Consider the following 144,179-nt stretch of genomic DNA (forward strand, 5'->3'; position numbering starts at 1 on the left):
CTTTGAGCTTGACGAGAACTGGTGGGTGTGGGCAGCTATGACCGGGGTGGAAGTGTCCCACACTTGAGGGTGTACAGAAATAGGGAAGGTGGGGGGTGGGGGCGACATAGGAGGAGCCTGTGCACTTGCACAAAGCATGAGCAACAGGTCATGAGGGGGTTGAAGGGGAGTGGATGAGTTGGTGGGAATGTATATGGAGGCCTTTAAGGTGCTTAGGATGTCTCGGCCTAGTAAGGGGGTAGGGCATGAGGGTATAATGAGGAACGAGTGCGCAAAGTAGTTGTTGGCCAGGCAGCAACTAAGGAGTGGAGTTTTTCGTGGGGTGGATGGCTTTCCGTCTACTCCTACTACAGAGATATCGGATGGAAGGCTAGGTCCAGAGAAGGACGGCAAAACAGAATAGGTAGCCCCGCTATCTATTAAAAAATTAATTGTCTTACCCGCTACCAGGAGAGTTACCCGCGGCTCGGCGAGGGTGATGGGGGTCCCCGAGTCTCGGCACCTTCAGTCGTCGTTGTCGTCCAGATGTAGGAGCTGGAAGGAGCTCCCAGGATCCTGGGAAAGGGGGTCACGTGGAGACGCAGCACCTGTTCTCAGGGTGGGGCAATCAGACTTCCAGTGTCCTCCCTGCTGGCAAGCAGGGCAGGGGGTTGCTGGTGGACGAGGCTTAGGACATTCATTGGCCCAATGTCCTGACGCCTTGCACTTATAGCAAGGCTGCGTTGGGGCTCGGGGACCTTGCGGACACCTGTTGGCATAGTGTCCTGCCTTGCCGCACTTATAGCAGGCTCCTTTCGTAGCCTTGGAGTCTGCGGAGTGTGCACTCTCTGGCCTGGGGTTACGACTGGGCTGTAAAGCCGCTGCTAGGAGCTGGGCCTTCTGTTTGAGGCGTGCCTGTCGCACTGCCTCAGCCGTCTCCTCTCTGGAGTTATAGACCTTAAAGGCTAATTTAACCAGATCTTGTATTGGTGCCTGAGGACCATCCTCTACCTTTTGAAGTTTCTTACGAATGTCAGGAGCTGATTGAGAAATGAAATAAGACGCCAAAATGGTGGCCCCTGTGGGGGAGGCCGGATCTAACGGGTATATTGGGTTAGAACCTCAGTCAGCCTATTTAAGAATGCGGCTGGATTTTCTTCTGGATTTTGTATAATTTCTTTTAATTTGTTAAAATTTACAGTTTTGTTTGAGGCTGTTTGCATACCAGCCAACAAACACTGAACCATTATGTCTCGCCTACGGCGCCCAGGCTGGTTTGCTTGGTAGTTCCAGTCTGGGTCTGCCGAGGGGACTGCTTGCTCCCCTAGTGGGATGGTGGCATCAGTTAAATGTAGTTGGTTGGCGTGCTGCCTGGCGGCCGCTAGGATGCGCTCTTGCTCCTCAGGGTTTAGGGTGGAGGTTAGGATAACCTGGAGGTCATGCCAAGTTAAGTCATAAGCCTGACAAAGATACCTAAATTCCTTTATGTAAACGGTGGGATTAGCTGAGAAATCCCCTAAACGCTTTTCAATTTTGGAAAGATCGGCCAATGAAAAAGGGACATGTACTCTGACTACCCCCTCCGCCCCAGCCACCTCTCGCAAAGGTGCTAACACTGTAGGAGGGTGTGGGGCAGGAGTGGAGGCATCAGCAGGGCACTTAGAGCGGGTGTGTGCAGAGACAGGAGACTCAAGACAGCCAGTTGGGTGCCCCGAAGGAAGCACGGGACTGAGTGGATTACTAGTAGGTAAGGAAGAGGAAGGAGGAGTCCGGGCGGAGGGAGGAGAAGTATAGGGCGGAAGTGAGGGAAACCCTAGATCCTCCGGCTGAACAGAAAGGAATGAAGACTCCTCTTTTTCGGGTTCCTGTGAGCCGGCGTCCTTGGCTAGCATAACTTGGGCCGAAGAGCACCGGCTACACAGGTCGGGACGAGAGCGTAAGGCCCAAAAGCCTTGTATGTACGTAATTTCAGACCACTTGCCTAACCGCTGGCAGAAATTGCTGAGGTCGGTCAGAACATTGCGATCTAGGGTGCCCTCCGGTGGCCACTGAGACTGATTGTCTAGTTTGTATCGGGGCCACGCCACAGTGGAAAGGAAAATTAACCGCTTCCTAAGGTCTTGTTCAAGCTGTAAGGTTTTTTAAATTGGCTAGGAGGCACCCCAAGGGAGTGCTCTTTGGAAATTTGGACTGGGGGTTTCCCATTTGTTTCCTCTTTACCGACAACAATGGACCCAATGGACATGGGAATGGATCCCTGCCTGGCTTCAAAGCGTCCTTTGGAACCAGCAGAGACAGACGAGAGGCTCTTGAAGCCTAAGTGGAGATTACCTTCAGGCGGACGTCTCCGTCCTGAACGGGTCTCCCGAGCCACGTGGTGGCTCCCGAGCCACTTGGTGGCTCCAAATGGACCCCGGACCTGCGCAGGATTTCTGGCCGAGGGAGGTAAAGAGGAGACAAGGGCACTTACCCCAGAGAGGCCGTGAGAGTGAGGGAAGCGGGTCTCAGGTCCTGGTCCGTCTGCGGCGTGGAGCGAGGAGGAGGAGGAGGCTCCACAGGCCCTGGGGGCCCCGAGGAGGGGTCTCCTCCCGGGTTCGGCACCAACTGACTTGTTTTTTCTAAGACCACCAGAGCGGGCGCAAAGGAACCAGCGACTAGGCAAGGGTAGGAGCAAAACTGCAAGTTTATTTTGGTCACCTAGCTTCAGGGGAAGAAGGTGGGTAAGGAGAGGTCTGTTGGCCTCCGGCAACTGAGGCCCACAGAGTTCTCCATGCTGCCCTCGGACGGAGTTCCGGCAGTCCCGACCGCAGTGGGGAAGCTGGGAAGTCCGCGCGTGGCACTGGTCCGGAGCGGCTTTTCTGGGAGTGGGAGGGCGATAGGCGGGGCACGGGCGTGTCCGGGGGCGTTCCGCAGGTGCGACCAGGTAAATCTTGGTCTCTTCAGATTGACGTCACCTGGCGCATGCCCAGTTGGTCTGCACCTTCCCGGGCGTCGGCTGCATTTTCGCGCGCGCGGGAAAAGTTGGAGGGGGGGGGGATGAAGAACCCGGAAGTGCACCATCTTGCCTCCGCTCATCCAAACACTGTTGAGATAAGTGTAACAGAAAAGATAAAGCTTTCCATTGTGTTCCCAGAAAGTGGGTACCTCATCATGTTTATCCTGCAACCCAATCTTGCACACAGCCATCTGCAGTTGTATTTGCCATTGTAAAATTAACAGCCCGTGTGGTTCCTAGAAAAGGTCCAGGTTGGAAAGGGAACTTCTCACTGCATGGTGTGCAGTCAGAAAGAGCTGGCCCCATGGTCAGGGAGGATTCTACTGCTGCCTCTGCCGAGACATTTGCCATGGGTCATTGCCATTTTTGGAGCACCAGACCGGCCCATCAGCTCTTCATGATATGATACAAACCCACAAGCAGGTGGTTGCTGCTCCACTTCATTTCTTCATTCAAAACATTTCCTGAAGATCATTTCACTTACAAGAACATGTAAGTGAAATATAAAAGATCCAGATCAGCCGGGCGCGGTGGCTCAAGCCTGTAATCCCAGCACTTTGGGAGGCCGAGACGGGCGGATCACGAGGTCAGGAGATCGAGACCATCCTGGCTAACACGGTGAAACCCCGTCTCTACTAAAAATACAAAAAACTAGCCGGGCGAGGTGGCGGGCGCCTGTAGTCCCAGCTACTCCGGAGGCTGAGGCAGGAGAATGGCGTAAAACCCGGGAGGCGGAGCTTGCAGTGAGCTGAGATCCGGCCACTGCACTCCAGCCCGGGCGAAAGAGCAAGACTCCGTCTCAAAAAAAAAAAAAAAAAAGATCCAGATCAAAAATAAGTACACCCAAGCACATGTGACTTGGTCCAATTTCAGAGATGTAACTCTTCCTAGGTGGACTGTAGTATTGAAAAGTCCACCAACCTGAAAAGTCACGATACCTGAGGTTACCTTAGAAGCAACATATTAAATCTCTTCTTCTTCAACACACAAAAATTAGTTAATTTCCTTTGCAAATTATGAAGCTGAGAACATTGAAGGAGAGAAAGAATTATCTGACACTTTTTTTTTTTTTAGAGACAGGCTGGAGTGCAGTGGCAGTTGGCAGGCGACACCACACCGGCCAATTATTTTGTAGAGACAGAGTCTCACTTTGTTGCCAAGGCTGGTGTCAAACTCAGTCTCCAAAAGTGCTGGGATTACAGGTGTGAGTTACCACACCCTGTCTTAGCTGACATTTTAAGTTGTATCAAGCACCTACCATGGTCATGGACTTTGACAGGGGTTATCTCAGTTTTCTTCACACAAATACCTGTTTTACTGTTGAGGAAACTGAAGCTCAGTGAAGTTGCTAAACTTGCCCAAGGTCAAACTTCCAGGGTGTTTATATGTAAATGTCAGGATCTGCATTCAAACTCGGGTCTCTCTTTTTTTTTTTTTTTTTTTGAGACGGAGTCTTGCTCTTTCGCCCGGGCTGGAGTGCAGTGGCCGGATCTCAGCTCACGGCAAGCTCTGCCTCCCGGGTTTACGCCATTCTCCTGCCTCAGCCTCCTGAGTAGCTGGGACTACAGGCGCCCGCCACCTCGCCCGGCTAGTTTTTTTGCATTTTTTAGTAGAGACGGGGTTTCACCATGTTAGCCAGGATGGTCTCGATCTCCTGACCTCGTGATCCGCCCGCCTCGGCCTCCCAAAGTGCTGGGATTACAGGCTTAAACTCGGGTCTCTCTGACCTTAAAGCTGATACCCTCCCCAATACAAGAGCCAGTGAAAAACAGGGGCAAGCGGTGTGAACTCTGGAGCCAGGTCACCTGGGCATGAATTCTGACTCCACCACCTGACAGCAAGAGGCCAAACACTTATCACTGTGTCTCGGGTCTTCCACCTGTGAAATGGCACAATAATAATATGCAATAGGGTTATTTTTATCACAAATTTATCACAATTTATACAAGTAAAGCACTTAGAAATGTACTTAGTAGGCACCATTATTATGTCAAATGATAACTGAGCAAATCAAGAAAAACATACTTTGGTGAGAGATAAAAAAGAATATGATCAAGTTATAAAGCAGAGGAAGGTAGATGAACATAACAGAAGTAATCAGGAGGTTTCAGAATATGTACCTGTGATGGTGTGGATGAAAACTGGAAAAAGCTCACCAAGAGAGAACACGGACTGATGAAAGTGGAAGAGAACATTAATGAAGACAAACTTAGAAACTGGAGTCATCCTGTGGATATGAAGACTCTGAAGTTTGCTTTTTTATTGGCTTTGTTGTTGTTGTTGTTCCCTAGTCTTTAAACAGAAAAGACATCACTTTGTTAAACTGTCTCAAAAGGAATTGTTTTGAGAATTTGTGTTTAAAGTAAAGTCTATACAATTTGAACTCCTGTGAGGAATTTATTCCACCTTCCTCGGCTCAGGCAAAGGCTTCAGGAAACAAAGCACCAACTTTGATTCCTAAATGAGCATCAGTCCCCGTGGTTCAGTTACTCAAAGCTTCCTGCAGCACTGGGCCTAATAGTTCATGCTGCACAGCTGGGTTCTGAGCCTGGGGCTCCCAATGACTTTTAAGAGAGCTTCATGATTGGTTTGCTTCCATGGGATTTGGATCAAGATAAAAAATAAGCCCAAGGTTATTTGGAAACAGTTCATATTTAAGAGACCTTCAAAAAACTTCACAAATAAAAAGTGGTCTATAAATATTGTATAATAACCCTATAACAACTTCCCACTTGCTAATGTTTATCATGGGGGAAAAATTAGCAATGAGCACATCCATACTTCAAAAGTTAGGGGATTGGGGAAAAAAATGCAAGTAGTTTAGAAGAGTTGAAATCAGTTTACTCACAGGGGAATAGTAGTTCATAAGGGAAGAAAATTGCATTTGAATTTCCCAGCACTGTGATAAAAGTACTCTATCTAGATGACACCTCGTTCTGACTAAGCATCCCCAGCCTCCAGCACCCAATCCCCCAACCCCTGCCCTGAAAACTTATTATCCGTGATCCATGGAGACTGCATTGTTCTGTAGTTACAGGGATGGGGTTATGCAGATAGAAGGTTATCTATCTTTAATGCATAAAGTGGAAACAAACGCAACGATCTCAGTGACACTTAACAACTGGAATGTCTTTCCAATTACCATCCATCACCATCTTTTTGTGGCATTTGCGCTAACCCTTACCCTTCATCCTGGCGCAGAGCTGCCCTTTAGAACACACTCTACATCAGCCAGCCCGATCGGCCATTTTTCATTGCAGACCTGCTGGCTGAAAAATCAGCATTTACAAAGCAGCTTGTGATGCAGTGAAGAGCCCAGACAGAAATGTAATAAACAATGTTTTGAATTACATTTTGGACATTTAAAAATGCTCTGGGCTCAATTTCAAAAGGCATTTGCATTTGTAATGAAAAAAAAAAAACCATCAGTGAGCTTCCAGTCTCAGTCTCAGGTTAACAGGCCCTTTTATGTTGTAAATTTTTTGCAGGAGCAATTACAAATTGTACACAGATTCATTATTTCTTGAGTACTTTATCAGGACATTTTCCCATACATCTAATTTGTCCTGTCTGAAATGTAACTTGACATAAGGGATTTTCTTAATTGCTTTTGAAGCCCTTCCAAGATAATCAGCTGCTTTTTGGAGCATGCTAAAAGACAGTAGACAATATTGCCAGGCTGTCTTCGGATCACACGCTGAAGTTTTTGGGTAAGAGATAGCAAAGAAAGGCAACATTTGCCTTTTAAACTCTTCAGTAGCTCCATTTTAATTTGCTTTTCATTTGAATGACTTTGTCAGTGTCTAACAATAGCAAAAAGAAGTTGCTCCATTTTTATCTGCCCTATTGTAATGGCTGTCACTTTGGGGGTAGATGCAGTCAATATTTACAAAAGGATTAAAGTATAATCTTTATTATTTTGAAGAATCTTAACGAAAGATTAAAGATAAAACCAAAACTAAAATAACCCAATTTTGGGAGGAGAAGGTATACAATAAAAAGCCAGTTGTGTTTCTGCTATCTTCCTTCAACAGATTTAAGCAAATAATACAACATGTATTTATTTTGGGAGAATGTTTTTACTTTGAATTTTCAAGCTGCCAATTCTAAACAACTTCATTTTTTAGTTACAGAACAAACTGTATTTACTGCACATGTAGGCAGGATGATGTTCCCCCACAGATGTTCATACCCTAATCCCCAGAACCTTTCATGGCAAAATGGACTTTGTAGATGTGATTAAGGTAATGGACCTTGAAATGGGGAGATTGTTCTGGATTATCAGGAAGTACCCAATCTAATCACAAGCATCCTTAAGATTGGAGACTATATCCATGCTGTTTTCAGAGAGCTATGGGGTAGAAGAGTTGGAGAGATTTGATGCGAAGATTCAATCTGCTGCTGCTGGGGGTTGAGGACAGGGCCACAAGGTAAGGAAGGTGACTACCCACCAAAAGGTGGGAAGAGTCTTCAGCTTACAACCTGCATGAAAACAAGGACATCAGTCCCAGAGACTCAAGGAACTGAATTCCACCAACAATCCAAATGAGCTGAAAACGTATGCTCCCCTAGATGCTCTAGAAAGAAGTGCAGCCTGCAGATACCTTGATTTTAGCCCACTAAAACCTGTGTCAGATTTCAATCTCTATTTACAAATTAATAAAGATTGTACTTTAATCCTTTTGTAAATATTGACTGCATCTACCCCCTTACACTTAGTGACCTACAGAACCGTAAGATATTTGAGTTGTTTAAGCCACTCCATTTGTGGCAATTTATTAAAGCCACATAAAAAATTAGTACGCTGTCCACAGCGTAATACCCTATTTTCATGCCCAAATCATCCTTAAAGTGCCCAAATACAAGAGATTTAATACCAATTTTACTACACTTAGCATTTAGTCAGCGCCACCTTATGGAATGGAAATTCAAATATTGCTTGCTAAAATCCAATTAAATGGAAAATATAAAGACTGTAGGTTCGCTTCAGGAAGCTAACGTTATTAACTTAAGAACACTGATTGGAATATTGGGTAAAAGATGAAAATTATTAGCTTTGTTTTAGATCAACAATGTTAATATGCCATGCTGACCCTTAATCGTCTCCCAAGAATTGCTATTGGCAGGAGTCAGAAAATTGATTTTTCTCAATTTTAAAGCTTAGCCTTGAGAGTCTGTAATAAGAAGTCCACAGGAGTTCAAAGAATATTTAGATCTTTTCAACTAAAAGCTACTCCAAACATGATAGGAATTATTACTAATAACAGCATCATTTTTTTCCAGGTGAAGGCAGCCAATATTAGTAGCCAAAAATGAAATGACTAGTTTAGTGCTTCATTTGTATTAAATGATGACCATATCTAAGATCCTTGTTTTCCATTTGTAGTTAATTAACTTTCCCAAAGACATAATGGCAAAGAGCAGCAATTCAAGTGAGCCAGAGGATCACACACTGCTATGTAAGGTGTCAAACTAAAGAAAACTGAGAGCTTCAGCTCATAAAGTGGGTTAGGAGGTTCAAGATCCAAGCCTGTAACATCAATAACGGTATGGTGTTCCATAATAAGACAGTGCATTGAATACATGTATCAAATTTTGTTTTCCTCTCAAAACCCCAAGGAAAAATTTAAAAAAAAAAAAAAGACCTAACACAACTAGGACAGAGAGAACATGAAAGGAGACAACAGAACAAAATTTTGGAAGCTGAAAAGTAAGGGAACTAATGGTAAGAGATTTAACCTACCCAAAAGAGTGAATTTTGGCTAGAAGTGGATTGAGAACTAAACTAACTTACTCTGAAAATCCTCAAAAGGGTTGGGATCAGATACCTCTGAAATCTTGGGTAAAGGGGAAGGGACAGAGTAAAGAAGAAAAAGTGACGTTAGATTCCCAGACACTCTCCCCAACAGCTCCTGATGACTGGACATCTGTTCTCTGGAGAGACCAATGCAGATAGATTCTATTTTCTCCCTTCCCCACCCCTCCTTTTTTTTCCCCCAGACAGGGTCTTGCTCTGTTGCCCTGGAATGCAGTGGCGCCATCTTCGCTCACTGCAGCCTCGACCTTGACCTCCCAGGCTCAAGCGGTCCTCCCTACTTCAGCTTCCTGGGTAGCTGGGACTACATAGCACCACCGTGCTTGGTTAATTTTTAATTTTTTTGTAGAGACAGGGTCTCACTATGTTGCCTAGGTTAGTTTCAAACTCCTGGGCTCAAGTGATTCTCCTACATCAGCCTCTGAAAATGCTCAGATTACAAATGTGAGCCACTGAGCCTGGACAGAGATGTGGGTTCTAGACTGAGGTGTGTGTGTTGGGGAGTAAATGGGCAGGTACTATGCTGAAAACAGGAGGACTGAGTGAACATATGAAGGCTGAATGCTAATTGCAGCAACTTCAAACTGTGTGAGAACTCTAATATAATCTAACAAGGAGTTCAAAATTGTTTGCCCTGTTATCATGGGACTAGGCCTCTACTGGATGAATATCACACTGTTAAGAAAGCCTATTTTTTAACAGGTAAGCTTGGTTCTAACAATGAGCCTCTACATTACCAATTATGTGATCACCCTAAGTAGGAAGTGGATGGCATGAGAGGAGCCCTGGGTGGTAGCTCAGCTGGCCTAAAGGCATGATAGTGATGTGGTGAGCTCTCTTTTTCCCCTAGCATCACTTCTCTGAGATGAAACTTTCACATGTCCTGGCATGGTAGCTCACGCCTGTAATCCCAGCACTTTGGGAGGCTGAGGCAGGTGGATCACCTGAGGTCAGGAGTTCGAGACCAGCCTGACCAATATGGTGAACCCTCATCTCTACTAAAAATACAAAAATTAGCTGGGCATAGTGGAAGGCACCTGTAATCGCAGCTACTCAGGAGGCTGAGGCAGGAGAATTGCTTGAACCCAGGGGGTGGAGGTTGCGGTGAGCTGAGATTGTGCTGTTGCACTCCAGCCTGGGTGACCGAGTGAGACTCGTCTCAAAAAAAAAAAAAAAAAGTTCACCTTGATGCACTCTCATTTAGTAGCTTAACAGTAGGTATCTCAGGTTGCTTCTTCCATCCACTTTCCAGGCCATGGGCAGTCAGACCTTTGCCCTCCACGCAGGAGACTGGAAGAAGCCCAAGAAATCTAATCTCCCAAGAGGAAAAACCTAAAAATAATGACAATAGGGGTTTCCCAACTGTGGGGAAAAGAAAGAGAGATCAGACTGTTACTGTGTCTATAGAGAAAGAAGTAGACATAAGAGACTCCATTTTGTTCTCTACTTGAGATGCTGTTAATCTGTGACCCTACCCCAACCTTGTCCTTGCAAGAGACATGTGCTGTGGTGACTCAAGGTTTAACGGATTTTGGGCTGTGCAGGGTGTGCTTTGTTAAACAAGTGCCTGAAGCCAGTATGCTTGTGAAAAGTCATCACCATTCTCTTAATCTCAAGTACCCAGGGACACGTACACTGCCAAAGGTCGCAGGGACCTCTGCCTAGGAAAGCTAGGTATTGTCCAAGGTTTCTCCCCATGTGATAGTCTGAAATATGGCCTCGTGGGAAGGGAAAGACCTGATCGTCCCCCAGCCTGACACCCGTGAAGGGTCTGTGCTGAGGAGGACTAGTACAAGAGGAAAGAAGGCCTCTTGGCAGTTGAGATAGAGAAAAGCATCTGTCTCCTGCCCGTCCCTGGGCAATGGAACATCTCCGTGTAAAACCCGATTGTGTGTTCTGTTTACTGAGAAAGGAGAAAACCGCCTTAGGGTGAAAGGTGGCACTTGGTAGCGCAATGCTGCTCTTTATGCACTAAAAAGGTTTATGGAGATGTTTGCATATGCATATCAAGGCACAGCACTTTTCCTTAAACTTATGTCACAGAGATCTTTATTCATATGTCTTACTGTTGACCTCCCTACGATGATCCTATTATCCTGCCACTTCACTTTTTCTAAGATGGTAAAGATAATGATCAATAAATACTGAGGGAACTCAGAGACTGGTGCCGGCATGGGTCCTCTGTATGCTGAGCGCCGTCCCTGGGCCCACTTTTTCTTTCTCTATATTTTGTCTCTGTGTCTCATTTCTTTTCTCAAGTCTCTCGTTCCACCTAACGAGAAATGCCCACAGGTGTGGAGGGGCAGGTCACCCCTTCACCCAACTACATTTTTACCAATGTAAAAACCATTCATATTGGTACCAGAATAGTGGTTTTCCACTGAGGTGAGGAAAAAGACCAAAAACAAAGCAGTATGGAGGAAACAAATATCCTGAAGACAAAAATAAAAAACGACAAAAAACTCCACACAACGAAAACAAAATTACCATTGATATTTCTGAGCTATATGAGAATCCATACATCCATGAAACATGATAATGATGCAAATTTTTTTTTAAAAAAGAAGCATACAGAGAACAAAGAAAAGCTATTAGGAATTAAGAAGATGGTAGCAAAAAAGAATTTAGTAGAAGAATTTGGAGGGGTAATAAAAAGTCAAAGCAGCCGGGCAGGGTGGCTCACTCCTGTAATCCCAGCACTTTGGGAGGCCAAGGCCGGTATATCACGAGGTCAGGAGTTCAAGACCAGCCTGACCAATATGATGAAACCCTGACTCTACTAAAAATACAAAAATTAGCTGGGTGTGGTGGCGCACGCCTATAGTCCCAGCTTTTCGGGAGGCTGAGGCAGGAGAATTGCTTGAACCCGGGAAGCGGAGGTTGCAGTGAGCTGAGATCACGTCACCACACTCCATCCTGGGCAACCGACCAAGCGAGACTCCATCTCAAAAAAAAAAAGTCAAAGCAACCTCTCGGAATGTAAAAAGACATAGAGCTGAAAAATTGGGAAGAAAATACGAAAATCAAAGAATCCTTGTATTAGTTCCTTATTGATGCTATCACACATTGCATAAATAACATGCGTTTACTGTCTTACTATTCTGGAGGTCACTAGCCTGAAATGGGTTTCACTGGGCCAAACCCAAGGTATTGTCGGGGTCATGCCCCCTCCGGAGGATCTAGGGGTGAATCCATTTTCTTGCCTTTCTAGCTTCTAGAAGAGGCCCAAATTCCTTGGCTTGTGACTGCTTCCTTGCATCACTCCGATGTCTTGCTTCCATCATCACATTTCTTACTTCTTTGAATTCTTGTCTCCCTCTTAAAACGATTCTTGTTACATTGGACACACCAGGATAACCTCCTCATCTCAAGATTTTTATTTTTTTATTTATTTATTTATTTATTTATTTTATTTTATTTTTTTTTTGAGACGGAGTCTTGCTCTGCCACCCAGGCTGGAGTGCAGTGGCCGGATCTCAGCTCACTGCAAGCTCCGCCTCCCGGGTTTAGGCCATTCTCCTGCCTCAGCCTCCCGAGTAGCTGGGACTACAGGCGCCCGCCTCGTCGCCCGGCTAGTTTTTTGTATTTTTAAGTAGAGACAGGGTTTCACCGTATTAGCCGGGATGGTCTCGATCTCCTGACCTCGTGATCCGCCTGCCTCGGCCTCCCAAAGTGCTGGGATTACAGGCTTGAGCCACCGCGCCCGGCCAAGATTTTTAAATTTAATGACATGCTGTAAGAGCCCCAGGTTCTAGGGATTTGGACATGGATATCTTGGGGAAGAGGAGGGGGTCATTATTCAGCCACTACAGGCAGAATAGGAGACGTGATATCTATAAAGTAGAATGAAAAAGAAAATAGGAGAAAAATAGCAGTGAGATAGTGAAGGATTTAAGTTTAAAGATTGAAGGAACCTACCAAGTACAAGGCAAAATGAATGAAAAGAGAACTACAACAAGGGACACCACTGTAAAATTTCAGAAGACTAGAGACACAGAGAAGATCCGACAAGCTTCCAGAGAAGGGAGGAAAACATACAAAGGACAAGGAATCGTAATGTCTTTGGAATTCACAAAATCAACACTGGAAGCACAAACACAGTGGAACAATGCATTCAAAATTCCAGGGAAAAATGATTACCCAGCTTAAAATTATATACCCAGGCACTCACAGTTGAGTCTTCACATTTTGATCTATTACGGAGCCTTGTTCTCAGGAAGCTATTGAAAGATGAGCAGCCAAAACTAGAAAGCACAACAAAGGGAAAGAAATGAAACACAGGTAACAGGAGACCCAACACAGAAGAGACAAAGGAAATTCTGGAACAATAGTGAAGAGACGTGGGAAATATAAGGCAAGATGTCCAGACTGGCAAAATGACTTACGAGAGTAAGTTGAGGGCTTCTGCAATTGCACCACCTCTTATTACTAAGAGGGCTTCTGCAATTGTACCACCTTTTTTCCTTAAGTCTTATCTTAGAATGCCAAGATGAGCCTGGACCAGCTTCTTATTTGTTCCTTCTCTGCTCTCCATGCTGTGATGATTGGAATACACGAGGATCCTTATTTTACCTTCCAAGCATAAGCCTGAGAGTCAGATGTGGGGATGATTAGCTCAGAAACCGAAAATACTGGGTAACTCTGTTTCGCTTACCACATTCTTACTGACCACCCTGTCCCTGCCTCAAAGTACCATCCTATGGTAGATCTAATTTTCCCAAGACTTACTCATGCCTTTGCCCACTGGATCCTAAGGAGCTCTGTAAACTCTCTGGAAAACTGAAGCCAAAGACATTCAGTTAATCATCTCCTGGGAACTGTCACTTAGCAATAGAAATAGTGTGCTTTTTCCCATAGCTAGATGTGTGCTTGTACCTATTTTTCAAACTGAATAATGTATAGGAGATACATACAGAGATTGTAAATAACCATAAAGATAATCCAGAATCTGATACAAAAGTCAGCATACCGGTCAGGTGCAGTAGCTTACGCCTGTAATCCCAACACTTTGGGAGGCTGAGGTGGGTGGATCACCTGAGGTCAGGAGTTCAAGACCAGCCTGGCCAACATGGTGAAACCCCTTCTCTACTAAAAACACAAAAATTATCCAGGCATGCTGGTGCACACCTGTAGTTCTGGCTACTCAGGAGGCTGAGGCAGGAGAACTGCTTGAACCCAGGAGGCAGAGGTTGCAGTAGGCCAAGATAGTGCTACTGCACTCCAGCCTGGGTGAGCCTCCTTCTCAAAACAACAACAACAAAACATCAGGATACCACATCACACCAATTAGGATGGTTACTATCAGAAAAATAGATCAAAAATAGAACTACCATGTGATTCAACGATTCCACTTCTGGGTATATATCCAAAAGCACTAAAAGCAGAATCTCTCAAAGAGAGATTTGCCACCCATGTTCATTGCAGCATGCTATAACATAGATGAACCTTAAGAATGTTACTGCTAATTGAAATAAACCAGTCACAAGTCAAATACTGTATGAAATACTGTATGATTCCATTCGAATGAGTTATCTATAGTAGTCAGATTCAGAGAAGAATGCTAGTTAGCAGGTGCAGGGGGAGAGAAAAGGGGCAGTTGTTAATGGCTACAAAGTTTTAATTTTGTAAGATGAAGAGTTCTGGAAATGGGATGCATAACAATGTGAATGTACTTAATGCTACTGAACCGTATGCTTCAAAGTGGTTAAGGTGGTAAAGTTTATGGTATGTATATTTTACTACAATTTTTTTAAAGTAAAAAAAAGAGTCAGGATAATGATTACCTCTGGGAAAAAAATGATACTATGATGGTTAATGTTATGTATTAACTTGGCTGGGCCATGAGCTGCCAAGATATTTGGTCAATTATTCTGGATGTCTGTGAAGGTGTTTTGGATATGATTAATATTTAAATTGGTGAATTTTGAGTAAAGTAGATTGCTTTCTGATATGGTTTGTGTCCCCACCCACATCTCGTCTTGTAGTTCCCATAATCCCTAAATGTCACTGGAGTGACCCAGTGGGAGGTAATTGAATCTTGGGGGTATTTACCCTCATGCTGTTCTCATGGTAGTGAGTTTTCATGACATCTGATGATTTTATAAGGGGTTTTTCCCCTTTGCTCACCATTTTTCCTTTCTGCCACCATGTGAAAAAGAACATATTTGCTTCCCCTTCTGCCATGATTGTAAGTTTCCTGAGGCCTCCCCAGCCATGCTGAACTGAGTCAATTAAACCTCTTTTCCTTATAAATTACCCAGTCTTGGGTATGTCTTTATTAGCAGCATGATAATAGACTAATACAGCTTCCATAATGTCAGTGGGCCTCATCTAATCAGTTGAATGCCTGAGTAGAATAAAAAGATTAATCTTCTCCAAGCAAGAAAGAATTCTCTAGCAGTCAGTCTTCAGACTTCACCTGCAACATCAGCTCTTCCTGGTTCTGCAGCAGACTGCCTTTCAACTCAAACTGGAACATTGGCTCTCCTGGTTTTCAGTCTGCCAGCCACAAGCTGAGCACAGCGGTGTATGCCTGTAGTCCTGTCTACTTAAGAGGCTGAGATGAGAAGGTTGCTTGAGGCTAGGAGTTCCAGGATGTAGTGTGCTATGACTGCACCTGTGAATAGCCACTGCACTTGAGCCTGGGCAACATACTGAGACTCCCATCTCTTAAAAAAGAAAAAAATAACACAGACACACAGACACACAGACACACACACACACACACACACACACACATCCTGTTGTTTCTTTTCTCTAGAGATAAAATTATGCCTAATACAGAAACAATGGGGGAAAGCATTTGCAGAGCTTCTAAGGTACTTGCAATGTTCTTAACTTGAGCGGCAGGTACACAGGAGTTTATCATTATTCTGTAAACTGTACATACATTTAATGTAGTTTCCTGTGTGCACTATTCTTTTCACAATTAAAAACATTTTTTAAAAAATCTTAGTTTGGGATGCAACCAATCTATTCACCAAAGTTCACATCTTTTTCACAAGTCTTCAAGATTTAAAAATAAATAAATAATCTGGGTCTGATAACACTGTTTGTAGGCAGAGACTGTGTTAAATTGGTTTGGCAGACTTAAGTGGGTTACAGATCATAGATCTGTAACGAGTCATTAAGAAAAATTCAGAATGTTTTGGGGTTAACTTTATGAAAGATGACTGTCCCTCATGCTGCTGAGAGAAATGTTATCCAACTACATAGATATTGGTGTCATCTTATTTGGTATCATATCACATGGCATCTATTTTTTCCTCTTCTTTTCTTGACTTCTAGTTTCAGGGTGAATTCTAACTACAGACAAACACTTCTGAAGGCCAGAACCATCATCCCTCTTTCCACTTTCCAAGGACCTTATGTGTTCTAGGCACATAAAGCCTGAGGGTGACACTGTATAAGGAAAATAAAAAATTATTTCCAGCCCTCCTATATGCCAAAGTGTTTGACTTATCCTGAATACTTTTTAACATCTCACATTAAAACATTTTAAAGCCTCTATATCAATTTTTCATTTCAAAGTCAACATTTTAAAAATCTACAACAAACTGAAATTGTTCAATAATATGTAGTGTGTATATATGTCAAAAATTAGAATTGAAATGGGGACTACGGAAAGCAATGTAACTGTAGACAGAGCTGGGCAATTTCATGGCCATATTTCAATGTAAATCACTTGCAAGTAAATACATGGAGTGAATGTATTCAATTTCCAGAGATACATTTATATGCATACAAATTCAAGTATTCTGGCTATTTCTGTAGCAAAATACAGAAACGAACTTTCAGGAGTCCTTAGATAAAACAAGTTACAAAAATAATTTATCTTCTTTGAAATATTTTTAAGTGCATTTCCAAAATACTAAAAATAAATCTAGAAAATACTTAAAAATCACAAAGAGAAACCACTAGTAATCTTATTTACGAGAAAAAACTCCTAATATCTTACAGCTGAAAGTGAAGGTAATATTACAAGACCACCATTTCTCCCCCATACCCCAACCCTTGGGTATCTGTTAAGTCCACAGCTACATTTGCTATCTGTTCCAAGTATTTCCATGACAGACCTGTGAAATAGGTGGTATTCTTTTCATTTAACCCTAAAAACTACTTCAAGCTCTGAAAGGAAAAGCAACTTGCTACTAACATGTGAAAAAATCACCTTTGAGGGGCAGAGCAAGATGGCCGAATAGGAACAGCTCCAGTCTCCAACTCCCAGCGTGAGCGACACAGAAGACCGGTGATTTCTGCATTTTCAACTGAGGTACTAGGGTCATCTCACTAGGGAGTGCCGGACAATCGGTGCTGGTCAGCTGCTGCAGCCTGACCAGCGAGAGCTGAAGCAGGGCGAGGCATCGCCTCACCTGGAAGCGCAAGGGGGAAGGAAATCCGTTTTCCTAGCCAGGGGAACTGAGACACACAACACCTGGAAAATCGGATAACTCCCACCCCAATAGTGCGCTTTCAGCAATCAGGCACACCAGGAGAATATATCCCACACCTGGCCGGGAGGGTCCCACGCCCACGGAGCCTCCCTCACTGCTAACACAGCAGTCTGCGGCGATCTATCTGCAAGGCAGCAGCGAGGCTGGGGGAGGGGCGCCCGCCATTGCTGAGGCTTAAAGTAGGTAAACAAAGCCGCTGGGAAGCTCGAACTGGGTGGAGCTCACAGCAGCTCAAGGAAGCCTGCCTGTCTCTGTAGACTCCACCTCTGGGGACAGCCCACAGCTGAAGTCCAATAGGGGAAACAGCGGGGGCCGGTGCAGACGCGAACGACTCTGTCTGACAGCTTTGGAGAGAGCCGTGGATCTCCCAACGCGGAGGTTGACATCCGAGAACGGACAGACTGCCTGCTCAGGTGGGTCCCTGACCCCTGAGTAGCCTAGCTGGGAGACATCCCCCACTAGGGGCAATCTGACACCCCACACCTCACAGGGTGGAGTCACCCCTGAGAGGAAACTTCCAAAGGAAGAATCAGACAGGTACACTCGCTGTTCAGCAATATTCTATCTTCGGCAACCTCTGCTGCTGATACCCAGGCAAACAGGGTCTGGAGTGGACCTCAAGCAATCTCCAACAGACCAACAGACAGTCTTTCTGACTGTCAGACGGAAAACTATCAAACAGGAAGGACACCTATACCAAAACCCCATCACTACGTCACCATCATCAAAGACCAGAGACAGATAAAACCACAAAGATGGGGAAGAAGCAGGGCAGAAAAGCTGGAAATTCAAAAAATAAGAGCGCATCTCCTCCTGCAAAGGAGCGCAGCCCATCGCCAGCAACTGATCAAAGCTGGTCAGAGAATGACTTTGACGAGATGAGAGAAGAAGGCTTCAGTCCATCAAACTTCTCAGAGCTAAAGGAGGAATTACGTACCCAGCGCAAAGAAACTAAAAATCTTGAAAAAAGAGTGGAAGAATTGACAGCTAGACTAATTAATGCAGAGAAGATCATAAACGAAATGACAGAGATGAAAACCATGACACGAGAAATACGTGACAAATGCACAAGCTTCAGTAACCGACTCGATCAACTGGAAGAAAGAGTATCAGCGATTGAGGATCAAATGAATGAAATGAAGCGAGAAGAGAAACCAAAAGAAAAAAGAAGAAAAAGAAATGAACAAAGCTTGCAAGAAGTATGGGATTATGTAAAAAGACCAAATCTACGTCTGATTGGGGTGCCTGAAAGTGAGGGGGAAAATGGAACCAAGTTGGAAAACACTCTTCAGGATATCATCCAGGAGAACTTCCCCAACCTAGTAGGGCAGGCCAACATTCAAATTCAGGAAATACAGAGAACGCCACAAAGATACTCCTCCAGAAGAGCAACTCTAAGACACATAATTGCCAGATTCACCAAAGTTGAAATGAAGGAAAAAATCTTAAGGGCAGCCAGAGAGAAGGTCGGGTTACCCACAAAGGGAAGCCCATCAGACTAACAGCAGATCTCTCGGCAGAAACTCTACAAGCCAGAAGAGAGTGGGGGCCAATATTCAACGTTCTTAAAGAAAAGAATTTTCAACCCAGAATTTCATATCCAGCCAAACTAAGCTTCATCAGTGAAGGAGAAATAAAATCCTTTACAGATAAGCAAATGCTTAGAGATTTTGTCACCACCAGGCCTGCCTTACAAGAGACCCTGAAGGAAGCCCTAAACATGGAAAGGAACAACCGGTACCAGCCATTGCAAAAACATGCCAAAATGTAAAGACCATCGAGGCTAGGAAGAAACTGCATCAACTAACGAGCAAAATAACCAGTTAATATCATAATGACAGGATCAAGTTCACACATAACAATATTAACCTTAAATGTAAATGGACTAAATGCTCCAATTAAAAGACACAGACTGGCAAACTGGATAAAGAGTCAAGACCCATCAGTCTGCTGTATTCAGGAGACCCATCTCACATGCAGAGACATACATAGGCTCAAAATAAAGGGATGGAGGAAGATCTACCAAGCAAATGGAGAACAAAAAAAAGCAGGGGTTGCAATCCTAGTCTCTGATAAAACAGACTTTAAACCATCAAAGATCAAAAGAGACAAAGAAGGCCATTACATAATGGTAAAGGGATCAATTCAACAGGAAGAGCTAACTCTCCTAAATATATATGCACCCAATACAGGAGCACCCAGATTCATAAAGCAAGTCCTTAGAGACCTACAAAGAGACTTAGACTCCCATACAATAATAATGGGAGACTTCAACACTCCACTGTCAACATTAGACAGATCAACGAGACAGAAAGTTAACAAGGATATCCAGGAATTGAACTCATCTCTGCACCAAGCGGACCTAATAGACATCTATAGAACTCTCCACCCCAAATCAACACAATATACATTCTTCTCAGCACCACATCGCACTTATTCCAAAATTGACCACATCATTGGAAGTAAAGCACTCCTCAGCAAATGTCAAAGAACAGAAATTATAACAAACTGTCTCTCAGACAACAGTGCAATCAAACTAGAACTCAGGACTAAGAAACTCAATCCAAACCGCTCAACTACATGGAAACTGAACAACCTGCTCCTGAATGACTACTGGGTACATAACGAAATGAAAGCAGAAATAAAGATGTTCTTTGAAACCAATGAGAACAAAGATACAACATACCAGAATCTCTGGGACACATTTAAAGCAGTGTGTAGAGGGAAATTTATAGCACTAAATGCTCACAAGAGAAAGCAGGAAAGATCTAAAATTGACACTCTAACATCACAATTAAAAGAACTAGAGAGGCAAGAGCAAACACATTCAAAAGCTAGCAGAAGGCAAGAAATAACTAAGATCAGAGCAGAACTGAAGGAGATAGAGACACAAAAAACCCTCCAAAAAATCAATGAATCCAGGAGTTGGTTTTTGAAAAGATCAACAAAATTGACAGACCGCTAGCAAGACTAATAAAGAAGAAAAGAGAGAGGAATCAAATAGACGCAATAAAAAATGATAAAGGGGATATCACCACTGACCCCACAGAAATACAAACAACCATCAGAGAATACTATAAATGCCTCTATGCAAATCAACTAGAAAATCTAGAAGAAATGGATAATTTCCTGGACACTTACACTCTCCCAAGACTAAACCAGGAAGAAGTTGAATCCCTGAATAGACCAATAGCAGGCTCTGAAATTGAGGCAACAATTAATAGCCTACCCACCAAAAAAAGTCCAGGACCAGATGGATTCACAGCTGAATTCTACCAGAGGTACAAGGAGGAGCTGGTACCATTCCTTCTGAAACTATTCCAATCAATAGAAAAAGAGGGAATCCTCCCTAACTCTTTTTATGAGGCCAACATCATCCTGATACCAAAGCCTGGCAGAGACACAACAAAAAAAGAGAATTTTAGACCAATATCCCTGATGAACATCGATGCAAAAATTCTCAATAAAATACTGGCAAACCGGATTCAGCAGCACATCAAAAAGCTTATCCACCATGATCAAGTGGGCTTCATCCCTGGGATGCAAGGCTGGTTCAACATTTGCAAATCAATAAACGTAATCCAGCATATAAACAGAACCAAAGACAAGAACCACGTGATTATCTCAATAGATGCAGAAAAGGCTTTTGACAAAATTCAACAGCCCTTTATGCTAAAAACGCTCAATAAATTCGGTATTGATGGAACGTACCTCAAAATAATAAGAGCTATTTATGACAAACCCACAGCTCATATCATACTGAATGGGCAAAAACTGGAAAAATTCCCTTTGAAAACTGGCACAAGACAGGGATGCCCTCTCTCACCACTCCTATTCAACATAGTGTTGGAAGTTCTGGCTAGGGCAATCAGGCAAGAGAAAGAAATCAAGGGTATCCAGTTAGGAAAAGAAGAAGTCAAATTGTCCCTGTTTGCAGATGACATGATTATATATTTAGAAAACCCCATTGTCTCAGCCCAAAATCTCCTTAAGCTGATAAGCAACTTCAGCAAAGTCTCAGGATACAAAATTAATGTGCAAAAATCACAAGCATTCTTATACACCAGTAACAGACAAGCAGAGAGCCAAATCAGGAATGAACTTCCATTCACAATTGCTTCAAAAAGAATAAAATACCTAGGAATCCAGCTTACAAGAGATGTAAAGGACCTCTTCAAGGAGAACTACAAACCACTGCTCAGTGAAATCAAAGAGGACACAAACAAATGGAAGAACATACCATGCTCATGGATAGGAAGAATCAATATCGTGAAAATGGCCATACTGCCCAAGGTTATTTATAGATTCAATGCCATCCCCATCAAGCTACCAATGACTTTCTTCACAGAATTGGAAAAAACGGCTTTAAAGTTCATATGGAACCAAAAAAGAGCCCGCATTGCCAAGACAATCCTAAGTCAAAAGGACAAAGCTGGAGGCGTCACGCTACCTGACTTCAAACTATACTACAAGGCTACAGTAACCAAAACAGCATGGTACTGGTACCACAACAGAGATATAGACCAATGGAACAGAACAGAGTCCTCAGAAATAATACCACACATCTACAGCCATCTGATCTTTGACAAACCTGAGAGAAACAAGAAATGGGGAAAGGATTCCCTATTTAATAAATGGTGCTGGGAAAATTGGTAGCCATAAGTAGAAAGCTGAAACTGGATCCTTTCCTTACCCCTTATACGGAGATTAATTCAAGATGGATTAGAGACTTAAATGTTAGACCTAATACCATAAAAACCCTAGAAGAAAATCTAGGTAGTTCCATTCAGGACATAGGCATGGGCAAGGACTTCATGTCTAAAACACCAAAAGCAACAGCAGCAAAAGCCAAAATTGACAAATGGGATCTAATTAAACTAAAGAGCTTTTGCACAGCCAAAGAAACTACCATCAGAGTGAACAGGCAACCTACAGAATGGGAGAAAATTTTTGCAACCTACTCATCTGACAAAGGGCTAATATCCAGAATCTACAAAGAACTCAAACAAATATACAAGAAAAAAACAAACAACCCATCAAAAAGTGGGCAAAGGATATGAACAGACATTTCTCAAAAGAAGACATCCATACAGCCAACAGACACATGAAAAAATGCTCATCATCACTCGCCATCAGAGAAATGCAAATCAAAACCACAATGAGATACCATCTCACACCAGTCAGAATGGCAATCATTAAGAAGTCAGGAAACAACAGGTGTTGGAGAGGATGTGGAGAAATAGGAACACTTTTACACTGTTGGTGGGATTGTAAACTAGTTCAACCATTATGGAAAACAGTATGGCGATTCCTCAAGGATCTAGAACTAGATGTACCATATGACCCAGCCATCCCACTATTGGGTATATACCCAAAGGATTATAAATTACTCTACTACAAAGACACATGCACATGTATGTTTATTGCGGCACTATTCACAATAGCAAAGACTTGGAATCAACCCAAATGTCCATCTGTGACAGACTGGATTAAGAAAATGTGGCATATATACACCATGGAATACTATGCAGCCATCAAAAAGGATGAGTTTGCGTCCTTTGTAGGGACATGGATGCAGCTGGAAACCATCATTCTTAGCAAACTATCACAAGAAGAGAAAACCAAACACCGCATGTTCTCACTCATAGGTGGGAACTGAACAATGAGATCACTTGGACTGGGAAGGGGAACATCACACACTGCGGCCTATCATGGGGAGGGGGGAGGAGGGAGGGATTGCATTGGGGAGTTATACATGATATAAATGATGAATTGATAGGTGCTGACGAGTTGATGGGTGCAGCACACCAACATGGCATAAGTATACATATGTAACAAACCTGCACGTTATGCACATGTACCCTAGAACTTAAAGTATAAAAAAAAAAAAAAAATCACCTTTGAATCTAGAGTTGTTTCTTTTCACTATACATAATACTTCCTTCAAGTAAAACAATTATCTTGAGTAGCCTACCCTTGAATTAAAACCTACTGCACAAAAAAAATAACAAAAAAAAGCCTACTGCTATATTTAATGTTGATGAGATAGATGATTTGACTGCCAAAGGGGTATAATTAACTTATATTCCAATCAGATACCCAGCTTACAATGGGGTTACATCCTGATGAATCCTTCATACCTTTAAAATATCCTAAGTAAAAAATGCATTTAATACATAAACCTACTGAATATCACAGCTTAGTCTAGCCTACCTTAAATATGCTCAGAACACTTAGATTAGCCTACAATTGGGCAACATCTAACACAAAGCCTATCTTATAGCAAAGTGTTAAATATCTCACGTAATTTACTACATACTAAACTGAAAGTGAAAAACAGAATGGTTGTATGGGTACTTGAAGTATGGTTTCTATTGAATGTGATTACTTTTCACACCATTGCAGTCAAAAAATCCTGCTGAACCACTGTAAGTCAGGGACCATCTGCACACCAATAGATTAAATTGTGATTCCCTCATTGATACAATGGGAGACATGCAGCCAAAAAAGGAACGAGTTCCTTCTCTTTGGTGCTCTGCTGGTAAATAGTGGCACATGTGATTCTTGGTGCAGCGCTCTATGGGTCGGGAAGATCCTTGACCAGGTACAGTGGTCCCCGTAGTCACTGGCATCAGGGCCAGGTCACATGGGTCTGGGAATGCTCAGCTGGCTCGGAGGCCTGTGTCAAGTGGGGAGCAGAGGAAGACTTGGCTAGTGTCATCAGAATTATTCTTATGGATGAATGAAGCAAATTAATAAATATAATAATAATGAGGGCCGAGGCCGGGTGCGGTGGCTCATGCCTGTAATCCCAGCACTTTGGGAGGCCGAGGTGGGCAGATCACGAGGTCAGGAGATTGAGATCATCCTGGCTAACAGGGTGAAACCCCGTCTCTGCTAAAAATAAAAAAAAATAAAAATAAAAATAAATTAGCCGGGGGTGGTGGCGGGCACCTGTGGTCCCAGCTACTCAGGAGGCTGAGGCAGGAGAATGGCATGAACCCAGAAGGCGGAGCTTGCAGTGAGCCGAGATCACGCCACTGCACCTCCAGCCTGGGTGACAGAGCGAGACTCTATCTCAAAAAAATAAAAAAATAATGAGGTCTGAGCCCTGTGGCTCATGTCTGTAGTCCCAGCACTTTGGAAGATCAAGGTGAGTGGATCGTTTGAGCCCAAGAGTTTGAGAGCAGCCTGGACAACACTGCGAAACTAAAAATACAAAAATCAGCTGGGTGTGGTGGCACATGCCTGTAGTCCCAGCTACTCAGGAGACTGAGGTGGAGGCTGCAGTGAGCCAAGATTGTGCCACTGCACTCCAGCCTCGGTGAGACTGACACCCTGTCTCAAAAAAAAAAGAATTGAGAACTAGGTTGCTGTCAGAGAAAGGTGCCACAAACATGGGAAGAGCCAAAATAAACGCTGTGGAACAAGACTGGAATTGGGGCTATCGATGTCAACTTATGGTTTCTTATGCAAAGAAATGTGAAAAAGGTCAAAACCATGAAAGACAAACACTGAAGAAATGTTCCACCTTGAAGCTAAAGCAACATGGCGACACACAAGAGGAATTTTGGACTGCATAGACCTATCAAGGACAACTGGAACAACTGATGAAACGTGAATGGGATCCTATAAAATTGAATGGTAATTTCTTGATTATGATTACATTATGGGGTATGTAGATGTGTATCCTTATTTTTAGAAAATATACACTGAGGTTTATATACTAAGTGGGTGATGAAGCATCATTATCTTCAACCTATTCTTATATAGTTCAGTATACACATGTGGTCTGCATGTAGAAAGAAAATGATTGGGTAGATGTGCTTCACACTGACAACTGGGGCATCTGGAAAGGTAAATATAAGCATTCTTTTTTTTTTTTTTTTGAGACGGAGTCTCGGTCTGTCGCCCAGGCTGGAGTGCAGTGGTGCGATCTCGGCTCACTGCAAGCTCCGCCTCCCGGGTTCACGCCATTTTCCTGCCTCAGCCTTGTGAGTAGCTGGTACTACAGGCGCCTGCCACCTCGCCCAGCTAGTTTTTTGTATTTTTTAGTAGAGATGGGGCTTCACTGTGTTAGCCAGGGTGGTCTCGATCTCCTGACCTCGTGATCCACCCACATCGGCCTCCCAAAGTGCTGGGATTACAGGCTTGAGCCACCGCGCCCAGCCAATATAAGCATTCTTTACGCTATTGTGGCAACTTTTCTGCAATATTGCAATTTTTAAATGAAGTTTTAAAAAAAGGACATTCTTGGCCGGGCACGGTGGCTCATGCCTGTAATCCCAGCACTTTGGGAGACCGAGGTGGGTGGATCATGAGGTCAGGAGATCGAAACCATACTGGCCAACATGGTGACACCCCATCTCTACTAAACATATAAAAAAATTAGCTGGGTGTAGTGGTGCGTGCCTGTAATCCTAGCTACTCGGGAGGCTGAGGCAGGAGAGAATCGCTTGAACCAGGGAGTCGGAGGTTGCAGCGAGCTGAGATCACGCCACTGCACACCAGCCTGGCTATAGAGCAAGACTCCGTCTCAAAAAAAAAGGACATTCTTTATAATATACAACAAATTCCAAATGAAAAAAACTTCAGAGAATTGTATGTTATTCTTTGTGAGGGCGGAGAGTGAGAGCATGGACACGTGTGTTTTGTGATTACATTCTTCTATATGCAGAGTACCTCTAGAAACGTATGCAAGGAACTGATCTACATTGATTTCTTCCACAGATGAAAAATGGGTGGCTAGAGAAGAATTACACTTTCTACTCTCTGAAACTTAATTTTGCACTATATGAAATGTAGTAACTTAAAACAAAATGCTTTAATTTAGTGGTTGCCAAATGCGATGCCAGACTGGCAATCTTAGAACCACCTGGAAAACATCTAAAAATAAATTTATAGGCCTCAATTACCAAAATTTATGTCAGTAAGCCCACGGTAGGACCTGGGTATCAGTAAAATTTCCCCAGTTAATTTTCTCAGCCTACTCAATATGAAGATAAGAATAAAGAACTTTATTATGATATCCAGGCCAGGTGTGGTGGCTCACGCCTGTAGTGCCAACATTTCTGAGAGGCCGAGGTGGGTGGATTGCTTGAGGGCAGGAGTTCGAGACCAGCCTAGCCAACATGGCAAAGCCTCATCTCTACTAAAAATACAAAACTCAGCTGGGCGTGGTGACAGGCGCCTGTAATCCCAGCGACTTGAGTGGCTGAGGGAGGAGAATCGTGTGAACCCAGGAGGCGGCGGTTGCAGTGAGCTGAGAATGCACTACTGTACTCCAGCCTGGGTGACAGAGCGAGACCCTGTCTCAAAAAAAAAAAAAAAAAAAAAAACTTTATGATGATCTACTTCCACTTAATGAATAAATATACTTTCCCTTCCCTGAGATTTTCTTAACATTTATTTTCTCTAGGTTACTTTAAGAATACAGTATATAATACACAGAAGATAGAAATATGTTAATCGACTATGTTTATCAGTAAGGCTTCTGGTCAACAGGTTTTTACTAAGTATTTGGGGAGTCAAGAATTATAGTGGGCCGGGCGCGGTGGCTCAAGCCTGTAATCCCAGCACTTTGGGAGGCCGAGACGGGCGGATCACGAGGTCAGGAGATCGAGACCATCCTGGCTAACACGGTGAAACCTCGTCTCTACTAAAAGAATACAAAAAAAACTAGCCGGGCGAGGTAGCGGGCGCCTGTAGTCCCAGCTACTCGGGAGGCTGAGGCAGGAGAATAGCGTAAACCCGGGAGGCGGAGCTTGCAGTGAGCTGAGATCCGGCCATTGCACTCCAGCCTGGGTGGCAGAGCGAGACTCCGTCTCAAAAAAAAAAAAAAAAAAAAAAAAAAAAAAAAAAAAAAAAAGAATTATAGTGGATTTTAGACTGTGCAAGGTTGATGCTCCTAAACCCATACTGTTCAAGGATCAAATATATAATAAAACAAGATTATATAGCTATTAATTTTTAGTTAAAAAAAATCAGTTGGCACAAATAGATACAATATCTGTAACATTCTAGGATGGGGTGGTAGTTCATATTCTGGATCAAGTGTTAATTTTATTGTGTTTTATTTCAATATATATTAAACTATATTCTTTTGTATATATCAGATGTTACATTAGAAGAATGTAATTTTTAAAAATTAAAGCAACAAAAGAACAATTAGTTTAGAAGTTTGGTCCTTACATTTAAAAAGGTAAGTAAATACAAGAAAACTAAGCATTACATGCCAGCAGTACATATTTATTATTATTCACGAATAGTGAAAAGACTTACAAGGCCCATTATTATGAGTATAACCACACATATGAAATATCACTTAGCGGCGACATGGGATGAAAAGGACAGTTATATATTTATATTAAAAAAATACACGTTTGCATTCAACGTTTGCCTAGGAAAAAAATACATGTACACACGCTCTTTCAAGTGCTCCCCATAAACTGCTATAAAAGCAGGAAGCATCAAACTGTAGAAGTTCCAATATACATAACATGTTGAAATATCTCAAGCATAAAAACTGTACGTAACTTGCAAAAATAAAGTTCCTTTCTTCAAACATTTTGATCTGAGCTCAAGCAAAGCAAATAATGAACACCAATGATTTTTATACCATTTCCCACAATTTAAAATAATCAACATGAAAAGGTCAACAGCTTCAAAAATCCTGAAAACATATAGGTTATGAAAATGAACAATGCATTTCATCTGAAAAGTCTACAGCAGATCTGCTTCATCCTGGCTCTCAAATATTTAAGGATCATAATTTACTATACTCGAACTCCAAGTTTAGCCAGGACAAACAAAATGATAAAAAGAAAAATTACTGCAAACAGGGCAACATTGCCCTTTAGTTTCTTTAGACAATTTCACAAGTGCAAGAGCATCATTTACCTGAAAGATCCTAAGAGTCACAATTAAAGTACTCATACAAAACTATTTCCTTTGTTCTTTAAAAAGTGCCACATACTATACTTTTCATTAAAAAAAAAACAAAAACCCAACACAAATAAACTAATGAAAGACCGTTTGTCTCCATCTCTTGTCAATGAGGAAAGGCCAAAGTGATTCTTTGATTCCAATTCGAAATGGTGTTCGTTGGCCAATGCCCAAGGTCTCCAATTTGGAGCAGTCAAGCTGAGCATTTCTTGGACGTTGTGCTCCTAGGACAGGGCTGTCAGTAATCTTTAAAGAAAGATAAACAAAAAAATCAAAAGTAAGTGAAAGGTTATATTTGAGGGCTTTGTTCCCCCCGACCTTTTAATATGTATATATTTTTAAACACAGATGAGATCTCCCTCCACTGCCCAGGCTAGTCTCAAATTCCTGGGCTCAAGGGATCTTCCTGCCTCAGCCTTCGAAAGTGTTGGGATTACAGGCATGAGCCATTGGCGCCTGGCCATTTTGAAGTTTTATATTTGCTACTCATTTTTGCTCTTAGCGTAAGAAATCTGGTTTGATCGTCCCTGGAAAAATAAACCAAATGCCTGTCACGATCAAGACAATAATACATTTTCTACAAACTTCAATACTCATGATCTTCTCTATAGATGATAATTTCGAGAAAAGCAGCACTATGAAAAGCCAGCATACAAGCAAAGTTCACTTTGATTAGTACTGAGAAATGAAGTTACCCAACACAGCAATAATATATACCACAGCGATGGATCTAGAGAAGGTTTTTTTTTTTTTTTTTTTTTGAGACGGAGTCTCGCTCTGTCGCCCGGGCTGGAGTGCAGTGGCCAGATCTCAGCTCACTGCAAGCTCCGCTTCCCGGGTTCACGCCATTCTCCTGCCTCAGCCTCCCGAGTAGCTGGGACTACAGGCGCCTGCCACCTTGCCCGGCTAGTTTTTTGTATTTTTTAGTAGAGACGGGGTTTCACCATGTTAGCCAGGATGGTCTCGATCTCCTGACCTCGTGATCCACCCGTCTCGGCCTCCCAAAGTGCTGGGATTACGAGAAGGTTTTTAAAGCCATGTACTTACAGGTCTTAAGTGACTGCTGGGGAGGTTGAAGGCATCTGCAATTGCACACGCCATTTCATACTTAGTCATCTGTTCATTGCCAGACCAGTGAAAGGTTCCCTTAATTGATGGATCCTAAGAACAATGACACAATGAATTCAATAGTTTCAACGTTTTGAGTTGAGTAGGATAAGAGGTTTGACAAAAAAGCTTATTTAGAACAAGGTCCAGGCACTAAAACGCAACCCTCTTTTTCCGGAAAGCTCTCATCAAGGTATCTAAAATTGTTTCTACTAATACTCCCAGCAAAACACAAAAGAGCAATTTCTAGAATTTAAACCTTAAGAATTTTTAAAATAAAAAGGCTCCAGTTTTACTTAATTGGTGGGAATATAAAATGTGATTACAGATTTTTATGAAAACAGTCCAATTTAATGAGTATTTTTAATTACCCTAAAACAAAAACTTAATAGAACCATTCAAGTTGAGCTAAACTTTCTTAAATATTGTCATGTTATATATTACAAAATATAATTCTCATATATTAAAAAACTGTGGTCATCCTATTAATATTCTAAACTAAATCAGTCTCATCTGTCTTTGTATGGATATTATATTTAATACTAACTTTCTCAAATGTGCTGGGATTACAGGTGTGAGCCACCATGCCCAGCCCCCAAAGAGTACCTTCTTAACAGACATTAGGTGATTATTTTGAAGTTTTCTAACACTTTCCAATAAAAGAAATGATGGGGTCTATAGTACATAAGAAATAAATGTAGACAGAAGAGCATAATATTTTTATTCTTCAGGAATACAGTGTACTACATGTAAACCACTTTTACTTGGTCTAATAGTTTTAAAAAAGCACTTTTGGCTTTCACTCAGTAACACTCCAAGTATAACTATGAAAGTTCAAGCATGGAAAAGACAAAGTGGACCTTCGCTAACACAGGTCTCAGGAATCCTTCTTACCAGCATTCTCTTCTCTGCTAGCTGCCGGCACACAGTGGCCACATCTTTGACATGTGTGGGGAACCTCTGCTGCCAGTGATCCATGTTCGCTGACTTGTTGCTGAACTGCACTTTATCAAACATAACAGTCACAGCACTTTCTTCGAGCTTTTCAACTTCCCCATACAGAATAGGAATCCTCAAAACAGCAGCTCCTAGAGAAGAATAAAAGCAAGTATTTTAAAGCTGACTGGCTCTTATATTTTGATGTAAGATACAAGGGTATGGATTTAAATAATATCAAAGTAGAAACCTTGCCTTTTAATTACAAAAAAAAACATAATGACACAGCTCACTTGTGACAATGTAATGTAAAAATAGTCAAGGCCAGGCGCAGTGGCTCATGCCTATAATGCTAGCACTTTGGGAGGCCAAGGCAGAAGGATCACTTGAGGCCAGGAGTTCAAGATCAGCTCGGGCATCATAGCAAAAATCCGTCTCTACAAAAAATTAAAATGAAAATTAGCTGGGCAAGGTGACACATGCCTGTAGTCCCAACTACTTGGGAGGCTGAGTGAGGCAAGAGGATCTCTTGAGCCTGGAAGTTCGAGGCTGCAATGAGATATGACTGCAACACTGTACTCTAGCCTGGGCAACAGAGTGAGACCCTGCCTCAAAAATAAAATTAAAAACAGTCCAAGGCTGAGTGTGGTGGGGCTCATGCCTGTAGTTCCAGCACTTGGGATGCCAAGGCAGGAGGACTACTTAAGCCCAGGAGTTCAAGACCAGCCTGGGCAACATAGTGAGACCTCATCTCTACAAAATGTAAAAATATTAGCCATTCATGGTGGGAGGATCGCTTCAGCCAAGGAGGTCAAGACTATAGTGAGCTGTGTTCCACCGCACTCCAGCCCAGGCGACTGAGACCCTGTCTCAAAAAACAAAAAAGAAAAGTCAAAAACACATTTGCTAAGTATGTTCTGTCATTTGGACTAGTTTTTATATATAAAAATCCTACATTATTATGATCATTAAAAATAAAACCTATCATGACAACTAAATGCAATTAATAGTCTTTGGATGCTAGATTAAAAAACAAAAGCAATAAAGGACATTTTTGGCATAAATGAGAAAATTCTTAAATAGATTTGTATTTGATTACAGTATCATATTAATGTTAACTTTCCAATGTATGATAATTGCATTGTAATTATGTAAAGAACATTCTTGGTGTTAGAAGATAAAAGGTGAAGTATCTGGAGATGAAATTCAACTAATTATCAATGGGTCTGGCAAAAGCATACATATAAAACAAATGTGACAAAACATTAAAATGTGTGAATTTATGTGAAGGGTATATGAGCGTTCACATTAGTTTTACAACCACTCATTAATATTTAGATTATATAACGGTCCCTGCTGATGGTATACAATAGTTAACATTTTAACTGCAAATCAAACATTTTCTTTTACATTATATGACAAGAGAACTTAGATATTGCTATGGTTTGAATGTTTTTGTCCTCTCCAAAAATCCATGTTGAAACTTAATCCATGAAGCAACAGTGTTGGGAGATGGGGCATTTTGGGGGGTCTTTAGGTGGTCATCAGCGCTCTGCTCTCATGAATGGATCAATGCCATTATAAAAGGGCTTGAAGGAAGAAGCATATCCCTTTCTGCTCTTCTGCCATGTGAGAACACAGCATTCCTGCCCTCTTGAGGGCCAGAAAGAAGATCCTCACACCTTGATCTTGGACTTCTCAGCCTCTAGAACTGTGTGAAATAAATTTCTGTTCTTTATAAACTACCGAGTTGTTGGTATTCTGTTTTAGCAGCACGAAATAAACTGAGACAAATGTATTCAAGGATGATTTCGACAGAATAATTTGTAATACAAGAAAACTTTAAAAAAAACCTAAATGTCCGTTATTAAGGTATTCTATGCTAGGGCTGCTTCTCAAGGCCATAGTACAGTCTAAGGCACTAGTTTTAGTGCAGGGGCTCATTAAATTAAATTCTATGCAGCCACTGATAGGATTAAGATATCCCAGAGCTCACTCCACTTGTACTGAAATGCAAAGATGTTGAGGGAGAAAAAAACAGGTTATGAAACAACATGCACACATTTTTTGAAAATATGTAAAAATGCTTCCACACTTAATCACATTTGGTGTTTATCTGTCTAAGACAGCATTTATGAGAACTTTTATTCTTAGTAATTTTACATTTTTTCTAAGGAGTGTATACTTTTTATACAAGGAGATGTGTATTCTGCACAAACTCACATATAGGAAAAAAGAAACACCATACATGTAACAGAATGCTAACACATATAACAGAATACATAAAAACAAAATACATATACATATAACAGAATAACATACATATAAAAGAATACATATACATATAACAGAATATCTCACTCTATTATACTGCCCTGTTTTCTGAAAATAAGTTACACAAAAGCTTGCATTACCTGACTTGTTTTCTATGCACAAAGATGAATATGTAAACACTGATAGTGGAAACTGTCTTGAAGGATTCATAGTAGTTATCTCTTAGAATTTTTTATTTTTTGATTAAATATATTTTAATTTTTCTCTAATGAGTCATATTCACTGACTAACATTTTAAATTTAAAAACATTTATATGTATAGGTATAAAAGATTTTTAAAGTCTTCAAAAACAATCAGGGGCTAAAGAGATTACATCTTACCTAAATTGTTCTCCAGGACAGCCTTTTCTCCATCTAATTTTGTTTTGCCATACAAATTTAGGGGAGCTGGTACATCTTCCTCTCTGTAAGGTGGATTTGTTCCATCAAATACATAATCTGAGCTAATGTAGATGAGAAATGCTCCAGCAGCAGCTACAAAAAAAAGAAGACAAATCCATTAAATTTTTACATGACATTACTCTTTCATGGAATTTAGAATGGTTTTTCATGATATATAAAAACGAATAACCATCTACCAAACTTTAATTTTTAAAAACTCAGCAATCACTTATTATTTTATGAAAATTTTATAAAGTCATCATTACCTGCTTCCTTTGCTAAATTCCCGGAAGCATCCACATTAAGTTGAGAGGCAGCATCTGGCTGATTTTCTACAACATCTGGTCTTCTCTCTGCTGCACAATGAACTATAACATGGGGCTGGAAGTTAAGCATTGACGTCTTTTTAACTCAAAATAAAATGAAAGAGGTATTACAGCCTTCTTAAAATTAATTCAAAGAAAAATGTGCATTAAATCAACATTCCTTCAACTAAGAATAAATCATTATAATTTCTAACGTAATTCTGTCATGCTGCTTCTTTTCCCTGCAAGGTTCAAACTTAAAATATTTATAGGGGGCCGGGCGCGGTGGCTTAAGCCTGTAATCCCAGCACTTTGGGAGGCCGAGACGGGCGGATCACGAGGTCAGGAGATCGAGACCATCCTGGCTAATACGGTGAAACCCTGTCTCTACTTAAAAATACAAAAAACTAGCCGGGCGGCGAGGCGGGCGCCTGTAGTCCCAGCTACTCGGGAGGCTGAGGCAGGAGAATGGCGTAAACCCGGGAGGCGGAGCTTGCAGTGAGCTGAGATCTGGCCACTGCACTCCAGCCTGGGTGGCAGAGCAAGACTCCGTCTCAAAAAAAAAAAAAAAAAAAAAAATTTATAGGGACTGAAAAGAGTATTTCATAATATGTAGACACACACCAGAAAACAAACTGTCAACAACTGTATTTTTATTCTGTTGTGATGGCTCATGCATGTAATTCCAACACTTTGGGAGGCTGAGGTGAGAGGCTGCTTGAGGCCAGCAGTTCGAGATAAGACTGGGCAACATAGTGGTACTCGATCTCTACAAAAAAAATTAAAAATCAGCCAGGCGTGGTGGTATGAGCCTGTACTTTTAACTGTTGTGGAGGCTGAGGCAGAAGGATCACTTGAGCCAAGGCACTCAAGGCTATGGTGGGCTGTGATCGATCTATCGTACTCCACACGCTGGGCGACAGAGTGAGACCCCATTTGAAAATAAAACAACCGTGTTTCTAGGCTGGGCGTGGTGGCTCAAACCTATAATCCCAGCACTTTGGGAGGCTGAGGAGGGCGGATCACTTAAGGTCAGGAGTTCGAGACCAGCCTGGCCAACATGGTGAAACCCCATCTCTACTAGAAATACAAAAATTAGCCAGGTGTGGCTGCGCAGACCTGTAGTCTCAGGTACTCAGGAAGCTGAGGCAGGAGAACTGCTTGAACCCTGGGAGGCGGAGGCTGCAGTGAGCTGGAACTCCACCAATGCACTCCAGTCTAGGGAACAGAGCAAGACTACATCTCAAAAACAAAAACAAAACAGATTAAAACAAAAGTGTTTCTAAATCAAAACAAGTTTTATCCCCCAATTTGGACAGGAGGAAAGAGCTATCATTAATGCAATTAACATGATTTAAATATCCAATAAATCCATGTCAAAGGAATAATAGTATCAGTGATACCAAAAACCTGACCCTGCTTCCTTAGCTCTAAAAAAAAAAAAAACTATTTTGCAGTGTTGTGAGGTTTACAGTAACATCTGAAAACCATCTGCAGAGAAAGTATTACTTAGAAGGCACTCTATAAACATTAAGCTTTTTACAAAATACTTATTTGTCTTTGTCAACGTGTCAAAATTTAACTTTAAGGATTATATGTGCCATGTCATACTAAATGAAAAAAATGCTACTGCATAATAGGTTATAGCTTTAGAGCTTTCAAGCATAGTAATTTCTTTGAGAGCAAGGATATTTTCTATATCATCCAGACAATTCTTAATATTGTTCATGTATACGTTAAAATAACCTAAATCATACCTGAAAATCATGAATGATGTGATGAACTGCATTAGAATCCAACAGATTAACCTGTTCAAATTTTGGTCTTGCTCTTCTAAAACCACAGCCAACAGCATGCCAATTATTCTGCTGAAATTCTTTGTGTACAGCTCTGCCAAGAAGCCCAGTGGCACCAGTAACCAGAACCCTCCTATTAGGGATGTTAACTTCCTCCTAAAAGGTGAAGGCGAAAGAAAGAGTTACTAACTTTGAAAATAATTCTCTCAAATAAATTAGTCACCATCGTTGTTCCCTCAATTTCTTAATTCTACATATTTTGGTTTATGTCCCATATCTGCAAGCCAATTCTAAGGTTAAGTTAGAGCCGGGCACCAGGCTCACACCTGTAATTCCAACACTTTGGGAATCCGTTGGGCCCAGGAGTTTGAGACCAGTGCCTGGGTAACATAGTGAGACCCTGTCTCAATACAAAAAAAAAAAGTAAAAATATACTTTATATTTATAAAAATAAATTTTTAAAATAAAAAAACAGAAAACACACTTAAAAATGTAATAAATAAAGTTAGAACAATGATTAATCAAACCATACAAAACACTGTATCCCGTAAGAAAAAGTTTTTGCCATGCATGGTGGCTCAAGCCTTTAATCTCAGCACTTTGGGAAGCCAAGGCGGATGGATCACCCGAGCCCAGGAGTTCGAGACCAGTCTGGGCAACATGGTGAAACCCCATTCTTACAAAAGAAAAAAAAAAAGCAAAAATTAGCTGAGCTACAGGTGGTGCATGCCTGCAGTCCTAGCTACTTGGGAGGCTGGGGTGGGAGGATCACTTGGGCCTGGGAGATCGAGGCTGTAATAAGCAAAGATCATGACATGCACTACAGTCTGGGCGACAGAGTGAGACCCCGTTTCAAAAAAAAAAAATTTGTTTTTAATTAAAAAAAAGTTATAATCTTTCCCAAGGAAAAGAACACAAGATGATATGCAAGGAATTATGTAGATTTATATTTCCTATGTTAACAGAAAATCCTAGTTTTATGATTGACAATGCCCAAATGAATAAACAGCAACTTTTTTTATACTTTTGCTCCAAGTACCTAAATAGTAAATATTACATTTTTCAGTTTATAAGACTTTACAATTTGTCTTGCTCCTATAGATATGACCGAAGGTGCTCTGAGTATCTAGAGAGAAATGTGTTTTAAGTTTACCTATTTTAAGGCCTGATTAGTATTTGGGTCAAATCTGCCAATATATTTACAAGCTGACATTTCTGGTCTTCAGATTTTAATCCCAAATGTTCTTTCAAGTCTCATGTTCATTCAAGTCTCAATGATTTATCATACGTTGATGGACCCAAGGTAGAGAATTAATCAACATTTCAAAGGAATTTAGGAGGAGGAAAAAAAACTTGGTCCTTACAACACTTAAATGCTTTCTAAGTTTAACCAAATTGGTAAATGTTCCTTAGTTAACCCTAAATTTACCTACATAGAATAGTTAAAATTGGCCAGGCACAGTGGCTCATGCCTGTAATCTCAGTACTTTGGGAGGTCGAGCTGGGCAGATCACCTGAGGTCGGGAGTTCAAGACCAGCCTGGCCAACATGGTGAAACCCCACCTCTTCTAAAAATACAAAAAATTAGCCAGGCGTGGTCGCAGGTGCCTGTAATCCCAGCTACTCGGGAGGCTGAGGCAGGAGAATTACTTGAACCTGGGAGGCAGAGGTTGCAATGAGCCAAGAGCGCGCCACTGCACTCCAGCCTGGGTAACAAGAGCAAGACTCCATCTCCAAAAAAAAAAGCTAAAATTAATAAACACAAAGGATAAGAAAAAATATTTTAAGCAGATCTGTGTTGCTACTGTGAAACAAATAAATTCTTACACACAGAAATGAAAAAGAACCACTATTTAGGAAACAATTTAAATTCTATGTTTCCAAGCACAGTTCCAAAAATGTCCCTTCTTCCCAAGACGGGTAACACCGAATTTCCCACCAGGATCTTGAATAAAGTCAACTTTTACTATTAAAAAAAAAAAAACAGTTATTTTATCTCAAGAGTTGTTATAGTCATCTAATTCTGAGCTATCAAAAACTTTAAATACATATACAGTACCAAAGACCATTTAAAGCCCTTAGCTCAATTAAATTACTCAGCCGAATACATACATAAAAAAAAAAAGACACCAAAATCAAGTATTTCTAGCATATCAAAAACCTAAAATGAAAAGACTAACAGGGAAAGATAGTATAAAGGTAAATTCTTAGGATTATTTTTCCTTAGTTCAACCAATTTCAAGACATTTTAAAAGTTGAAAGCAATTTCCTTCAGGCTGCGTTGCAAAACTTGGCTCTAAACCAATTGATCTATGAAAACAAGGATTTCAGCCAACAAAATATTTTCTTTGAAATTTGGCAAGAAAACAGCTCTACAAAGATTGAACTGTAAAGAGGAGAAAACATGCCAAGTCTAGTACAGATACAACAGACAAAACAATTTACACAGGGTAAATACTGTAAAGATTCCTGAAAAAATACTATAAAAGAGATAATTTGGTTTCTTCCGAGTTTCTCACTTTTTTAGTTCACTGTAGGGAAGCAAAGGAACAGGTAACCACAGTTCCTAAGGTCAGTGGTTCTCAGGTTTCAGTGTGGATCACAATCACCTGGAGGGCTTTTAGATCACAAAGGTCTGGGGTGGGACTTGATAATTTGCAATCCCAACAAGTTCCAACAAGTGATGCTGATCATTGTGATTTGGAGACTGCACTTTGAGGACTAGGGTACTCTGAACTCCAGGAAAGTTCAAAGCTTTCATAAAAATCTGTTTCTCTTATACAAGCAAAACAAAAAGTGCCATCTACCTTTCTCAAAATGACAACAGTATCTTTCCCCCTTAAAAAAGAAAACTTGAAATAGAAGCCAAAGCATTATACAATCCACAAAAGTTACTAAACAGTGAATTAAGATCTGGGTACTTCACTGATTCTGTGAAGTACACTTGTTTCATTTTAACATCTCTGTTAAATGAATTAAAACAAAAAATCTTAAGAACTGTCATAGTTTGGCAGTATTTTCTGCTAACTTAGTGCAACTTAAATAAGAGCCCAGATGATCTTATTATAATTAAGAGCATTTTGGAGCTGATGCAGTGTTAAGTATAGAGAAGAATAAGGCTCTTTAGGGAATATAATAGGCTTAACTTAAAAAAGGAAGTGGAGTTGCAGGAGAAAATGCAACTTTATATCCTTATACCCCTAGGTTACTATGTAAGGCCTCCAGTGCGCCCCCGGCCTATTCATGTTAATTTTCAAACAGAATGCTGTGCAGTATCATTTCCATTTCAGTAAATGCTTGCACTTCAGATCCTCACTCTTAATAAAAATCTTCAGCACTGACATCTGACCGCTGGGTACTGTACACTGTTTCATATTTTTTAAAGGTAATTGTAGGTAATCTCAGCTACTCAGGAGGCTGAGGCAGGAGAATCGCTTGAACGCGAGAGGTGGAGGTTGTAGTGAGCTGAGATTGCACCATCGCACTCCAGTCTGGGGAACAAGAGCGAGACTTCGTCTCAAAAAAACAAACAAAAAAGAAAACTAACATGTTATATGAGTATATAATCATAGTTAGTTGTTTTTGTTTTTTTAATAACAGCAGTTTGAGGCCAGGTGCCATGGCTCACACTTGTAATCCCAGTACTTTGGGAGGCCAAGGTGGGCGGATCACCTGAGGTCAGGGGTTCAAAACCAGCCTGGCCAACATGGTGAAACCCTGTCTCTACCAAAAATACGAAAACTAATCTGGCATGGTGGTGGGCGCCTAAAATCTCAGCTACTTGGGAGACTGAGGCAGGAGAATCGCTTGAACCCTGCAGGCAGAGGTTGCAGTGAGCAAAGATTGAGCCACTGCACTCAACTGGGCGACAGAGCAAGAAGGGAAAAAAAAAAAAAAAAAAAAGCTTGTTACAAAAGGTATTTCCAAAGCGAGAAACAAGAAGTCCGGTGTTAAAGGTTTTGTCTACAGTAAAAAAGCTGGAACCAGAACCTGAGTCTTCTTGCTTCTCTGGTCAAGTCAAATACACTGCATTTTGTCTCAATCCTTTGAACTAATATTTGGTTTCATGAATGATTACAGTTTTATCTGTTCTGCCACAAACTGGTGTTAAGAAGTTATTCTATCTCTACTGATCTAATTCCTCATTGGTACATGGGGGAGGCATTTAGACAAAATGACTAAGGCTCTTTGAGCTTTAAACTTCTACATTTCTAACAGTTTCCATATTATTCCTACCACAAGGAGTCCGAATAGTTTCGTTTAGTTAAACAAGGTAACTTTTCCTCTGAATAAGCATTACTCCGAAATTTAAAATATGCCAAACAAATATCTCTATTTTTGAGCTCCTATATAAACAGTACTCTGCCTCTTACACTGTTTTGTTGGGGCTTTTTGGTTTGTTCTTTAGAAAAAGAAATATCCCTCTAAAAACTACTTTGGACCTGCACTCCATAAATTATTTTAGCTGTGCACAAGGAAGAAATGGCTAAACACTTTAAGAAACTCAGAATGAAAGAACAAAATGCTATCTAGTTCACTCAAGGCACAATAAAGAGTTGATAATACTTTGCCTGAAGTCTACTTTTTCTCAACTTTTATTATATGGGGGAAAGTAGATCTAGTATCAGTTTAAGTTACTGTAAACGTATCTTCCTCTTATTGTCTAAACTTTGAAGTACGGAATTCAACCACTCCAAGGGACCAGATTTATGGACACCAAAAAAACATTTCTTGAAAAATTAAATACATATAAATAAATGTGGAGCTACTGTTATTATTCTATCTAATCGAATGATACCAAATTGTATAGGTAATGGGAGATATATGGCTCTTTCCGAATGGTCCAACACAGTTCTCTGCGACAGTGATTTCTACTGTAGCACACTCGCATTAATGTCTACTAAAAAATGCCTAGAAAAGTAAAGAATGGACTATTACTAATATGTGGAAGGGGGCTTCCCTAAAAAGTAAATGCCTTGTCGTTTTTGGAAACTTTAAAACTTGGCACAGTTTCATGTTTATTTTTTAATTCCCCAGAAACAGACCTTTTAAGTAAACATTACTGAGATATACTTTTTAAGATTCTCTAACTACTTAGGTGGGACTGGTCTAACTCCTACTGTGACCCTACTGTGCCCCACAGACAGTATTACTAACAGGAACCACTCTAGGCTGCTTCTCTAACATTAACTATGAGACAGTTCTCGTTCTCATGAGTCAGTAAGCTTTAATTCTACAGGTTTTGACAGCAGTAAGTCTGTGCCAAGCTCTTCGTTGTTTCATTTTTAATGAAGGAAAACACGAAAAGCTATTTTCATTTTTATACTGAACTTCTTTCTGTGAAAGTAGATTAAGCTTTATATGCACACGTACACCGAATGCATACATATAAATGTAAACATACAATACGTAACATGCACTCAGCACCGTCTGGAGGACCTACCAACATAGAGGTTTAACAAACCATTTATCTTAACTTTACCCTCAAAGAACCAACGTGATTTGAAAACCCTAAACCCTAAGTACATTTGGAAGCACGAAGACTGCATTAACAAAAACAGCCATCTCCTATATTCTCTCTTCTCTCCAAAAGACATGGTCTGGGCATTAGCAGTGTTCTTATCCCCAGGGTTGGATATGTTCTGTTGTCAGATTAATGCTGGAAGCCGTTAAGTGGAATGGAACAAGATGGGGCGGGGGTGCGAGGGGCACCAGAGATGGATCTTCCAATCATCATCATAACCTTCCTTCAGGGTAACTCCGTAGTGGTTCAAAGCCCCAGACAGTCACACAAACCTGTATCTGAAATCCAGGCTCCAACCTTACGGAATGAACGTGGGCCAATGTCTCACCCTCTATGCCTGTTTTCTCATCTCTAAAATGAGGCAATAACAGTATCTCACAGTGGATGATTAAAGTAAAGCCCTTCAAGCGCATAACCGTGCTGAGAACTTAGAGTTCAGTAAGTTGTCATCTCCAGCACTGTTATTTGTGTGAAGTCACCTTTTCCTGTTCTTTCTCAAACCTACGAACTTGTAAGATCGAGGAATACGAACCAAAGATGAAGAAACGGGGAAAAACAAAATCAAAACAGAAACAACTCTGAAAAACCTCTTTGTTGTCAGGAGCAGAGACTGAACTCGAAAGTAAAACCTCCACCTACTTGCTTCCTGCCGCAGTGGCTGGAAGAAAAAAAAACACTGACCCGTGTGCGCCGAGATAAACAAACTCGGTGGCGCCACCCTCGGATCCGGGGCTGGGAGGGTGGCAGTGAGACCACTCCCTGCCGGAGGCTCTGACCCGGGCGGAATATGCCTTGAAAGCCGCCCGAGCCCCGGCGGCTTGTCCCCCTCGGCGACCCCGCTCCCACCGGAGACGCCCAGGCCGACTCCCTCACCTCCACCAGCCGGCAGCTCCCGGGAACAAAGTGTATAGAGAGCTCTTTCTCCCGCCCCACCATGCCCGCCGTCTTCACGCCGCAGCCTCACCGGCCGCCACCTCCTCCAACCCAGGATCGACGCGGGCCTCAGCTCAGACGCCCTCGGCCCGCCTTCCCTAGGCCCAGAACGACCCCGCTCGCCGCTTCCGGCTTCCGCTGCCATAGCCGCGCCCGTTGATTGGCCACGTTCTGCCGACGCCCCAGAAAGAGGAAGGGCACGCGCGGTCCGCCCCCAGCCCACGCGCCGGTGGTTAAAGCTACACACAAAAGAAAGGCCCTGACCTTAGGCAGTGAATTCAGGTTTTGTTTCGGAGATTTTATTTGTGTGCTTTTTCGTCTACTTTTTTTCTATTTTTTCTTGACTCGGGAAAAGATTGAACTGGATCGCTTTGAGTTTCAAGTTTGCAGACTGCTTAGTGCATGAGGATCGACTGAGCAACACAAAGTAGAAAGAAAGCATTTTAAAGTCATGGGGGCGGGGGCGGAGGTGGGTAGAGCATAATGGACACATCTCTAGAGCCCTAGGTGTGGGTTTTAAAGATTTAGAAAAAGACAAGGAATAAAAAGAAAAGGGTTGGCGTCTGAGCCATTTGTCTTCCTGGATGCTTAAAAAAAGAAAAAACCTGTGTGTGAGATTTCAAAAATGTAAAACTATTTTTAATTAAAAATAAAAAGTTGTGGGGGAAAGGAAGATGAACTACTTAGGTACCTCTTCAAAATGCAGGTCCTTGGACTTTACCCATAATTACATAAGGAGAAACGAGCCCGGGGTCCGGCTTCTTAAGGGGTTTAACCAGAATCAAGCCCACCCTTTGAGAAACACCGCCTCGGGAACTGCAGGATTGGGCCACGCGAGCCCAGCCTTGGTAAGCACCGAGAATTTAAGCAGCAGCGTGTAATGCTGGGCGTTCTACCACCTTTTAAAAGTCAATCAGCCCTAAGTGCTGATGCCGACTTATTTCCCTTCCAGTTCAAAATCGCAAAAAGTTCCCACCCGGGTCGGACGCCTGTGAAATTTATGCAGATGTTCTCACTCATAGGTGGGAACTGAACAATGAGATCACTTGGACTCGGGAAGGGGAACATCACACACTGGGGCCTATCATGGGGAGGGGGGAGGAGGGAGGGATTGCTTTGGGGAGTTACACATGATATAAACGTTATGCACATGTACCCTAGAACCTAAAGTATAATAAAAAAAAAAAAAAAAAAAAAAAAAAGAAAAAAGCTCAGCTTATATATAAAAAAAAAAAAAAAAAAAAAAAAAAAGAAATTTATGCAGAAAGTAAACCCTGGCACAGGCCGTGTAGGATTTGCCAACTTTGCACCGAATAGTCCAACGGTTCTTGTGTGCCCAGGATAGCAAGCTCTAAACGTCGCCCACAAACGTGACCACTGCTTGGATTTTCCTAGGGCCTTTCCCCGTCTCCTAATCCTTTTTGGTTTATTTTCAAACTAAAGACTAAGCAGCCTTTTAAAGGAGTTTTTCCACGTCAGAACACCGTGACTTTCCTTTCTCCCCCACCCCCAACAAAAACTCATTTCCTCATTTGTGTAAACGTAAGTTTCTCTAGAACAGTAATCGAAGACAGCCTGAGGTTTCTTATTTTCCGATTTTTTTTTTTAATACAGGCTATTACTGTTCATCAGTTTAGCATTATTTAGGGAATCCTTGAGGACTGCCCCATCGCTAAACAAGTATAATCCGGCGACAACAAAGAAGAGGGCGGGAGGAGGGCCGGGGGAGCAGCCAAGATCATCTTAATACTCCTCTCTTAAAAACTGGGAATTCGGTTTAAAGTTTCTAGTCGCAACACATGATGTAATCTTACCTTTCTATGGGAGAAAAGAAAACTAATTCTTCCTTCTTCAACGAGAAAAAGGTTTAAGGGCAAGCATATGCAATTAGCATTCTGATTCTCAGAGCAGCCTAGCCTTGAGGAACAGAAAGTTTAACTTGGCTGCTTTTGAGAATCTGACTTGATACTTTCCCCGTAAAAGTTGGGTACAGTTCTAGGGGCATATGTTTGGATATGGTTTTTAATCATTTTCTTTAATGATGGTAGGGTCTATGCGAATCAAACGCCATTCTTACATAGACAATGTACAACTTGGTGTGGTGGTGAAGTATATATATTTAAAGAGAGCAGCCTGAAACTAAAAGTTATGTTAGCAGATTAAATTAATACAAAGACAAAGAACATCTGGAACACACAACTACAGAGAGAAACCTTATTTATGTAGAAACTTTATATACATAATTGCATTTAAAATGGTAAATGAAACTGCAATTCTGTCTTGCATTTTACTCTTGTCAGCTAATGAGACTTAGCTGAGTTCTTCATAACCTGGTTCTCTAGGTCAGTAACTAAAGTTGGCTTATTCTTCCTTGTCCCGAGGTTGTTTTAAGGAAATGAATGACACCCGTTTCTATTTTCTTTACACAACAATTGTTTTTAGCAGGCGTTCACTGGAATGCTTTTAAAGCATCTCTTACTCTAGAATGCTTCATTTCTTGAATTGCTAGTTCTTACCTGCTCCATGTCCTCTGGCATTTCAGGCATGACTCCAGAATTATTTCAGGAGAGCAGATACGGGATGGGTCTTAGCCTCTGCCTTCTCTTGCTGGGTCTTTGTTCGCTGCTGCCTGCAGAGAGCGCAGGCACGCCAAAACGTGAGGCGCAGCTTCACTTGACCTTTTAAATTAGCATTTTGATTCCGATCCCGGAATCTCGTGCAGTTTTCCCACATGGCAGTAAGCTGGTAGCTGATTCCCCGTGGTAGTCTCGAAAATACCCAATGAGAAGTTTCATGTTTAATTGCCAGTCAAGCCTGGGTCTATTTGCAAAACTATTTGGTAGAACTGTTTAACAAAAACAAAAACAAAAACCCAACAACTTCCTGTCAAGACTGGTTGTAGTTTTCTCTTGCGGAAGAAGAGTGAGCCACGCTTTTGGAAAGCACACAGATCATGCAGTTGATTCCTCTTCTAAAAGGCACAGTTTTCTGTCATTTTATTTAGTTATATCTTATTGCAACAGATTATGTTTAGGAAAATTCTGCAGTGCTTTCCCTTCCCAGTGCTTTTTAATTATTTCAAAGGAGAGTAAAAGGCGGTGGTGGTAACAGCACGCAAGAAGTAAAATGCAACGGGTCATTTCCATTAATACTACGCTGCCCTCTGAGGAAATGGTAGATGGAGTGAACTTAAGTTTCACAAAGCATTAAGGACTTTTAGATAAGTGATTTCCAAACCCGCCTGCACCACAGAACCTAAGAAATGAAATCATTCTCTAGGAGCGAAGCCCAGTAATCTGTTTTCGAAGACTTTGAAGGGTAATGAATGTGCTCAGTGAGCTTTTGCATCGCTATTCTGGATTATGGCTCTGTACCAATTTAAGAACATCAAAAATTGCCTTTCGAATTGAACTAAAAGAATCATCTAACTTTTAATGTTATATTCATTTAGAGCACACAGCACATGGTAAACTCTAAGAGGCATTCAGAGAAATCTATTAATATAAATTATGAAGAATTGTGTTGTGTGTTTGCATTTGTGAACAAATGTGAACCTGAAAAAGCCAGTCTTTCAAGATGGATCCCAAGTGGCTAACTGGGCATAATGTATTTATTTTTATTGTTTCAAGACAGGGTCTCCCTCTGTCACCCAGGCTGGAGAGCAGTGGTGCCATCACAGCTCACTGCAGCCTGGAACTCCTGGGCTGCACGTAGTTCTACAGCCTCAGCCTCCCAAGCAGCTAGGCGTGCACAACCACAACCAGCTAATTAAACAAATTGTTTTTTGTGTTTAGAGACAGGGTCTTGCTATTGGGACGGGAAATCTCTCTCTCTCTCTCTCTCTATATATATCTGAAAAGAACTAATATTCAGAGCAATTAACTCCTACAACTCGATAATTTAAAAAAAAAGTTCTAAAATGGACAGAAAATTTTATTTTATTTTTTTTTTGAGACGGAGTCTCACTCTGTCGCCCGGGCTGGAGTGCAGTGGCCGGATCTCAGCTCATTGCAAGCTCCGCCTTCCGGGTTCACGCCATTCTCCTGCCTCAGCCTCCCGAATAGCTGGGACTACAGGCGCCCGCCACCTGGCCCGGCTAGTTTTTTGTATTTTTTAGTAGAGACGGGGTTTCACCGTGTTAGCCAGGATGGTTTCGATCTCCTGACCTCATGATCCGCCCGTCTCGGCCTCCCAAAGTGCTGGGATTACAGGCTTGAGCCACCGCGCCCGGCCAGACAGAAGTTTTTAACAGACACTTGTCATGTCAGACCTCTATTGACTCCAACAGGAGTGGCATCATGTATGAAAGGTTGAAGAAAAGACCCAGAGACAGTGAACCAGATATAGGGTTTATTGAGGGAACTTAAATACAAGGACAGTCCAGTGGCAGTGGGCTGGACAGGAGAACCACTGCTGTTTGTAAAAAGTATGGTTTATATAGCATTTTCCACCTAGCAACCTCCATTTAACCCATAACAAAGGGCCTCCATCACCTGTACAGCTTGTGTTGCAAGGGATGAACCGGGGCTCAGATGTCCTCCATAGATAAGGAGTGAATATTCGCCTTGGCCATTCCTGGATTCCTTAGCTCCAGACTCCAAGCACACATTCTTTAGATGTCCTCCATAGATAAGGAGTGAATATTCGCCTTGGCCATTCCTGAATTCTTTAGCTCCAAGCATACATTCTTCTTAGACCACAGGGTCATTCTCAGGGTATGCTTAAAGTTATTGCTGTCAGGTGGATCTGCCATACAACGCTATTTATTTATTTATTAATTATTGAGACAGAGTCTCACTCTGTCTGCCAGGCTGGACTGCAGTGGCACGATCTCGGCTCACTGCAACCTCTGCCTCCCGGGTTCAAGCAATTCTCCTGCCTCAGCCTCCCGAGTAGCTGGGATTACAGGTGTATGCCACCACACCCAGCTAATTTTTGTATTTTGAGTAGAGTCAGGGTTTCACCAGGTTGCTCAGGCTCGAGCTCCTAACCTCAAATGATCCGCCTGCCTCGGCCTCCCGAGGTGCTGGGATTACAGGCATGAGCCACCACACCCGACCCGGACAACACTTTAAAAAGGAAGATATAAGAATAGCCTTAAAAAGGAAGATATAAGAATAGCCGATAAGCACATAAAAAGATGCTCAAGATTAGAGAAGCAAATTAAAACCACATGAAGATACCATTACATACCTAACAGAATGGCCAAAGGTAAAGACTGAAAGCATCAAATGATAATATAAAGGAGGCAAATTTTACTTCTGTCTTTTCAGGGTTTTTCAGCTAGACTTAATAATTCAATTAAGGTAGATCAACAGGAAAAAAGCATACAAATCTATTTTATATAAGCTTTATGTGGCATAGGTCGTTCCTAAGAAAGTGAAGACCCAAAGATGCAGTTAGAGTTGCAATTAAATACCAAATTAGACAGAGTACTAAATTGTGAGAAAGTAACTACATTTTTTGAGGCTAGAAGATCAGTTATTTTAATAAGGTTGGTACAGAATTATCTGGCATTAACTTCCTGTCTTTGGTGATAGGAATGTTCACTTTACTTCTTGTATGGGAGGGCATCTTTCATGTGGGAATGTCATCTCCTGCTTTTAAGAAACAGAAAAGTCACAGTGATCTTCTTGTGCCTGCTGTTTTTTAAGTGTCTTTAACTTAAAATAGTCAAAATGCCAGGGTGGCATATTTTGGGATAGCATATTCTCAACTCCTTCACTAACAAGCATTTTGAATAACTAGAATGCTGTTATTGCTAGAGGGAGTATAAAATGATACAACCACTTTAGAAAACTGAAAGTTTTTATAAAGTTACATGTATGCCTCAGAGAAATAAGAACAATAAGAAAAAAAAAAAGGAAGAAAATAAAATAAAATAAAGTTAAACATACACCTATTCTGGCCGGGTACAGTGGCTCACGCCTGTAATCCCAGCACTTTGGGAGGCCAAGGCGGGTGGATCATGAGGTCAGGAGTGCGAGACCAGCCTGACCAACATGGTGAAACCCCGTCTTTACTAAAAAAAAAAACACAAAAATTAGCCCGGTGTGGTGGTGTGTGCCTGTAATCCCAGCTACTCAGGAGGCTGAGGCAGGAGAATTGCTTGAACCCGGGAGGCGGAGGTTGCAGTGAGCTGTGATCGTGCCACTGTACTCCAGCCTGGGTGACAGAGAGAGACTCCATCTCAAAAAAAAAAAACCAAAAACAAACAAAAAACGTACACTTATTCCATGACCCAGTAATTCCACTTCGAGGTGCTTACCCAAGAGAAATAAAATATATGTTTATAAAGACTCACACAAGAACATTCATAGCAGCTTAATTCAAAACAGATTAAAACTGGAAACAACATAAACATCCATCAGCAGATGAATGGGTAAACAAATTGTGGTGTATCCATACTGTGGAATATTACTTAGCTATACAAAGAAACGAACTGTGTAAATGAATCTCAAAGTCATTATGATGAGTAAAAGAAACTAAATACAAAAAAGTATGACTTTACTTATGTGAAATTCTAAAATAGATTAATTTATCGTCATCTTGTCTCCCAAACCTAATCTTCCTCTTAACCTCCCAGGTTTGTCTGAAAGATACTATTATACTGATTAACTCAGCTAGATTCAAATATGCATATGAAAATTTATTAGGGGATAAAGATAGTAAATTTAAAATGGATCATTAAAAAAATCAGGCTGTCAGTGCTTTGTGTGGAAACTGAAAAAAAAAATAAGACTGGATTCTAATTCACTTATACTAAAATAAGTTATTTACAAATTTAAAAAGTTGAACTATTGTTTCATTTATCATGGTTATAAAAAGTTAAACTAAAAAAGTTGAACAAAAGCATGAGAAGAGTATATATAAAATAATCTTGATGTGAGGAAACCTTTTATAAGCATATTATGCCATTTAGAAACCAAAAGGGAAAATATCAAATTAAACCACATAGATTATTGTAAACAGCTGCACAACAACAATAATGATAATTAACAAAGTTAAAAGACAAACTGAAGGAAAATAAGATCAAATGTGAAAAGCAATTCACAGTTGATAAAAGTCAAAAGGCAAAAAACACATAGGGCAACATGATGGAACTTACCAGTAGTCAAGAAAATGAAAATTAAACTTGACAATATTTTAAATTAACAGATTGAAAAATATCTAAAGACTAAAACTTTTTATTAAAAAGTAATATTTTTGTCTACTTTGTTAACTATGGTGTTTATTTGTCAAGATAGGCTAGTTTTACACTAGGGTAACAAATCCAAGATCACAGTGCTTAACCTTAGAAAGTTTTTACTTCCCAGTCAGGCTATACATCAGAGAAGTCAGCCAGATCTCTGCATCACACAGTTTCCCAGAGAGCAGGTCCAGGGAGCTTCCTCCCTTCAGTGGCTTCAAAAATATGTAAGAGAACGTTCCAGGCAGATGAATCAAGTGCACAGAAGATAGGCCTACTCAGCCTGATGTGCTCAAGCTTCTGTAAAGAGTCCAGTGTGGCTAAAAAGAATAAAAAAGGGAAAGCTGGGCCAGGGGGCTCATACCTGTAATCCCAACACGTTGGGAGGCTGAGACATGTAGATTGCTTGAGCCCAGGAGTTTGAGACCAGCTTGGGCAACATGATGAAACCCTATCTTTATAAAAAAAAAAAAAAAGGAAAAAATTAGTTGAACGTAGTGGCACATAGCTGTAGTCCCAGCTGCTTGGGAGGCTGAACTGGGAGGATCACTTGAGCCTGGGAGGTTGAGGCTGCAGTGAGCTTCAGTCTGGGCAACAGAGCAAGACCCTGTCTCAAATAAATAAATAAATAAATAAATAATAAAAGAAGAAGGAGAAGGAAAAAAGCCAGAGAGGGAAGCGAGTGGAAGTGTGAGACTGTAGATCTGTTAGGGCCTTTTGGGCCACTGGAAAGACTTACTTTAGCTTTCACTTTTGGCATATCCAGACATCTGCCACAGACTGAATAATCCTTTAAAGACAGATCAGGTTATTTTACTACTTGCTTACAACCTTTCAATAACTTCCCATCTACAAGGCCCTGCAGGATCAGTGCCCTATCTTTGACTCCACCTTCCTTGTCTGCCCTTCTCCTCAAATAGTATACACCCCAATCTTAATTAGACTCTCATGTTTTCCTCTCTCATAGTATCCTATACCTTTATTGTATAGCATTTAAAAAGTGTATGTGACCATTATTTACTTCACATCTGTCACCTTTCATTTAAAAACTTAAGGGCCAAGGTCATGTTCTCCTCTGTGTATCAGCACCAAATTCAGTCCCTGGCACTGGATGAATTTTTATAAATATTTTTGAATATATAAATGAATGAATAAATGAAATGCAGTATAATCAAAATCAAAAGCATGATTTGTAGATGAATCTATTTTATCCTCAGACCATTAAATTCTTAAGTGTGTAAATATATGAAGATAATACTTTTTTAAATTGTTTCTCCCAGAAAAGAGAATTGATTTTAAACAATTCAAATCAGTTGGCTATATGTATATAATTATTCACTTGTTCAAGATAATTAGTTTGCCTTTCACTCCTTTTCTTGAAAACTACAAAGTCCCAATGGAAGAAGAGAAAACAAGTTGGAAAATGGATGAATGTTACTGTGGCTAGAGATGAAGAGACAAGGTATTGACCCCACCCTCTTTGTTGTAACAGTTTCTGGAAAATCTATTTGTCAAAATTTGCCTTGTGATGGGAGCTTAGATGACTCCTAATTTAAGCTAGAGTTGGAGTCTCAAGTAAAACCTTCCTAAGGATAGGTGTCTTGGGGTCCAGCTTCACCCACAAATAGGTTCTGGGGCCTTGTTTCATATTGTCACCACTTCTGTCGTCCTTTTCACCCTGTTTTAGGGGGTGTTCACATAGAAGTCATGAACAGCAGCAAGAAGAGGATCTGAAAGAATGATACTGAGGAAGGAGGCAGGGCATCCTGACCTCTGTCCTCTCTTGTCAACAGTGTGATACATGAACAAGTACTCAAGGTTAAAGGCTATTGTAGATGAATAGGGCATGAGTTAGACTAGACAGGGTGTTCAGTTCCCAAACCCAGTGTGATGTTTAATTGGGATGTTTAATTTTTATATATCAGCTTGACTAGATCATGGGCTGACTGTGGGCACTACTTCAGGGGGTGTCTGTGAGGGTGTTTCTGAATGAGGTTAATATTCGAATTAGTGGATGCACTAAAGCTGACTGAGGGTCCATTGAGGGCTGAGTAGAACAAAAAACAGAGGAAGGGAGAATTAATCCCTTCTTCGTGACTGAGCTGGAATATATCAGTCTTTTGCTGACCTTGGACTGAGACTTACACCCTCTGCTCTGATGGTTCTCAGGCCTTCAAGTTTGTGCTGCACACCACCTGCTTTCCTGGGTCTCCAGCCTGCAAATTGCAGGTTGCAAGCCTTCTCAGCCTTCATAATCATGTCAGCCAATTCCTCATACTAAATCAACTTTTCTGTGTATCTCTTACTGGTTCTGTTTCTCTGGAGAACTGTGACTAATACAGATGTTGGTACCAAGAGTTGCTCTAGGGGGACAGAATATTAAGGATGAGTTTCCTGATGGTTCCAGAGTTTTTGGAATTGATCTTATTAAATCAATTTTGATCTTATTAAAGATCTTATTAAATATGTTAATAAGATCTTATTAAAGATGTTATTAAATCTTTAGTAACATCTTTTATGTTATTAAAACATATCTTACTCTGATCTTATTAAAGATGTTAACGATTCTTTCCAGTTAGTAAAGTGAGCACTGAGTGCATAGCATGATCTAGCAATAGAAATACACAAAATAATTGCATTGGCTACTCCTAATCAACCAGTTATAAGAGGCAAGGAGCTGGTTAACTGTGTATATGATTTTTTTGGGGGGATTTTTGGAAAACTAATTGTTGATGACTGTTATGAAACCTTGTTCTTGTCTTCTTAGTCTAAAAGAACTTAAGAGACAGACAGTGAAGAAGATGCAGTATAAAGCAATTCATTGCAAAGGAGAAATAATATTTTGAAAGTTAAGTGCACAATAGATAGTACACCCTTAGAGAGAGGATTCAGTACAGGCCACTGGTAAGGATGAGACTGCAAAGACTGGCACTAGGGAGACTCCCTTTCTGGGAGTCTTACATGATTAATCATAAAGGGGTGGGAAGAGGTGTTACTAGTAAGCATGTTCTGGTCCTCTGGGTGCACAAGAGCAGTAGCTGTACATGCTTGTTCATACATCGCATGTCTCATTAGCATCTTAAATCTCCACCCAGTGGTGGGTTTTTACTATTATAATGAGCAAACGGTCAGTCTGATGACATGTAAAATCAAAATGTGCATGCTGTCTACAGGGAAATGTCTTACTGAAGATAGCTTTGCTTGAATTAGCTTGACTACAATGTGAATGCTGGGGCTTATTTTGTTGAAGTGTGTGGTGCGGTAAGCCACAGTTGCTGCATACCATGGGCATGTTTACTTCGTTGACTACCTATTCTGCCTCATAATGAGTCTAATGAGGATAGTTGGTTGTTTCTAATGTCACTGGATAAAGTGGTGCTAAAAAAGGTGAGTGTAGGGATTTTTATTCCCAGCTCAAGTGATCCATAAATAATCTGAAAGCTTCTATATACACCCTGAAGAAAACCCTATCTCCTGTATTCCCAAAGCCGAGACTGTTGAAAATCAAACACAGCATCTCATCCTGTGACTGGCTGAATTACAACACAAATTAGAATTCCAGCCTTGCAGAGTGACTATTGTTAAAAAGAGGGCACTTACTGAAAAAAATGGGATTCTATAAATTAGAATTTGGACATGTAGGAAGACCTTGATGAAGCTGGGGACATTAAGCCCCTAAATTCTGATCAGTCTTCTTTGCTGGTGGAGAGGCTTCTCAGCCCCAGTGGAAGCAGCTTCTCCATTTCCAGTGATAGTACCCTCCAACTCTGTCTGAGATGATTAACACTGCATTGCCTGATGAAATTGTAATGGTCTCCTTTGAGGCAGTTGATATGCAAGACAATGCCCATTCTCCTCCAGAACCACTTCCACCACCCTTCTTTGCTTCTAGACCTGAAACTAGACAGGAACAAAGTGTTACCCATGAAGAGATGTGCTATACTCCCAAGAGTTACTCAAAGTCTCTAATTTATACAGACAAAAATCTGGGAACATATGCGAGAATGGATCATAAAAGTGTCGGAAAGTGATAGAAGGAACAAAAAGTTGGATCGGGTCAAATTTCTTGACATGTGCTCACTAAGCAAAGATTCTGCATTTAACACTGCAGCTTGGGGAATTAGAAAGGGTGCTCAGTTTGATAGGCTTACTGAAACATGGAAAAGATGAATTGGAAGTGCTGGACATGCCTTGGTTTAATCTAGAGGATGGGATTAAAAGGTTTAGGAATATTGGGAAATTGGAGTAGATTTTTCATTTAAGAACTACTCATCCACACTGGGAATGTCAAGAAAGTATACCTTGCACCAATATTATGAGAAATAAAATTTGCGAGGAGCATTCCAGCATCTTTTTCAGAACTCTGTGATGGCTCTTCTCTGTAGGCCAGAGCTCACTGCAGTCACTGAACTGGAAAACCTAAATATAATGGAAGTAACATATCCCAGGGTGGCATGGGTCAAGTAATGGGACTCAACCACCAAAGGCAAGGTGAAGTGGTTATCATAATGACAGAGCCAAAGGAACAATCAGAATAATCTGACTTGTGTAGACCTGTGCTTTGGCTAGTTGATCATGTTTTTCCTAGAAGTGAAATAGATAGGAAGCCTACTAAAGTCTTACTTGATCTGTATAAGCAGAAAACTTCTGTCAAGTGACAAAAGTTGAACTTGAATCATAAAAACAGAGAATCGTGGTCCCTTAATTCCCAGACTTGAACCACTTTATAGAGCCAAAACCCTTCGATTGAAGGGGATGACCTCAAGGGGACCGTGGTCCATAACCAAACATTTATACTGTTAGTCTTTCTCCTAGTCCTCCCCAAAGGGACGTACAGCCTTTTACCAACGTAACTGTGCATTAGAAAAAGGGAATAATCAGATCTTTTGTGAACTAGTGGACACTGGCTCTGAAGTGACACTAATTTCAGGAGATCCAAAGTGCTACTGTCAGGATCAACAGAGTTTTAGCTTAGTTCCATCTCACAATGGGCCCAGTGAATTCCTGAACCTATTCTGTGGTTATCTCCCAGTTCTAGAATGTATAATTAGAATATAGTCAGCAGCTGACAGAATCCACGCATTGGTTTCCTGACCTATGGAGTGAGGGCTATTATGGTGGAAAAGGCCAAGTAGAAGCCACTAGAACTATCTGTACTTAGGAAAATAGTAAACCAAAAGCAATGTTCAATTCCTATAGGGAAGAGATTAGTGCCACCGTAAGTACTTGAAGGAAGGCTGGATGGTGATTCCTACCATATCTCTATTCAACTCACCTATTTAGCCTGAGCAGAGGACAGATGGATCTTGGAGAAAAACAGTGGATTATCACAAACTTAACTAGGTGGTGACTTCAATTGCAGCTGCTGTACCAGATGGATTGCTTGAGCAAATTAACATAAACCCTGGTCCTCATATGCATCTACTGATCTGGCAAAATGCCTTTTTCTCCATCCCTGTCTAGAAGGCCAACCAGAAGCAGTTTGCTTTTAGCTGGCAAGGCTAGAAACGCACCTTTATGTCCTACCTCAGGGTATATCAACTCACAAGCCCTGTCCTAATTTTGTTCACAGGAATCTTTATTGCCTTTTCTTTCCACATCACACTGACCCATTACATTGATGACATTATGCTCACTGGACTTAATGAGTGAGACGTAGCAACTACTCCAGAACTATTGGTAAGACATGTGCATGTCAGAAGTGGGAAGTAAATCCAACAAAAATTCAAAGGCTTTTTCATGTCTCAGTAAAATTTCTAGGGGTCCAGTGGTATGAGGCATATTGAGATACCCCTCCTAAGGTAAGTTTTTGCATCCGCCCCCTCCTACAACCAGAAGAGGCGTGTCATGTGGCAGGCCTCTTTGGATTTTGGAGACATTTCCTCATTTGGGTTTGTTACTCTGGCCCATTTACTGAGTGTCTTGAAAAGCTGCTAGTTTGGACTAGGACTCAGAATAGGAAAAGGTTCTGCAATAGGTCCAGGCTATTGTGTAAGCTGCTTTGTTGCTTGGGACATATGAACTTGCAGATCCAATGGTATTTGAAGTGTCAGTGGCAGAGATGCTGTTGGAACCTTTGGCAGGCCCGTATAGATGAATCTCAGTGCAGACCCTTAGTATTTTGAAGAAAGACCTGCTATCCTATGCAGATAACTACTCTTTTGATAAACAGCTCTTGGCCTACTTCTGGGCTTCAGTAGGGACTGAATGCTTACCATGGTCAATTAAGTTACCATGCGACCTGAGCTGCCCATCATGAGTTGGGTGTTATCTGACCCACATGCCATAATGCTGGGTGTGCACAGCAGGAGTACATAATCAAAGAACATGTTATGTATGTGACTGGGCCCAGGCAGGACCTGAAGGCAAAAGTAAGTTACATGAAGAAGTGACCCAAATGCCCATGGTCCCTGTTCCCTGCTACCTTGCCTTTTTTCTCCCAAGCTCATGGGGAGTTCCCTATGATGAACTGAGAGGAATAAATGACATGGGCCTAGTTTATAGATGTTTCTGTGTGATATGTAGGCATCACCTGAAAGTGGATAGCTACAGTATGCCAGCCCTTCTCTGGGACATCCCTGAAGGACAGTGGTGAAGAGAAATCCTCCCAGTGGGCAGAACTTTGGGCAGTGCACCTGGTTGTTCATCTTGTTACCCCATCTTAGCTAAACGTAGAAGTCCTGAAGCATTTTGTTATTTATTTATATATTTTTTAGAGATGAGGGATCACTATGTTGCTCAGGCTGGTCTTGAATTCCTCCCGCCTCAGCCTCCCAAAGTGTTGGGATTACAGGCGTGAGCCATTGTGCGCAGCTCATTATACCATTTTATTGGACAATTTTTCTAATTTCTACATTTCTTCTGAATTTAATTAAAAAAATTGCATTTTAAAATTCAACCATGTATTAAGATCTAATAAGATAATTATGAAAAGCAATTCTGACTGATAGTCCCTGTTGGTCGATCAGTGAGGACATATTATAAAAAAGGTAGCTTATCAATATTATACCAATGTGCAAAACAGACATTTTAGAGAGAGATTTACCACTTTCTAAACAGTATCTTTTGTGATTCTGGGGACAAGGTGGTATGGGTAGGGTAGAGATAATAAATACATCTTATATAGAAGCATTAATGTAACTTCATAAAATACAAGTTGAAAAATTAATTGGTTAAATGACTCACTGTGTAATTTTATTTCATATTACACAAATATTAATCAAATGCTCAGTAGACATGTAGATGACAAGCAGTATATGACAAACTCTAAAGAAATAGTTAACATGCAGAGTTTCTCAGATTTTCAGTGTATTTAAGAATTAACTGGCTGGGCGCGGTGGCTCAAGCCTGTAATCCTGGCACTTTGGGAGGCCGAGACGGGCAGATCACGAGGTCGGGAGATCGAGATCATCCTGGCTAACGTGGTGAAACCCCATCTCTACTAAAAAATACAAAAAACTAGCCGGGCGCGGTGGCGGGCGCCTGTAGTCCCAGCTACTCAGGAGGCTGAGGCAGGAGAATGGCATAAACCCGGGAGGCAGAGCTTGCAGTGAGCTGAGATCCGGCCACTGCACTCCAGTCTGGGGGCAGAGCGAGACTCCGTCTCAAAAAAAAAGAAAAAAAAAAAAAAAAGAATTAACTGAAGAGTTTGTTAAAAATGCAGGCTTAAGGCCAAATCACAGATTATAATTTCATACAAATAGGATGGAGCCTAAGAACCTGTAAATTATTAAACAACTGATTAAAAATGGAGAGGTTCCTATGAAGTTAGGCTCGTTCTTAAATTTCTTATTTCAGCTAGACAAGTGGAAGGATAATAGGTGAGTATTATCAGAATTGAAGTGGAGGCAAGAATAAACCAAGGTGTTTTAGCCTAGCTAAAGAAGCTCAGACTAGAAAAGACCTCCAGGATCAAGCTGAAAAATCTGGGTATGAGACTCTTGAAAAACTAAGGTTTCAGAACAGGAGAATAATAATATGATACTGACTTTTAAAGGAATATTAAGTTGATCAGATGCATTGTAAGCTGGAAAGCCAGTGAGAGGGTTCAGAATGAGGTGATAAAGGTGAGCATTAGCTAGGAGGTATTTACAAGAAAAAATAAAATCTCAAAAGACACTTTGGTAAAAAATGTTCCTTTCACATATTTAAGGATTGGCAGTTAAATACAGTATTATAAAATACCATGTCAAACATAATAACAACATCAATAACAACAATACGAATGAAATAATCTTCAACAGGTTTTTCAGATGTTTACTTCCATGATTCTTGTCACTCCATAGGAGCTCAGTAACAGTTTGTACTGCCTAGAAGAATTATTGAAAAGAAGTATTAGTAATCTAGATTAAAACGAATTTATCCATCGCTATAAACTAAAAAGAGGCCTAGTATCTTCTCTAGGCAGATGAAGCAATATATTCTGCAAGATAATTTTATTTATATGTCTTTATCATTTCAACCAATTTTAATTTATTGTGAAAGACAAACATTCACAGTCAAGAAATAAGAAATTTACTTCTCCAAAACTACAAATTAGAAAATGATTAAGGACCTAAGAGACATTTAGGTTAAAATGCTAAGGGTATTATAGAGGGAGTAAAATTGGGGAGTGTGGACAGGGGCAAAATAGTCAGGCAAAGCTTCAAGGAAGATATAATTTGACTCAGCCTTGAAAAACAGGCAGAATCCAGGTATACAGAAAAGAAAGTATAGGAGGAGAAAAAAACAGTCATTTGTACACAGCAATCTCAGTAAGAATTGCTTTTATCAGAAGGTGTCAACAAATTTTCACAGTTCATAAGATGGATGACTTGCTAAATGCTATGAAAGCAAATCCAAAGGAAGAGGACACTTTTATATATTTATTCATGTCTTACCTTCTTTTAATGGGGTTTTCAGGGCAAAATTTTCTTTACTTTCATGATGAAAAGCCTTTGAAGGATCAAAGTGTTTGATACCTAGGACTTTATTCAATTCCTCTTGAAGTTTTGTCTCACTTTGTTTTTTTTTAGCAAGCTGACAGCGGAGTTTTGATACTTCCTAGGTAAAAAAAAAATAATAGGTAATAAACAATTATTAAAGATTATGGCAGTGAAATGTGTTACCAATGTTGTGGGCAAATTCCACAGTTGTTTATGTACTATCACACCCAACGGCAAAAATCACTGCTAGACAGACGCTTTAAGACTGAATTACAAAATGACTTGAAACAGCTGTGACAAAGGAGATACAGTCTTTTAAATCTCCTTGCCCCTCTACAGCTACAAAGCTATTTTTCTGATAAAAGTTCAACTCAAAAGTAATTGCTGAGATGGACTTCTGGCATGACAGCATGAAAGTTCTGCTGACCTGCTCCCTAGTGAAACTAAAAGTTATAAAATGTTACCCAGTTAAAGCCTCTGAAAATTGACCTAAGGGAAAAACAGCAAATGAAGAAACGTCTATTCAAGAAAATCTGCAAAAATTTGGTGAGAAAGATGAAAGTCTGAAGTATTTAAGCCAAAACTCCTTCCCCTCTTCCCACTCCCAGCTTAGCAAGGCAAAGTCCATGCCAGACGGCTACGGTCAAAAGCACAGGACCCTCTTTTCCCCCCAACTCTGAGTCAGAAGCTTCCCCCCCAAGAGGACCAGGACATCAGAGTTTCACATCTTGTCCCCAGCTCCCTGTGGCTGTGGTTATATCTTGGACAAATGTAGTTGTGAGGTGGGGGATCCCTTCCTCCACTCAGCCCCATTCATGGAACAGGGGCTCACCTTGGGCACAGCGTGTTGAAAATGCTGGGCCCCTGATCACCCTTTCTCTGGCTCATGAGGGGGATGGTTCTACTCCAGGAGAGGTGAGTCAAGAGGGCCTGAGGCGATTCCTCATCTCTTCCCCACAAGTCCACTGAAAACTCAGCTCCTAGGGCAGAGATGTCTCTCAGAGAGAAAACTGCCATTGTCCCCAATTTCAATTCTAGTTCTGGCTCAGAGATATTGTCAGGGGAGGGGGAAAGGAGGGCGGAAAAGACAAGTATAGGCCATAAAACAGGTAGCTCCTCATTTCTTTTCAAAGGAACTGACTTTACCTGCAACAGAGCTTGGAGAAGCTGAAGCCTAATGGTGCTCTAAAGCAGGGGTCCCAACCTCTGGGCTACAGATCGATACCCGTCCATGACTTGTTAGGAATCAGGCTGCAAAGCAGGAGGTGAATGGTGAGCCAGGAAGCATAAGCATTACCCCCTGAGCTCCTCCTCCTGTCAGATCAGCTTCAGCATTAGATTCTAATAGGAGTGTGAACCCTATTGTGAACTGCACGTGTGAGGGATCTAGGTTGCATGCTCCTTATGAGAATCTAATGCCTGATGATCTGAGGTGGAATAGTTTAATCGCAAAACCATCCACACCAACCAATCACGAGCTGGGTGATCCGGTCTGTGTAAAAATTGCCTTCCACAAAAATGGTACCTGGTGCCAAAAAGGTTGGGGACCATAAAAGAACAGTGGTGGTTATAGTGATAGAGAATTGGGAGGAGATTTAAGATATAGGCTCAACAGCAGACTAGTTAGTTTGCAGGAGAAAACTAGGGAATAAGACAGCTGGGACAAGCCCTTCTGTAGTCAGAATAAATATCCAGCACTGCTCTCAGATGCAATCCCTACAGAGGGGCCAGAATTTGATTGGATTAGTTGACAGAGCAATTTATGCCCTAGGGAACTGTTGAAAATAATAAAGCAAGGAGCCAGCATCTACTGGAGTTTACAGCCCACTATGTTCACAGAAAGAGAGGAAGGCAACCCTACCAAAGCAAGTGTCATCCCAGGGTAATTGTGGACATACCTAAAACTGTACCTCCCTGCACAGCAACATCAGAGGCACAACACTGTTGGGGTCTGGGGAAGTAGTAGGATAGGCTTCACTAAAATCATTGAGCCGCTCATTAAGCAAATAAGCAAATAAAAAGCCCCAAAAGGAGGGGGAGCTGTACCCAGAAATGCTACAATATATGATCTAAAAATTTACTCTCCAATGAAAAATTAAAAGGCATACTGGTAAACAGAAAAGTATAACCTATACATTTGGACTAAAGGAGAAAAAATGTCTTTGAGAGTAAGTGGATGTTGGATTTTTCAGCCATTGAACAAGGGCTGAAAAGCCACCTACTGAGCACTATCCTTACTATCTGGGTGATGGGACCAGTCATACCCTAAACCTCAGTATCATGCAATGCACCCATGTAACAAATCTGCATATGTACCCCCACATCTAAAATAAAAGATGAAATTATAAAAAAGAAAAGTTCTTGGCCAGGTGCAGTGGCTCAAGCCTATAATCCCAGCACTCTGAGAGGCCAAAGCAGGTAGATTGCTTGAGCCCAGGAGTTCCAGACCAGCCTGGGCCACATGGCAAAACTCTGTCTCTACAAAAAGTAGAAAAATTAGCCAGGTGTGGTGGTGCACACCTGTAGTCCCAGCTACTTGGGAGGCTGAGGTGGGAGGATCACCTGAGTCCAGGGAGGTCGAGGCTGCAGTGATCTGTGATTGCATCACTGCACTGCAGCCTGATAACAGAGTGAGATCCTGTCTCAAAAAAAACCCAAAAACCAACCAAACGAACAAAAATAAAGTTCTTTCTCTACTAAAAATTTTAAAAAAGAAAGAAACTTAAATAAAAAAAGACTCAAATTACTAGAATCAGAAATAAAGAGGAGCCATTACTACTGACCTTACAGAAATAAAAGATACTATAAAGGAATACTGTGAACAATTATATACCAATAAATTAGACACATTTATAGAAAGACATAAACTACTCAAGAAGAAAACTGACTCAAGAAGAAAGAGATAATCTGAATAAGCCTGTATCAAGTAATGATATTGAATTAGTAATCAAAAAATATTCACAAGAAAAGCCCAGGTCCAGATGGCTTCATCAATAAACTCTACCACATATTCAATGAAGAATTAATACCAATTATTCAAAAACCATTCCACATAGAAAAGAAGGAACATTTCTCAATTCATTTTATGATGTCACCATTACCCTGATACCAAAATGAGACAGACATTAAAAAAACAAAAACAAAACAAAGAAAATCCACAGACCAGTATCTCCTAGGAATATGGACCAAAAAAACCCCTCAGCAACATATAAAAATAATTATATGCCATAACCAAGTGGGATTTATCTCAGAAGGTTAGATTAACATCTAAAAATCAATTAATAAAACTTATCATATCAACAGAATAAAAAACAAATTACATGATAATCTCAATAGAAACAGAAGCAGCACTTGATAGAATTCATCACCCTTTCATATAAAAAATGCTCAACAAACTAGGAAACAGAAGGGAACTTCCTCAACTTGATAAAGAGCATCTGTGACAAATCAACATCTTTGTTTTTTAGAGATGGAGTTTCGCTGTTGTCTCCCAGGCTCAATGGCTCCATCTCGGTTCACTGCAACCTCTGTCTTCTGAGTTCAAGAGATTCTCCTACCCAAGTAGCTGGGATTACAGGTGCCCGCCACCACACCTAGCTAATTTTTGTATTTTTAGTAGAGATGAGGTTTCACCATATTGGCCAGGCTTGTCTCAAACTCCTGACCTCAGGTGATCCACCTGCCTTGGCCTCCCAGAGTGCTGGGATTACAGGTGTCAGCCACTGCGCCTGGCTGACAAATCAACATCTAATAATGTCACTCTACATACATCATATAGCTAACATCATATATCATGGAGAAAGACTGAATGCTTTCCCCCTAGATCAGGAACAAAGCAAGGCTGTCCATCCATTTTCATTACTTCTAAATTCAACATTGTATTATACTACAGGTTTTAGCCAGAGATATTAGACAAGAAAAAGAAACAAAAGGCATCCAGATTGGAAAATAAGTAAAACTATCTCTATTTGCAAAAGACATGATCTTCCACAAGAACATCCTAAGGAATCCACTAAAAAACCATTAGAACTAAAATGAGTTTAGCAAGTGTGCAGGATACAAGATAAATATATTAAAATCAATTGTATTTCTATACACTTGCAATGAACAATCCAAAAATGAAATTAACAATTTCATTTACAATAGCATCAAAAAGAGGCCGGGCGCGGTGGCTCAAGCCTGTAATCCCAGCACTTTGGGAGGCCGAGATGGGCGGATCACGAGGTCAGGAGATCGAGACCATCCTGGCTAACACGGTGAAACCTCGTCTCTACTAAAAAATACAAAAAACTAGCCGGGCGAGGTGGCGGGCGCCTGTAGTCCCAGCTACTCGGGAGGCTGAGGCAGGAGAATGGTGTGAACCCGGGAGGCAGAGCTTGCAGTGAGCCGAGATCGCGCCACTGTACTCCAGCCTGGGCGACAGAGCGAGACTCCGTCTCAAAAAAACAAAAACAAAAACAAAAACAATAGCATCAAAAAGAATAAAATAGTAATAAATTTAACAAAAGAAGTGGAAAACTTATACTCTGAAAACTACAAAACATTGTTGAAAGAAATTAAATGAGATCTAAATACTTGGAAAAATATCCCATATTCATATGGGACAAGATAATAATATGTCCCAAACTGATCTATAGATTCAATGCAGTTCCCATCAGAATCCCAGCTGGTTTCTTTGTAGAAAAACCGATTCCAGGCTGGGCACAGTGGCTCATGCCTGTAACCCCAGCACTTTGGGAGGCTGAGACAGGCGGATCACAAGGTCAGGAGATCGAGACCATCCTGGCTAACACAGTGAAACCCTGTCTCTACTAAAAATACAAAAAATTAGCCGGGCATGGTGATGGGCACCTCTAGTCTCAGCTACTCGGGAGGCTGAGGCAGGAGAATGGTGTGAACTTGGGAGGCAGAGCTGGTGGTGACCCGAGATCGCGCCACTACTCCAGCCTGAGTGACAGAGTGAAACGCCGTCTCAAAAAAAAAAAAAAAAAAGAAAAACTGATTCCAAAATCACTATAGAATTGCAAGAGGTCCAGAATAGACAAAACCATATTGAAAACTACAAAGAGGACTCACGCTTCCTGATTTCAAAACTTACTACAAAACAATGGTAATCAAGACAGTGTGGTGGCACATAGATGTATAGATCAATGGAAGACAGGTGAGAATCTAGAAATAAACCCATACATGTACAGTCTAAACGATTTTTTAATTGGATGTTAACTCCATTAACTGGAGGCAAGAACATTCTCTTTAAAAAATAGTGTGGGGACTATTGCATGTCCACATGCTAAAGAATGAAGCTGGACCCTTACCTCACACCACATACAAAAATTAACTCAAAATCAATCAATAATCTAAATGTAAGAGCTAAAACCATAGATCTCTTAGAAGAAAACACAGGGGTAAATCTTCCTGACCTTGAATTTGGCAAAGGAGATAGATACTAAGGAACAAACAAACAAAAAAAATAGACACACTGGACTTCAAAAAAGTTTTTTGGGTCAAAGGACATCATCAAGAAAGTGAAAAGACAATGCACAGAATAGGAGAAGATATTTGCAAATAATACATAAGAGACTTGTGTCCAGAATAGATGAAGAATTCTCACAATAATAAAAAGACAAATAATCCAATTTAAAAATGAGAAGAGTCTGAACAGACATTTCTTTTATGAAGATATACAAATGGCCAGTAAGCACATGAAAAGATGACCAACATTATTACCAATTAAGAAAGTGCAAGTTAAGCCACAATGGGATACCACTTCATACCCAATACAATGGCTAGGATAAAGAAGTCAGATAATAACAAATGTTGGTAAGTATGTGGAGAAATTGGGACCCTCGTATACTGCCTGTAGAATATAGACTGGTATGAGCCATTTTTGAATACAGTCTGACCTTTCTATGGCCATACCACCCTGAACGTACCCAATCTCATCAGAATATAGTCTGATACTTCCTGAAATGATTAAACATAGAGTTATCAAATGATCTGGCAATTTCCCTCCCATTATTTCCCAGGGAAATAAAAAGAAATGTCCATACAAAAAACTTGTATATGAATGTTTATGGCTATTATTCATGATAGCCAAAATGTGCAAACAAGTGTTTATCAACTGACAAACGAATAAATGTGGTTTAACCACATAATGAATTATTAGGCTATTAAAAAAATAAATAAGGTACTCTCCATGCTACAACACAAATGAATCTTGAAAATATTATGCTAATTGACTGAAAGAAGCCAGTAACAAAAGGCCACATATTATTTGAATCCATGAATATGTCAGGTCTATAATAGGGAAATCAACAGAGACAGAAAGTAGATTAGTGGTTGCTTAGGGCTGAAGGGTGGGGTGAGGAGATAGGAGAGTGTTAGGAAAAGGATAACAGGGTTTCGTTTTGAGGTGAGGAAAATGTCCTAAAATTGACTATGGTGACGGTTGCACATATCTGTCAGTATACTAAAAAACACTGAATTGTCCACTTTCAATGGGTAGATTGTATGGGTTGTCAATTATATCTCGATACATATGTTAAAAAATTCACATGCCCAACTATTTTTGAACACTGCTTCTCTTTATAGCTTTACATCAAGGAGTTTGCTGTTTTGCAAATGGAAATAGATATGTAAATCTTAATGCATTCATCCAATTACTTTAGTAATTTTCAATATATTAAGAAGGTAGCTAGAAAACTGTAGAACACTGAAGGCCCATCTGGTCAACACTCTAAAATAAATCCACTAAATCGCAGCCCAATTTTCCTCTATGAACTGTTTTTTTTTTTTTTAACCAAAGATTTTCATTTTATTTAAGAATTATAGTTAGAATAACCCCCACTCCCTCCAATATCTTTAATAAAATGAAATGTCACTTTACAAACCGATTTGAGTTGGCTATTTTCATCTTTCAACTTCACAACATGCTTGATTTTTTGTTTCAAATTCTGATGACCCAATAATTTAGCATATGAATCTCTTATTTTATTTAGCTGTTCCTGAGCTGCACCATGTTCATTCAACAATGCCTGTTTTTCTGCCTCAAAAGCATCTAGTTGTAGCTGAAAAAGATTTTTTAAATAAAGACTTAAAACAGTTTGATCATACTAGTTTCATGTAAACCATAAACACTAAAGAAAATTAAAAACACAAATAAAAGCAGTGTATGTTTACATATTCTCAGGGCTCTCCATAGATTCTCTACAAAAATCTTTTAAACTTTGTATTTTTCATTTTAAAGATCATTAAGACAGAGGAAAACAAACAAGATAAAAAAGCCAGCTGGCTAGTTTTATCTGCATCAGTTAGATCACCACATTATAACCAATACTGTACTTCTATCTAAGTTCCAAAATCAGCATTTATTCTTTTCTTTTAAAAGATCAGTGTATTGAGAAACAATGAATATTTGCAATAAGGTAAGTCCTACCATAAATTAAAATAGGTTAATTATAAAAAGCTCATACCAGGCAAGCCCTCTGAGCCAAACTTTTAAGTTCCTCATTACAGTTTTTTTTTTTAAACCACAAAGGATCCATTGAAAAAATTATGTCAATTAAATTTGTTAATTATACTTCAAAAATGTGGGAAAAAATTATGCATAATAATTTAACAATAAACCTTTAATAGTGAGCTAAATTGGCACTCTAAGTGCACAGCAAAATGATTTTGCAGAAAACCCAAGTCACTGTCCTCACTATATAATAGGGAACAAAGTGAATTCCTAAAATAAACACAAGTTAGTTTACTCCTAACTGACAAACCTGAAAAGGTTTTGTTTTATTATATAGTTCTTCATAGAGGAGACGCCACTTGTTAATTTCTTCAGTTAATTCTGCTGTTGTATTTTCTTTTCCAGCTTTTCTGCATGGAAAAATTAAATTGAGAAAAACATGGTTATTTAAAAAATAACATCATAACTGAGTTACAAGGCACTCAGGCTCTAATCACAGAATACCTTCCTTCTTCATCTTCCAGCTGTTTTCTAAAGTCTTCCTCTTGTTGCTTGAGTTGGTTCTGCAAATCAGTTATTTTTTGAAGAAAAGAAACTGTGATTTCTTTAATTTCTGTTTCTTTTAATGCTGACTTGGTCTGCAGATCTAGAAGCATCCTTTGGTTTGAGAGAGAAGAGTTCACTAAACATTTTATAGCCATTTTCATTAATTTTTCCCTTTAAAAAAAAAAAAGAACCCCAAGGAACTCTTCAAGTAGTGTCATCTTTTAACTGCGTAAATTCTTAATTTGCAATATAAGATGGCCAAAAGCAATCCAAAGGGACAGTTACTAGCTGGCTTTCAACATTAAATTGTCTTAATGGTTCTAAGGCCATTATTTGCTGTATATACCGTGCATATTCTTGATTTGAGCTCTCAGTTGCCAATATCTGATGCTGAACATCCTCTGCATTTTTTCCAGCCTTGGCCACTGTTTCCTGTAATGATGAGTTCTCCAGCTTAAGATCTTCTATCTCACTGGCTGTTAATGCTTTATAGCTTATTAAAAAGAAAAAAAAAGTCAAAGTAGTTTCCTAACTATTACATATGACAATCATAACTGATCAGTTTACATTTTATACTTTTAGGTAAAACTAAAAAGTTTTTAATGTATTCATGCATTTAACACAGGTAAGAATTCAGTGTTCTGAGCTAAGTACTAATGAGTTTACATGGCATCTGCTGTGTATTCAAAGAAAAAAAAATCAAGTGCCTACTAAGTGCAGGAAGTATGCATACAAGAGATGGAAAAGAAATCAACTACCAAACATGAAAATTACTCACAATCAAAAAATAAGAAGTGAGACTAGAGCCTAATGAGTAAGAAAGGCTGGAGCAGAAGCTGGTGGCATGAGGGTCATCAGAGCATACCTGGGGGGGATAGACAGGAACCATTAAAGGTGTCCAAGTAGGTCAGGCGTGGTGGCTCATGCCTGTAATCCCAGCACTCTGGGAGGCCGAGATGGGTGGATCACCTGAGGTCAGGAGTTCAAGACTAGCATGACCAACATGGTGAAACCTCCTCACTACTAAAAACACAAAAAATTAGCCGAGCGTGGTAGCGGATGCCTGTAATCTCAGCTACTTGGGAGGCTGAGGCAGGAGAATCACTTGAACCCGTGAGGTGGAGGTTGCAGTGAGCTGAGATAGCGCCATTGCACTCCAGCCTGGGCAACAAGAGCAAAACTCCATCCCAAAATAAATAAATAAATAAATAAAATAAAAAGGTGTTTAATTAAATGTGTAGCTCACTCTAGAGCTATGAGGAGGATGGATTAGCGCAGGGGAAAGAATGGAAAACTGAAGGATCAACTCTAAAACAATTATTTATCAGCTCAGGTGAGTGATAAAGGAGGCTCAGGCTAAGGAGCTGGCAATGGAAAGACACAAGATCTCTTTTGGAAGCAGAGTAGAAAAATTCAAGAGATAGATTGAATATTGGGGGTTAGGAAGAGAGAATGAAGGATGACTCTAAGATTTATAGAATGAAAAGCTGGGAAGATGATGTCACTGATTACAATAAAAAACAATGAGAGACTAGGGATAGAAAGCAATGGAAAGATCAAGAGTTGCTTTGGATAGGTTATTAAATTTGGATAATATTAAAAGACACTACGATATCTGCTTGAAGATGTCAAGTGGGTAACTGGATATGTAAATATGGAGCCGTAAAGAAAGGTCTGGTTTGATGAAATAAATTTTAATACTATGAGTATATGGATGGTGAGTGAAATAACAGAATAGATAAAAACCTTCTGAAGCACTATTCTTCAAACTAACGAGAAGGGAAATTCCTTTACAGGATTGATATTAGCAATAAATATATGTGTATAATTTATATATATATATATACAATTTATATGTTCTGATACAATAAAAATTATAAATAAAACACATACACATATAAATTATTTATCTATCTGTCATAATGTATCACATGTGGGAACAGATCACTGGGGAAACAAGGTACAGTTTAATGAATTTAAGGTACAATTAAACTAGGCAATTGGTTATCCACAGGGAAAACAAAAAATGAATTTGATCTCTATATTGCTACACACATAGAAATCAGTTCTAGGTGGAAAAACGGAAAATGAAATTTTAAAACTTTTAGAAGAAAACTAGTTGAATACCTTTATACCTTGGGATAGAAAGAAGGTCTTAAATGAGAAGCCAAAGTGCCCACACACAGATAAATATTTTAACCATATTGAAATTGAGAATTTCCACTCATCAGAAGAAACCAAAAAGAAAATTAAAAAATAAGTTAAACTGGCCGAAGATACCTGTAACCCATATGGCTGATAAAGAAAACCTCTACAAATCAATGAGGAAAAGATGATAACCCTATAGACAAATAAACAAAAGTCATAAACAAGCCTTTTATGGAAAAGGAAAGATGAATGATCCACAATAAGAAGCCATTTTACACTAAGTACACTGGCAAAATTTAAGAAGTCTAATAAGCTTTGGCAAAGAAGATAAATAGAAACTTATATAACACTAGTGGGAGTGTAGATTCTTACTCCCACATTGGAAAGTGATTTGGTATTAAGTTTTAGAGTTGAACATTCATATACCGTTGGCTTTAGAGAAATTCTTACCTACATGCATACTTATAGTCACTAAATAACTAATAATAACTAAACAAATGGGAAACAACCCAAAGTCCAAAAAGTGAATAAATAAGTTGTGGTATATTCATACAATAAAATACTCATAGCAGTGACTATCAACAAACCACAGCCTCAGACAACATGATTCAATCCTGAAAACACACATAATGTAGAATGGAAAAATAAGTCCCAGGAAACAGTATATACTATGATGACATTTTTTGGTAAAGTTCAGGGAGAAGGAAAATTACATAATGCATTATTTGTATGGATATATGTGTCATAAAATTATAATACACAGGGGAGAAAAAGCAAGGAAATAATGTAGACTTTGGGACAGTGTTATCTGTTCAGGGAAGGCATGAAAATGGGATGGTAGAGGAACTTATACATGGATACTAAGTTGTTGAAAATCTTTTGGCTTACTGGTTGTCTTTTATAGGTTCATGCATGTCAGTTTTATCTTCAAGCTCTATAGTTTATGTACATGTTATGCATTCTTTTGTATTTACTAAATAAAAGGAAACTCTCTGCCAAAATGAGCTAAAGCAAATGTGATAAATAAAAATGTTAACATTAATATATAAGTATTCATTATATTGGCCTTTGTAATTTGTAGTTCCACCCAAAATAAACTTTTTATTTAAGGAGAAAATAAGTAGAAGGCATGAGAGGTGAGGAAGTGGATATAGAGATAATCCTCTCTGTCAAGAGAAGGAAAAGGAGAAGGAAAAGGACTGAAAAGGAGTAGAATTTTGGGTTAAGAAGGGAATGACTGGTGGTGTTAGACAACTGCAAAAGGAAGTTAAGGTCAGAGGAGTTTTTAAAACAATTTGTGTATTTTATTTATTTTTTGTTTTGAGACAGTCTTGCTCTGTCACCCAGGCTGGAGTGCAGTGGTGTGATCTTAGCTCAGTGCAGCCTGGAACTCCTGGGCTCAGGTGATCCTTCCGCCCTCAGTCTCCCAAGTAGCATATGCCACAATGCCTGGCTAATTCTTTTTTTTTTTTTTTTTTTGCTCTGTCACCCAGGCTGGAGTGCAGTGGCCGGATCTCAGCTCACTGCAAGCTCCGCCTCTTGGGTTCATGCCATTCTCCTGCCTCAGCCTCCCGAGTAGCTGGGACTACAGGCGCCCGCCACCACGCCCGGTAATTTTTTGTATTTTTTAGTAGAGACGGGGTTTCACGGTGTTAGCCAGGATGGTCTGGATCTCCTGACCTCGTGATCCACCCGTCTCGGCCTCCCAAAGTGCTGGGATTACAGACTTGAGCCACCGCGCCCGGCGCCTGGCTAATTCTTAATATTTTTCTGTAGAAACAAGGTCTTACTCTATCGCCCAGGCTGGTCTCAAACTCCTGGCCTCAAGCAATCTTCCTGCCTTGGCCTCCCAAAGCACGGGGATTACTGGTATAAGCCACAGCACCCAGCTAATTAATATATTTTAAAGACAGATGTATATTATCATGTTTTAATATTGATTGGAAAAAATCCAGTAAAAAGGTTTCAAATTCTGAGAGAAAAAAATGATAGAATGAGGTCACTGAAGATGAAAAGACTAGGACATTTCATCTGTAATAGGTGGGAAGATAGGATGAGTACAAATTTGGGTCTCTTTATAGGTCTAATGAGGAGATAGCAATTTCTGATTTCTTTATGAAAATGATAACATCAAGAGAGGAAAAGGCAGAAGCACCAAATGCTTCTAAGTGCATGACTTGATCCTCCCACCTCCGCCGGACTACAGGCATGTGCCACTGCACCTGGCTCAGTGCATAAAAGTTGAAGTGGATAGTAAGAAAGGGGAATTTCTATAAAGTATAAAGGGGAATTATATAAATATAATCAGATTACCAGATAATGCTTAATGCCCACTTATGGTTGGTGATTATGGAATTTAAACTAATACGAATCATCCCTTGTGTGACTGCTTTGTTCGCAGTTCACAGATTTCCCTGGGTAAATGCCCCTTTCTGCTTATGTTACATTTAAGAGTGCAGGCTCAAAAGAAAAGTACCTTTCAAATTGAGCAGTAACATCTTCAAGGCTTTGCACTGTACTGTTATACTTTTCCTGAAAAAGCAGGGTGGCCTGGGTATGCGCAGCACTACTTTTCTCCAGTTCAGCCTCCTTCCTAAGAAAAAGACAAAATTAAAAGATAAAATGCCACCTACAATTATTACCCTAAGAAAGAAAATGATATTTACCTTTGAAACTGTGACTCATATAGCTCATATCTTCAACATTGCATTACCTGCTAAATAGCTCAGATCCTAATTTATGACTTACCTCGAAAGACATGTTTTTTATGCATTTTTCTACTAGCTTCAACTTATCTTTTCTGCTTTTTTACTTTAAAAATTTGGGGGAAGAAGGTAGTAGAATATAAAAGACTTAAAACAAAATCTTAAGATATTAGCCAGGACTAAAGACTGCAAAAGATTAGCAGTTAAGAAACATCTAGATTGAATGAAGTTTCATTCTCTCCATTTAGATACTTGAGAAAGACTATGAACAATTAAAGACATTTCATTTTAAATTACAGAAACAGTTATAAGACTCTGTGGATTTATCTGATTATATGAATTACCCACATAATACACTATTACTGAAAGATTCAATAACTTCTTTAATGGATTATTTTGCATAGACAGAATGGGTTTTAAGTCATCTTTATAAACATATGCTATTAAATCTCAGAGATATTTTGGAAATAACATATTTCCAAAGTGGTGATAAAATGTTTAGATATGCATATGAGCTTTATGAGACATCTTTTAAAAAACATATAGAACTAAACATTATAAATAAGCATTGTGTACTTATAGACTAAGTTGGACAGTGAGATAAGAAAAACAGCTGATCAAATTCATTCTGTAACAAGTGTGGGATTTCAAAAATATACACACCACAGCAATAGCAATAGAATATTACTAAAGAGTGTATAATAAAAATATTTTCTTCCCTGTCCCCTAGAAGAATTATTTTCAATTCTTAGTTGGTTTTTCTCTTAAGCTTGAAATTTCCAGGCTAGAAGGGATCTTAGAGATCATCTCATAAAACTCTTTTATATCTAATGAAGTAGAAAATGAAAGAAACTAAGATTGTCTTGCTCAGAATCAACCAGCTAGCTAACAGAATTAGTAATAAAAATCGTTATCTCTTGACTATTGGACCACAGTTTTTTGGGTTAGATAAATAATGATCTCAACTTTCCTCTCTGCAAATGACATTATCTTATTTTCTCAAGATTCCTGTTCCCTGAGATTGGCTGTAATATAGAACACCCCTAATTACAATTTTGTATTGTTTCCCCAAAAGCAGGGATATGAAAAACCTTGCTGTTCATTCTCATTACTAATCACAAGAAAACAGAAAAGATTGATAACAAAAGTATCTACCGAGACAGATTCACAGGTGTGAGATATATTACAATAACACAAACTCCTATCTAGCCCATAGTTGTTGGCCAAAAAATGTTTTAATGATGAGATCCCAAGGATTTAAATAATATTTGCAATTTGAACTCAAGAATCAAACCAGACTTTGTAACTTATATGTAGTAGTTTGTCACTGACCTGTGTTCCTGAACTATGAAATAGGAACATGTAGGCTAAGGAATAGTTTCTCTTAATAAATAAAAAATTAGCAAGTACTATGGACAAAACAAAATGAAATAAATAAGTGTGCGGGAGAAGGAAACATAATATGGCAGAAATTATAAGGAACTAGAATTAGGGAAAAAAGTGAGATTTCAGTCTTTTTTTTTTTTTTTTTTTTTTTTTGAGAGAGAGTCTCCCTCTGTCGCCTAGGCTGGAGTGCAGTGGTGCAATGTCAGCTCACCACAACCTTTGCCTCCTGGATTCAAGCAATTCTCCTGCCTCAGCCTCCTGAGTAGCTGGGATTACAGGCATGCGCCACCACACAGGGCTAATTTATTTTGTATTTTTAGTAGAGACAGGGTTTCACCGTATTGGCCAGGCTGGTCTCAAACTCCTGACCTTGTGATCTGTCTGCCTCAGCCTTCCAAAGTGGTGGGATTACAGGTGTACGCCACCGTGTCTGGCTGAGATTTTAAAGTCTTTCTACTGTAAATAATAGATTTCTTATTTTTGAATGTCTCCTAGTTCTAATTATTTTTTCTCATTTGCTTTTTATCAGTTATTGATTCAGAGGGCATCTTGCTATGTTGCCCAGGCAAGAGTGCCATGGCTATTAACAGGCACAATCATTGAGCACTAGAGCCTCAAACTCCTGATCTAAAGATCCTCCCATCTCAGCCTCCTGAGTAGCTGGGACTTCAGGCACGTGCCATTGTGCCAGCCTGCTTTGCACTTCTGAAGTGTTTGTGCTCCCTGAAAAATATAATTAAAGGTGTAACTTATACTATGTAAATGCATAGACAAAAAATGGGAATGCTATTTATTTACGGGAGGGATTCTTTATTTTTTTCCCCCAAGTTCATTATTGTTTTTTGTTTTTGAGACAGAGTCTCGCTCAGGCTGGAGTGCAGTGACATGATCACAGCTCACTGCAGCCCTGATCTCCTGGGCTCAAATGACTCTCCTCCCACAACTTTCTAAGTAGCTGGGACTACAGGCACACGCCAACGTGCTCAGCTAGTTTTTTTTTTTAATTTTTAGTAGCGATGAGGTCTCACTATATTGCACAGGCTGGTCTCAAACTCCTGAGCTCAAGCAATCCTCCCACCTTGGCATCCCAAAGTACAGGAATTGCAGCCCCGAGTCCATTATTGTTCTAATGCTGATGTCCAATAAATTTCAGAAATTATCAGAGTAGTAAAGAAGTGCAAAACTTTTGTCATTTGTTTATTAAAACTCTCTTTGGACTTAAAAAAAAGGGGGCAATACGTTTAACTTTTAACTTAAAAAAGGGGGCTGTCTTACATGTTTGCATGTACGTTTTATGTACACATTCTATGTCTACTACTTAATTGTAAAATAATAATTACTACTTAATTGTAAAATAATTCCAACCTCACATGCTCACATGATTGATATGAAAATACTAAAAAAAAGTACTCAAAATAATTTGTGACATCTGTAGTCATATATAAACATGAGATCCTATTAATACAAACCCTTTCAGCTTTCCTTCTAGGAGTTTTAATTCTTCAGCTCTAGATTTTGCTTCCTCTTCCAATTGCTTGACTAGCCTTTCAGCTTGTTCCTCCTTTTGCTGTAATTTATCAAGCTCATCCAGTGCTTGCTTTAATTCTTCCTCAAAGAGATTCTTCTCTTTAAGCATTTCCTCTTGAAAAGAACAGAGCTTCTGATGAAGACTAGAAGATAATTCCTATATCCAAACAGAAAATCACCAAAATAAATTGGAATGGCATTGTGAGGTTGTACTAGAAGACAAAAAAAAAGTACAGATAAAGAAGGATGAAACCTAAATGCAAGAGATTCAAGGAAACTTAAAACAATATAGAAATAGCATATTTGTTTTCATAGATTATTTCCTATACCTTGTTAACATTGCAGCAAATATCATCTTAGGCTTTTTTCTATGCAACGCACATGCAGAAACTTCTTAAACTAAAATTACATTTTATATATATATATATCTGCTTTCCAACTGGCTTTGATATTAATATAATGTTTCACATATTATATAAAAAGTATGTGGTGATTTCCATATTATATAATTATTTTTAAGCTATACAGTATACAAATAAATCACCATTGTGAAATAATTCTAATATTACAAATGATGTTAATATTATCTTTGACGACTTCCTCCCCTAATTTTAGTTTTCCCATTGCAGAGATAGCTACGAGTTTGGAATATATATGCCTTCTGGTATTTTTCTATACACTTTTCTATACATACACATTTGGGGAGGGATATAAATGATATATACTCTGTTGTTGAAATCTTTCCAGGTCAGTGTATATTCCTCAATTCCTTTAGCTGTTGTAGGTTGTCTAACACTATAATATTTCACATCAGTGCATGTAAGAACCTGATGGCTTAATTCTCACCAGTATTTTATATTATCAAATGTTTTAATTTGTGCCAATTTTGTAAGTGAAAAAAAATTATTTCTACTTCCTTGGTTACTACTAAGGTGGAGCATCTTTCTACATTTACAGGCCATCAGAACTTCACCTTCTCTTTTTCTATCCTATGCCCATAATTTTTCAGTGGACTTTCTTTCTTCTCACTGATATGTAAAATGTTCTATTAATAATCTGGATTTTAAAAATTGCTTTGTTTCCTCTGTAATTAGACACTCTTTTACAAGGTAAGTGTAAATGTTTATATAGCCTAAATCACATAAGCATGAACCAGAAATTTTTAAAAAATTATTTCCCTGTTTTGCTGTATCTGTTGTCATTTTCCCACATTATTCATAACCCTGTGGTAAACACGTAGTGAAAAATATGTAGCTAAATCCTCAGCATATCCATGATTATGTCCTCAGGATAAGACTCTAAAGACTAAACTATTAGATCAAAGAATATACACAATGTAAAGGTGTTCAGAGACATAGGGAAATGTATGACACAAAATAAACAGTTTAAAAAAATATGATAGTAAATTACTTTCTCTTGTTGCAGAAGTGAATCAACTTGCAATTGTTTTTGTTGAAGCTTTTCACGTTCCTGTTGTTCAAGAATAAGCTTCTGTTTTAAGTTTTGCATCTCAGCATTTAGATTTTCATTGTGTTCTCTATTCCTGTTGACATGGTCTTCTAGAAAGTGCAAAACATGAAAAATACTGGAATTAGATAAGAACATTAACATTGAGAAACTGGACTCCCATAATATTCCTTTATACTGCTTTTAGCATGGTATTTCCAAAGAAAAAAAACAAAACTGTGAACTTTGTATCATTACATATAATATATATTATGTGCTACATAATAAAACCCACAAATCTTGTAAATAGCCACCTAGTGGAAAAGTCAAGAATTATACAACCGTATATATTTCAGTCAAGACAGGTAATATGCCGCATTGAAACAAACAGAAAACAAACATTGTAAGAGTAAAATATTCTAAAATGCAGTACAGGTTTTTGCTGTTGTATAGCTATATAGTTAATGATATTTAAAATGTTAGTATAGCTAATTATATTTAAAAAGTTGTTTTAGCATAGCAGTATTTTTCCTAAATGTTATATGTAACACTTATCTAAAGAAAGTAACTATAAAACACTGTAATACCTTTTTCTTTTTCAAGCAGCTGACATTTTGCATTTAGATCTTCTACTTGTTTAGATAATATAACAATATTCTCCTCAAGAGACTGCTTAAGGCTTAAAATTTCATCATTCTTCTCTTTCAAATTTTCTTCTAACTGGCCAATATCTAGCTTGTATTTTTCCACTTGATCTGAAGCACAACTGCATTAAAACAAATTATCTTAAAAAGCACATCTATTTAGGCACAGGGAAAAATAACAGAAAAATGATAAAAATGATTCAGTATTAAAAAAATAAGGTTCAATTTAAAGCTACTGCTCATATTACCTAATTTCTTCGATGTATTCTAAGAGGTTTTCTGTTTCAGATTTTTCATCAATCTTTTCTTTCTCTATTGAAACACTAAAACAAAAATTGCATATGTTAATACATTCTAGTTTCATTATTTAATAATCATACATAATGCTTATGTACCAGATACTGCTGTATCAGGCAGGCTGACTCCAGAGTCCTAACTCTTAACAATTATTTTATGTGATTTCTCAAATTCACAATTTATATCCAAATAGAAGACTAAAATTTTTATTTAAGTGATCCAGTTTTTGGCATATACACTGACAAAAAACCTATGATGACAAGAACCATCATTACAGTATCCCAAGTGTTAGAAATAATTTTTTTTTGTGGTCTTCCTGGTTTTCCCACCCACCCAACATACTGAATAGCATTTTGTGTGCCATAAAGCTTTTGTCCCAGACTACCTGGTATTCGATTACTTATCTATTTACCTCCACGAAATCGTCCAATGCAAGAAATGGACAAAAGACTTCAACAGACACCTTGCAAAAGGTGATATGCACATAAAATGGTCAATAAGCACATAAAAATATGGTCAACATTCATAGCAACAAAATAAAATCACAAAGGAGATACCACTTCCTACCTAGTAGAAAGGCTAAAATCAAACAGACTGACAACACTAAATGTTGGTGAGAATCTGGAACAACTGAAACTGTCATACATTGCCAGGGGGTGTATAAAAATGGCAAAACCACTTTTGAGTTTTAAAAAACATTATATATACACTACCCTATTACCCAAGAATTCTACTCTTAGAAATTTCTCTGAGAAATAAAAACATGTCCATAAAAAAACATAAAACATGTTCACAGCAGTCTTTTTAATGGCAGAAACTGGCAACAGCCCAAATAACGATCAAAAGGAGAAGAGTAAAGAGATGGAGGTATACTCATAGGGTGAACCACTATTCAGAAATAAAATGGGAAAAATTATAGTACACAGAACAGATTGGATGAATCTTGAAAAATTACATCAAACAAAAGAAGCTACACACACACACATGCTCTTTCTCTCTTGCATGTCCTAAAAAAAGGCAAAACTGGACAGGTATAGCGGCCATGTCTCTAACTCCAGCACTCTGGAAGGTCAGGGTGGTATCACTTGAGTCCAGGAGTTTGAGACCAGCCTGAGTAACACAGCAATGCCCCAACTCTAAAATAATAGTAATAATAATAATGATAATAAATAAAAAAAGGCAAAGCTAATTTATGATGATGTAAGTGAGAAAGTAGTTGTGGGGATGGGGACATGGCACAGGCAGTAGCAGGGAGACAAGAAGAGGTGTGAAGAAGGAACTTTCTGAAGGGATGAAAATGTTCTCTATCTTGTTTGGTAATGGTTACATAGGTGTATACAACTGCTACAGTCACCAAACTGAACACTTACTATCCACACATTTTATTATATGTAAATTAAAGCTCTAAATCAAAGCCTACGATTGTGCACAGATCACAACTTGCTATACTAGTGTTTTTCCATTTCAATCTAATGACCACTTTCATAAGATCATGAAACCTTTCCTCATCATTAATACAGAAGATGTACAAAAGTAATGCACTCATACAACTTTCTAGCACAACATGTTTGAGAATGATTAGGGCTCATTCTCGTTCAAAAAGAGAAATAGGGCAACTGGAGGGAGGCAACGAGATAAGTACTAAGAGAAGGCTGAAGTCTCAGTAAACAATAATTTGTGAAGAGAGTCAAATCAAGAATTGCTTCCACTTAACAAGTTCTCTTCACATTCAGTCACTTACAGTTTTCCCTCCAGTTGGGCTATTTTCCCCTGAGACTCTTCGAGACTCCTTTGGGTGACCTGCAGCTTCATCTCCATGCCTTCTTGCTTAGCCATCATACCCTATACAACAAAGATACATGTTTTAGGAAATGAGAAAATTGTACCAATCCCCAGATCCAGACACAGCAAACCTGCCAAAGGCAGCACTCACCCTCATCTTTGTTTCTCTTTTGTTTCTAAGTTTCATCAACTCCAAGCTTAGAATTCTCAAATTCTTCTGGTTACCATTTTCAGAAAACTAAGTACAACAAACAGTAAAAAATTCAGAAATATTTTCTGCTAAGATATATTTGAAATACACAAATAATGATTTGTCTACCTATCACTGGGGTTATGTTTTTGACTGTAATTATGCTTTGGTAGGGAGAACAGTCTTTGACCTACACCATAATTACTGATTGATTTCATTTTTTTCTTTTCTTTTTAAGAGATCAAGTCTCGCTTCGCTGTCCAGGCTAGAGTGGAGTGGCATGATGATAGCTCACTATAATCTCAAACTCCTGGACTCAATCCTCCTGCCTCAACTTCCTGAGTAGCTGGGATTACTGGTGTGCACCACTACCAGGCCTAGCTAATTTTTCAAGTTGTTTATAGAGATGGGGTCTTGATATTTTGCCCAGGCTGGTCTCAAATTCCTGGCCTCAAGCAATTCTCCAGCCCTCAGCCTTCCAAAATGCTGGAAATACAGGCATGAGCCGCATGAGCCACTGCACCGGTCTACTGTTCTTATCCCTCTTTTCCTTAATGTGACTTGCTGGTTTATTTTGATTTTATTTTTATGAGACAGAGTCTCACTCTGTCACCCAGGCTGGAGTGCCATGTTGCTCACTGCAACTTCCACCTCCCGGGTTCAAGTGATTCTCATGCCTCAGCCTCCTGAGTAGCTGGAATTATAGGTGTGTGCCACCATACCTGGCTAATTTTTGTATTTTTAGTAAAGATGGGGTTTCGCCATGTTAGGCTAGGCTAGTCTCGAACTCCTGACCTCAAGTGATCCATCCGTCTCAGCTTCCCAAAGTGCTGGGATTACAGGTGTGAGCCACTATGCCTGGCCTGCTGGTTTAGTTTTGAAAGGTTGTTTGGGTGGTCACTTACCTCTATGTGCTGGAAAGTACATGGCAAGATTCTAAAGCAAGTCCCTGAGACAGGATTTCTTGAAACATGTTTGCTTAACAAAATGAATCTGAATTGCCTGGTATACTTTGTTTTGTTTTGTTTTTTTTGTTACGCAGTCTCACTCTCTTGCCTAGGCTGGAGTGCAATGGCGCCATCTCAGCTCACTGCAACCTCCACCTCCTGGGTTCAAGCGATTCTTCTGCCTCAGCCTCCAGAGTAGCTGAGATTACAGGTGCCCGCCAATGTGCCTCGCTAATTTTTGTATTTTTAGTGGAGACGGGGTTTCTCCATGTTGGTCAGGGTGATCTCGAACTCCCAACCTCAGGTGATCTACCCGCCTTGGCCTCCCAAAATGCTGGGATTACAGGCGTGAGCCACTGCGCCCGACCCGAAAAAATATGTTTATATTTATTCAACTGTAAATGTTATCATGAGGCTCAGATACCTTAGATTTTAGTAGTTCATTAGTCCTGGTCAATTCAGTAAGTTGTTTCTCCAGTGTAGCATTATTTGCAGAGAGAGACGTTTTTTCCCTGAGTGCAGCATTTAGCCTTGCTTCCATCTTTTCCAACTCAGTTTCCAGATCCTGGATCCGCCTGTCCTGGGCACCACGTTCCTGTAGAAGAACACGAATCTAGACAAAAACAAGGTAATAATAAATGATTACGAATAATCACCCCTAAAGTTTCTGGAAAAATCTCTGATTTTGACATTATGCTTGTAGATATTCTAATGTTACTAGCTATCTGAATAATCATATTTACCTATGATACATCTTAAAAGTCTTAATGCATTTTAAGAACAGAAGAACTTTAGTTGTCATAAATTCCAAGTACAATTAAGCTATTTATTCACTTTTTTTTTTTTGAGATGGAGTCTTGCTCTGTTGCCCAGGCTGGAGTGCAGTGGCGCGATCCTGGCTCACTGCAAACTCCGCCTCCCGGGTTCAAGCGATTCTCCTGCCTCAGCCTCCCAAGTAGCTAGGACTACAGGCACCCCCCCACCACGCCCAGCTAATTTTTTGTATTTTTAGTAGAGATGGGGTTTCACTGTGTTAGCCAGGATGCCCTCGATCTCCTGACCTCGTGATCCACTGGCCTTGGCCTCCCAAAGTGCTGGGATTACAGGTGTCAGCCACCATGCCTGGCCGCTATTTATTCACGTTTAAGGTATTTCCACCTATAATAGTTATTTTCTCTAGCTTAAATTACACAAATTCAAATTAGCTTAAAATGCTAAAAGTTTTTTATTTCAAGAAGGCAGAGCTGGGCTTCTGAGGAGAATGTACTAGGCATTGGCAAGGCATCATTCTTGTTGCTATTACCAGATTTAAAAAGCGAAACCAAACAACAGAACCCCCCAAACCAATATTTGTCCACAGAAAATGTGGAAGCCAAAAGACAATGAAATGAAACGATATTTTTAATGTAATGGGGGGAAACCTGCCACCCTAAAATTCTATACCCAATGAAGTCACTGATATAAATTATTAGTTCTAATCCTGGCTCTACCACTCACTTACCAGCTATCTCACTGAGACTCAGTGATTACTCCTCAGTGATTAAATATCAACCCCTACATGTATCCTCAATAAAATGATAGCTAACATTATTAGAATAAATACAAAAGAATCAGGGCAACTGAGCAGACGTCTACAGTTACTCTGACATACTCTTGGTCAAAAGCCAACATTCGACTGTAATCAAATGAAAGATTTTAATATATTGATAGAATATATCCATGAGAAAAAGCGTTGGTTAGCAACGGAAACAGAAAAAAAAGACGGCAGAGAAGCAAAGTTCACAGTGAGCTGCTTAGCATTGCTAGGAAAGAAAATGGGTTCTTTAGGTCAGTACTGTTCAATAGAAATTTCTGTCATGGTGGAAACACCCTGTCCAGTATGGTAGCTGCTAATCACATGTGGCTATTGAGCACTTGAAATGTGATTAGTGCAACTGAGGAATCGAGTTCCTTTTTTTTTTTTTTTTTGAGACGGAGTCTCGCTCTGTGGCCCAGGCTGGAGTGCAGTGGCCGGATCTCAGCGCACTGCAAGCTCTGCCTCCCGGGTTCACGCCATTCTCCTGCCTCAGCCTCCCGAGTAGCTGGGATTACAGGGGCCTGTCACCTCGCCTGGCTAGTTTTTTGTATTTTTTAGTAGAGACAGGGTTTCACCGTGTTAGCCAGGATGGTCTTGATTTCCTGACCTCGTGATCCACCCATCTTGGCCTCCCAAAGTGCTGGGATTACAGGCTTGAGCCACCGTGCCCGGCCAAATCGAGTCCTTAATTTTATCTTATTTAATTTAGATAGTCACATGTGGTGAGTAGCTACCACATTGAACAGCATAGCTCTGTGTTATTTCACCCATGAGGAAGGCCTATACCTATTGTGCAGAGCAATGCATGGAGTTAGCCTACCTTCATCACAGTCTGACCAGCTAGGATTGCATGCTCACTAAGCAATCCTCTAGCTATGTTGTCTTTTTTTTTTTTTTTTTTTTTTTGAGACGGAGTCTTGCTCTGTCGCCCAGGCTGGAGTGCAGTGGCCGGATCTCAGCTCACTGCAAGCTCCGCCTCCCGGGTTCCCGCCATTCTCCTGCCTCAGCCTCCCAAGTAGCTGGGACTACAGGCGCCCGCCAACGCGCCCGGCTAGTTTTTTGTATTTTTTTAGTAGAGACGGGGTTTCACTGTATTAGCCAGGATGGTCTCGATCTCCTGACCTCGTGATCCGCCCCTCTCGGCCTCCCAAAGTGCTGGGATTACAGGCTTGAGCCACCGCGCCCGGCCGCTATGTTGTCTTAACATAAGTTAGCATACAGGAAGAGTGTGAACGATGGATAGATATAAATATCTGATCCACATATCTAATTGTAATCAACTGACATAATGATTTTCAGTTATCAGTTTTTCATTAAGTGGGCTATCTTGAATCTTGGCCTTGCCAGCATACCACATTAACACAGCCTGGATAGATCTGTGAAATACTGTAAGAACTGTTTTCCCGTACGCACTGTTCTGGATGGCATGTTTGCCTCACTGCAGGACTCCTCACACTGCAGCAGAATCCTTATCTCTTAAATCTATGTAACTCTGTTTCTATCATATGTACTTTTCAATAAGTTGAAAGCACTGCTTACCTCTTTCTCTAATATCTTCAAATCTTTATCATTCTTTTGAGATTCCTTCTGTTTAAAAGCCAAAGAAAACTTATAAGCAAATTTAGATGTCACAAATATCACAGCCAAATTTGTTTCTTAGTTACCAGAAAAGATTAAGGGATCCAAAGAGTTTCTATTTCAAACATTACACTGAGTCTGGTAAAAATTTTGCAGGTCACTCATCTGATAAATGAAAGATTCTAAAAATCTCAAGATATTTTAGGTTTAAAAGTTTTCAACCCAATAAATCAGGATTTTCCTAATCAGCCCAGTGAAAAGAACAGGTGGAACTTTATGAATAAAGCTACTGACTGCCTCCCTCTAATGTTCAACAGCAATACATCTTGAATATTTCATTATGCTATCTCAGAAAGAATCTTACAAAGAGAAATCAACTTAAACTTTGATACCCAAAGAGGAAAATATACAGACGCAAAGAAATAAAAACTGAAATAGCATAAGCTCTGATTCTAATTTTCTCATTGGCTTTATTCTAAATAAGATATATAATTTTCACACTGTATCTTTTTATATCCAACAGACTTTCTGACACAATGGCTAGAAAAAGACTATCTTTTCCATCTAAAAATGGAAGAAACTCATCAACATCTTGAATGAAATCTGTTTTAGATGTTTCTAAGTGGGGCAGGAGGTGGGAGTGACATCAGTGTCATGTTTATTAATTTTACACTCCATGAAATTTTTTATGGGGAAGGACTATTATTTTGGGGCTCCATACAAACTTGTATGTAATTTGGTTTTCTAAGGGGCTTTATAAATTACAAAATTTCAGGACAATTTCTTCAAGAAATTTAAGTCAAACCACTTACATCAATTTCTAAGAAGTGTGTCTATAATAGTCCTGCCCAATAAAAATAATGCAAACCACGTATGCATCTAAACTTTTCTAGTAGTGTGTTTAAAAAGTAAAAATCTTAATAAATTTTACTTAAGCCAATATATCAAATATATTATTTCAGCATGTCACTAGTATAAAATTATCAATGAGATGTTTTATATTTTTGTACTAAGTCTTTAAAGTTTTCTTTGTATTTTACACTTACAGCACATTTCAATTCAATGCTAAATTTTCATCAGAAACATTTATGTATGTTTAGTTTCATAAAACACAGAGAGGAGAAAGTAAATTCACACACTCAAGTTGTTCCAAAAATATTTAAAAGTGTTCCACTAACAAAATTGAGTATATCTTTAAATATATATTAATTAAAATTAAATAATATTAAAAATTTAGTTATTTAATAGCACTAGCCACATGTCAATTGCTCAACAGACACATGTGGCTATGCTTCCATGCTGAACAACACGGCTCTATATTACAGAATATGAGGCTTAGGCAACTGCCAAATGAATGAAGAACCTAAGCCTAACTCTTCCCAACTCTGCATATTTTTCACATCAAAAAACCTGGTAATTTGTACAACTTTTTAACTTTATTTTTATTTTTGAGATAGGTCTCGCTCTGCTGCCCAGGTTGGAGTGCAGTGGCACCATCTTGGCTCACTGCAACCTCTGCCTCCCTAGGTTCAAGCGATTCTCCTGCCTCAGCCTCCCGAGTAGCTGGGATTAAGGCACGTGTCACCACATACGGCTAATTTTCTTGTATTTTTAGTAGAGACGGGGTTTCACCATGTGGGTCAGGCTGGTCTCGAACTCCTGACCTCAAGCAATCCACCTGCTTTGGCCTTCCAAAGTGCTGGGATTACAGGTGTGAGCTACTGTGCCCGGCTGTCTTTTTTTTTTTTTTTTCTTATTTTTGGAGAGACTGAGTCTTGTTCTGTTGCCCAGGCTGGAATGGAGTACAGTGGTGCCATCTCGGCTCATTGCAACCTCTGCCTCCCGGGTTCAAGCGATTCTCCTGCCTCAGCTTCCCAAGTAGCTGGGACTACAGGTGTGTGCTACCACGTCCAGCTAATTTTTGTATTTTTTAGTAGAGACGGGGTTTCACTATCTGTTGGCCAGGCTGTTCTTGAACCTCTGACCTCAAGTTATCCCTCGCCTCGCCTCCCAAAGTGCTGGGATTACAGGCATGAACCACCGCACCCCTCCAGCTGTCTTTTAAAAAGTATTATACAGCGGCCGGGTATGGTGGGCCACGCCTGTAATCCCAGCTCTTTGGGAGGCCAAGGTGGATGGATCATCCAAGGTCAGGAATTCGAGACCAACCTGGCTAACAGGCCAACATGGTTAAACCTCGTCTTTATAAAAATACAAAAATTAGCCAGGCATGGTGGGATGTGCCTGTAATCCCAGCTACTGGGGAGGAGAATCGCTTGAGCCTGTGGGGACAGAGGCTGCAGTAAGCTGGATGGTACCACTGCACTCCAGCCTGGGTGACAGAGTAAGACTCCATTTCAAAAAAAAAAAAAAGTATTATGTAGCTTGCCTGATTATAAACTTAGGAAAAGAGTAATAGTAGCTCTTGCACAAGCCACAGGACTATTAAGAATTTAATCTCTCACCACTCCTTAACAGTTTCTCAGTAGCAAACCTTTTTTAGATATTGCCATTTTTTCCCCCTTTTCTTCAAAAATACTCACCCTTCCCTACAAACAAATACACAAAACCAAAACAACTCAAATGGTGGTACTCAATAAATCAAAGCATCACATATTTTTGAAATCTTTACTAGGTAATAAACAATTTAAACATGGAAGTGACTGAGAATTGAAGACCATTGTAATTGTGAACTAAGGGCACATTTAAACATAATGACCTAGGCAGAAATGTAACTTGCTAGAATTCTAATGATAACTCATTTCATTAATTCACAGATTTACTTATAACCTTGATTCAGACCCTTAACCCATTCTAATCAAATACAATACTTTCAGATGTTTTTGATGACACAGTTGATAAATCAGCTGGCATATAAAAGCTCGTCACCTTTGATTCCGAAGACTTAACTTTTCTAGCTGAAGCAGGCAAAGTAGTATCTTTGTCAACATTAAGATTTTGTTTAGATTCTGCAGAAAAATGAATTGTACAGATCATGGTTGGTGTTAATATGTTTTAACTACACACAAAACACAATTTCCAGTTTTTTTTTTTTTCTGTTTTTTGAGACCGTGTCACTGTCACCCAGCCTGGACTGCAATGGTATGATCTCGGCCCACGGCAACCTCTGCCTCCCAGATTCAAGCAATTCTCCCACTTCCCTCCCTAGTAGCTGGGACCACAGGCGCACCCCACCACTCCTGGGTAATTTCTGTATTATTAGTAGAGATGAGGTTTCGCCATGTTGGCCAGGCTGGTCTCGAACACCTGAACTCAAGTGATCCACCCACCTTGGCCTCACAGAGTGCTGGGATTACAAGCACGAGCCACCTTGCCCGGCCCCAGATTTCTAATTGCAACTTTTGATGAAACAATATATTCTTTTCTTAGTTGCACATTTTCAAATAATTACACAATATTTTAACACATCTAACATGCTTCTGATTCTCCTAATATTCCCTGACAGGTCAAGGTAATTACTAAAAGGCAAGCTACATATCAATATGAGTGTCTTGCTTAATTTTCCTGGTTATGTAACAACATAACGATGACAGCATTATTCCGTACTTGACCTTTTCATAAATCCATCAAATACAATTTAAATATAGTTCTAGCTTCAAATTTTAAAAAATGCTATAACATCTTTAAATATTGTTATTCATAACTTTGAACTTACAAGATCACATAACCACTGTTCTTTGGTGATCTATTACCTTTCTGTTGTTTAAATCTTTGTGATTTCTGAAACGATACTGGTCCTTTCAATACTTCTGAAGTTTTAACATCATAAGCACCAGGAGATGGTGCGCAACCTAGAGGAAATAGAAAACATTAATATATCATCTAATGTTATTTATGATCTTAAGTTAAAACATGTCATAATAAAGTGAATATAAATGTAAAAATGTCATTAACAAACTGCTTCTATTTTTTTAAATGTAAAAAATTGCATCCATTTGATATTATAAAGAAGGCCTCTCTATGAAGAACAGTATCATCTTGCCCTTTTTATCAACTGGGTCAAAGGAACACAGGCAACTGAGCAAATGCCAGTTTTGAGATGAACATCATGTATTACAGGCAATATATGGCTTTCTTACTAAGGACTGAATATAGCAAATAAAATACTTGGTGTCAACTCTACTCAGAGAGTCACAAAGGTAACTACTGTTGGTTTCTAGAAATAAAGTAATTAAAACTGTCTATCCCTCAATGTTTAGCCTAGAATAAAAATTTATAGTGATAATCCATCTCTGGCTAATGTCAATACATCAGACCTACTGAAGATGTCAACTGCAATTCAAACACACGGAAGAAAAGCAACCACACTAGAGCAACTAGAATTTTTTGAGCACTTACTAAATGCCAGGCATTATGCTAAGCATTTTATAGATGTTATTTTATTTAATCCTCACAAGAACCCTATGTGATAATTTACAGATAAAGAATGTGAGGCTTAGGAAATTCAAAAAGCCAATGTTATGCAAAGTAAAAATTGTACTAGACTATATTTGTATGTTCCAGAAGTTTATACTGCATAATTTCACTTAACTAAAGTCCCAGATTTGAAGGCATTTCTGAGTAAAGAAACATAGCAGATTTGAGATGGGGCCCTTAGGACTTAAAATAATTAAAATACTATTAGCCTAAAGCTTTAGCTGATTGGGAACAAATAGATTAATACTATTCTCTGAAAAGCTATTTACTTCAGTCTAGAGTCTCATGCAAATAAACAGGAAGAGCAAGGAGCTTGGACCATTCTCAGGCAACTACTGCGGTCCCCTAAATGTCTGTCAAATGGTCGACAGAAACTCATTATTATTATTATTATTTTGAGATGTTGTCTTGCTCTGTTGCCTAGGTTGGAGTGTAGTGGCACCATCTTGGCTCACTGCAACCTTTGCCTCCCGAGTTCAAGTGATTCTCCTGCCTCAGTCTCCCGAGTAGCTGGGATTACAAGCTCCCGCCACCATGCCCAGCTAGTTTTTTTTTTATTTTTAGTAGAGACAGGGTTTCACCATGTTGGCCAGGCTGGTCTCAAACTCCTGACGTCAGTTGATCTGTCTGCCTCAGCCTCCCAAAGTGCTGGGATTACAGGTGTGAACCACCATGCCCAGCCCAATGAGGAGATCTTGATTAGCATTTTTTAAAAAGTAAAAACAATAGAAAAAGTGAGCATGACTCATACGCTGCAAAGTTAAGCACTATTTTGTGAAACTTTCCTTTCATATATATGTGTAGAGATATAAAAATACATCTTAGGTTGAAATAAATTTTGGGTTTTTTTTTGCTTTTTTTTTTTTTGAGACAGAGTCTCACTCTGTTGCCCAGGCTGGAGTGAGTGCAGTGGCGCAATCTCCACTCACTGCAACCTCTGCCTCCTAGGTTCAAGTGATTCTCCTGCCTCAGCCTCCCGAATAGCTGGGACCACAGGTGCCCGCCACCTCGCCCGGCTAGTTTTTTTGTATTTTTTAGTAGAGACGGGGTTTCACCGTGTTAGCCAGGATGGTCTTGATCTCCTGACCTCGTGATCCGCCGGTATTGGCCTCCCAAAGTGCTGGGATTACAGAGTGTGGTACATCTTAGAGCATCTATTTTATACATTTGGGGTAGGGGTGGGGAAGTAATGAAGAATATAGTGTATTTTGAAGCAAATAGAAGACTTCAGAGAAAACTGCCACCACTACTGGTAGCTATGCCCTTTGGGGGTAAGTTGGGAGGGATTCAGAGCTGGTGGTTTTTCTCTTTTGCTCTCTGCTCTTAGAAATGCTGCTGTGGAAAAGCATGAGAAGCACTGTTCTAGATTTGGCAAGCAGCCAGAAGAGAAACGGAAAACAAAAATTAAATCAGGCTGAATTCATCCTAGGTACACTGAAAAAACTCAACAATGTACCTAGGATGAGTTCTAGTATTCTAATCCCTCACTGGGTCCACTCTCAAGGAGATAAGGGCCAGCAAAACATGGGAGAGTGCATGTGACTAAGCAGCATGTGCAAATTGCGAACAATTAAGGCCATATTTAACAAAACTTCTTCCCTAGAGACTCTACAGAGTCAGGTTTGATAGTTAAAGGGATTTGGATTCAAGAGCAACTAGGCTGAAACGGAGCCTGCACACTTACCAATACTTTGTGAGACTGTGGCACACGCCATTTTCATGTTCTATATATTTTTCTTAACAACTCTTAAATGCATTCGAACATAGGTATGACTTGTTAGAAATCTGGGGAGAGGGAACATCAGACAAGAGGAATGGGATATCTCGGGAGAGATCATAAGCTGTCTGGAACAGCTTACATCTTTATCAACAATGAACAAAAGCTAAGCCAGGCAGTCCATACTTTTATGCAAACAAAACATTTTATGTGTTACATTAAACAAATTCTTCAAACTTCCAGACCTCTGTGTTTTCTATTTCTTCCACCTAGAATGAACAGTCCACCTTCTGTTTTGCCAGAAGAGCCTGGATGTTGCCTCTTCTAGTTTTTTCTGAATGCCCAAATCAGGCTAGAAAACTCCCTTCATAGAAACCTGTGTGTATTGTTCCTATCATAGAACTTCTTGGTTTTCTTATGGCTTATGTACTATCCATTTTCCACATTAGCCAAAAGCCTGCTTGAAGTTAGGGAGTATCTTAAACATGTTTGTATCCCCAGTATTTAACTCAGGGTTGAGTTCAGCAGCATGGAAAAAAAAACAGAAAGTATGTTGGGGATGTGGGAATGGAATAGGCTTTTGTAATCAGCCAGATCAGGGTTCAAATCCAGCTGGGCCTGCCAATCAGACATTACTATGGGCCAGATATTTTGTAGATGTATGGAGAAGAGGGTGAATAAAAACTCTCTCTTTTTCTGGTGTAGCTTTAAGCCCCTGGAAAGTAACTTCAAGAAGCTCAGATTCTTCATTCACAAAACAAGGATAAAGAACAGTACCTACCTTACAGTGTGGTTGTGAGGGTTACTCGAATAAGAAAAATCACCACAGTGCCTCATACACATTAACATCAAATGAATAATTGGTATTATTTCTGTAACTGTGAGCCTGAAATACTGTATCTTTGGTAAAGCCAGTTTAACCTACTATAATGCAAACAACAACAACAAAAACAAAAGATCTTAAAGCCACACTGCTGACAAAACTTAAGAGTAGGTCCTTTGATTACTTGGGAAATCATATGGTCTCTGAGTCTTTTAACTAAGAAAATAAGTTTGTGTTGATTCACTTGTTCATTTGGCCTTCCTTGGTGAGCAGTTGTGAACATTTTCATCCATACGTTGGCTGACAAAAATTAGAGATGTAATGAGTAACCATGAAATAGCATATGATAGTGGATACATCACGAGCTTTGATATTTAGCTCTACCACTCACTGGTTGTGCAAGTTACAAAACCTCTGTTTTCTCATCTGTAAAACGGGGTCAATATCAGTACCTTCCTCACTTGGCTTTTGGAAGGAATAAACAAGATCTAGTAGCACAGTCCCAGCATACAGCATCTTAAATGGTGAGTGCCTATCAAACACATCTAAGGCTTCCTGGTTACTGTGCTTATGCATTGCGGTGTTAAGAGCACATGATGGGGGCTGGGTTCATATTCCAGTCCGGCCACTTTGGTAGTGTAGCACTGAGCAAATTTAAGTCTCAGTCTTTTTATCAATAAAACAATGAATAATAGGATTATCCCTTAGAGTTGGTGGGAAATTAACAACTAATAATCGATGTATAGCCTTAGTATGGTGCTTGAGGTATAAGTGGTCAATATCAGCCATGATAACTTCATTGTTTATATTTTCAGTAAGTGCTACAGCTCTAATTTTACACCCAGAAACTGCCTTTACGGATCTTCCTACTTTTCTACCCAAATGGAATATACAAAAGAAATCCGCAAGTTCAGACTAAAAGTAATACTCCAATGTTCTTATCAGTGAGGCCCTCTCGGACTTGAAAATCAAATAGCTACCAACGCCTCGCCTCCATTCCCTTCGTTCTGCTGTAGTTTCTCCATTACCGCTGTTTATTGACAGTATTCCCCGCCTGAATGAAAGCCCCAAGGGGCGGGGACTGTTTCACTCCCTGCGGTATCTTTAGCATCCTGATTAGTGCTTGGCATGTAACAGATGCTTAGAGCATATTTGAGAAAAATCAATCAATTGAATGAGCCCCAGCCCGATCCTAAAATCGCCTTCTGCTTGCCTCCCAAGAAGGGAGCCGAAAGAGGCAAAGGGCGTTAGGGCGTCTCCCGTCCCCCAGCTCCTTTCCCCTTACGCACCAGAAGGGTCATTGAATCTTTTCAGGGGCGCCTTAGGAAAGGACATGTTGACGGCCAGCTCCAGAAACTGAAGGTCACTGGCACTCCTCGGCAACTGAATGCGGATTATCACTGCCTACCGGCTTCAAATTCAAAACTCCCCACATTCCCCTCCCACACCGGTGTTAGCCAATTGGAAAGTCAAACTCCTGGGCACACCAATCCCGCAGAGGAATACAAAGAAAGACTGCTGGGTTCTGACTGCGTCCAATGAGCTGGTCTGTGAGTTCTGACTGCTAGCCAATAGGAAACCGTTACTGTTCCCCGCCCCACCCACCTACCCAGTCATTCCCGGCGTTACTCAATTGTAACCTACGCACCACTAGCATTTGCGCAAGCGCACTTCACTCCGGAGGCGTTTGAAAAAGTGCATTTTGGCGTCACTTAGGTGACTGTGTAGTGAGTTCCGGCTTCACTGGTTCCAGTTCTGTCCCATTGTTCGTTGCTTGTGAACTTTTCTGGGTTTCAGTTCTTTTATCCGGGTTCTGCTGGTGCCGTAAATGGCCATTCAAAAGGGGAAACGAACACGGAGACTCCAGCTTGCGTTCCTGCGCATGTGCAGTGACCCGAGCAGAGGGGCCGAGGCGTAGCCTGAGCGTGGGATTCCGCGCGTGCGCTCGGCTCCGCCTGGTGCGGCTGCGGCCGGGAAGCGACTGGACTATGTCGGCCCCGTTTGAGGAGCGGAGTGGGGTGGTTCCGTGCGGGACCCCGTGGGGCCAGTGGTACCAGACCTTGGAGGAGGTGTTCATTGAAGTTCAGGTGCCTCCAGGCACGCGCGCCCAGGATATCCAGTGCGGCCTGCAGAGCCGGCATGTGGCGCTGTCGGTGGGCGGCCGTGAGATCCTCAAGGTAGCAGCAACTTGGGGCTTGTGTTCAGTTTCCTCTTCCCAGCCGCCCCCTAAAAGTTCCTGGTTTCCCTGAACGACTGTTGGGTGTCCCCACGGCTCCCGTGGCTGGCAGAAAGAGAGAGGATAACACTGACCAGGTTTGGGTCTGGTCAGAGCCCCCCTCCTCAGGGCAGATGCTGAGTTGAGGAAATTTGAGGAGCCCATTTTCCTATTTAGTTTTCAAACCAAGTCAGACTGCTGCTTCTGCTTCTCTGAAGGGCTTCAGCTGGGAACAGATTAACTAGGTTGCTAAAGGAACAAATATTTCTTCCTTGCACTGAAGACAGGAAGGTGGCAGGAAGACAGCCAGACAGATAACATCCTTGCAGTGGAGCGTAATTAATAAACAGATAAATATAGGAAAGGACAACAAAGAAAATAGGGATAGAATAACGGGCAGAGAATTTAGAGATGATGTCAGGTGATCAATTTTGTCATCTAAAAGTTTAAAAATCCTGCATGTTTGTGGAGTGGTCACGCACGTGGTGAAGAGGTGTGTGTATAAAATAAGTAGTACCCCTTTTATTTCTTTTCACCAATACTCGTTGGATCTGGACTCGCTTTTTCTTTGTTAAGCGTATAAACGAACAGGTTGAAATTAGATTTTCTTCTCAGATTAGATGCCCAAGATGTTTGATGGCAGTGTAATGTGGTGAAGGGAGACTACTTGTTTCCTAGTTTTGTAAACTTGGGCACGAGATTGTTCAGTGTCTGTATACTTTCCTTATCCACAAGATACAGTAGTTATAGTACCCTTCTCATAGGATTGTTTTGAGCATAACATGGTATTCCTGTGTATGAAGAGCTTGGAGAATTCACTGGTATGTAATAAGTTCATTCTATATGTTAGCTATGGAGGTGCTTTGAGTGCCTCAAGATTCCTGTGAAAGACGTTAATTTATGTCAGCTTGGATCACAGTGACTTTTCTAAATTGTACAATTCATAGTTTCCTCAACAATGGTTTTAGATTATGATTTAAATTTAGTAAATCCAGTAACTTTCGGAATTTAGCAGTCACTCTGGGATTTTTGATGTACATATAGACTAGTGGGATTTTTTTCCCACTAATTTTGACATATTTTAAAATGTGGGCTTTTTCGAGTGACATTTTAATTTCACTTTCTGTAACTTAAATTTGGCAACATATTAAAATGGATTTGACCTTATGCATTCTCTCTCTCTTTTTTTTTTTTAAATATATTTATTTATTTATAGAGACAGGGTCCCTGTCTCCCATGCTGGAGTGCAGGGCTGAGATTGTAGCTTACAGCAGCTTTGAACCCTTGGGGTCAAGCAGTCCACATTGGCCTCCAAAGTGCTGGGATTACAGGCCTGAGCCACCGGGCCTGGTGCTGAGAATGTCTCTTTTAAATTTATATTTTGTTTATTTATTTTTTTTAAACCTGAGTTTGTGAACAGTCAATCACAGCTGATCTTTCAAATCTGGAATATGTAAAGTTTTTTTTAATGCCGATTGCCCAACAAAAAGATTAAAACGTTTTTTAAAAGTTTACTTTGAAAACAACATTTTGCTGGGTGCAGTAGCTCATGTCTGTAATCCTGGCACTTTAGGAAGCCTAGGCGGGTGGATCACAAGGTCAGGAGTTCGAGACCAGCCTGGCTAACATGGTGAAACCCCATCTCTACTAAAAATACAAAAATTAGCCGGGCGTGGTGGCGGGCGCCTGTAGTCCTAGTTACTTGGGAGGCTGAGGCAGGAGAATCGCTTGAACCCTGGAGGTGGAGGTTGCAGTGAGCCAGATCGCGCCACTGCACTCCAGCCTGGGCGACAGAGCGAAACTCTGTCTCAAAAAAAAAAGACAACATTTTTTAGTTTTAGCAGGAGATCCCTTCCTGTGGTTAATTTTAATTGGTAGAATTAAAGCATTTCAGATACTAATTTCACATTAATACTGGCTAATGGTCAGTATTACTGTATCTTCTAAAAATTAAGGAGCCCTGATCTTTCTTTAGAGAGCTCTGTATTCTTTGCCATACATAGTAAATATCCTTTGCAGTGTAAACTAGTTTCCATTTTACCTGCTGGAAGAAAATTTAGGGTTGTGCACCTATAAATGTCATGGTGAAGTGGTGGTATAAGATGTGGATTAGGTAGGAAAGTAGGTAAATCTTAATCATGAAAACTTTATAAAAATTAAATTCCGTATTTTTAGCACCTTGTATGTTTATTTTGCAGGGCAAACTCTTTGATTCTACAATAGCTGATGAAGGAACATGGACTTTGGGTAAGGGTAATTACTATAATTCATCAAATCTTTTTTTAAAATAAATTTTGTCTTGGTATCTTTTCCCCTTTTGTATTAGATCTTTTTTGTCTTTGCAACTTTGAAAGATAAAGCAATAGAAATGTGTTGAAAACCGTTGTATGTCAAAATTACCTAGTGTGGGGAGAAAAGATTACTTAGTGGTTTTTGAAAATATAAAATTTAATGAAGAACTTCTTGAGACCAGCCTGACCAACATGGTGAAAGCCTGTTTCTACTAAAAATACAAAAGTTAGCTGGTCATGGTGGCGCATGCCTGTAATCCCAGCTACTAGGGAGACTGAGGCAGGAGAATCACTTGAACCCTGGGGTGGGGGCGGAGGTTGCAGTGAGCCGAGATCGTGCCACTGCACTCCAGCCTGGGCGACAGAGTAAGACTGTCTCAAAAAAAAAAAAAGAACCCAACTTGATGAAGAACTCTGATTTCTTTGTGTGTGTCTGTGTTTTTTTTTTTTTTTTAGAGGATAGAAAAATGGTTCGTATTGTTCTCACAAAGACAAAGAGAGATGCAGCAAATTGTTGGACTTCTCTACTAGAATCTGAATATGCAGCGGATCCTTGGGTGCAAGACCAAATGCAGAGAAAGCTTACATTAGAGAGATTCCAAAAAGAAGTAAGTCAGATGAAGTACATGAGTATGTGTAATTAAATATATAAAAATCATTGAATAAATACTATTTGAAATTAAAACTCAAATGTCATTATGAAGAGTTACAAACATTTTCTAGAATTTTTTAAGTGAATAGTTAGAATAATGGCCTTGTATGCCTTTGATTTTTCAAAAGATTTTCTTGAGAGGAATTTATTTGTATTGCTGTGATTTGTGAGTTTAAGCTTACTTTTATGTACATCAGTAATGCATGAATAAACTCTTACTATAGTTGAATCAATATAGACTTACATAGTGTAAAAAGTGAAAGGCCCCTTCACCACCACTCTCCCCATTCCATGCATGTATCTCATTTTCATCTCATATGTTGGCTATTGTTTGTTTTGTTTTTTAGCATAAATGGAGGATCACACTGTGTGTATTGTTCTTCTTGTTGCTTTTTTATTTAATAATATGCCGTGGGTCTCTTACCCTACTAGTACATAAGTATAAAGCTCATTCTTTTTAACCGCTTCAGAGTATTCTGTAGTTTGGATGTGTCATCATTATTTAGCTGTTTGCCTTTGATGATTTAGATTTCTTCATTTTTCTGTATTTTAAACAAAGCTGTGCTTTCATCTCTGTGAAACTACTCAAGTGTTCTAAGATATGTTTAAGATAAATATCTGGGAGAGGAATTACTAGATCATAGCACTTGATAATGTACGTCTTTATGATAATAATTTCCAAATGTATATCTCTAGCCTAGACTTATTTCCTGAATTTAGGACTTGCATACCCAGTTGCCTATTCAACATCTCCACCTGGCTATCTGATGTATATTAAGCTCAACATGTCCAAGTTGAACGCCCTAACATCCTTCTATATTTGTTTTTACCCGTAGCCTTCTCATCTCAGTTGATGAAAACTGGTAGTTCAGGTCAAAAAAAATTAGGGGCTCATCTTTGATTCTTACATCATTCTCATACTCTATCCATTGTATTAGGAAATCTTATTGATGCTACCTTCCAAATATATTTAGAATTTGACCACTTCTCATCACCAGCTCTACTACCATTCAGATCTGGACCACCTCTAATGTCTTGCCCGGATTACTCTAATAACGTTCTAATTGGTCTTCTCATTTTACTCTTGCCATAATCTTCTCAAAATAGCAGTTTTTTTTTTTTTTTTTTGGAGATGGAGTCTGCTCTGTCACCCAGGCTGGAGTGCAGTGGTGCAATCTCTGCTCGCTGCAAGCTCCGCTTCCCGGGTTCCCGCCATTCTCCTGCCTCAGCCTCATGTGTAGCTGGGACTATAGGCTCCCGCCACCACGCATGGCTAATTTTTTTGTATTTTTAGTAAAGACCGGCTTTCACTGTGTTGGCCACGATGGTCTCAATCTCCTGACCTCGTGATCCGCCCACCTCAGCCTCCCAAAGTGCTGGGATTACAGGCGTGAGCCACCGCGCCTGGCCAGTTAGAGTAGTTCTTTTAAAATCCAAGTCATATCATGCCACTTCTCAGAACTCTGCAAGTCATTTCTCTATCTCTTACAAGACCATATCTGTTCAGTTATTCCATTATCTCCTTGACTACCTCCTCCCCTACTGCTATCCCTCTTAGTGATTCTGCTTTTGCCATACTGGCCTGTTTGCTATTCCTTAAAGAACATGTCATCCCATCCCTTTGTTATCCTTGTGACTGCAGTGCTCTTCTCCCAGTTTGGCTTTTATGTTTTCATATCATTGCTCAATGAAGCATACTTTGATTATCTCATTTAAATATTATAATTTTATTTCCCTTATCCTGTTTTTTTCTATTATCACTTACCAACTTTTAACACTAGATCAGGGGTTGGCAAACTACAGCCCTTGGGCCAAATTTGGCCCACTACTTGTTTTATAGCTTTTCTAGAACACATATATGGTCATTTGTTTGTATATTGTCTTTCAGACAGTTGAGTATTTGTGATAGAGACTATGTGGCCTGCAAAACCTGAAATATTTACTACCTAGTTCTTTAAAAAGCCTGCCAGCCCCTGTACTGGTTGATTTATGGTTTGTCTCCTCCTGCTAGAATGTTAAGTTCCGCTAGAGCAGGGATTTTTGTTTTTTTTCACTCTTGAATTCTACATACCTGTAATGCCCTTCCAAACAGTAGGAGCTCAACAAATGGTTGTTGGATAAATGAAATAGCCCACCAAAAAGACTAAAGTCTGACATACTACTTTACAGGATTGTTGTGAGGGTTAAATATCTTTGATACGTATAGCTCTTAAAAATTTGGCACATAGAAAGCTCTCAAAAAATGCTAGCTATAGGCCGGGTGCCGTGGCTTATGCCTGTAATCCCAGCACTTTGGGAGGCTGAGACAGGCGGATCCCCTGAGGTTGGAAATTCAAGACCAGCCTGACCAACATGGAGAAACCCTGTCTCTACTAAAAATGTAAAATTAGCTGGGTGTGGTGGTGCATGCCTGTAATCCCAGCTACTTGGGAGGCTGAGGCAGGAGAATCTCTTGAACCCGGGAGGCGGAGGTTATGGTGAGCTGGGATTGCACCATTGCACTCCCGCCTGGGCAACAAGAGCGAAACTCCGTCTCAAAAAAATAAAAAAAATTAAAAAAATTAAAATGCTAGCTATTAAATCTATCTACGGACTTTTATTGAAGTATATGTTTCCCCATACACTTGCCAACATTGTAGTATACATATGATCTCTAAATATTTGTAACTAGGAGAGTTGAAAAATGCCTCATAGTTTTAAATATTATTTTGGTGACAACAGTGAAGTCTGTTATATTTTCATGTATTTATTGGTCATTTATATATCTTTTTTATCAATCGCCAGTTTGTACTTCTATTTTTCCTTTTAAGTTTTATTTCATTATATATTTTTATATCTTTTAGAATCCTGGTTTTGACTTCAGTGGAGCAGAAATCTCAGGAAACTACACTAAAGGTGGACCAGATTTCTCAAACCTTGAGAAATAACTGCTTTTTTTTCCCGCATTCTGTGGATCCTAGCAGATATTGCCAACTTAATCAGAGAAACAGATTATGTAATGGAAGAAAAATGTGGATGCCTACAGTTAACAGATTGCAAAATATATTTTAAAATGGTTCTAAAAATTGCATTCAAACACGATTTACGTAGGAAATGTACTGTGGGAACTATTCTATGGATATATGGTAAAGTTGTTTTGGACTTGTTTTTGCTCAGCATGAAGTTTTATATGCTGCATTTTACTAATTCCGTATTTAACCATATTTTTAATACAAAAGAACATTAGAGTATAGATCATGTGAAATGAAGGGTGCCTTTGGGGAAAATTAACTTTTTCTTTTGATAAGTATGATATTCAATAAAGTTTTCTAAATAGGAATTGTGTACCCCTTTGTCTAAGTTTAACAATTCACACAAAATTATAGTGCTGAAAACAGTGTTAAGAAAGGAAAAAGTCCATAAATGTATTTTAAGTAATTAAGAGTTAATGAAAATTTCTTAATTAGAATATTATTACTTGAGGGATTACTTTATGTCAAGAAGTTTAAAAATAGTTAAAAGCCTAACAGTAGAAGTGGATTAACACAAAAGAGAAGTGTGAACATGGTAATTAGGTGAGTCCTTTGTGGCAGAAAGTGAAGTAAGGTCACTAATTTATATCAGTGGCATTGTTTTGATCTTAAGTGATTTAGGCATATAGGTAGGAATTGTCTATAGACATTCAATATCCTATTTATGTCCTTTTTATTTATTTTTTGCCCTTTTTAACTCTTGAAAAAAAATCTCATGCATAGAAAAGTTACAGATAATTCTTTTCTTTCTGAACCATTTGTGAATTACTTGAATACATGATTCCTCATTGCTGAATACTGTTTGCTTCAAATTATAATTTTTTTTTTTTTTTTTTTTTGAGACAGAGTCTCGCTCTGTCGCCCAGGCTGGAGTGCAGTGGCTGGATCTCAGCTCACTGCAAGCTCCGCCTCCCGGGTTTATGCCATTCTCCTGCCTCAGCCTCCCGAGTAGCTGGGACTACAGGCGCCCGCCACCTCGCCCGGCTAGTTTTTTGTATTTATTTTTTTAGTAGAGACGGGGTTTCACCGTGTTTGCCAGGATGGTCTCGATCTCCTGACCTCGTGATCCACCCGTCTCGGCCTCCCAAAGTGCTGGGATTACAGGCTTGAAGCACCGCGCCCGGCCGCTTCAAATTATCTTACATGACTAGAATGCAACCATTAAAATCAGGAAATTTACGTTAACACATTACCACCCTCTAATCCTCAGACCTTCACTTCATTCACATTGAACCGATTGTCCTAATAATGTCCTTATAGCAAGAGGATCCAGACAGAATCATGCCTTCCATTTAAATGTCAGCTGTCTTTAGTTTACTTCATTCTGGAATGAGTTCTCATTTCGTTCCTTTTACAACCTAGTGCTTTTGACAATTATGGGCTAGTTTTGTAGAACATCCCTTATTTTGAGTTCTGTCTGATAACTTCATGATTAGATTGAGGTTATTCATCTTTGGCAGGAATATGATAGAAGTACATCCTGTCATAGTTTAATAATTTCAATTTGTCTCATTTCTGATGGTGTTTCTTAGATGACTGATTAAGGTAGTGTCTGCCAGACTTCTCCACTGTAGTTATTTTTATAATTATTTTTTGAGAAGATAGTTGCAAAATACTACCTTGTTTCTCATCAGACTTTAAATTTATCATATCTCTATAATCTCATTATTTTCTATTTTATTCAGTGGGTTAAAAACCTATTCTCATTACATTGATGCTCAAAATTATTGTACATTTGGCTGGTAGAAGTCCATTTTGGGTGGCCTCTGTGTCCTTCTGACATGTTCCCATCATAATTCAATCAATTTGTTACTCTCTGGCATAAGATATACCAGGCTTCTCATGCTCTCCTTGACCTAACCCAAGAATCAGCCATTTTTCTATAGAGCCTGCATTCTCTTTAGTGGGTAATATTTAAAAGCCAAGATCTGTGCTAGTGTGCAATTGCTATGGGTGTGTATATATAATGCATGTCTTTACATCTATATTTCTGCATCTGTGTATATTGAAAACCATGAGTTCACATGTAAATTCTAATTCCATGGGCTTCATTTTCATTTTTTCCCTTTCCATATTTGTAACCCCTTTCAGTACCAGTGAGAAACCTGATTCCTATTTGATTCTCTATATGTGTTTTTTTTTTCTTTTTCTTTTTTGAGTTGGAGTTTCACTCTTGTCGTCCAGACTGGAGTGCAGTGGCATGATCTCAGCTCACTGCAACCTCTGTCTCCCAGGTTCAAGCAATTCTCCTGCCTCAGTCTCCCGAGTAGCTGGGATTACAGGCATGCGCCGCCACATTTGGCTAATTTTTAATTTTTGGTAGAGACGGGATTTCTCCATGTTGGTCAGGCTGGTCTTGAACTGCCGACATCAGGTGATCCGCCCGCCTCGGCCTCCCAAATTGCTGGGATTACAGGTATGAGCCGCTGTGCCTGGTCTGATTCTCTGTTGTAGGTCATCTCCCCACATGAATGTCTTCCTCACCCTGCTTAGGCTTCGCATCCTATGCTGAGCAGGGATATCCTCCTCCTCACCCTGCCTGGACCCTAACACTTCACTCCAGGCCATGGCAGTCCATTCACCCTATGATTCCTGTCTTGCTCATTTTAAGAATGAATTGTCAGGGAAGTGGATATTTTTCTTTTAATTTTATTCTCTTTGATATCTAACAAAATTTTTTATTTTGAGTAAACAAAGTAAAATTAACATTTTTGGTGTATAGTTTGATGAATTTTAAGTACGGATATGTGTAAACACCTCCACAATCAGGATATTGAAGCATTCAATCACCATAAGAACTCTTATGCTCTCTTTGTAGTCACACCCTACTCCCAGCCCCTAAACCTTGGAAACCACTGATCTAATCCCTGTCTCCATATTTTTGTCTTCAAGCGTGTCATAAATGGGATCATATGTAATTAAGAAAAACAGCTTTATTGTAACAACATACATTTCACCCATTTAAAGTGTAAAATTCAGTAGCTTTTAGTATATACACAGATAAATGCAACCATTCCAATAATCAATTTCAGAATGTTTTCATCATCTCAGATAGAAACCTCGTATAGTTTAGCTTTTATCCTCCCATCATCCCCCGCCATCCACCACTTTTCATCTCATGGATTTCCCTATTCTGGACATTTAATGTACATGGAATCATAGTATGTGGTCTTTGGTTACTGGCTTCTTTCACTTAACATGTCTTAAGAGGTTCATCTATATTCTAGCATGTATCAGCACATTCATTAGTATGTCTGAATAATACTTCATTGTATGGCTGTATCACTTTGTTTATACATTTGTAAGTTGGACATTTTGGGTAATTCCACCTTTTGGCTGTCCTGACTAAAGCTGCTATGAACGTGTACAAGTTTTTATGTGCATATATGTTTTCATTTCTTACCTAGAATTTTTAGGTTATATGATAACTATGTTAATCATTTGAGGAGGTGTCATTGTTTCCCAAAGCAGCTACATCTTTTTACTTTCCCACCAGCAGTGTACACAGGTTCCAATTTCTCTACATCCTTGCCAACAGTTGTTTACTTGACATTTTGATTTTAGTCATTCTAGTGGATATGAAATGGTATCTCGATGACTATGTTGAGCGTTCTTTCTTGTGCTTATTGGCTATTTGGGTATCTTCCTTAAAGCAGTGTTTATTCAAATTCTTTACCCATTTTTTGGTTGTCTTATTGAGTAGTAACAGTCTTTATATATCCTGGGTACAAGTCCCTTATCGGGTATATGATTTGTAATTTCTGCTATTCTCCTTTTACTTTGTTGATAGTGTCTTTTGAAGCACAGACTTAATTTTGATGAAGTCTTATCCATCATGCCGTTGGTGGATCATGTTTTTGGTGTCATGTCTAGGAACCTTAACCCCAGGTCATGAGGAATTTTTCTTTTTTTCTTTTCTTTTCTTTTTTTGAGACAGACTCTCGCTGTCGCCCAGGCTGGAGTGCAGTGGCACAATCTCCACTCACTACGACCTCTGCCTGCTGGGTTCAAGTGATTCTTGTGCCTCAGCCTCCCAAGTATCTGGGACTACAGGTGTGCACCACCACTCCCAGCCCTTTTTTTTTTTTTTTGTATTTTTAGTAGAGATGGGATTTCACCATATAGCCTAGGTTGGTCTTGAACTCCTGACCTCAAGTGATCTGCCCACCTCGGCCTTCAGAGCACTGGGATTACAGGCATGAGCCACCGTGCCCAGCCTACGGATGTTTTCTTCTAATTTTAAGTTTTACATTTAGATCTCTGATCCATTTTAGGTTAATTTTTGTATAAGCTGTGAAATTTAGGTTTATTTTTTGGCATATGGATGTTCAGTTGTTTTAAAATCATCTGTTGAAAAATTGTCTATTCCCCATTGAGTTGTCATTTCACCTTTGTCAAAAATCAATTGCTATTTATGTGAGTCTGGCTTTGGACTTTATTCCATTGATCTATGTGTTTATCCTTTCATAAATACCACATTGCCTTGATTATCATATCTTTATAGTAAGTCTTAAGACTAGGCATCATGATTCCTTCAACTTTATTCTTTTTCAAAATTGTTTTGGCTAATTTAGTTTCTTTGCCTTTCATATGAAGTTTAGAATTAGCTACTCTGTATCAAAAAATCCTACTGGGGTTTTGAATGCAATTTTGTCTTCCAATCCATGAACATGAGGTATCTACTTAGGACCTCTTTGATTTCAGTTATCAGCATTTTATGTCATTTTTCAGCCTATATTCCACAGTGTTCATTTTGGGGGAACTATTGTAAGTTGTATTATTTTTGAAACATGGGTTTCCAACTGCACATTGTTAGTATATACAAATGTGTTTGATTTTTGTCGACTTTGTATCCTGTGACCTTGCTAAACTTTATTAGTTTTGGGAGTTATTTTGTTGTTAACTTGTTAAGGTTTCTACATAAACTACGAATAGTTTTATTTTATTCTTTTTTATTCTATGGGCCTTTTTTCTTGCCTGATTGCAGTGGCCAGAACAATACAGTGGAGAAAGTGGCCATCCCAGTCTTGTTCTGGATCTTAGGATTTTGAAAGCATTGTCTTTGGCCATTATGTATGCAAGCTGTAGGCCTTTCATAAATTCCCTTTTGTCATGGTGAGCAAGTTCCCATCTATTAATTTGTTGTTAGCAGAGTTTCATGAGTGGATGTTGAATTTTCTATGTTCTTTCTGTATCAGTTTGGTCATTTTTTTTTTCTTTAGACTGGTAAAATAATGGATTTTATTGATTGATTTCAGAATTTTGAAACAGCTTATATTTCCTCCCAACCCCAAACTTGGTTTGGTACATTATTCAGCTTATGTATCTAGATTTTTATTCTTTAAGGATTTTTATGTCTATGTTCATTTTGGATATTGTGCAATTTTTTTTTTTTTTTCCTTGTATTATCTTTATCTTGGCATGGTATCATGTTAATTCTGGTCTTACAAAATGAATTGTAAAATGAATTGAAAAGTGATTATTCTTTCCGGAAGAGATTTGTAGAATTTGTGTTGTCTTCTTTAAATGTTTTATGAATTTACTAGTAAGGTTTTAAACAATAGTTCAGTTTTTAAAAATAGAGAATTTATTGAGGTTTACTTAAGTTTTAGTACTGTATGCCTTTCAAGGAATTGGTTCATCTAACCCTATGTGCATAGAGTTGTTCATGGTATTTTCTTTGTGTCGTTCTAATGAGGATCTATACTGTTTTCTTTGATTCCTAAGATTGGCAGCTTCTCTTTTTTTGTCAGTCTTGCCAGAAGTTTATCAATTTTACTACTTTTTTCAAAAATTAGTTTTTTGTTTTGATCTCTATTAACTTGTTTACAATTGCATTGATTTTCTGCTTCTTTTTTTTTTCTTCCTTCTGCTTGCTTTAGGTTTAGTTTGGACTTTTTTCTTTTTTTTAATAGACTGGTCTCACTTCATCACCCAGGCTGGAGTAGTGTTATGATCATAGCTCACTGCAGCCTCAAACTCGTAGGGTCATGATCCTCCTACCTCAGCCTTCTGAATGGCTGGGACTATAGTGGTATGCCACCACACCCAGTTAGAGTTTCCTAGTTTCTTAAAGTGGGAGCTTAGAGTATTAATTCAAGACCTTTTTCTTGTTTAGTAAAAAGCAGTCGATTGTTATAAATTGCAGCACCAGCATGGCTGCATTCCAAGCACAATGATATTTTCATATATTTTAAAATATTTTTTGAGACTTCTCTGTAGAATCATGAATTATTTAGAAGTGTGTTGTTTAATTTCCAAGTGTTTGGAGATTTTCTTGCTGTTACTGATTTCCAGATTATGGTGAAAAAACATACTTTGTATGATTTCATCTCTTTTAAATTGTTAAGGTTTAAGACCCATGATGTGGTTTATCTTGGTGAGTGTTACATGTGTACTTGAAAAGAATGCTTATTCTGTTGTTTTAGGTAGAAGGGTTTTATGTCAATTAAATCTAGCTGGTTATTAGGATTATTCTATTTTTCTACATCTTTGCTAATTTTCTATGAATTCTATAGACTACTGAGAAAGGAATGTTTAAGTCTCCAACTGTAAATGAAAATTTGTCCAGTCCTCCTTTTAATGCTACCAATTTTTGCTTCTTTTTTTTTTTTTGAGTCTTACCTTATAACTCAGGCTGGAGCATAGTGGCTCTGTCATGCTTCACTGCAGCCTCAAACTCCTGGGCTCAGACAGTCTTCCCACCTCAGGCTCCTCAGTACCTAGGACTACAGATGTTCATCACTAAGTCCAGCTAATTTTTAATTTTTTTTTGGAGAGATAGGGTCTCCCTAAGTTAAGCAGGCTGGTCTTTAACTCTTGGCCTCAATCAATCCTCCCACCTTGGTTTCCCAAAGCATTGGAATTACAGGCATGAATGAGCGTCTGCACCTAGTCTCTGCATGTATTTTTAAGATGTGATAATACGTGCTTACTTTTAGCACTGTCTTGGTGAATTTTATCATTACATAATGTCCCTAATTATCCTTGGCAATTTTGGTTGTTCCTAACTCTACTTTGATGAATATAAAAATGGCTTATTTATTTATTTTTTGAGACAAGAGCCTTACTCTGTTGCCCAGGTTGGAGTGCAGTGGTGTGATCTTGTCTCACTGCAACATCTGCCTCACAGGTTCAAGCAATTCTTCTGCCTCAACCTCCAGAGTAACTGGGACTACAGGTATGTGCCACCTAACCTAGCTGCTTTTTGTATTTTTAGTAGAGATGGGGTTTCACCATGTTGGCCAGGCTGGTCTTGAACTCCTGGCCTCAAGTGATCCGTCCACCTCGGCCTCCCAAAGTGCTGGGATTACAGGCATGAGCCACTGCACTTGGCTTTAAAAATTGGCTTATCTTTTAATTCATCTTATTTGACTCATGTTTACTGTTTTTTGGTTTCTGAAAAAAAGGTTTAATAAATAATAACATTTTATCAAAGTTATTCTATTAGTATAGAGAAATTCTGAGTGTTATTCTATGATCATGATGACAGCAGAGAAGTTAATGTGGCCAGAATATAGTTTTGATTAAAAATTATATAAGCAGTTTCACTTAAGTCCAATTAATCTTCTATTTTGAGAGGTAATGTACAGAGTGGTGGTTAAGAGCACAGCCTCTGAGGTCAGAACTGCCTGGCTTTGAATCCTACCTCCAAGTACCAGGTATAGACTAGGGGCAAATCATTAGGGTCTGTCTCTCTATTTCATTTGCAAATTGGGATAACCTCATTCAGTTGAGAGGATTTTAATGAGATGATTCATAGCACCAGACAGTAAAAATTATCACTGCCAGCCACAAATGTTAAACTGAAAATATATATTTTTAGATAGGATGTCTCATAATTGTTACGTACAAGGTTCAGATACCTTTTTAAAAAATTAAATAAGTCTAAGGCAAGTCAGTTATAAAAGGAGGCTTCTTTTATGAACAATTTTTCTTTCATCAGTAACTCCTTGTAGTGTCGACTTTACAGGATGTTAGTTTGAACATGAACAGTTCAAAATCATATTAATTGCTTCAATTCGAATAATAATTAAAATTGATCCAAGCAGGCTAACATAACACATGGTGGTTACCTGGCATTAGCAATCACGCTGCTGAAATGCTGTTTAATTAGGTAAGAGGGCTTGCACAAAACTTCAAGTGGGCTGAAACTAAGAGTAAATATGTATTAAGGATAGCATCCATAGCAGTGATGAATCTGAGTGATAAACGGGATTAATAATGCATAAACACCAACTTTTAATGCACATTAAACAATTATTTGTCATCATTCTATGTCTATTAAAAAAACATTAGAGGCTAGGCACAGTGGCTCATGCCTGTAATCTCAGAACTTTGGGAGAACGAGGTGGGCAGATCACTTGAGCCCAAGAGTTTGAGTTTGAGATCAGCCTGGGCAACACTGTCTCTAAAGAAAAAAAAAAAAAAAAAAAAAAAATTTTAGCTGAGTATGGTGGCAACGTGCCTGTAATACTAGCTATTTCGGAAGCTAAGGTGGGAGGATCTCCTGAGCCTGGGCTGCCGAGGCTGCAACGAGCTGAGATCGCGCCACTGCAATCCAGCCTGCATGACAAGAGTGACCTGTCTCAGAAAAAACAAAAAGTAAAGTGTCAGCTAATAGTCATACTATTAATAGGGATTTTATTGTTTCTGGTACTATGCATCTAAATTTAATACTAAATTTAAATATACTGAGTAGAGATAGCTTTAAAGTTCTGTTACCACATTGCTAAAACAGTTAATTAAATCAGAGGAGAAAAAAGCCACCCAGCAAAGGACTGAATTTCAGTAACTTTATTGAAAGGTATATCCCTTAGTACTAAAACATAATGGTAGTTGGTTAGTTTACCTCTGCCAACTCAAAATTAACAATGATGTATTCAAAATACTGAAATTTATCAGCCTTTCGAGAAAACTGAAAAGTTACCCATAAAACATGGTTTACAAAAGTTAAGAATAAGATATACGTGGTTCTTTGGTTTTTCATTGTGTATTGATCCATAACATGATGTCAAATTGGTTACAGCCATTCTGGATAGACTCAGGCTATACATTGCACTGAGTAACTGTTTACAACACTTTAACACAGTACTTCTCACACTCACTGACATGGAGAATCCTAAACACTACCTCAGCAGCTTCATTCATAGTTATGAAGATGTCTACTTGCTTTTCTTAAGACTTTTTTTTTGCACAGTAAGGGCATCAGTGGAAGTATATTCTCTTTTTATAAAACTGCCATCACTTCTAACTTAAAAAAGTCTTTAGTAAAAAAACGTCTGGAGTGTAGAATCTAGCCTGAACTTACCTTAGTGTGGGAAAGCAAGTTTTCAAAGTGGTAATTTGAGTTACCAATACAATAGAAACTGATTTTCTTGATGGGATTCAGTTTGTGACAGTAGGATCTGTATAAAAATTTTTTTATTGTAGATACAAGTGTCACCTGTTTTCTAGAAAAAAATATTAAAAGATAACTTAATGAATATGCCAAACTTTATAGGTCTGTATTTTTCTTTATATAAAATGCCCTCAAATTTAAATGTAATTCCCACATAGCAATAAAGTCCACATCTCTAGATTATCTATTACTTGCATTATGGGGTGTGTTTATACTGCCTAGAATGTTAACCCTTATTATGCCTTAAAAGTGCATTTGTGAAATGTTCCTTTTGACATAAACCTCATAACTTAAAATTTAATATTTAAATTAAGTAGGAGTAGGATTAGAATAATGAGTGATTGAAGCTGTGGGAAGACTGATAGTTGATAGTATTAGTGTGACTCCTCCAATACCATTTTCAATACCACCTAAATATATTGATCCAATATCTAAAGTTAGATCAATGATAGAAATGAAGATTCACAGTTTACCTTCTCAGGCTTGTCATTAGCATTTCACATTTAGGCTTTTAGCTTTGATTTGAATGCTTCACAGATGAATTCAAATCTAAACATAATTCTACTACAGCGTAATGTTAGGCAGTTTTCCCAAGTCTGAGACCATCATGCTTATCTCGTGATGTTTTGAGGCTTCATAGCTTAAATCCATTGTAACATTATGGAATCCATAGAACAAGGTTGTGGAGAAAGGCTTCAGCGAGTTTTTTGGTGCTGTAATAATCCTATTTAAATAAAGAAAACAAAATCCAACTTAACAGAAGCCAGTCTGCCTAAATACTAAATATTAGATATGAGATGTTCATATCTAATAGTCATAATCATATGTAGATGTATTAAATGTTAACATTTAGTTTAGAGTAAATAAATCACCACTGAGTTAGGAAATTTAGATGGCAAGAATGTATATCACATATGCAGAAAGCAAGTTTACATTTTTTATGCATATAACTACTTTTTAGTAGTCCAGCAATGATAGGTTACTATAGTGTTGACACACTCTGACAGTTTCCAGATACCCAATGTAGAGACTATCTATCATATCCTACTTTTAAGTACAATATCCAAGTTCATATTGATTTTGCTTATAAGTGAACAGTCTCAAATTAGTTTATACATGGTTCAGACTTCTGGTGCTCAGCTTATGTAATTTTAAATGAGTCAGAGTTTGGGTCTACACACAGCAAGATCATGTGTAATTAAAAAAAAGCATGATTTTAGTGCTACAAGGAGGATGCTGTTCTTTAAGCTGAAAATTTAATGAAATGGCTAACGTATGTATCACAGGTTGGATAATTCCTTACTCCTAAGGTGGTGTACCTTGTATATAGTAAAGGCGTTCAAATATTAGTTGACTAGATCAGTGATGTCATCTCCCCCTTTACTATTCCAACTCTATTTTGTTTATTTTGAAGATACTCTTTTTCAGTTGAAAATTATGGCATTAGAAAATTTTCTGTATCTGGAGAATAATAATGGACCAAATTTACCAGTTAAGGGACCATTTCAGGAATTGTTGGAAGGTGAGTTATTCTGTAGTAACTATGCTTCAATTGTCGTGCAGTACGCCCAGAAACAATCCATTTCAACTTCTGAACATTTGGTTTGGAACACTTGTTTGATGAATATTCAGTTAAACACTTGGATACAAGCTCTTGCCAGAAGGTCAAATCTCTGCCATTTATCTGTACATAAATTTAAAAAATTATTACTCAAAGTCAGTCCCACCTTATTTAACTACATTAATAAAAGGAATCCTATGAACATGTGTCTTTGCTCATTAAAAAAATTTAAGGATAGCTTCTTAAGTTTCAAATAAACATATGACATCTCATTTTACTTCAGGAGATAGAAGGGGTTTAGTTTCTTTTACAGCTGTTAATAGGATTTAGGCTACGTCCTTGACATACCTTGGAATGTTTCTGAAGACATTCTACTCCTTCTGTTAACTCTATACACTTCTGTGCTTGGATCTCTAATGCAATGATAGACAATGCCAACACAGAAGGCTAAAAGAGAGAAATTTAAAGTAAATGCCAAATATAAAAACAGGTCATAAAATAGGCGTAATCTTTATAAAATATTTACCTTTGCTTTAGAAAATATGATCCTGCAATGACATGCCTTAAGTTGAGCTTCTAGTCTTTCAAAATTAATGCTATTTCTCCTTTAAAAAGAAAATGGTATTACTTTTATTAGGTAATATTACATCTAGTCAAAAGATGTTTTTAGAAAACCACTGAAGTCAGGTTTTAAAGTGAAGCTTATGCACATTTATCATAGCAAGTGAACTATTTAAAGGAATTCCCCTTCCATCAAGGATACTAACTTCTTAAGGCACCACATGGGAGTTTTAAATGATTTGGGCCAAAAAATTAAAATGAACAGTACTATGCCACAGATATCAAGATTTATTTTCTTGTAGTTTTAATAAATATTTCAACATCTACTGAAGGTCCTTTTTTCCATAAATTTGTGCTAGATGCTTTCCTACTAGGTTCTATAAACGTGGAAATGTACTTTAATCCCAATAATTAGCTTTAATGAAGCTATTGACAATGGAACATTTTCTCACTTATGATGGACATTAAAGTTCAAGGAGCCACAGCTGTCATTTTACTTATTTTTATTAGAATTCTATGAGGATACTGATTTTATGCAATATCCGTACAATCCCATTCTGATTTCCAGATCTCTCTTGTTCAAAACAAAGGTCACTTACCTTTCAAGTGGCAAGTTCTCTTGAAGGAGTGAATAATACAGTTGCAGAAATTGAAAGGCAGTAGTAGCTTTGACTTTCCAACACACCTTCTCCAATACAATCTTTTCCATTCTCATCAAGTCTGAAACCGTAAACCTATATTGACTTATTCGGATCAAGTCAGTTGCCAATGGGACATTCCTTTCCTCTTCTATTGATTTTACAGCCAGATAGAAGCAGCTCAGTCCAACACACCCAAGGTGCTTTGGCTGTACCTAAAAAAACAAAAAACCAGTAAGCCCATGACTCTACCTTATTTCAATTAAAACATAAAGGATAATCTAGAACTCAGACCCAATATTTTGAAAATGTATATCTGAGGTTTTTTTCTCAGCTGTGATGGACTTAACACAATCCACTCATACCTAAACTATAGCCTATCAACACTATGGACCCCACTTAGAACCAATTTTTGAGTAACTGGACTGAGTTTCAGTATAATGTTTGGCTCAGCATAGAAAAATTGTGTTTGTTTTTTTTAATCACTGTAGAAGTATACGTAAACATTGTTCTAGTTTGATCAAGTAAGTTAACTAGTCAAAGATATACGACGACTGAAATACTTAATGGCTTATTTACAAAATAAGCCATTTCTTTCCAGGATGTTGTATTTTTTCCAGGCTCTTGTCTTTGTGGGAACACATATAAAACAGTTTTAAAATACTATGGCATATACTGTTTACTCTGCCTCTAAGGGTTCTATCCACTAGTAATCTTTATCATTTAATTTTCTGAATGTCTGCAGTATGAGGCACAGTCAAAACTTTATCCAGTTGTTTACTTCCAGCTCACATGAAACTAAGCTGTTACCAGTATTAATATCTCTGTGCTCTCTTTCTTCTTGTAACCTCTTCAGCTGTGCACTTATACCTCTTTAAAAGAATAAGGTAGTTACTCTTCTTACCTTGACTTGTACATAAGAGCAATGATCTTATTCTCACATTAGACTGAATTATACCTGAGGGACAGCTGTATATTATTCATTTATGTAACATTTATAGATTCAAAGGTAGTGACTACACATGTGAAATGTCAAAAGAGGTTAATTAGTCTGTTGAAGCAAATTTCTTGAATCTTCAACAAATATTGAAGTCCTTTCTTATGATACACTGTATTAGATACCAAGGACTAAAATGAGTTTCCCTCTAATTGCCACATCATCTTATTTTCCTCCAGTGACCATGGGTATACGGGAAAGGCAGATGCATTTGTAACAGTTAAGCTCTGAAAGTGACATAGTCTTGTTTATCTAGTATAGGAAAATAGTTGCTCCTCCTTCAGATACACTCTCCTACCTACTGCGTGTACACTGAAGCTGGAAATGCCAAGCATAAGCAAGTCTTGACTAGGTCTAAGGCCATAACATTTACAATTTTATATATGGGTAGTGATTAAGAAATATATTCTTAGCCACAATGTAGCCTCTAATAAATTTGACATTAATACATTTGTTTATATCTAAAAATAGTAAATAAATGGACCAACCCAACCTATCAAGAAGGGTTTTTTTTTAAAAACAGCCAATTTTCTTACTAGGAAACTGCAATTAGTTACTTGATATTAGACTATTTTTCATTTCAGAATTTAAGTCTAATATCTGATGTACTCATGATAAGAAATCATATTAATGCTGTAGTAGACAAAATTAATGTTTTGGCTACGTGCTGAAAATAAAAAAGGTCAAGTTTATGAGTATCAGCCAAAAGGTAACAATTCCATCTCCAAAACACACTGAGCAAAATCACAAAAGTGTAGCTTCAAACATACCTTCATTTTAGACAGGAATCTGTCCAGTAAATTCACAGCTAGAGAAAATGTCTCTGTGTCGAAGCCAAAGAACTGAGTTAGACTTAGAAGATCTTTCACTTCAAAGTCCCTTAGTCTTGCAGTCATTCTGAGGCCATTATCATGTGCAGACTCAATTAGTCTCAAGCCACAGACCTTTGGCTGACATCTAGACTCCTGTTCCAACAGGGCATTCAGCTGGTGTAGCAGTTTCTGAGAGTCAGTCGTTGTCAGTACCTCTATCATCTATATATAGAAAAAAAAGACCAGAAAGGAGTGTAAGTAGTCCTTCCTGCTTTCCTTGGCCATCTTTGCACTGGGCCACGAAATGATTTATAAGTCTCCCATCCCCCAATGTGGCTAGTGCATCTAAGCCATTGCAAAGTGCCATCTGTTATTTATTTCCCTTCTACAAGTTGGTCACATCCTAAATGTGTTTTGTTTTTGTTTTTGAGACGGAGTCTCGCTCAGTTGCCAGGCTGGAGTGCAGTGGCACGATCTTGGCTCACTGCAACCTCCGACTCCCGGGTTCAAGCAATTCTCCTGCCTCAGCCTCCCAAGTAGCTGGGATTACAGGGGTGCGCCACCACGCCCAGCTAATTTTTATATTTTTAGTAGAGATGGGGTTTCATCATGTTGGCCAGGATGGTCTCGATCTCCTGGCCTCGTGATCCGCCCGCCTCGGCCTTCCAAAGTGCTGGGATTACAGGCGTGAGCCACCGCGCCCGGCCGGAAGCATGCTTTTTAGAAAAACAAAATGCAAATCTTCAAGAAATACTTGTTCAACTTATACCTTGTCAATAGATAACCACGAATAAACACCGTAAGACAGGATACCGAAAGTGAAAAGCAGATGGTAGTTAAGTATTCTGCCACATTTTAACAACATGAACGGTTCAAGTTACTTAATTGTACTTAGTTCCTCATTTATAAAGTAGGGATAAGGTTTATGACCTACCTCACAGATTTGTGTGAGTTAAATGAAATCACGTAAAGAGCTTAGCACATATAGTAGGTGCCTAAAAAACACTGAACAATAATGAGCTTGAGCTTATTTCTAGATTTATAAAATGAGGGTAACAATATCTGTCGCTTGAATGTGAAGACTGAACAAGATTCACCACTTACAGAGTATAGCACAGTTCTTGGCACACAATACTCAATATTAGTCAACTTTTATTGTTAGGAAAGGAAACTTAAAAGGTGACATTAGGAGCACGCATTGGGGCGGGGGGTGGGTGGGTGTTGCTAACCTAGTCTGAAAGATGAACCTGGGAATTCCATTGATTTAACTGTGCATAACACAACCATGTCCCGGGCACAAGCTAAGCCTTAGATACACGGAAGGTCCCTCCCCACACCAACCTAAAGACAGGAAGGCGGAGATCTTCAGAGTTGGTCATGTGAGGAACCTCTAACTGCAGGGGCTCCATTCTTCCTCCCCAGGTTAGTCCCTGGGACTGGGCCGGCAGACACTAAGGCACCCCAGGAGGCCGGATCCGGCTCCGCCCCTCCAGCCCCGGACTAGCCTGGGCTTGTGCTCACAGCAGCGGTAGAGTTAACTGCGGAAAAGGGCGCGGGCCAGACCTACTTCTCGCTCCACGCCCCCAACCCCGCTCCCCACCCGCACCTGGTGGTCAACCCCCGCACAGTCCCACTCACCTTGACAGTGACTGCAGCTCCTCAGCGGTAACCACCCTCCCTGGGCCTGCTCTCCTCACCCCACGATATTAGATCCAAGAGGCCTACGAGGAGAGGGGACTCGTAGGCAAGAGGAGAGAGACCCGGGGAGGGGGCGCTGTCCTGGGTGGAGGTCTCGGCAGCGCAGCCGAGACGACTTGGCCCTCATCAGGGTCAGCTCGGAGCCGAAGGGGCCGCGCTTGCCCTGCCGAGGAATATATTGGAGGGCGGGGCTTTCTCGAGAGACGGGTGCATTTTTGTCTCTGATTGGTGTAATTCTTTTGATGGATGGCCTCTGCTATCCGTAAATGGCTGGGCCGTGGAGTGAGAAGCCCGGCCAATCAGCTCACACTTCCCGTTATCTGGCGTCAAATTCCCCGGCCCTCTTCCACGCCCCTACCTGTAAGGGTCTCTCATTGGAGAATTTAACAAAGTGTCTTCATTCAGTAGGGGGCCGAACTAAAAACTCCATGCACCAACCCTTGCATGGGTCAGGTCAGTCGGCTGCCAGCAGGATTGGCCAGCGTATCATTCCAGAATGTACTGTTTGTTCTGTGGGGTTTAGGAGTTCTACGGTGGTTCTGCCCCATCTTTCTAAAAATACAGTGAGTAGTTTAAAAAAAAAAAAAGTCAACCTTTGATTTTTTCATTACAGTTGAAGAGGTGGTGGAATTTATATGGTGTGGTGGTTTATCAACTTCCAGAGTGCCCTCTTCGTGAACTTTGAAAGTCAGTTGATTCTTGCCTTACTTTGCTTTTTGTACAATTTATCAAATAATGGAGTTGGACTGTGTAATTTCTTAACCCGCTAGCAATTTTCTGAATTTGCTTTTAAAGCAAATTTAAAGAGAAAAGTTGGTACAATTTTTCAATTGCTTAAGATGAAAGGTGTGTGGCAGACTGTTATCAGGAATAATTGTGGTGAGTGTGAATCCCAGTCTACAGACCAGAATGTAACGCAATATTACTCTTTTTATTTACTGTAAGTAATTTAATCTCTATGAGCCTCTCCTATGCCAGTTTAGTGGGAAAATAATTAGCCTGAACTCTTCTTAGACTCTCCTCACTCTCTTATGACTTTTCCCAGATCATAAGTGAGAAAAGTCCATTAGTAAAAGGGCCTGAAAAAGGGTGCACAAGGAGTCAGTTCTAAACTCTTATGAATTACACAGTAGTTGGATGTCTCTGTTCTCATGGCCCCAGTTCAGTCTCTCTTACTTTGACAAAGTGAAAATCTGGAAGATTTGCTGTCACCTCTGCTGTTTGCCCTGCCATGTACTTACCTAAGGCAATGCCACAGAACAAAACTCTGGAAAGGAGGAAAAGGGGTGGGGAGGAAGGGGAAGGAAAAACAAAAGAAAACATTAATACCTCACAATAATACCTTAGTCATGTAATCAGGTCAGTTTAAAAAACTGGGACTCAAATGGGGAAGAGCCTTTCTTCCTCTTGAAAATAAAAGCTTACCTAGTGAATATAAATTGGCAATTTATAACCTTTAACAAGTAATTTTATTTAAAAATACTTTTTGCTCTGATGTGTGAGTTTATAAATGTGGTTTCTCCTTTTGCCTTTTAGTTCCTATTATTAATTCCTAAAATTAGGAATGTATATGCACAATTTTTAAAAAATGGCTAAAGCACCATAAAATCTTTATGGCAGACTGGGCACAGTGGCACACACCTATAATCCCAGCACTTTGGGAGGCCAAGGCGGGTGGATCACCTGAGGTCAGGAGTTTGAGACCAACCTGGCCGAGATGGTGAAACCCCGTCTCTACTGAAAATACAAAAATTAGCTGGGCATGGTGGCACGTGCCTGTAATCCCAGCTACTCGGGAGGCTGAGGTAGGAGAATCGCTTGAACCTGGGAGGCAGAGGTTGCAGTGAGCTGAGACTGTGTCACTGTACTCCAGCCTGGGAAACAGAGCAAGACTTGGTCTAAATAAAAGAAAAAAAACTTCTTTATAGTAATGAAAAGCATGAATACATTAACTAATATTTATTGAACACATAGCATAGGCCAGTGGAGAACAAATTAGACTGTTACCCGTCCTTGTAGAACATGTAACCTGTGGGCAATATAAACACATAGACTTTAGAATAAAATAAACTTATATTCATATCCAGGAATAGCTCATAACTAGTTATGTGACTTTCAACAAGTTAATCACATTTTCTTTACTCAACAATAGGAAGTAAAAAATACATTATTCATGGGGTTATGAAGAGGATTAAATAATAGAAAGTGCATAAAGAGGTAGTCACTATTCCCAGATCACAGTAGATTTCTTGATAAATGATAGCTCTTATTATTAAATTACTATTTCTTTTTAAATATCTTGCTTAAACACACTTTGGCTGTGTTTTCTCTGTTGTCAGACTTAGTCGTCTGTTTTCAGCCTAGAAGGATAATCAGTGTGTTAGAATTGTTTATTTAACACAGGTAAAAGTATCTAAATTGCATGTATTAATTTCTGTACATTTTTATACTTGAAATTTTCACTTGAGGGCTTTTAGGTAATATTTTTTATGTAATAAAATATTTTCTGTTACATTAGAATATTTTTACTTTTTATTAAAATATCTCACATAAAAATTATTTCACCAGTATTGGAGAGACATTAATTAAATACAAATCAAGTCAAATTGATATTCTTTACTTTTCTTCCTCCCTTAACCCCCCTGCCATTTTCATTTCAAAATGTTAGAATATAGACCATCATTTAAATAACTGAAAAGACCTAATTAGCAAAATGTGGAAATGTAATACTCAATTATCCACTCTTGTAAAATAAAGATAATGAGCCCTTCATTAACTATGAATTTATTTTTAAAGAAGTGTGGATTTAATCAAGAATTCCTATTAAAAATTTGTTAAATGACTGACTTCTGGGGGTATATTCTAGGCTCAATGATGTATTCAATTCCTATCCTCATACTTTCTTCTCCATTAACAGTTAAGTACAACAAGAACTAATGGTCAGAATAATGGCCTTGAGGCTGGGCAAGAATCCAGGCAGTAACTGGAAGATTTAACCATATTTTCCGCATGGTAGGCTGTAGACGTGCCTTTGAACAACAAAGATTATAACAAGCAGATATAAAACAGTGGCGGTGTGTCAAATACTGCCCTCACAGGGAAATTCCCAGTTGGCTTTGTTTGTTTCCATCTTGGAGATGTGGCAGTCTGTGCCTTCCCTCCTGCACACAATGTCCAATCACCTTACCCTCTTTTCAGGCTCCCTGGGAAATGTCCAGTACTTTTGTGTGTAGCCTTATTCAGCTATAAGGGCCAAGGAAGGGGAGGCAAAAGTCCTTCCTGTAACTATGCATTACAGCCTCCTCCACTTCTCTAGCTGTTCTCTAGTGCATCTAGTCTATCTTATTCATTTGAAGATAACATGCTTTGCAGTGGCTTCTTTGATTCTTTATTAGTTCCTGGGACACCAGTGAAATTAAATATGGTTGAGAGGAGAGAGAGAAAGGATACATAAAAAACATAGATTAACAATTTCATGTATATGCTTCTACTCAGAGGTTCTAGCTACCATTTCTATACTCAGAAAAAGTAAACCCTTCCAGTTAATTGAGGTTTTACTGTATATTTCGTGAAAAACTAAATTTTTGACTCGTCAAGTAACCACTGCTATATAAAGGCACTGGGTCACATTAGAGGGGGAGCCTCTGTTCTCTAATGGCTTTAGACTCTGTTGAGTACAAAGCTCAAAGCCAAGACCAGCCAAAAACGTAGTCTATAGGGTTTGCTTTTATTATATATGTCCCATGTGCCAGGTCATTGTGCTGAACTTAAACACACATGCTTTTGACAACTCTGATATTATTATCTTCAGAAATGTGGGATATTTTATATATCTTCTGTTTAGTAACTGTTTACTATTTACTAAATATATTTTACACAAAACTTGAATTTGGATTTTTCTGCAGTTTTTAAAAAAAGTTTCTATTTCAGAACATTTCAGACTCATTACCCAGCTTCAATAATCAACATTTTGCACATGTTGACTGTTTACTTTGTTTGTCCATCAACAAGTATTTCTTGAGAACTTTGTAAGTGCCAGACCATTGTATTTTGTAATCCTAGATTAAAAAAAATTGCTGCTACAGCTTTTGAGCCACAGGATATGTTGGCTACTGTTCTCTGTGAAGGTAAGAGGTCAGAAGGATCAGCTGGGTCATTGTCCTCCAGTCAGAAGCCAGTACTGCAGATGTCTCTGTTGTCTCCTGCTTTGGAAGGAGAAGGGATAGGAATGGGAGAACAATTTCCTTTCTTATCCAGGTTTCTGCCTAGGTTGCTAACCTTCCTCCCCCAGAAGCAAACACACACACACGCGTGCACACACACGCGCACACACACACACACACCCACACACCCCATGTACACAAAACGTTTTGGCAGAGTTGAGAATTGGAAAATGAAATACTGCACTTAAGGCCTTCCTTGTTTCAGGTTACTACTTTCCTTATCTTTCTAGCCTTTTAACTCTTTTATCACCCTCTATGATTTCACCAACCCTCTTCTCTTTTCTCTCCCCAAACCTCAGTTTTCTAATAGTTAGTACATCCCAAGGTTGTTTTTCACTGCCTCTGCTGTTGGTAGGGTTGAAGCCTCTCTGTGGCTGTCAGGTTCTGTGGCTGGTAGAGGGCAGTGAGGAGTCCTCCCTTGCCATTCCAAGGGTTGGTGGGTGAGTGTGGAGGAAAAATACCCAAGTTAGGGTAATGTATTCCACATTATAGTTTGTCTTCAAAACAAAACAAAACAAAACAAATGAAAAACTTTCCAGGGAAATGGATGAATAACCATAAAATAAGTGCTATAACAGAGCCATGGGTAGGGTACCAGGGGAACACACAAGAAGACTTAAACAAAATTAGGGGGGTCAGGGAAGGAGTGAAGGGAAGGGGTCTTTGTAGAAATCTTCCAAGATACTGTGACTCCTGATCTCAGTTTTTTAGGGATTTAGCCAAGTGAAGAGGCTGGTGCAAAGGACACTGCAAACAAAATCAACAGTATGTGCAAAGGCACAATAGAAAGAGAATAAACTGATTTCTGCAAATGAAATAGAGATGACTCTGGCTAAAGTACAGAGGCTGTTGAGGGAGGTGGTTTAGCAGTGACACTGGGGAGAGAAGCAGTTGTTCATGTTGAGGGGCCATGTACACCATGTATACCATTCTCGAATGTAGGACTTTGCAGACTTTGGGGAACCAACCATGGGCTTAAAAAAGAACACCACAACTGGGTATGTGATTTGGGATGACCACTTGGCATCAGGGTGAAGACTGGAGAGAAGGGCCAAGGCTGGAGTCAGGAAGAACAGTTTAAAGGTCATTGCCTTAACCTAGGAAAAAACAGAAGGTTGCACTGAGCTTTAGCAAAAGTTTGAATTGGGATTCTTTTTATGTGTTTATCAGGGAATACAGAAAAAAGACCAGGTTTGCTGGAGGAAAACTTTAAGTTCAAGATGTCTGAGGGACTTCCAGGTGGAGGTGTTGAAAACGCAGCTAGAGAAACATTTATTGCTGCAGATAGCTATGGGACTCATCAGAAATAGGGGGTGATTTGAGTCATGGAAATAGATCAGTTCAGGAGAGTTGAAGAATCTAGGGAAAAGAACTCTTCAAATGGAATCTAGGAGAAGAGAGAGAGTGAAGAGGGAAATAAGAAGAGACGATGTTACAGGAATCAGGAGAAAGTGTTTCAAGAAGAGAGTGAGCACCGGTATCTGATGCTGCAGAGAGGATAAAACATAGTATGAACAAGAAAGAGAGAATATGAAACCAATGAGTATATAAACCATTCTTACAAGGAACTTGACTGTAAGGGGTAGAGGCAATGGCCAGAGGGTGGACATGATGATGAGAAAGAGAGTTTGCTTTTCAAACATTAGCTAGATATGTGCCTGCTTAAATGATGTCAGGAAGGAACCAGCAGGGTAAAGATGTATCTGACTGCTGGAAAATTCTGAAGCCTCATATGACACTGGTCAATTTAATTGACACTAGTCAATTTACACTCGGTCAGCTGTATTGTTATAGAAGCTTCTATACAAATACAGACTACAATGGAAGCAAACAACACAAAAGAGTAGAAATTCTATGTATTTAGCATGCTTCAAATTCTCTGGGTAGATGTTAAGAATGGTCACAAAATGTTTTATAAATGTTTGTGTTTTCTGTAGCTATTTTATATGCCTGATTTTTCATTTCAAATTATTCAAAGGTCTCTTCCTGATTTAAAATAGTCTCACTTGCCAAATTTAGGAGCTTTACGTCAGTGTTGAAGTAAGAGGAATACATAAAAACATGGATTTTATGTACCCTTATATCGTGAAAATATGATAGAACAGCACATCAGTTTGTTCAAGCCTTCTTAAAATACCTAGCTTTTGTTGGAAGTTACCCATACATAGATTTAGGTCAAATAGAATAAAATCTTTAGGTATATTATGGATGTTTCTATTTTTAATGGAAATATATATTTACATCATGTAATGGTAAACACAGTACGTGTGGGTGTGGAAATACTTGGAGGTGATAAAAGTGCCAAATCACATTGGTGCAGATTTTTGTATGAAATTTTCTGTAATTCCTGGCCTTATAGAAGAACTTTTAATAACTAATAGCAGTGATTTGGCTGAGGCACTAAGGGACCGACTACAGTTTGGGTCCCAGTTTCTCTACTTACCAGCTTTCAGCCTCAAGATGTTCATATTTTGAATAACAGTACTACCCAAAAAGTTGTTGTGAGGATTAATTGAGCTAATAGATGGAAAATAGTACATGTAAGTGTTCAATAAATGTTACATATTATTATTATCTGTAGAAAGAAATCACCTTCTGAGAAAGGAATAAATTACAACCCATGGCACTGCTGACTTCAATAACTGGGCAGTCTTATCAGGGTCTTTGTCCTGACAGTAACATTAGTCTTCCCGTTGTTCTGACCATAAAGTGGACTTCATCTCCTAAGACCATATAAACTGGGAGAAGTTGACCTAATACAAATCAGCTAATAAACATAAACCAATATTTTTGTTTTTTCTTTGGTCTTCTGTTTTCCTTAAGTGGATTGTCCCTTATACGTGAAGGCAAATGATGATCCCATGAGATATAATGGTACCTTCTCTTTTTGGTAAATTTCATAGTTTACGAAGGACTTTCACATTTATTTTATCATCCACTCTTTCCAGAATCCTTGCCAGATTTTCAGGACAGCGATTATGTATTAGTTTGCTAGGGATGCCAAACAAAATTCCATAGACTGAGTGGCTTAAACAACAGACATTTATTTTGTTGCAGATCTGGAGCTGGGAAAACCGAGACCAAGGTGTCATTAAGTGTGATGTCTTCTGAGGTCTCTTCTTGGCTTGCAGGTGGCAACCTTCTTACTTTGTCTTCACATGGTCTGTGGGTGTCTCTTCTTGTAAGGATGCCAATCATATGGGATTTATCTCAGTTATGTGTTTAAAGGTGCTAGTTTCGAATAGAGTCACACTGGAGGTCAGGGCTTCAACATATGAATTTTAGGGAGATACAATTCAGTCTATAATAGATTGTGATCCATATTTTTTTTGGAGAGAACAATAAAGCCAGAGAGGTTCAATAATTTACTCAAAGTCACTTGGCTTGTGGTTCATGAGTTAGGACTCAGCTCAAGACTTTTCATTCTCCTGTTGTTTCCCATTGCACATCTCACTTTCCCTTCTGGAATTACATCTCCAGAAGTGTTTTCTTAATGGTGTGTGTTTATGAAATGATTTGAAGTTCATGAACAAAGAAATGCTATCTTATGTACCTGTGAAAACTAAGCTCAGAATTTTATTGCTTAGTTATACTTTGTTCAACTGAATTCACTGTCTTAGACTTCACTATTGATATATATGTAGATATAATATATACATATACTTATATATATAATAGATGTATTATATATATATATATATTCTTTTTGAGACAGGGTCTTGCTCTGTCATCCAGGCTGGAGTGCAATGAAACAATCATAACTCACTATAACCTCAAACTCCTTGTGATCCTTCTGCCTCAGCCTCCCCAGTAGCTAGTACTACAGGCATGCACCGTCATGCCTGGCTAATTTTTGTTTTATTTTATTTTGTAGATGCGGGGTCTCACTATGTTTCCAGGCTGGTCTTGAACTCCTGGGCTCAAGCGATCCTCCTACTTTGGCCTCTCAAAGCACTGGGATTACAGGTATGAGCCATTGTGCCTGACAACTATTACTTTTTAGACAAACATTTCACAATAAAATTTGAACTATCTTGAGTAATTAAGGGCTAACTTGTTCAAATACTCACTAGTGCATAAGTCCCTTAACAGTAAGCATTTTAGAAAGGAAAAGGGCCTATTATGAAGTTGCTGGTGAAGGATAAGATATTAAAAAGCCCTCTTGGGCCAATAATTAATTATTGCTGCAGTTTCAAATGTTCTTTCTTAAAAACACACACACACACACACACACACAAAACAGGTGAACTCCTAAGGACATCTTGTGAATATCAAAACAAATAAAATGTCCACTGTGGAATAGAGAGTCTCAGTTCCTCTGCCCTCCATCAACCCCTAGTTTGTAAGGAACAGCCCTCTAATTCATCTCTCTCCCACAAGGTTCAAAAATGTTGCATTATTCATCTTATCACTGAAAGTTTGTATGCTTTGATTAATATCTCTCCATTTCCCCCACTCCCAGCCCTAACAATCACCTTTCTACTATTCAGGGGATCTAATATACGGCATGGTAGTGACAGTTAAAATGAGCAGATAATATGAAGTCTCTGTCAGTAAAACTCATGCAAATTTTTTTTCTCTGTCCAAAAACAAAACCAAAATTTTATTTTTTTTCATTTTTCCATAAGTTATTGGGGTACAGGTGGTATTTGGTTACATGAGTAAGTTCTTTCGTTCTTTCGTGGTAATTTGCGAGATTTTGGTGCGCCCATCACCTGAGCAGTATACACTGTACCATATTTGTAGTCTTTTATCCCTCACCCGCCTCAAACTCTTCCCCCCAAGTCCCCAAAATCCATTGCATCATTCTTATGCCTTTGTGTCCTCATACCTTAGCTCCCAAATATCAGTGAGAACATACAATATTTGGTTTTCCATTTCTGAGTTACTTCACTTAGAATATAATCTCTAGTCTCATCCAGGTCACTGCAAATGCTGTTAATTCATTCCTTTTTATGGCTGAGTAGTATTCCATTGTGTAAATACATATACATACATATATGTGTATATATATAGTGTGTGTATATATATATGTGTGTGTATATATATCCATATATATGTATAAAATCACAGTTTCTTTATCCACTCAATGATTATTGGGCATTTGGGTTGGTTCCACGGTTTTGCAGTTGTGAGTTGTGCTGCTATAAACATGTGTGTGCAAGTATCTTTTTCGAATAGTGACTTCTTTTCCTCTGGGCAGATACCCAGTAGTGGGATTGCTGGATCAAATGGTAGTTCTACCTTTAGTTCTTTAAGGAATCTCCACACTGTTTTCCATAGTGGCTATACTAGTTAACATTCCCACCAGCGGTGTAGAAGTGTTCCCTGATCACTGCATCCATGCCAACATCTACTGTATTTTGATTTTTTGATTATGGTCATTCTTGCAGGAGTAAGGTGGTATCACATTGTGGTTCTGATTTGCATTTCCCTTATCATTAGTGATGTTAAGCATTTTTTCATATGTTTGTTGGCCATTTGTATATCTTCTTTTGAGAATTGTCTATTCATGTCCTTAGCCCACTTTTTGATGAGATTTTTTTTTTTCTTACTGATTTGTTTGAGTTAGTTGTAGATTTTGGGTATTAGTCCTTTGTCAGATGTATGGATTGTGAAGATTTTCTCCTACTCTGTGGGTTGTGTGTTTATTCTGCTCACTATTCTTTTTGCCATGCAACAGCTCTTTTTTTTTTTTTTTTGAGACGGAGTTTCACTCTTTGTCCAGGCTGGTGTGCAGTGGCACCATCTTGGCTCACTGCAAGCTCCACCTCCCAGGTTCACGCCATTCTTCTGCCTCAGCCTCCCGAGTAGCTGGGACAACAGGAACCCGCCACCACACCTGGCTAGTTTTTTGTATTTTTACTGGAGACGGGATTTCATCCTGTTAGCCAGGATGGTCTCGATCTCCTGACCTCATGATCCACCCACCTTGGCCTCCCAAAGTGCTGGGATTACAGACATGAGCCACTGTATCCGGCCGCAAAAGCTCTTTAGTTTAATTAGGTCCCAGCTATTTCTCTTTGTTTTTATTGCATTTGCTTTTGGGTTCTTGGTCATGAAATCCGTGCCTAAGCCAAAGTCTAGAAGAATTTTTCCAATGTTATCTTCTAGAATTTTTATAGCTTCAGGTCTTAGGTTTAAGTCTTTGATCCATCTTGAGTTGATTTTTGTATAAGATGAGAGATGAGGATCCAGTTTCATTCTCTTACATGTGGCTTGCCAATTATCCCAGCACCATTTGTTGAAAAGGGTGTCCTTTCCCCACTTTATGTTTTTGTTTGCTTTGTCAAAGATCGGTTGACTGTATTTGGGTTTCTGGGTTCTCTATTCTGTTCCATTGGTATATGTGCCTATTTTATAACAGTACCATGCTGTTTTGGTGAGTACAGCCTTATGATGGAGTTTGAAATCAGATAGTGTGATGCCTCCAGATTTGTTCTTTTTGCTCAGTCTTGCTTTGGCTATGCATATTCTTTTTTGGTTCCGTATGAATTTTAGAATTGTTTTTTCTAATTCTGTGAAGAATGATGATGGTATTTTGATGGGGATTTCATTGTAGATTGCTTTTGGCAGTATGGTCATTTTTACAATATTGATTCTACCAGTCCATGAGCATGGGATGTATTTCCATTTGTTTGTGTCATCTATGATTTCTTTCAGCAGTGTTGTGTAGTTTTCCTTGTAGAGGTTTTTTGACTCCTTGGTTAGGTATATTCCTATTTTTTTTTTGGCAGCTATTATAAAAGGGGTCGAGTTCTTGATGTGTTTCTCTGCTTGGTCGCTGGTGTATAGAAGAGCTGCTAATTTGTGTACATTAATCTTGTATCTGGAAACTTTGCTGAATTCTTTTATCAGTTCTAGGAGCTTTCTGGAGTAGTCTTTAGGGTTTTCAAAGTAAACGGCCATATCGTCAGTAAACAGTGACAGTTTGACTTCCTCTTTACTGATTTGGATGCCCTTTATTCCTTTCTATTGTCTGAATGTCCTAGCTAGGATTTCCAGAACTATGTTGAAGAGGAGTGGTGAGAGTGTGCATCCTTGTCTTGTTTCCAGTCTCACAGGGAATGCTTTCAACTTCTCCCCATTCAGTATTATGTTAGCTGTGGGTTTGTCACAAATGGCTTTTATTACGTTAAAGTATGTCCCTTGTATGCTGATTTTGCTGAGAGTTTTAATCATAAAGGGATGCTGGATTTTGTCAAATGCTTTTTCTGCATCTATTGAGATGATCATGTACTTTTTGTTTTTAATACTGTTTATGTGGTGTATCACATTTATTGACTTGCATATGTTCTTTTTATCTTATTTTATTTATTTATTTATTTGAGATAGGGTCTCACTGTGTCACCCAGGCTGGAGTACAGTGATGTGATCTCGGCTCACTGCAACCTCTGCCTCCTGGGCTCAAGTGATTCTCCTGCCTCAGCCTCCTGAGTAGCTGGTACTACAGGTATGTGCCACCATGCCCAGCTAATATTTTGTATTTTTAGTAGAGATGGGGTTTCACCATGTTGGCCAGGCTGATCTTAATTCCTGTCCTCAAGTGATCTGCCTGCCTCACCCTCCCAAACTGCTGGGATTACAGGTGTGAGCCAGTGCGCCAAGCCCCTTAATTATAATATTTTCATGGCATCTTTAGAGTTTTCCACATATAAAATCATAAAACTAAGATAATTTTACTTTTTAATTTCTAGTTTTTTTTGTTGTTGTTGTTGTTTGTTTGTTTTTGAGACACAGTATTACCCAGGCTGGAGTGCAGTGGTGCAATTTCGACTCACTGCAACCTCTGCCTCAGCCTCCTGAGTAGCTGGGATTACCAACGTGCACCACCACGCCTGACTAATTTTTGTATTTTCAGTAGAGATGGGGTTTTGCCATGTTGGCCAGGCTGGTCTCAAACTCCCGACCTCAGGTGACCCGCCCACCTTGGCCTCCCAAAGTGCTGGGACTGTAGGCATGAGCCACTGCACCTGGCCTTTATTTCTAATTTGAATGCTGTATTAATCAGGGTTCTTTAGAGAAACAGTACTAATTTATATATATGTATATATATGTAAAATGAGAATTGGTTCATATGATTATGGAGGCTGAAAAGTTCCATGATCTGCTGTCTGCAAACTGGAGAGCCAAGAAAGCCAGTGTTGTTCTTCAGTTCATATCTGAAGGTCTGAGAAACAGGAAAGCTGATGGTGTATCTCCCAATCTGAGTCTGAAGGCCTGAGAAACAAAGATGGGAGGAAAACTGGTGTAAGGCTACAGTCCAAAGACCTGAGAACCAGGAGCTTTGATATTTGAGGGCAAGAGAAAAATGGATGTCCCACCTCAGGAAGAAAGAGAGAATTGTCCCTTCTGCCTTGTTGTTCTCTTCAGTCCCTCAACAGATTAGATGATGCCTACCTACACTGGTAAGGGCAGATCTTCTTTACTCAGTCTGCTGATTCAAATGCTAATCTCTTCCAGAAGCACCCGCACAGACACACCAGAAATAATATTTTACCAGCTATCTTTGTATTCCTTAGCTCAGTCAAGTTGACACATTAAATTGACCATCACAAGTGCTTTTTATTTCTTTTTCTTGTCTAATCGTTCTTGCTAGGACTATGTGGAATATTGAAAGCAGGCAATTTTTCTTGATATTAGAGGATAAACTTTTAGTCTTTCAACCACTGAATACGATATCAGCTGTAGGCTTTTCATTTATGGTTTGTTCTGGGAAAGTAATTTTTTTAATTCCTAGTTTGTTGAGTGATTTTATCATTAGTGTTGAGTTTTGTCAAATGCTCTTTCTGCCATCATACAACTTTTTCCCGTTCATTCTGTTAATATGGTGTATTACATTGATTTTTACATAATGAACCATCTTGGTATTGATTCTTTTTTAAATGCTTGATAGAGTTCACCAGTGATGCCATCTTGGCATGGACTTTTCTTGTGAAAAGTTTCAAAATTACTAACCTGATTATATTTAATTAATGTAAGGTCATTCAGATTTTATATTTCTTTTTGAGTTAGTTTTCAAAGTTTGTATGTTTCTAGAAATTTTTCTATTTCATCCAAGTTATCTAACTTGTTAGCATATAGTTATGAATATTATTTCTTTGTAATTCTTTTTATTTTATTGAGGTTGGTTGTGATATCCTTCTTTCATTCCTGATTTTTGTAATTTGTTAGTTAAAAGTTTGTGAGTTTTTTTTTTTTTTTTTGAGACGGAGTTTTGCTCTTGTTGCCCAGGCTGGAGTGCAGTGGCGCGATCTCGGCTCACTCCCTGCCACCTCCGCCTCTCAGGTTCAAGCAATTGTCCTGCCTCAGCCTCCCCAGTAGCTGAGATTACAGGCATGAACCATCACGCCTGGCTAATTTTGTATTTTTAGTAGAGACGGAGTTTCTCCATGTTGAGGGTGGTCTCAAACTCCTGACCTCAGGTGATCTGCCCACCTCGGCCTCCCAAAGTGCTGGGATCATAGGCGTGAGCCACTGCGCCTGACGTTGTTTTCTTTTTCTTTTTTTTTTAATGGAGTCTCACTCTGTTGCCCATGCTGGAGTGCAGTGGCATGATCTCGGCTCATTCCAACCTCCACCTCCCGGATTCAAGCGATTCTTGTGCCTCAGCCTCCCGAGTAGCTGGGATTATAGGTGTGCACCACCATGACAGGCTAATTTTTGTATTTTTTAGTAGAGATGGGGTTTCACCGTGTTGGGCAGACTGGTCTTAAACTCCAGAGCTCAGGTGATCCAACCGCCTTGGCTTCCCAAAGTGCTGGGATTACAGGCGTGAGCCACTGTTCCCAGCTAAGGTTTGTCATTTTAGTTCATCTTTGCAAACAAATTTTTGTGACTTTAAAAAATTTTCTCTGTGTTTTTTTCTTCTCTATTTTATTTATTTTCATTTTAACCTTATTGTTTCCATCCTTGGTCTCGCTTTGATTTTAGTTTGTCCTTCTTTTTCTTTAGTTTTTTAAGGTGGAAGGTGACATTGTTGAGTGGAGATTTTTTTTTAAAAAAAGCATTTAAAGCTATAAATTTCCCTCTGAGCACTTCTTTAGTTGCATCTATAAGCTTTGGTATGTTGTTTTTATTTTCATTCATCACATGGTATTTTCAAATTTAAATTTTTTCTCTGTCCCATTGGTTTGTTTGAGAGTCTCTTGTTTAATTTTCAATTATTCTGTAGATATCTCAAACTTTCATTGTTATTTTCTAATTTTGTTTCGTTGTAGTTGGAGAATATATTTTGTATGATTTTAATTCCTTTACATTTATTGAGACCTGGCTTATGATCTAGTCTATGGTTTATTCTGAAAAATGTTATATTTGTGCCTTAGAAGAATGTGTACTGGCCAGGTACAGTGGGTCACACTTATAATCCCAGCATTTTGGGAGGCCATGGCAGAGAATCACTTGAGCACAAGAGTTCGAGACCAGCCTGGGCAGCATAGCAAGACTACATGTCTATTAAAAAAATAGAATAATAATAAGAAGAAGAATGTGTATTTTACTGTTGTTGGGTGGAGTATTCTATAGATGTACGTTAGGTCTAGTTAACCTATAGTGTTGTTCAAGTCTTTGGTTTCCTATTAAATCTTTTGCATAATTGTTTTATTCATCATTGAAAGCAGAGTATAAAGTATCCAACTTTTATTTTGGAATTGTCTATTTTACCTTTCAATTCTGTGAGTTGTTGCTTCATGTACTTTTTAGATCATTTTAAGTTTCTCCATAGTAACTTTTCATGCAGTTTTTTTTCTTATATGATTTTTTTTGGATGGATTTACAAACTCCTGCATTTTATAATTGATTTCTCTCCAGGGAAATTATGCCATAATGACAATATTAAACTAAATAGCAATTAGTAAGGTAAATCATTTGCTATATCCATTTGTTTATTATTTTGCGACACTTTATTGTATTCTGTCATCATTGAGGTTAAAAATATGTGTGTTTGGGATTCTTTTTATATATATAGTTATATACCTAGGGGTGTATGTGTGTGTGTGTATGTATTACATAGAAAGAAGTCACAACAGTTTCCTGAGAACAGTAAGTCATATGCATCAAAGTCTGTGGATAGCTTGAGCTTTCCTGGTCTAGAGGAAAGGGGTTGTAGAAGGTTATTTTCCTCTGAAATGCATGTTATATGTGGAAGGGATATAGAAAACTCTGCTGTAGATAGTTTGGAGTCTTGGCTACCTCATAAAACATGGAATGAAAAATTGGTCTTGAAAATTACTGATAATGGTAAGTAAAACTAGCCATTGTATGTTTATTTTTTAAAAGTCTTATTGCTCTAAAATATGGAATGCTAATCTATACTCCCCATCCAAAGAATTTGTTTTTGGAAATTCTTACTTATATTCTTCTCCTGCCATCCTACCATCTCTCTTCTCTCCTCTCCTTCCCATCCCTGACAGGTCCACTCACCATAAATAGAAAAAGTCTTGCTTTAGATACAGTAGTTCCCTTCTTCCCTTTTCTCTTCATTAAATCTTATCTTTACCATGCTATCATCCCCGTGGTTCTTATTTGTGCAATGAAATTGCTAATCTAAAAAGCTAACTTGTACCAATATTAATGTGTTAGTCCTGTTTTGATTATCTATGGCTACATAAAAACAAAACAAAACACCAAAAATAGACAAAAAAAGCCCCAAAATGAAGTGACTTAAAGATATGATGTCATTTGCTTTACCAACAATTCTGTAATTTGGGAAGACATGCGGACAGCTCATTTCTACTACACTTGGCTAGAGGCGGCTCAAGTGGCTTGGAGGCTGGTAACTGGAAACTTCTGAAGGCTTCACTTGCTTACATATGTGGCTTTAATGCTGGCTGTGAGCTGGAACTTCAACTTTGGTATGGCCAGAATACTTCCATGTGGCCTTTCAATGTGGGTACTTGGCTTCCTTGCATGGTGTCCGGGTTCCAAGGATGATCACAGAGATAGAGAGATAAAGACAGAGAAAGAGAGACAGAGAGAGAGCGCATGCCATGCAGAAGCTTTATTGTCTTTTATGAACTAGTCACAAAAGTCATGCAGCATCTCTTCTGTTTTCTCACTGGTCAAGGCAGTCCAAACAGCCCACCTCAATTCAAGGAAAATGAAAAGAGGCTCTGAATCTTGATGGGGAGTGGTAACGATCTGATGGAGTGTGTGAAAGCGGAAATATTGCTGTGGCTATTTTTGGAAAATACAATCTGCCACATTTCCCAGTGGTAGTATACAAATTTTAATTAGGCAACATTGGGATCTAAAGGAATGAATGTCAAAGTGGAAATTTTAGATAATAAAGCATACCTCTCAAGGAGATATTTAGGCAGCATGTTCAATAACTTTCAAATACTATGGAGGCAACCACATATTCTAAAATACATGGGCCAGTTGTGTAAAGAAACAATCAACTTTTCTTTCGTTTTCTTTTTCTTTTCTTTTTTTTTTTTTGAGACAGAATCTTGCTCTGTCGCCCAGGCTGGAGTGCAGTGGCATGATCTCGGCTCACTGCAAGTTCCGCCTCCCGGGTTCATGCCATTCTCCTGCCTCAGCCTCCCAAGTAACTGGGACTACAGGTGCCTGCCACCATGCCCGGCTAGATTTTTGTAGTTTTAGTAGAGACAGGGTTTCACCGTGTTGGCCAGGATGGTCTTGATCTCCTGACCTCGTGATCCGCCCACCTTGGCCTCACAAAGTGCTGGGATTACAGGCGTGAGCCACCACACCTGGCCGAAACAATCAACTTTTCTAAGGACCAAGTGAGTTCCGCTTTCCGTGCAAAGTAGAATTTATTTTTGTAAATTTACTAATCTCAAAATATGAAGAGAGTGTTCTAAGAAGGCTGTTGTCACTGCTGCTTCAACTTGTACAGAAATATTGCCATCCAAAATGATCAAAATATTATCAGTGTGGGTTCTCTTTTAAAACTCTGAAACCACCTAATTATAAAATTAGTAAAGATTAGACAGTTTGTAAGATGAATGTCAAAAAAGGGAATATATCAAGTCAGAAAAGGAAATGGACTTGGAAGTCATATAAAATTCTGTAAAGAAAGAATGATTCTGTTGCAGCTGAGTGCCAAGAATATCAACAGTGCCTTCTTCATGTTGTTTTTGAACTTAAAGGCTAAAAGTGATTGACATTTCTATAACCAGGCCTGATAATTTCCATGGTCAATATGTGCCCATTGAGAAAGTTCCACAGATGGCGGGGAAAAGAACTACTCCAAAATTTTTTTGTTTGTCCCTTTGCCAATCAGAAAGTTCTAGAAATGGACACGTTTTACACTTTTATGCAAATACCAGTCTGATTACTGGCACCAAATGCTGAAAATTACTGGAATAGAGCATTAAGTGAATATTGGGTTGTGAGAGTTAGTTATGATTCTGATTTGAGAAGAGATTGTTGCTTCATACTCTTTTTTTTTTTTTTTAAGACAGAGTCTCCCTCTGTCACCAGGCTGGAGTGCAGTGGCAGGATCTTGGCTCACTGCAACCTCCGACTCCCTGGTTCAAGTGATTCTCCTGCCTCAGCCTCCCAAGTAGCTGGGATTACAGGCAGGCATCACCACGCCCAGCTAATTTTTGTATATTTAGTAGAGGTGGGGTTTTGACAGCTGTTACAGTGGTCTGTTGTCGTCACTCCCTGTTTACTCCCATGAGTTGTAGGTTAAAGGTTAGGGAAACCCAAAGCCCTCCCTCCCTCCCTTCCTTCCTTCCTCCCTTCCTGCCTTCCTTCCTCCCTTGCTTTTTTTCTTTCTTTCCTGAATAGGATTTCTTTTTTGGAAACCTCTTTCCTGAAGTCATGTTTTAAGCTTTCTCAGCTCCGGTAAATCAGTTACCATTCCTTTATCAACTCTCAATCTCAAAAAAAAAGTTAATTTCTTCTTCATTGTCTCCTCTCCCATTCTCTTTACATTATTAATTTAGACTTTTTACATTTATTTCACTATTGCTTTAGTGAGTTTTTATTGAACTGGAGTGACAATCAACCATATATTCAGCATGCCTTGTTAAAAGGCAGTTCAAATATGCCCTTAATCTTTTTGTGTGGCTTTAGAGTACCAGATAATTTTTAAAAATGATATAAAATAATGAAGTGATTCATATTACAGAGATTCATCATCTCCTTTTCTGGGATAGGGCATCTGATGTACAAATAAGGGCAAATAACCAGGGGGCACACATTATCAGGCCTGAAACAGCAGTCTTGACTGGAGAAGATTCAGACTGTAGGTGTAGCAGGCACGTGGGCACCTTTGGCCTGTTTATTCTAGGCCAGCACAGAGTTCTAGCAAAGCCAGACTTCAGACTGCCCGAGAGAACTTTCAGCTGCATAATTAGGGACACTCCAGCCCCTCTCCTAGAGTGGTAAGAGGCCATGATACAATAGCAATATGACGTGATGGAATCTTGGCAGCAGCCCTAGCCCTTACCTAGAGAATGACAAAGCTGCAGAAGAAACTGCCAATGGAGTGCTCAACTCCAGGAGCCTGAAACCTAGGGCGGCTTGGCAAAGTGCCTTGCACCCCAGTGTCATGGCTGCGGGGGAGCCACCCACTTCAAGGAGCCCTGCAGAATCAGACAGTGAGAACAGTGGCAGCAATCACAATGGGCTGAAGATTAAATCACTTTTGTTGATTTTTTCAAGTATTTATAAGCTCCCCAGATTCCCATGGAACTCTACAGAAGGACATAATGAGAAAAGTAGGTTTAAAGGAAATAAATAAATGTGAAATTTCTTACACACTTGAGTTGGTGAGTTAAACGCCATGTAGTCTATATGTGGTTTAAATGTTGTCCCATTGCCTCATTATGGCCTGATGTAAATTCATATGAAACTAGGAAATTTAAAAGCTTATTGGGACAGCAACATAGAGTTGATTTATTCACTACAAAGATTATGGAGACCATTTATTGCTATGAACATTTCATTATGTTGGCTCCTTGAGATTCCAACCCCAAGGAGATATGATAGTGATGAAGATGGAGAAATAGAAAGTTAAACAGCAGAATTTGAAGAGGGTGCAAAAGCAACACTTTGATGAACCTAGATCATGTAGACCAGTATAAGGTCAGCAAAGTCTGGAGGACCATGTGCTGTCTCCCTGGATTGGACCGGAAGCCCAGACTCTACTTTTAGGAACTGGCTCAGAGAGCGTCCACTGAACTCGCCTCTGACATCTTAGGCAGATCAAGTGCTTCTCTGGTCCGCTGGCTGCTCTCATGGGTAGAGGATCAGGGGTGTGTGAGCACCACCCCGCTTGGTCTTGGAGATGGATCAGATCCAGACTGGTGAGTTCTGGGGGCTTGGGCAAAGTGTGAGTAGAGTTTCTGAGGGTAAGATGATGAGGACATTTGACTTGGGGGCTGAGAAGGAACATTTTTCCTACGAAATTAAATCTTTATTAAGACTACTGCCATTATGGGCAAGTACTGAAGAAGATCATGTGTTTCAAAGTAAGTAGCCTGACAAGATCTTGTTTGGGTTAAAAATACGTATTTATCTTATTTTTATTTTCAAAATCTTATTTTACAGGGTTCTCTATTAAGAGATGTTATGAATTGCCAGGCATGGTGGCTCCTGCCTGTAATCCCAGCACTTTGGGAGGCCGAGGCGGGTGGATTGCCTGAAGTCAGGAGTTTGAGAGCAGCCTGACCAACATGGTGAATCCCCATCTACTAAAAATACAAAAATTAGCCGGGTGTGGTGGTGCATGCCTGTAATCCCAGCTACTCGGGAGGCTAAGGCAGGAGAATTGCTTGAATCTGGGAGGCGGAGGTTGCAGTGAGCCGAGATCGCGCCATTGCACTCCAGCCTGGGTGACAAGAGTGAAACTCCATTAAAAAAAAAAAAAAAACAAAATCGCTATGAGCAAATAGCGTTGCACAGTTAAGTAGTTTACAGGATCTGTGGAAGAAGGCAGGGAGTCTCTTACCAACAACAAAAGGCGTTCCAGCGCCTGGAATTCAACCATATGGATACACAGTATGTTCTAGTTATAAAGTGGCTGATTTTAGGTAAAAGAAAAAATAAAGGAAAAAAATCCTGTAGTGAGTGGGAAATAATAAATACCTATGAGACAATCCTTGGCATTCCTTGGCCTGTCACTCCAGTCTCTACCTCCAGCTTTTCATAGCCATCTCTGTATTTCTCCTTTTCTCAAATCTCCCTCTCTTTTCTCTTAGAAGGATGCTAGCCATTGAACACGGGGCCTTCCTCAATCCAGATAATCTCATCACAAGATTCTTTACTTAATTACATCTGCAAAGCCCTTTTCTCCAAATAACATCATGTTCGCAGATACTGACGCTGGGGCCTGGATACATCTTTCAGGGGCCACTGTGCAACTCATTGCAAAGGCCTAATTCATTTTTCATGATTGGCCCACACTGCTTCTCCCTTCCCTGGGGTCCTGCCGTACTGTTCTGTTTGTGTGATCACAGGAGTGATTAGGAGATCTTGATACGTGGTGTCTCTAGCACAAAGCCTGATGTACCATAAGGCTTCAATGTGTCTGTTGAACGTAAGCAAAGCATCGCTTGCATCATGTCCTGAGTGTAAGCCTGACTCACAGCAGTGATATGTTACTCAGATCACAGCCACTCACGATGCTCTGGGAAGACAGCACGCTCCTACCAAGTCCAGACATCTCTGAACTGGAAAACACTTTACTCAGAGTTTCGCATCTTTTTTGTGTCTTATAGGAGGGGCCAAGTGGAGAGGGCAGTTACTCATGTGCTCATTTTTATTCATTCGTTTGTTCATCCATTTAAGAAACACTGAACACCTATTCTGAGCCAGGCCCTGCCCCAGGGATTTGAGATACAATGTGTATGTGGTATAACCCTCAGCATCTGGCCTGGGATTGGAACAAGTGAACCCTCAATTTACATTTATTGTGGTCATGGCCTGAGTGTGGAAGGAAGGTGTACTCAGACAGGCCTCGAACCTAGACTGGTGGTCAGGGAGATTATCCTGGAGGAAGTGACATAAATGCTGGGACTTGGAGAGAGGTGGTGGTCACCTCAGGTGCAGTGGTGGCAGTGGAGAATTTAAGAAATGTAGGTGGTAACATAGGAAAGATTTTTTTTTTTTTTTGAGACAGTCTTGCTCTATTGCCCAGGCTGGAGTGCAGTAGCGTGATCTCGGCTCACTGCAAACTCCGCTTCCCAGGTTTACACCATTCTCCTGCCTCAGCCTCCCTAGTAGCTGGGACTACAGGTGCCCGCCACCACGCCTGGCTAATTTTTTTGTACTTTTAATACAGACGGGGTTTCACTTTGTTAGCCAGGATGGTCTCAATCTCCTGACCTCATGATCTGCCCAGCTCAGCCTCCCAAAGTGCTGGGATTACAGGCGTGAGCCACCGCGCCCGGCCTTTTTTTTTTTTTTTTTTTTTTTTGAGACAGAGTCTTGCTCTTCACCCAGGCTGGAGTGCAGTGGCATGATCTTGGCTCACTGCAACATCTGCCTCCTGGGTTCAAGCAATCCTCCTGCCTCAGCCTCCCAAGTAGCTGGGACTATAGGTGTGTGCCATCATGCCCAGCTAATTTTTGCATTTTTAGTAGAGACGGGGTTTCATCATGTTGATCAGGCTGGTCTTGAACTCCTGACCTCAGGTGATCCACTGCCTCAGCCTCTCAAAGTGCTGGGATTACAGGCGTAACCCACCACATCCGGCTGCAGGGAGGTTTCTAAAGGCAAAAAAAGGGGGACAGGGAGCGGCTGATAGAAAATTGTCAGGAATTCTCATTGGTTTATAGAAATAACATTGATTAATGATTGGCTACACATTGTTAAGTTGTAGAGTGTGGATTATGTTGTCCATTGTTGCATTGTTAGTTAATTTATAGTTACTTATAGCAACAGTAATCAGTTTTAAGACATGAATACATAGTTCAAAGGGCATGATTATCGTCTCATTTTAGTGTCTCTTTGGGCCTGGTAATTTGAAATAATTTGTATTGTTCACCTGTTATTTTCTTGTCTCAGTCTGCAGAAATGTCTTTTAAAAATGGTCTTGCTCATCAGCTTTGTCTCATTATGAAATTCTGTCATTAGAAGTTGGCCCATCATTCCCAAATCATGATCCCTAGATAAACAATATCATATTCTAGGGGTCAAGGAAAAAACTTCCCCTTTGCCTTCTGAAGGTTTGCTGAAAAATGAACTCACAAAAGGCAGATTAATTAGAGAAAAGGTATACAAAATTTATTAACGTGTACATGGGAAGGACTACAGCCTGACTGCCCAGCCCTGTAATGGAGTGTGCATCTCGAGCTTACAGAAATAATGAAGACCCACTGCATGGCTGAAACCGGGTTATGGTGGTCAATCAGGTTCTAGTGGCAAGACAGGTTATGGGAAGGGGAGAAGAAGCGGCTTGATTAGCAAAGGTGGTCTTGTTAGGTAACAAAGTAGCAGCCTTCAGAGAGGACAGGTGGTAAATGTTTCAGATGTTTAAAGGTGTCAGATTCTCAGGTAATCTTTCCTAGATCTGGACAAGGGAGGACCTAGCTGCATTAATGCAGATTCTCTACAGATGCAAATCTTCCCCACAAGAGACAGCCTTGCAGGGCTACTTCTGTTTGCTGGCTCTTTGACAACCGTCTCAAAATATGTCAAGTAAATATACTTTGGGGTAAAACATTTTGATTTCCTTTAATAGTATCTGGGAACTCATTACAAAGTCACATTTTCAGAAAGCGTAGTGATGGGGCCCCGTATTCTGAGCTTTAAAAAGCCCTCCGGAATATTCGGATGCACTTTGATGCAGTTAGAGACACTGCCTTAAATAATTGCATAGCCAAGAATTACATAGTAAGAATTACATAGTAAAAATTACATAGTAAAACCCAACGCAAAGTCAAATAGTATCTAAATGTAATCAAATTAAAATGCAAATCCCCATGGGGTTACTTTGCAGTAGGAATTATTTTTAACAAGATTACAACGTAAATGAATCAGATTCTTTTTAACGTAACAGCTGGCTGACAGCTGGTTTTGACAGAGTGGAAGCCTGTGAGACCACAGAACAGCAGGGCCTTGGCTGGGAATGTGGGGCACACAGTGGAGGAGAACTCGAAGAATGTGTTAGTAGTTTCGTTGCTGTGATTAAGGAAGTTGGCACGTTGCTGCCAATCAAGTCTTGTGTTGAGGGGGTGTTTTTAAAATTAGAGGTGCCTTTTGGAAAGATTCTCTAGCCCTGGTTCCTGAACACAAGGGGTTTGGTTTTCCTCCAGGTAGCCACTAGATGGCAGTCTCACGCCATTTTTCAAGCAGCCAGCCCTGTCTAAATTTACGGGGGGAAATGAGCCTGAGTTTGAAAAGAATGCCAGCTCATTCGTTTTTATCCTGCGCGTGGTTTTGACATTCTGTTTTTTTGGCCTTCATCCATTAATTATGACACTCAAAGTTTTTTGTTCACTGAGAGGCAAAGAGCCAAAGCTTTAATTAAACCCGTGGGGGCACTGCCTTGCGGCAGAGAAGGGTAACTACCATGTGGCAGCGCTTACATAAATTGTTTCATTTCATTCTCACAGCATCCTCATGAAATAAGTGTTGTTATCCACAGTTTTACATAGGAGAAAACTGACGGTCAGAGAGGCTCAGCAAGAGCCCAAGACCACCCAGCTGAAAGGTAGAAATGAATTTGCCAGTAAACCATGCTCATTAAATTCTTGAGGAATAGTCATTGCGATTAGTAGATTTATTGCATCTTAGGAAACTACAGCTAGATTCAACCCCAGGTTTTATGATGAAATAAGAATCATACACAAGTTTTTAAAAAATATATTCTCAGTATTGCAACATTATAAGTTCCACAGGTTTTATTTGCAGGGTGGCATGTTAGCCTTTTCTAGATTTATTATAGAATATAAAGCAGTTTATTTTTATGTTTTTTGAGACAGAATCTTGCTATGTCGCCCAGGCTGGAGTGGTACAGAGGCGCGATCTCGGCTCACAGCAACTTCCACCTCCCGATTCAAGCTTTTCTCCTGCCTCAGCCTCCTGAGTAGCTGGGATTACAGGCGCCCACCATCACGCCCGGCTAATTTTTGTATGTTTAGTAGAGACAGGGTTTTGTCATGTTAGCTAGGCAGGTCTTGAACTCCTGACCTCAAGTGATCCTCCTGCCTTGGTCTCCCAGAGTGCTGGGATTACAGGTGTGAGCCACAGTACCTGGCTAGAAATAAATCAGTTTTGATTAGGATTTAGAAATTAAGTCTCTGATTCTAACTGAATGTTAGAATTGTAACCCCTGAGCTCCAAACTGTAATCTATTTGCCTAGAAATTTAGGTGTGATTTTCTTATAGCAGGCACCACTTTCTACTTTGTATTAAAATTGCATCTGTACCTAAAATCCTCTACTTCCTTGTGAATCCAGGAAGACAGGCTCCTTGCCTGAGTCATTTTTTAATATTCTTGGCTTATGTTGCCTTTATCGATTGTTTCGAAAGCATTCAACTTAGTTCTCATAGAAATGGCAACCTTTCTCCCTTTTTGCACTAATTTTTCTTTGCCTTATGTATTAAATTTTACTGTCTAATTACAAACACACTCTTAGTAAGCATGCAGCACAGGTGGAGGCAACAGAATTGTGTGGGCATTCCAGGAGGTCATGTACAAGCCTCAAACATTCAGTCTGCCCTGGCTACTAGTCAGTAGGTTTTGCAGAGGAGATCAAGAATTTCCGTTAATCTACTGAGTTTAGTAAGAGAGTTTCTGCTGTATCTGAATTGTGTCTATCAGATAGGCTGACAAAACCACAAGGTGGAAACCATGAATGGTATTAGTCCATCTCAATAATAAAGCAACATTTGGCTGCCGTTTTATATGTCTGACTTTTCTATATCAACTGCTATCTCAGCATCATATAGAGGGAGCTTTGTTTTTGTTTGTTTGTTTTTGAGACAGAGTTTTGCTCTGTTGCCCAGGCTGGAGTGCAGTAGCACGAACTCAACTCACTGCAACCTCTGCCTCCCAGGCTTAAGTGATTCTCCTGCCTCAGCCTCCGGAGTAGCTGGGATTACAGGAGTGTGCCACCATGCCCGGTTAATTTTTTGTATTTTTAGTAGAGACAAGGGTTTGCCACATTGCCCAGGCTGGTCTCGAACCCCTGAGCTCAGACAATCTGCCCGAGAGGCAACTTGTTGGGAGAAATAACTAGTTTGAATGATAGATCCTATAAGGATTGGTTGATCTTCTTGGGAAGAAAAATTAAGTAAAATAATTAACCATGTAAAGAAAAGACTTAACAGACACTTCTCTTGTCAGGCAAGGGAAGTAATGTTTATTTAGCACCAATTTTATGCTCTGCACTGAGTCAGAGATTGCACACACATGTCACCTGATTAGCTCCTTACAACAGTATGATAAATTGAAAATGTTTATTCCCATTTTACCGATGAGGAAACTGAGTCTCAGAAAACTTTCAGTAACTTACATGTGATAAAACAGCTAGTAAGTGGCAGGAAGTTATCAGGAAGAGTGTATGTAATCAGGGCTGGGGCAACATTGGTGCAAAATAATTTATGATGAGTGAAACATCTACATTTTTCGTAAGAACAGTGGAGCCCGAAGCCAAAGGAAGTTTTTTGATGTCCCTTAAATTCTGTGCCAAGACAGGAGCCTCATTTGCTTCAGGCCCAGCACTGCAAATACTACAAAGTGCCTCTTCAGAAAGCTTTTTTCCAACATTTATCTAATAATAATTTATTAAGTGGCTACTGTGCACCAGTCACTATGACTGGGTTTTGAAACAAAACATTAAGTTAAAGTGTACCTGATTTCTGCTTTCTTATACCTGTGGAACACCCTGCCCAAAGCTGGAAAGTATTAGTATATAATAGATGACTCTTAGCTGGAAAGTATTATTAGGTGATAGATGACTTAGTACTTACTCCTTTGTTGTAGGTAAGGAAAATTTGGCAAACTTGAACCACGGAGTTGGACTTTCATGGCCCCTATGTCTCTGCTGAATTTTGTAACTTCGGAAAACAATTTGTAGGTTGAGATCACAAAGTATTATGTTTGATCTGTTGAATAACCCATGTTCTGCAGTATCTCCTCTTTCATTAGTATTCTCTGACCAGGCAGATTGGAATATTGTCCTAATCATGGAGACCATACATTATTTTTCCACTTCATAGTGATTACAAGCATGAGTTTTGGCACAGCCAGACTTGATTCTGTGAGTTATTAAGGACAACTTGGGCCAGGCATGGTGGCTTATGCCTGTAATCCCAGCACTTTGGGAGGCCGAGGCAGGTGGATCACGAGGTCAGGAGATCAAGACTATCCTGGCTAACAGTGAAACCCTGTCTCTACTAAAAATCCAAAAATAATTAGCTGAGCTTGGTGGCACGTGCCTGTAATCCCAGCTACTTGGGAGGCTGAGGCAGGAGAATCCCTTGAACCTGGGGGCAGAGGTTGCAGTGAGCCGAGATTGTGCCACTGCACTGCACTCCAGCCTGGGTGACAGAGGGAGACTGTCAAAAAAAAAAAAAAAGAAAAAGGAACAACTGGTATCCCAGTTCTACTGGTAACTTTGGAGAACTTATTTAATATCTCTGCTACTGTTCCATCAGTAAATGGTGGGCAATAAGAGTAGTAAGCTAAAGTATATCAGGTGCTTAGAACAATTCATGGTACATAGTAGATGCCTAATGTAAGTGAGCCTCTACTATTGTAGTAACGGCAGCAGTAGTTCTGTCACTAACTCTGTGATCCCCTGTAAATTACTTGGCTTATGTAAGCTTCAGTTATCTCAATTGACAAATGAAAGGAAATAATTGTACCTACGTCCTGAGGCTCTTGTGATGACTAAGGCAGAGAATAAATGAAGATCACTTGGCTTGGCATATAAATGCTTGGAAAAATGTTAGCTCTTTTCTTAAAAAATGACTCTTTTTAACTAAAGATCCTTCAAATTCAATGGCAGTTATAGATCATTCATCTTCTGTACTTGATGTTGTTCATAGTGCCTGGGACATAACAGTACTCAAGAAATCTTTGATGAAAGCATATAGAAATAAATACTGTTAGAGTCGTAAAAGCCCATAAGTAGCTGAGGTGTGCATGCAGCGGTGAAGTAAATAAAGGCCATTTTCATTGTGTGTGTGTGTGTGTGTGCGTGTGTGTCTGTGTGTAAGTGGGGGAGGGAAGGAGGAGGGAGAGAGTAGGGAGGGAGAGAAAGAGGGGTAACATTTAAGAAAGTAAATGAGAAGCTCCACTGAATTCTGGTGAATTTTGTGCTTCCCTTGCTTATGTTTAATAAAGGAAGCTTTATTAAACATAGAAGCTTCAAAGGAAGGAATTCAGAAGGAAGCTTCAAAGAGACAATGCAGATTTTCACAAGTAGAAAAGAATATTCTCAGTTCTATGGCTATCAATTTCTCCGACAAATCATCCAAGTCCAGTGGAGTTATTCAAATAGATATCAGAATAGATTATTAGTTCATTGGAAAAATTTAAAGCCAAAGAGCACAGAACACTGGAGTTATATTTTTTGATCCTCTCCTTGATCATGTTCTTAGCTGAGCTTACCCTTTAATTCTCTTTCCACATCTTTCTCAAAAGTTCAAGAAAAAAAAAAAACAACAGGTCAATCAATATTTACTTTGAAGACGAAAAGCTCTAACTTTCTTAGAGCACACATTTTAAGCTGATGTCGCTGAAATGAGAATACCTGAGCCCTCCACCCCACATTCAGAAATCTTTTATCTATATTTACTGCCAGTTAAATCATTTTGAATAATTGACAATAAGAAATAATCAGCTCAGTTTTTGGGAGACCAGGCCATAGTGTTTTTGTCACCACAATATCAAAAGTGTCAGACTTTAAAAAAAAAGATCATCTTTTAGCATTTTGCTTGTCCTTATTAAACAGCTAGCTGGATTAAACCATCCACTTAAGAAAAAACTAGTTAGGAGTGTGAACTTCTGGGTCACACTGCGTGGCTTTGAATTCCGATTATACTGTCTCTCATTGGTGAGATTTTGTAGTTTATTTAAATTTTCTGAGCCTCAGCTCCCTCCTCTATAGAATGGAGATAATAATATCTGTCTCATATTGTTGTTGTAGAAATTAAATGAAGTAATGCATGTAGAGTGCTTGGCAGCGTTGGCATAGTGCAAATGCTCAATAAATAATAATTATCATCATCATTAGGCAGCTGATTGGGCATCAGAGAGCTGGAGCCACTGATGAAGTCACTTCTGTAAGGGGAAAAGTCAGAGTGCACGTTTTTTCCAAGGTTGCTATTTTGCAAACTTTAATATTAATGCGCTCAATTCAAGATAAGCTTCAGAAAAACTGGATAGCTACAGAGGAAAATCCTAATCAACAATGCAATTTGAAAAGATTGCTTCAAATTACACCAAATGCTAAAACTGAATGGTTAGGGAATAAGAATATGAATATGTCATGGTCTGGATTATTTTATCTTCTCATTTGCACCCCATATACACTTTCTTAAAAAATATTGGTGACTAGAAGTTCTTGCCATGATATGGGAAAGAATGTTTTGTATGTGAACTGTCTCTTTGAAACTGATTGCGACAATTTTTGCAAAGAGATTCAAGCGTATCAGAAGTTTCCAAACAGTTAAACACAAAGAAATACAAGTTCAGGGTAAAATATTTCAATATAATCACTTCTACCACCAGGTAAAGATGCGTGGGTATTAGATTTAGGGGGAAAAAACTGATGATATTTCTGAGCCCATTCTAAAGAAACTCATATGAGTAAAAATATTTGAGGACTTACTATTTGATAAACCTTGTATTTACAGCTGTCAAAAATATTTCTGAAAGAGATCAAGAGCCTATTCATTTCTCTATTTGATGAAAGTTATTTATTTATTTTACTTTACTGCACAGTTTCAAGATAATCCACCAGCAGTTTTCATATAGAGAATGATTATCTATTGACAGTGATCAGGTCTAACTCTGACTTTTGCAGGAATTAGTCAAGTGTAAGGCTGATTTTTCTGCTTAGGCACTACTAGTAGACAGGATTAGGGTTTTAGAAGCTTCGTAAGAATTGTGTGTGAGACCTGAAAAAAAAGTTGTTTTAAGTGGCTCAAAAATACAAGAAAAAAGAATGAATATTAAATCAAATACTCGTAAAACATATTTTGTCAATTTTAATGATTCTTTAATATATTAGTCATAAGAATTCTGTTCAATTTAAAATCTTTTTTTTAGATTAAGTTTCTGTCCTTGTAAGCATTTCTAAGTATTTGGGATGATTGCTTGTATAAACAAAGTATAATATATTATTTAGAGTCTGACAATTTAACAAATAAAATTTATAAAGTGTTTAAGGATGTTATTCCAGCAAGAATTATTTTTAATGAGGGATTTGAGATGCATTTTCCTATGATTGATATGATGAAAGGGGAAAAATTGTAGATGTAAGAGCGATTGTGATCGTCTCAAAAGATCCGTGGCCTGGTTTTTAGTTTAGCTGGATATTCTCTCTACATGATCAATATGGTGGTAGTTGAGCACCATGACGGGATTAAGGGCTAAAAGCAAAGACAGCAAGCTCTATTTGTGCCTGTCCCATCATTAAGTCAACAGAAAATAAGGAAGGTAGTTGCTTTTCAGTCAATAATGTCAGCTGGGTACTGTACTGCTATATTGGCCTGTCAGCTCTGATCCACTTACATAGAAAGAAAGTAGCGGTGAGGGGGAAATGCCGTTTTAATCATTGTCCTGAGAATCGACATGCAGTTTCTCTGTAACCAAACCAGAAAAAACTGAAGCATAAGTGCTGATTTCTTGAATAGCCAGTGGAGTTCAGTTATCAAAAGAAACACAAAATCTCCAATGTAATAACCAGTTTTAATTATAGAGGGTGTAATAGTTGCCTAGAATCAAGCCAGTGCTTCAGATTGGGGAGTGAAGATTTTAGAACCACCAATGTACTAAATTTGCACACTGCAGTGAATTTAATTAATAGATAATAGTTTTGTATTAACAAAGAAAGCAAATCAAGTGCACTGAGTCCATATTTTCTAATTCTAGCATAAGACAAGTAGCAGTCAGCTCCTTTTTTCCTAATACTAGGTAAAAAAAATTCATCCTGGGTCTCTGCTTTAGCTTCTTTTGCTCATTTTTTCAATAAGTATCTGGTGAGCCTTTTTAAATTGCTGGCACAATGCTTGGCATATAGCAGTGAACCAGTTAAGCTTCCTTGTCTTATTTAGTTTATGTAGAACACAGCACTGGTCATTCACACTGTGATGGGCACAAGTAAACGAGCCACCAGGGTGTAAGAAAATAAGTTGCTTGGGTTCATGATGCATGATCCAGGATGCCCCTGCTGAGGAAGTGACTCATAAGCTAATAACTGAAGGATGAGAATAAGCCAGTCAATTGAAGAGATGAGGAAGAGCGTTCCAGGGAGGGGAACAGCAGGTGCAAAGATTCAGAAGTAGGAAAGAGCAGCTCTGTCTTTGGTGAATGGCACAGTAAGGAAAGAGTCAGTAAGAGTAGGGAAACAAACAAAAAAGACAATTCTCTATTTATTTATTTTGTAAATACTTGTTAGGAGGCATTTTACTAAGCACTTTTAGGGATAGAAAGAAGATTAAGATGTAATCCTTACCCTCAACAATAGAAAAAGATTATTATTTCATTAGTATAGATTAATTTTATAAATCAGTGGATATACTGTAACTTTATGTATGCGGATAATACATATCTCAATTTTTTTTTTTTTTTGAGATGGAGTCTCACCCTGTCACCCAGGCTGGAGTGCAGTGGTGGGATCTCAGCTCATGCAACCTCTGCCTCCTGGGTTCATGCAATTCTCCTGCCTCAGCTTCCCAAGTAGCTGGGATTACAGGCATGAGCAACAAGGCCTGGCTAATTATTGTATTTTTAGTAGAGATGGGGTTTTGCCATGTTGGCCAGGCTAGTCTGGAACTTTTGACCTCAGGTGATCCACCCTTCTCGGCTTCCCAAAGTGCTAGGATTACAGGTGTGAGCCACTGTGCCTGGCCATATATCTCAAATTAAATTTGCCTAATAAACAGAAAAAAAAATCTTTTTTTAAAAGACAGAAATGATTAGATTTTTTTTTTTTTTTTTTTTTTTGAGACGGAGTCTCACTCTGTCGCCGGGGCTGGAGTGCAGTGGCCGGATCTCAGCTCACTGCAAGCTCCGCCTCCCGGGTTTATGCCATTCTCCTGCCTCAGCCTCCCGAGTAGCTGGGACTACAGGCGCCCGCCACCTCGCCCGGCTAGTTTTTTGTATTTTTTAGTAGAGACGGGATTTCACCGTGTTAGCCAGGA

General features: G+C 39.4%; 4 protein-coding genes across 11 annotated transcripts; 1 reads left to right on the plus strand and 3 right to left on the minus strand.

Annotated features, from left to right (window-relative positions):
- Positions 1-27,298: 27,298 nt before the first annotated feature.
- On the minus strand, positions 27,299-44,371 carry MAT2B (methionine adenosyltransferase 2B). Of its 3 annotated transcripts, none has more exons than XM_033180361.1 (7): positions 44,019-44,371; positions 35,007-35,201; positions 33,211-33,325; positions 32,885-33,037; positions 30,188-30,381; positions 29,234-29,347; positions 27,299-28,432 (listed from the first exon to the last, which is right to left on the minus strand). In XM_033180361.1, exons 1-7 carry the CDS (start codon positions 44,046-44,048, stop codon positions 28,262-28,264), a joined length of 972 nt encoding a protein of 323 aa, XP_033036252.1. In that variant the 5' UTR covers positions 44,049-44,371; the 3' UTR covers positions 27,299-28,261. The 3 variants fall into 3 exon arrangements, with proteins under 3 accessions (XP_033036252.1, XP_033036251.1, XP_033036253.1); XM_033180360.1 differs by lacking the exon at positions 44,019-44,371 and adding an exon at positions 41,443-41,659; XM_033180362.1 differs by lacking the exons at positions 27,299-28,432; positions 44,019-44,371 and adding exons at positions 28,915-28,931; positions 41,443-41,553 and having other exon boundaries at positions 29,218-29,347.
- Positions 44,372-56,330: 11,959 nt separating this feature from the next.
- On the minus strand, positions 56,331-90,608 carry HMMR (hyaluronan mediated motility receptor). Of its 6 annotated transcripts, none has more exons than XM_033180369.1 (18): positions 90,472-90,608; positions 85,560-85,658; positions 84,736-84,815; positions 81,808-81,855; positions 79,117-79,305; positions 77,707-77,793; positions 77,515-77,615; positions 75,725-75,799; positions 75,420-75,598; positions 74,797-74,945; positions 73,329-73,543; positions 70,245-70,361; positions 65,967-66,113; positions 65,579-65,731; positions 65,385-65,484; positions 64,506-64,682; positions 57,571-57,733; positions 56,331-57,000 (listed from the first exon to the last, which is right to left on the minus strand). In XM_033180369.1, exons 5-18 carry the CDS (start codon positions 79,231-79,233, stop codon positions 56,981-56,983), a joined length of 1,800 nt encoding a protein of 599 aa, XP_033036260.1. In that variant the 5' UTR covers positions 79,234-79,305; positions 81,808-81,855; positions 84,736-84,815; positions 85,560-85,658; positions 90,472-90,608; the 3' UTR covers positions 56,331-56,980. The 6 variants fall into 6 exon arrangements, with proteins under 6 accessions (XP_033036260.1, XP_033036255.1, XP_033036254.1 ...); XM_033180364.1 differs by lacking the exon at positions 90,472-90,608 and adding an exon at positions 90,113-90,333 and having other exon boundaries at positions 81,808-81,852; XM_033180363.1 differs by lacking the exon at positions 90,472-90,608 and adding an exon at positions 90,113-90,333.
- A 104-nt stretch (positions 90,609-90,712) lies between these two features.
- On the plus strand, positions 90,713-97,300 carry NUDCD2 (NudC domain containing 2). Its single transcript, XM_033180370.1, has 4 exons — positions 90,713-91,000; positions 93,237-93,285; positions 93,786-93,937; positions 96,825-97,300. Exons 1-4 carry the CDS (start codon positions 90,812-90,814, stop codon positions 96,906-96,908), a joined length of 474 nt encoding a protein of 157 aa, XP_033036261.1. The 5' UTR covers positions 90,713-90,811; the 3' UTR covers positions 96,909-97,300.
- Positions 97,301-105,773: 8,473 nt separating this feature from the next.
- Positions 105,774-113,129, minus strand: CCNG1 (cyclin G1). The gene is made up of 7 exons (XM_033180371.1): positions 112,600-113,129; positions 110,920-111,183; positions 109,114-109,367; positions 108,480-108,558; positions 108,302-108,400; positions 107,882-108,076; positions 105,774-107,116 (listed from the first exon to the last, which is right to left on the minus strand). Exons 2-6 carry the CDS (start codon positions 111,181-111,183, stop codon positions 107,885-107,887), a joined length of 888 nt encoding a protein of 295 aa, XP_033036262.1. The 5' UTR covers positions 112,600-113,129; the 3' UTR covers positions 105,774-107,116; positions 107,882-107,884.
- Positions 113,130-144,179: the final 31,050 nt, after the last annotated feature.

The sequence above is a fragment of the Trachypithecus francoisi genome, unplaced genomic scaffold, assembly GCF_009764315.1.
Source record: "Trachypithecus francoisi isolate TF-2019V2 unplaced genomic scaffold, Tfra_2.0 Lachesis_group2, whole genome shotgun sequence".
NCBI classification, from domain to species: domain Eukaryota; kingdom Metazoa; phylum Chordata; class Mammalia; order Primates; family Cercopithecidae; genus Trachypithecus; species Trachypithecus francoisi.

Coding starts and splice junctions, on each gene's coding strand:
- MAT2B (XM_033180360.1), bottom strand. CDS start 41,505: ATGGTGGGGCGGGAGAAAGAGCTCTCTATACACTTTGTTCCCGGGAGC. Junction 35,202..41,442: donor GGAGCTGCCGGCTGGTGGAG/GTGAGGGAGTCG, acceptor TTCACCTTTTAG/GAGGAAGTTAACATCCCTAA. Junction 29,348..30,187: donor TAGCAGAGAAGAGAATGCTG/GTAAGAAGGATT, acceptor CATTGTTCTTAG/GATCCATCAATTAAGGGAAC.
- HMMR (XM_033180363.1), bottom strand. CDS start 90,158: ATGTCCTTTCCTAAGGCGCCCCTGAAAAGATTCAATGACCCTTCTG. Junction 84,816..85,559: donor AAGATTTAAACAACAGAAAG/GTAATAGATCAC, acceptor ATTTTTCTGCAG/AATCTAAACAAAATCTTAAT. Junction 79,306..81,807: donor TGAAGATATTAGAGAAAGAG/GTAAGCAGTGCT, acceptor GTTTTTGTCTAG/ATTCGTGTTCTTCTACAGGA.
- NUDCD2 (XM_033180370.1), top strand. CDS start 90,812: ATGTCGGCCCCGTTTGAGGAGCGGAGTGGGGTGGTTCCGTGCGGGACC. Junction 93,286..93,785: donor TGAAGGAACATGGACTTTGG/GTAAGGGTAATT, acceptor TTTTTTTTTTAG/AGGATAGAAAAATGGTTCGT. Junction 93,938..96,824: donor TAGAGAGATTCCAAAAAGAA/GTAAGTCAGATG, acceptor TATATCTTTTAG/AATCCTGGTTTTGACTTCAG.
- CCNG1 (XM_033180371.1), bottom strand. CDS start 111,183: ATGATAGAGGTACTGACAACGACTGACTCTCAGAAACTGCTACACCAG. Junction 108,559..109,113: donor GAGAACTTGCCACTTGAAAG/GTAAGTGACCTT, acceptor TTCTTTTTAAAG/GAGAAATAGCATTAATTTTG. Junction 108,077..108,301: donor GTCTTCAGAAACATTCCAAG/GTATGTCAAGGA, acceptor ATTTATGTACAG/ATAAATGGCAGAGATTTGAC.